We start from the raw sequence: 115,740 nt of genomic DNA, 5'->3' as shown, positions 1-115,740 counted from the left end.
TACAGTTGAATAGATATATAGTATCATTTGATTAGTTATTTTTATAACTATTATAACTAATATTGGGTTTGATATCCCCCGTCGCCGGGGATTATCAATGCTAATCATTGTCCCGTTTTTTTGTTTGCATAGCTGTTATGGATGTTTGATAGGTATTTAAAAAAATAAATTTAAGTTCAACAAAAAAATTAATTATATTATTTTAATATTAAATGAGATGATAGACAAGGTTTGTCATCTCATAACAACAACAACAACAAAATTATGTCAATTAATTTTGTTAATTAATTAATTAATTGATTCATTATTTCAATTTGTTTGTCAACAAATTGTTTATTAAATTAAATTTTTGTTAAAAATATTTATAAAAATTATTTATTTTTTATTTTTAAAAAATCAAATGATTTACTTTCTTATATTTAGATTTTTATTATTTTAATTAAATTATTATCAAATGTGAACTCTAAATATGTTATCAGAAAAATTAAAAATAAAATCTACTAATATGTATAACAATAAATAACTGGACCTTGAACTAAAATTAGTACATTTATTTTTTAGCGGCAAATTTGGACAAAAATATTTTTGTCACCTAATAAAATACCAGGAAAACATGTTTTCACAAATATATATATATAATAGTATTATCTAAATAATACTATTATATAAAATAAAGTGAAAACATTTATGTGATATATTTTTAGTTATATCTATATATATATATACAGTATATATATATATAGTTTATACATATATAATGTTGTTGTGTTGTTGTTGTTTATATTTAAAAAAATTATCTAAAAAAATTTATTGCGATATAATAAGTATTTAATATATAATATAAATAAATAAACAAATATTACAAATATCTATTGAGAAATAGACATTTGTAATAAAAAATTTTATTGATAGTAATATTTAAAAAATTAATAATATATTGCAAAATATTACAGTAATATAAATATGTATACATAAAAAGCTATTATAATTAGAAACAAAATTTGTACTACAAATATTTAATTATTAAATAAAAATTATTTATTGAAATTGTGAGTATTTAGCAAAAAAAAAACAATGCACAACAATATATCTTATACATAAAAATTAATTTTTATTAAAGTTTTAATTAACTTTATTAAGATATTATTAATAAATTTATACAAAAAAAAACTAATTTTTAAGAAAACATTATCATATTAATTGATTAATAATTATATTATGTCAGTAAAAACTAAATTTTCAAATATTTTTGGCAATTTTGATAAACTATTATCTATTATAATTGAATACGTTGTGCAATATTAACCAATTTCTTATGCAATTGATTATCGGCTAATAGTTTATCGATTGCCGACAACATCTCATATTTGGTCTACAAATGAACATTTAGTCGGACACCTAAACCCCTGTCCTCAACACACTGTATGTTATCGGAAGTAAATGAGTTTTCCTTATTTGTCACTCAATAGTTCCGATAGTTTCAAACTTATGTTTCTTTTAAATTCGCATAAATTATTTTGCACTAATTAATAAAATTTATTACTTATTTTTTTTTGTTTAAATAGAAATATAATTAATTTTTTAATTGTTTTGTTAAAATATAATTACTGTATTTTTATATTGATGTAATTAAGTATTTTTTGTTTGAGTATTTAACTACATTAAACTAGTTTTTATATTTAATAAATTACTTTTTATTTATTTATTTTCTATAAACAAGTTATATGACAACTTAGCATTTATGATTTTTTAAATATTAAATTTGTTATTATTTCTAATATTATATAAATAATAATTCTTATAAAATAGACTTAAAATAAAAGATTTTTTGATAATTTTTTTTTGTATAATAAAATTAGTAATAATACTATCAATATATTAATACAATATTATAGACATAATTACAGTATTATATAGTATTATAAAATTATTGATTGATTAAATTAATATTAATCTATGAACTTAATTTAAAAAATAAATCTAAAACAACTTTATTTAGTAAATAATTAAACTTAAATTAAATAGAAAATATTGTAATATTTGTTTTTACAAGTATTACAATTTTTCTAAATACTGTTTATAAATTAATTTAATTAGTAAAAAACGAATTAACTATTTTCATAATAAAATTAAATTTATTTAAACTTAATGCTAAAATATTTTTATGTTTTCAATATTTCATATAAATCAATATTTTTCTACTGTCATTATTATTGATTACTCCTAACACTAGAAATAAAAAAAGACAAAACTATTATATTATTAAATTTATTTTTGTAAAATGAATATTGTTTTATGAATATTCTTTGATTATAAATATAATACATTTAAAAAAAATATTTTTTTAATAATAAATTTTTATATATTTCACTATGAAAAACAATAACTAGGAGGAACCGCTTATCTAATCTAATTTTGTAAGTATTTAGCAATAAAAAAATGTACTGCAATACTTTATGCATAATAATAATTTTTATTAAAGTTTCAATTAATTTTATTAAGTTAAGTTATTAATAAATCTATACAAAAAAAACTAAATTTTAATAAAACATTAACTAATTAATTAATTGAATAATTATTATTTGAATTAATAGTTGTTTTGTCATTAAAAACTAAATTTTCAAATATTTTTGGCAATTTTGATAAACTATTATCCGATTGAATACGTTGTGCAATATTAGCCAACTTTTCATGCAATTGATTATCAGCTAATAGTTTATCGATTGCCGACAACATCTCATTTTCGGTACACGAGTGAAGGTTTAGTCGTACACCGAAACCTCTGTCCTCAACACACTGTGCGTTATCGAACTGATCGACAAACAGTGGTAATACAATCATAGGTTTACCGAAATACATGGTTTCGGTAATAGTATTGTTGCCGCCGTGTGTTATGACCAGATCGACTAATGGAAGTACTTGTAGTTGTGGTACACTTTGTTGACCCCACATGTTGTCTGGTAAGTCATACTCATTATGAAGCGGACCTTTCGATACAATAAACCTATTGTTTGATTTCGATAGTATAGTTGCCAGACGTTTCATATTGTCGACATCAATGGCACCCATAGATCCCAATGAAAAGTAAATGAGTTTTCCCGGTTTGTCACGTAATTGTTCCGGTACTTTAAACTTATCTATCTTTTCATTTCGCATAAAATTATCAAATCTATGGACATTTGCAGGCAATGGTCTAATATCAGTGTAGTCCAGTTCAATGGGAAAGGGATATATATTCAAATACGGTGACGGATGAAAGTATTCACAATCGGGTAACGGTTTACAGCCTTTACTAATAAAATAGTCGTTAAACTGTTGCCATTGTTGACGGGTTGCGTCGTTAACAGTTTGCCGATATATTTGCCATTGATTTTTGTTACCGTTTATTGAATAACCTGAATATAAAGAAAAAGTTAATTATTTATTTATTTAAATTGAAAGTTTAAAATAGTTTTAATGAGATTTTTATAAATATCTTGTAATATAAATATTCAATAAATATAGTATAAGTTATAATTTTTAAGTATAAATCAATATTTATATTATTTTAACATTAGACAGATATTTAATAACTAATTAATCAAAATTTTGACATTTTTATATTGAATGAAAGCAAATGTTTCTGTTTGTTTGTATATGTTATTAATATATAAAAATTAATATTAATTTAATTAAAAATAATAATAACAATGATATAAAATAATAATATATTAATTTTATAAATATTATTGTTTAATAATAAAGATAATTATTAAATAATTAATTATGTAATAATAATAATAATACGAGTAATAGCATACCTGATCCAAATGGTGGTGTCCGGTTGTCATCAAACAAAAGCAATGGATTACAACTGCACGACCAAATCCATGGCACACCCGACTGTTCAACTGATGGATAGCCAACAATCTGGTCTAAAACTATCAGATCGGGTCTGACTGTGGCAATAGTATCCACAATAATTGGATCCAATTGTCTGGCCATCAGACAAAACTCTTTAACACGTATGGTTTTAATGCCAACCATCTTATTAATGGTGGGTTCATCCCGAAAACATCCCTCATCTTTCATTGCCTTTGCCCACAGTTTGGCCGGATCTTCATCGGCACTGATTTGATCGCCACGTATATCATAATATAGTTCTTGAAAACCGTATTTTTCAAGTTTTCCGGTCCATTGATGAGTAATCAAAAACGTAACCTTATGTCCCGATCTGGTCAATTGTTGACCAATACCGATGCAAGAGTTTACATGACCGACGGCGTCGACCGGTATAAACAGGACAGACATACTTTTTCGGGTCATTATTATTATTATTACTTTATTAGTATTAGATTTAAAAATAGTATAAAACTAATAATTTTGTTGAGGATATCTATTATATTACTTTTAGCTATAATTTTGAATATCTATTTTTATTTACCTTTTAATTGATACCTATTTTTAAGTGCATTCCATATTATATTTAAGTACTTTTATTGCCGACAACTATCCATTTACACCTATTCCTGGTATGATCGGTCATTTAGGTCATCCTATTGGCACCATTAGACCGATCTAACCGTCCAACTGTCTTTTATTTGAACTGACCAATAGCTACCCATTTAATACCATCACATACCTGTACCTCACACACTATAAAAACCCAATGTACTGCTACACTACCATTGATAGAGAGTGTATACCTAACCGCCAAACTGTACTGACATTTTATACAGTAATTCATACCATTACACTCAACTACATGTGCTTATAATACCTACAGTTAACAACCCTTGTATTCATACATTTTTATCTTATTATTAAATAAAGTGAATTAATATTAATTGTGATTAAAGTCATTGAAACGTCACATCACTAGTTCATCTACTGTTCCTCTGGTCAACTGAACTCTGAACTCTGAAGTCTAGAAGTCATTCAAGTATATTAGGATCTCCTCCCTGGCCTAACTCGGGTCACCACTACTGCAGATCTGTCTATTGTTTGAGTGACACACACCGTGGCATTCAAGCAATCCTATCATCAACTGTTAAGTCAATTACTGGCCGACCAGTTGATACTACAATCAGTTGTTGGTCTCAATCGGACCCACGCGAGACAACTGTTACTTTGATTAGTTGGAGTGTCGAGTACTGGTCTCATACCGACCCACGCAGTGTACTGACCGGTCAATTAAGACAATTACTGTCCTATTGACCGATCTAACTAATCATAACAAAACTACCTGTGGTTGGGAAGTCCCTTAAAGACAACACAACCGCAACAAATTGGCGCAGTCGGCAGGATCACAATATTGATCCCTATCTACGCTGAATGACTACTCTTAACGCTACAGGATTCACAAGACACGGAACACGCTATACCATCGAACCGAATCAAGAAATTATCAATACAGACAACATGGTTGACGATAATACGAGCAACGCAGCAGCGCCTGCAACTCAAAGCACATCTACTTCTACCGACAATACAATGGCGACGGCTATGCAAAACCTATCCGTCGATCCGACCGTCCAACACATGGCCACTAAAATTACTCTCAAAGTTCCTAAATTCAGTGGTGCTCAGGACTCAACTCTTAAAGTAGAAGCATTCCTCCAAATGTTTGAAAGGGCTTACCGTACATATACTGATGACCGTAAAGTCGACCACATTATGGAATTTCTCATCGATGACGCCGCGAACTATTTCGGATCAGACATACTGATCGATCCCTGCATTAAATGGGATAAAGTCAAACAACTATTGACCGATCGGTACTCGCATTGCGATATACCTCCAGAAGTAGGAGCCACCCGCCGACGGCAACAGCGTAATGAACCGATGAAGACATATTACGACGAAAAAATGAAACTTCTTCGTCGCGTTACTGGATATACAGACTCTCAAAGAGCTAATCTGCTCACAGAAGGCTTACAACACGAATACAAAGAATACTTTTACGGCCGAAGATTTCAAAGTACTAATGCTTGGTTAGAGATGGCTCAGGACATCGAAGCCGATAAAACAAAACAATCGTACCATCAACACAAGCCTCGCTCTCACTTTACACAGGACAAGTCCAATGATCGGTCAAAAAGGCCTAACCCTAACCATCGAAATGACCGATCAAATAAAAATCGACCGCCTTATTCATGTAGGATCTGCCGAGACCGTGGTCTAACATCATGGCATTTCCATAAGGATTGCCCTTATAAACCAACAGCACCTCAAAATGATAATGGATCAGCCATCGCTCCACAACCATCTCAAGCATCAGCTAATCATTTTATCCGTCATCAAACTATGGCATCAGCATCTGATTCACGAGAAATTATCTTAATTCCTGGTCGAATAGGACGATTCGAACTCTCCGCATTTGCCGACCCTGGATCTACTGTAAATATTATGCCATTACATGTAGCGAATCATCTTAAACTTCACATCAATCGTAAACATTGGACATCGATCGATCTGGCGAGAGGATCGGTCCGCACCATCGGTGAAGTTTCATTCAGACTTACCATCAATCGAATGACAAAAACAATCCGATCGCAAATACTCGATGGATTTGCTTATACATTACTTCTATCACTTGAATCTCTCGGACATTTTGGTATTATCATCGACACCCATGACAAGACAGTGTCATACAAATGGTCTAAAGATAGACATTACTTCACACAACGGACTTCAAACGGACATCACTGTCATCTTATAACAAACGCTATAACTGATCGATCAAATGACCGATCAGTTCGAACAATACCAACAAAAGCTGAACAACTCGTTAATGAGTATAAACATATTTTTGCCGCCGATTCTACTGATTTAGGCCTCATTAACATCGAACAGCATCGAATCATTTTGACAGACCAACAGCCAATCGCACAGCGACCATACCGTCAATCCCATCAAATGGCAGCTGAGACTGCACGTCAAGTAAAAGATCTCCTAGAAAAAGGTCTAATTCGGGAAAGCGTTAGCCCATACGCAGCACCGATTACTTTGGCGCCCAAAAAAGACGGCACCTTTCGTTTGTGTATTGACTACCGTCGACTCAATTCGGTAACCGTTGCTGATAAGACACCTCTACCAGTCATCGCAGACGTTATCGATCGACTACAAGGATCGGTCATCTTTTCTAAGCTTGACTTTGCTTCGGGTTACTGGCAGGTAGCCGTTGCTCCCGAAGATATTACCAAAACAGCATTCGTAACCCGCGACGGCCACTACGAGTGGACCGTTCTACCGTTTGGACTGAAGAACAGCCCTGCAACGTTCCACCGAGTCGTCCGTAAGATTTTAGGCGACTTACACAACAATGGCGTAATCTCATACCTCGACGACATAATAATCTACGCTAAAACTCAGGAGCATCACGACAACATATTGGCTGAAGTATTCAAACGCCTGGCTCTCAATAACGCTCGCCTCAAACAAGAAAAATGTGAGTTTGATAAACATAACATCGAATTTTTAGGACATCATATCGATGGTCAATCCGTTCGACCACCCGATTCTAAAATCAAAGCCATAATGGACTTCCCGACGCCGACCGATCAAAAGGGAGTTCAACGCTTTCATGGACTGGCCAACTATTTAAGAGAATATATTCCTGATTTTGCAACTATAACTGCTCCACTGACTCAACTAATGAAAAAATCTAAATCAAAGGACTTCCTGTGGACCGATCAACACCAACAATCGTTCGACAAACTCAAGGAATTGATGGCATCGGAACCGGTTCGGGCTATATATGATCCCAACCAACCTATCGAATTACATACCGATGCATCAACAATAGGAATCGCCGGAATACTTATCCAAAATGACCGACCGATCGGTTATTACTCACGTAAACTCGCTGACGCCGAATCACGCTACACAGTTACCGAATTGGAATGTCTAGCAGTGTTTGACTCTATACGATACTTCCGTATATACTTGGAAGGAGTCAACTTCAAACTATACACAGACCACAAGGCCCTCAAATGGCTTATTAATTTTCAATCTACTAAAAAACGACTTTTCAGATGGTCTGAAGAGCTTAGTCTGTATACCTTTGAGGTTATACATAAACCCGGATCTCAGATGGCTCACGTCGACGCCTTGTCCCGCGCACCTATTAATTATTTTATACGTGATCAAGTCATATTGCAACATCAAATACAGGACACCGAAGCTAACGCGGTATATGAAGAACCAGTTCGAGTGGTAACATCGACCGATCAAACACTACCGAAATCAACATCTGATAATCGATCGGTCTTCCATTCAACTAATTTGGATGAACTGTATACCATCCCCAAGTATGGCCGAACTCTATCCATCATACCTCCGAGTCTAGTATATCCATTATTAGAACAAGCGCACGACAATAGTGGTCATCCAGGAATCCGTATCACCACTAAGCAAATCAAACAACATTATTACTGGCCATCAATGATATACGATATTAAACAGTATGTCAAGTCATGTCATATCTGTCAACTGGCAAAACCAGCGAATCATACACCATATGGTGAACTACAGCCATTACCGACACCAGACCTTCCGCTGAAACTCATCGCTATGGATACCATAGTTATGGGCAGTGAAGCGACCAATTCAAGACACAAATACATACAAGTCGTTATCGATCACCACTCGCGATATATTTGGACTAAAGCCACGCCAACTAATTCGGCTCAAGCATGTATATCAGTGTTGACCGATCTAATTAAAACAACTGGCCGCGCACCTGACGCTATATTAACCGACAACTTTAAGACATTCAAGTCAAAAGAACTCAAGAGATTCCTAACTAATAACAATATCAGACATCTATTTACGTCTACATATCATCCGCAGTCAAATGGTACAAATGAGAGGGTCAACGGATCGGTCAAAAAAGGATTGTCAATCGCTTTATTGGCTAACCCTCGCCGAAAATGGACAACATTACTGAAAGGAGTGACCGATAACTATAACAACACTATTCATACAGTCACTGAATTCACACCTTCGTACCTAATGTATGGAACAGACACATTGAATACCCAAACCGACATACATGAAGCCAGAAGACTGGCCAAACACCGTACAGATCTCATCAAAGCAAGAACTAAAGCAGCGTATGACAAGAGTCACCACCCGATCGATCTAAAGGTTGGACAACTCGTTAAACGGCGCATACCATACAATCGCCCGGATGTCAAAAAGCTATCACCGAAATATGAAGGACCATTCACCGTGACATCAATCCCTGGACCAGTCAACGCGCATATTAAACGATACAACGACTCATCCGAACCCTTCCTGATCCACGTCGGACAACTGGAACCATACTTCCTCCGGGATCAGTCTTAAAACGCGGGGGAGTGTTGAGGATATCTATTATATTACTTTTAGCTATAATTTTGAATATCTATTTTTATTTACCTTTTAATTGATACCTATTTTTAAGTGCATTCCATATTATATTTAAGTACTTTTATTGCCGACAACTATCCATTTACACCTATTCCTGGTATGATCGGTCATTTAGGTCATCCTATTGGCACCATTAGACCGATCTAACCGTCCAACTGTCTTTTATTTGAACTGACCAATAGCTACCCATTTAATACCATCACATACCTGTACCTCACACACTATAAAAACCCAATGTACTGCTACACTACCATTGATAGAGAGTGTATACCTAACCGCCAAACTGTACTGACATTTTATACAGTAATTCATACCATTACACTCAACTACATGTGCTTATAATACCTACAGTTAACAACCCTTGTATTCATACATTTTTATCTTATTATTAAATAAAGTGAATTAATATTAATTGTGATTAAAGTCATTGAAACGTCACATCACTAGTTCATCTACTGTTCCTCTGGTCAACTGAACTCTGAACTCTGAAGTCTAGAAGTCATTCAAGTATATTAGGATCTCCTCCCTGGCCTAACTCGGGTCACCACTACTGCAGATCTGTCTATTGTTTGAGTGACACACACCGTGGCATTCAAGCAATCCTATCATCAACTGTTAAGTCAATTACTGGCCGACCAGTTGATACTACAATCAGTTGTTGGTCTCAATCGGACCCACGCGAGACAACTGTTACTTTGATTAGTTGGAGTGTCGAGTACTGGTCTCATACCGACCCACGCAGTGTACTGACCGGTCAATTAAGACAATTACTGTCCTATTGACCGATCTAACTAATCATAACAAAACTACCTGTGGTTGGGAAGTCCCTTAAAGACAACACAACCGCAACAATTTATGAAGAATTATATAGATTTATAAATAAAACTTATTAACTGCTAATAAAATAAGATATTTATAGATAATTATATATACATTACAGTAATTATCTTTCATTAATTAAAAGTCTATATTTTATTAATCTATAGATTAGATGATCACTTGATTTTATAATCACATGATTTTATATCTTTAATATTTAATACTAATCACTAATTTTTATTTCTATATATAGATTACTATATAATATATATCATTATATGTTATTGTAATAAATTTGCACTATATTTGCACTGAAAAATACAGTACAAAATTTGCACTTTTAAAAATTAAACTGTAAGTAGTGTATCAATGATAAAATAAAATCATAAGGGATGGTTCACATATTACGTTCGTACTTGAGGGTAGAGGGGTTAGTCAAAGCAAACTTTTGCGAACGAGGGGGAGGCGAGGGGTAGAGACTTTAAGAACGTTCGCATTTAGATAATAGTTTATTTCTTGTGGTGGGGGGCGGGGGTAGCGGTTAAGGACATTCGGACGTAATTTTTTTAAATGATAACAGTCGAAAAATTGCTAATATAAGGGAGGGAGGGGTCTAGATTTCTTCAAAAGTGCAAGCGTAATATGTGAACAGCCCCTAAATATTTTTTTTAAAATTTGTACTTGTTTGTTTATGTGAAATATTATTTTATAAAGTGTAAAGTGATGTAAACCAATGATTGCCATTTAGTTATAGATTTTTGATAAATAAAATATAATTTTAATATAATTTATTGAATATTCAAAGACTCCACAAATGAGTACATAAACTGAATTCTGTTTGTTTTATTTATTTTTTCTAATTAATATTTTATAACAAAAAAAACAATTATTACAATTTTTAAAAATTATATATACTATATATAAATTAATTTAAACTCAATGGCAAAATATTTTAATCAGTGTATTGTCATTATTGACTACTCCCAGCACTATAATTTTAAAAAGACAAAACTATTTATAATTTTATTATTTAAGTTTATTTTTGTGAAATGAATATTGTTTTATGAATATTTTTTTTTGATTATAAATTTCTTATATAATATAACTAAAAAATATTAACAATATCGACAATAAAAATTATGAATAGCCGCATATCTAATCATATATATGGCTAACATAATTAATCAAACCATATAACTAAAAAAATTATATCATAATACATGTTAGACAAATAGGCAAAGCTGTTAACAATTATTATTAAATAAATAGAAAACAATAATATATTTATTTATTTAATTAAATAATTAATAATTGTCATTTAATGGTCATTTAATATAATAGATAAATAAACAAAATTATAAATATCTATTGAGAAATAAACAATTGTAATATAATTTAGAAAATATCGATAAAGTAATATAAAAATAATTAATAATAAAATGCAAAATATTTTTATAAATATATATATATATATATATATATATATATATTAATAATATATATAAAAACTAATATAATAAAACAATTAATTATTAAATAAAAATTAATAATTGAAATTTGTTAAGTATTTAGCAAAAAAAAACAATATATTACAATATTTTAACTATATTTATTAAGTTATCATCAATAAATCTATACATAAGAAACTAAATTTTAAGAAAATAATCTTTATAAAAATAAAAATATTAAAAAGCATTATCTAATTAATTTAATAATTATTATTTGAATTAATAGTTGTTTTGTCATTAAAAACTAAATTTTCAAATATTTTTGGCAATTTTGATAAACTATTCTCCAATTGAATACGTTGTGCAATATTAGCCAACTTTTCATGCAATTGATTATCGGCTAATAGTTTATCGATTGCCGACAACATCTCATTTTCGGTACACGAATGAAGGTTTAGTCGGACACCGAAACCTCTGTCCTCAACACACTGTGCGTTATCGAACTGATCGACAAACAGTGGTAAAACAATCATAGGTTTACCGAAATACATGGTTTCGGTAATAGTATTGTTGCCGCCGTGTGTTATGACCAGATCGACTAATGGAAGTACTTGTAGTTGTGGTACACTTTGTTGACCCCACATGTTTTCGGGTAAGTCATACTCATTATGAAGCGGACCTTTCGATACAATAAACCTATTGTTTGATTTCGATAGTATAGTTGCCAGACGTTTCATATTGTCGACATCAATGGCACCCATAGATCCCAATGAAAAGTAGATGAGTTTTCCCGGTTTGTCACACAATTGTTCCGGTATTTCAAACTTATCTATCTTTTCATTTCGCATAAAATTATCAAATCTATGGACATTTGTAGGCAATGGTCTAATATCAGTGTAGTCCAGTTCAATGGGAAAGGGATATATATTCAAATATGGCGACAGATGAAAGTATTCACAATCGGCTAATGGTTTACAGCCTTTACTATTAAAATAGTCGTTAAACTGTTGCCATTGTTGACGGGTTGCGTCGTTAACAGTTTGCCTATATATTTGCCATTGATTTTTGTTACCGTTTATTGAATAACCTGAATATAAACAAAAAGTAAATTATTTTTTTAAACTGAAAGTTTAAAATAGTTTTAATCAGATCTTTATAAATATAATGTAATATAGATATGCAATAAATATAGTATAACTTATAAATTTTATCGATATTTATATTATATAAATAGTAAACAGATATTTTTAAATAACTTATTATTTTTTTTTTAAAAAATTAGATATTTATTAATATAGAAATAAAAATTAATTAAAAATAATTTATAGAATAATTTATTAATTTTATACTACTATTGTTTATTATTAAATAGTTAATTATGTAATAATATTAATAATAATACCAATAATAGCATACCTGATCCAAATGGTGGTGTCCGGATGTCATCAAACAAAAACAATGGATTACAACTGCACGACCAAATCCATGGCACACCCGACTGTTCAACTGCTGGATAGCCAACAATCTGGTCTAATACTATCAAATCTGGTCTGACTGTAGCAATATTATCCACAATAATGGGATCCAATTGGCGGGCCATTTGACAAAACTCTTTAAATCTCAAGGTCTTAATGCCGACCATCTTATTAATGGTGGGTTCATCCAGAAAACATCCCTCATCTTTGACTGTTTTTGCCCACAGTTTGGCCGGATCTTCATCGGCACTTATTGTATCGCCACGTATATTATAGTGTAACTCTTGAAAACCGTATTTTTCCAATTTTCCCGTCCATTGAGGTGTAATCATAAACGTAACCTTATGTCCCGATCTGGTCAATTGTTGACCAATACCGATACAAGAGTTTACATGACCGACAGAGTCGACCGGTATAAACAGGACAGACATACTTTTTCGGGTCATTATTATTGATAATATTATTTTTAGCTTTTTTAATAGCTTTAGAACAGTATAAAACTAATTATTTATTAAATTAAAATATAGATTTATGGAAAAAAAAATCTTATTAACTGCTTATAAAAATAAGATATTTATAATATATTTACAGATATTTATAATATGTTTACAAATAATTATAATATATTTACAGATAATTATATCGGGTACAGTAATTATCTTTTATTAGGGCTGATTCATATTTACGTTCGTATTTTTAAAACAAATTTAGATCCCCGTATATTTACAATTGTTCACATGTAGTCATTTAATAAAAAAAATTACTTTAATATGTCTCTACCTCCCACTCCTAATAAAATAAAATATTATTAAAATATTACTAAATAAATATCCTCTCTCTCTCTCTCATCCTATTTTGAAAAGTTCGCTCATCCACTCCCCCCCCCCTAAGTGCGAATGTAATATGTGAATCACTCCTAATCAAAGATAATTACTGTACCCGATATAATTATCTATAAATACTAATATCTTATATTTAGTAGCAGTTTAAAAAACTTTTTTTTCTTTATAAATTATTAGATAATCACTTGATTTTATATGATTAATATAATACTAATCACTAATTTATATTTATATTTATAGATATAAATTTGAACTGTAAATACATAGCTTTCACTTTTATAATGACTAGTGTATTGATTAATAATTTTTTATACTCTATTAAATAGTTGTTATAATAGTTGCTAAAAAACGTCAAATAGTTGTTAAAATAGTTATTTAAACTGTATTAAATAGTTGTATATAGTTGTCATAAAAGCCAAATAGTTATTGAAATAGTTATTTATTTTCTTATAAATATTTCAACTGATATATAATTCACTTGTTTTCAGCATATTTACAAAAATGATTTATATAAATAAACTAATTATTTCTATTGTTAAAAAAATAATATGAGTTGATAACAGTTTAAGCATTTTATATAATTTATATAACTATTACTTTTTGTTTTTACATATATTTGAGCAATATTTTACAATTTAATGTTTATATTTTTCAAAATAACTGAAATAGTTATTTATAAGTTTTTATAGTTTCTAACCTAACAAATAGTTATTTATAGTTATAATAAAATTTCGGAAATAGCGTCCACTGGTCAACTTCGGTGGACATACTAAGTCCCAGTTATAAGCGTTAAACCGACAAAATAATTTATTTAGTTGAAAATCAAGACACTAATAATGACTTTGCTAAATCAATGCTAAAATATTTTAATAAGTCAAATGTATTGTCATTATTGACTAATCCCAACACCATATAATAGACCACTCCCAAATGCTATAATTAAAAAAAACTATTTTTTGTAATTTCATTAATTTTATTATTAAGTTTTAATATAAATTTATAATATATTACAGTAGAAAATATTATTTTTTTAAATAATAAAATTTTAGCACCAACAACAAATTATAAGGAACTGCCTATCTATTCATATACAGTATCTATAATATTATATTATAGTTAACATAATTAATCAAAGTATATAACTCAAAAAAATTAATTATATCAAAATCTAATGTTCACATGTTGGCAACTATAATTGCAAAACAAAAAAAAATCAATAATATACCTAATAAATTAGTATTTATTTATTTATTTTCATTAACAATTTTTCATATAGTTTTTAATATTAGTAATATATCCAAAAATATATTCAAATAATTTATTTTGGATCACATTCTGTGTGTATGTGTTAATTAGACATAACTTTGCTCATAATTATGTAATAATTATAATTATTAAATGCTTTTATAATGATAATAATAGGATATTATTATTTTTATTTAAATAAAATAATAAATAAATGTTTTTTCTTAATTATAATGTTAAATAAATAACTATTTGTACAAATTATAAATGTATTTTATTATTATTATAATAAAGATTAAATATCATTAATCTATATTGCACGACTATATAATTTTTTGCTATAAAATAAATATTTAAATTGTTGTTGTTGTTAATATTTAAAATAAATTATGATAGATATTATTTTATAATTGATAAAAAATATTTTATAAGCCACATAATTATTATTTTAATAATAATAATAATATGAAAGTTGTTAAAATAAAATCAATAAAAGACTTTTAAAAAAAAACTTTAGTTTAATATTTTATGTGTTTTATTAAAATTAAAATAAAGTATTTTAAAATAAATTAAAAAACAACTAGTTAATTGCAAAAATTATTTTTAAATTAATAATTATATATTATATTATAGTAGATTATATCATTTTAAATGAAATATTTATTGAATATTATTTCAATGATAACCAATAATATTAAACCAAACATAAAATATGTAATAATATAGAATAACGATTGCAAATGTACCATGCTTATTAATGAATCATAGGGTATATAATCATCATCATAATCATTATTATCATCGTAGTAAATGTTTTTAAATAATTGTTGATCATAGTTTTCAAGTGCATTTAATATAACATAATTAATTTCCATATCAAACTTGTTGTACCAATATGTACTTATAGAGGATTCAATTAAATTGGAAATACTATAGACAACAAAAATAGGATAATTAGCTATATTATTGTAAAAAAAATAAATTTAACTAACAGTCGATAAGTGATATTGGTAAATTTAAATTTGCTAGCATGATGACAAAATGGCGTCGTATATAATGGAAAATAGGGTTGTCCACTGTGTGTCGGCAAATGTGTAATTTTTTCATATTTCGTTGCAAAATATTCGGGTGCTATTAATACTTCCCTACGATGTTTGCGTACAAATTGCAATTTGTTTAGTTTATTAAAATCATCAAGATAGTTTGGTATAAATTGCGAATCAATTATCTGAATACGTTTGTATAGTCGATCAAATTTATCGTACAATGACAAATCATCATCATGGTCATAATTGTTTTTATCTAGTTTAACATTACGCAATTCATGTAAAACTGTAATGTTAGCTTCCCAATTTGATGGTGCATAAATTACATTGTTGATTTCTAGTAGATCGTCAATTGTATCAATAGAATATGTTGGTCTAGAATTTAATGTAATTTATTAATTTTTTTTTAAATAAAAAAAGAAAATTACAAAAAAAATTACAAATAACAATTAATGTCAAATAATAATTATTATACTATAATATATATATGATAACAAACCTGATAACAATGTTTTTAATTAATTCATTGTTAATGATTGCCAGTAATGGTATTAGAAATAGTAACCATATTATGTATAGAGAATTAATTTTTACTTTATGATAAATTTTGTTTGTTATTAATGGAATAAAATATAAGAAAATATAATCCAGCACAGTTGTTATTTTATTGAAAATATTATTAGTATTATTAGGAAAATTATTAAAGACATTATCATTTATTATGTTTAATGTGACTAAAATTGTAACAAGCACAATTAATAGTATCCAGATTTGTCTATCAAGTGCATTGTAAATGTAGATAATATCAGGTATAATATCTTTATCAAGTAAACTAAAATAATTAAAGTGATAGTCAAAGCTTGTAGGTCTATAGCATGATAATTGTTTTGAACACTGTTCATAGCTATTGCCAAATTGACCCAGGTCAATCAAACCGTTGTTTACATAACCCACATAATCGTTAAATGTTTGATCACATTTAAATACAAAGCTATGTACACTACAGCCATAAATAAACAAATAAATAAATATATATATATTTAATAAAAAATTAGCACTTTAATTTAAATTATATAAAAATTAATTATAATTAAATAATTATTCATTTATTTATTTATATATATATATTACCTATAATTTACTAATTTTGCTAGTTCACGTATGATGTTGTAACTTAAATCACCATGACAAATATATAATGTTAGAATATTGTTTTTAGTATCTTCTAATCTTATCTTAATTATAAATTAAATAAATTAAAATATTATTATTTTTTCTTTAAAAATAATTTGATAATACATAAATATAAAATAAATTAAAATTACGAAACAAAAATTAATAAATTTATTAAAATAAATTGATATTACATTATCAATATGAGTAGCCAAATAAAATGTATTATCTGATTTATTAAATGCAGATAATTTAGCTAGCTTACTATCAAAATTATCATTATTTTGACACTCAATATATGTAAAGTTAATATTTTCAATATATTTAACAAATATTATATTATTGTCATTGTGTATAAAATCAGAAAACTGTGCTAATTTTATTAAAGTTTTTAAATCATTCATAATTTTATATTTTAATAATAACTATATTATTCACTATTTAAATAAAAATTTGTAATACATTTGAAATTATTAATATTGTTGTTGTTGTTTGTTTCAAACAAAAACTATGAATACAATTATTTTTCTAATAAATTAATACTTATATAATATACTAATTGTTATTATTATTATTATTATTATAAAATTATGAATTGATAAATACACTTAATTATATTAATGTATTAATTAGGAAAATATAAAAACAACTTTATTTATTAAACGATTATATAAATTATATAAAACTATATTAATTAGAAAATTTTGTAATATTTGTATCAATTAATATTATTTGATTTCATATATAAATGAAATTAATTAAGTAATTGACAATTTTTTCATTTAATATATTAAATGAGTTTTTAGATCAATTTGTAGGCCAATATAATTAGAAAAAAAACTATTTCAATTGCATTAATTTTATTAAGTTATCTAAATGAATATTATTTTTTCATGACTATTAGTTTACAATAATATATAGTTAAAATAATTAGTGAATTTTAGATGTTTGTTGATGATGACATTGAAAAAAATTACCATGAACTGCCTATCAATTATGATCTAGCTAACATGATTAATCAAATTTTTAATATCATTAAAATAACTGGACAACAATTATTGGTAAACAAAACAATTAAAACAATAACTTAATTATTTATTGTTGACATTTATGCTGAGTTTTTATTATATAAAAAAATATATTTATAATAATAGGTCCAAAAAATAATGCTAAAAAATATATTCAACTAATAAGTGGTGTCGCATATTGTGACCCGATTTAGATAGAGTCATAAAATTATATAATATTTATCTACATATATATTGTATATGACATATGTTTTTCAGGGAACATTAAACTCTACCTAATTTATATTTAGTGTCTAAAAAATTAACTAATTAATTAATTAATTTAAAGTATGTGTTTTTAGGGGAAAAAAGTTAAACTAAATATTTAAATAATAAATTTAATTACACAATTAGCAAAATTAATGTTAAAATTGCTATTTTTTGGAAATTTTTAATTAGAAATATACTTAATAACAATAATTGTGTTAAACATATCTTTGTTGTATTGCATGAGTCTATTATACAATTAATTAAATTAATTACTGTGTGTTAGTGTTTAGTGTAACACTAAACTGTGGTTATAGTTATTATTGAATTAATTATTATTATTGAAATAATATATCAAATGATAAAAATCAAATTATTACTTATAATACAATGGTTAGCACTGGTAGTAGTCGAGTGCAATGTTATCGTTAATAGCAACGGAAATGGATCATCAGTATTGCCAAATGCCGATGAAGAGGATAAGGGAAACTTTATTGAAGACATATTTAGCATTATGTTTGGACCGGTAGCCCAATTGTTTAGCGGTAATTCAGGTAAATGTGCCATTTATGAAGGTTTTCCGGGCACTTGTAAGGGTAATCCGTTTAACTGTCCAAATCTGGCTACGGGTACTAAATCTAAATGCATATATGGTTTGAGTCAAGTGGGCACCTGTTGTCCAAATCAAATGTACAAAGACATGATACCGTTACCTAAGCTGTCAGTCCGTAAGTATAATATTATTGTTATTATTATTATTATTAACAAATAATAATAAGATTTTCTAATATAAATAATATTTACAATAGCCTGCGGTATACGGACTCCGTATGGCATCAGAGGCCGAGTAGACGGCGAACTGGAAAGTAATGATTGGGATAACGATGGCTATAACGATACAATAGACGACAACTCCCTAAACGAAGTGGACGTCGGCGATGACGATCCACCGAAACCGTCGTTTTTTATTGTTGGCGGCAAAGAAGCGGTTCCCATGTCGTGGCCGTGGGCCGTACAGATACAGTTCAAGAGTCCGCGCACCGGTAACTTTACCCACATATGTGGCGGCACTATTATCAACGAATGGTATGTCATGACTGCTGGCCATTGTTGTCTGAGTTTGAATCCCAGAGATTTCAAGCTGAAAATCGGTGCCTACCGTTTGAAGGACAGGGGCGAAATCAAGGACGTGGATAAGATTGTTGTACACGAAGGTTACAGTAGTTCCCGTCACCAGAACGACATTGCACTCTTCAAGTTCAAGAATAAGATCAATTGGCGATCGGGTGTCGCACCTATATGTTTGCCATCGATGGATATGCAAAAAATGGATTTGACTGGACGCAAGTCGATGCTAATCGGTTGGGGAACCACCAGTTTCGGTGGTAAAGTGTCCAACGATTTGCGCGAAGTAGACGTACCTATTGTTACGAATGTCAAGTGCAGCGAAGCTAATGATCATATTTTTTCGGGCGCCGACCGTATATCGGAAAAACAATTGTGCGCCGGCTATGATGAGGGCGGTAAGGATACCTGTCAGGGAGATTCAGGCGGACCACTACTGGTACCGTTCAACGACAGATGGGTACAAATGGGTGTCGTTTCCTATGGCAATGGCTGTGCTAAACCTAAATTTCCCGGAGTCTATACCCGTGTTTCCTATTTTGTTCCCTGGATTGCACTTAACATACAAAAAGATTTTAATCAATCGTCAAATTAAATATTATTATTATTATTATTAAATAGATTTTTTTTAAATAAAATTATTTATTATTATTTTTTTTGATTAGCATTAAATTATTCGTTAAGTAGATAGCAATGTATTTATTGTTTGTGTATAATAATAATAAAATTATTATATAAAAAAATGTATTGTGTTTACCATTATTATTAATTTATTATATGTAATTGTAATATAAATTTATTGTAATATTTATTAATATAAATACATTGGAGTATATCATATTATATACTGTAGTGAAAAAAATATGTTTAATAAATAAATTTTATAAATAATTTATAATAATTTCCCCCGACACGAGAGGTCTATTACTTTTGTGTATATTTTGAAAATATAAGTAATATATAAATTACTTGATTAATAAATTACAGTTTTAAATACTAAGTTATATTTACACAATTTCAATATTATATTGTTATTTTATTATATATTATAAAGTTAATACAGTAATATATGGTACTTCTATTTATTTGTAATATAAAATTATATAAATAATATTTATTAATAGTGCAATTAAAATATTACAGTTTATTGTGTAATACTAAAATATAAATGTAAACATACAATAAAATAACAATAGTAAAATATATTTACATAAATAAATATAGTAAATATTTTATATTCTCTTAGACTATTAAATGTTATTTTTAAAATAAATTTCTAATTAATATCTATAATCGTATTATTATTCTATACTGTATCTAAAGTCTAATAAATGCCAAATATAAATATATAATTATAATAATTCTTTAATTTAATGATTTTTTAAAACTTTAACTTATAAATTATATGCAATTAAGACAAAAAGATGATTCATTAATAGTTTAGCAGGTTTTTAAAGTTTTTTTTATATGAAAAGCTTAATAGTAGTTAATTATTATTATTTTTTAAAATACTTTATTAAAATTAAACTTATTTTATAGTATAGCATATCAATAATTAGTTATTTATATCTAACATATTTTATTTTACTAATTAATTAGATTTTCAAATATTTCCGATATTTTTGTTATACTATTATCAGATTGTATACGCTGTGCAATATTAGCCAATTTTTCGTGCAATTGATTATCGGCTAATAGTTTGTCGATTGCAGACAAAATCTCCTGTTCCGTACAATTATGAAGATTGAGACGAACACCGAAACCTCTGTCCTCAACACACTGTGCATTATCCGACTGATCGGCGAACAAAGGCATCAAAATCATAGGTTTTCCGAAAAACATGGTTTCGCCGACAGTATTGTTACCGCCGTGAGTGATGACCAGATCGACTAATGGCAGCACTTGTAGTTGTGGTACACTTTGCTGACCCCACATATTATCGGGTAAGTCATACTCATTATGAAGCGGACCTTTCGATACAATAAACCGATGCTCGACATTGGATAGGATAGCGATCAGTCGTTTCATATTTTGAACATCCATTGCACCCATAGTTCCCAACGAAAAGTAGATAAGTTTTCCCGGTTTGTCCTGCAATTGCTCCGGTAGTTCAAATATCTCAAGTTTATCGTTTCGCATAAAATTATCAAATTGATAGACATTCGGCGGTAATGGCCTGATATCGGTGTAGTCCAGTTCAATGGGAAAGGCGTATATATTGAGAAACGGTGACAAACGAATGTATTGATAATCGGGTAACGGTTCACATCCTTTGTCGACACAATAATCATTAAACTGTTGCCACACATCACTGCCCGCATCGTTAATGGTTTGCCGAAACAATTGGTACTCATTTTTATCGCCATATATTGAATATCCTAATACAAAGAAAAAATATTATATAAAAATATAGCACTTAATTAAGTATTGATATATTTCATTATTTTCATATTAAGTTATGTTTGTTTTGTAGATTAAAATAATTAATATACTGTATATTCAAACTTATAAAATGTTTTATTATAAAAAAAATTAATTTATTTAGTTAAAGACATAGTTATTATTAAAATTATTTATGAAAATCAAATTTTAAAAAAAATATTGTAAACTAAATATTAAAATAGTTATTTAATTTAAACAATATTTTTTTATCAACTTTGTGTGTATGTCAACAATGTATTGTTTTTAAATATTACTGTATTTATCTGATATACTACATGTTATTATGATTAATAATTGCATACCTGAGCCAAACGGCGGTGTCCTATCGTCATCAATAAGAAACAATGGATTACAACTGCACGACCAAACCCAGGGCACACCCGACACTTCAACTGCTGGCAAACTAAGCAAATGATCGACAACTATAATATCGGGTCCGATGTCGACGATTGTCGACTCAATAATCGGATCTAATTGTTGGGCGTCTGAACAAAAACTTTCGTATCGTTTGCTTCTAATGATAATCATCTTATCGAGAGTCGACAGGTCGTCGAAGTGTCCCTCATCGGCCAATACCTGTGCCCATCGTTTGGCTGGATTATCGTCAATAGTTTCATCATCATTATCATCACTTTCCACAGCATCTGTATCCCCGAACTCGTAGTACAGCTCATGGATACCATGTGGTTGCAGTTGTCCCCGAAATTGGCGACTAATTAGAAAATAGACGTCATGTCCGGCACCGACCAGTTGTTGGGCAATACCTATGCAAGAGTTGACGTGTCCGACAGCGTCCAGTGATATAAATAGAGTAATCATTTTTTTGGGGGTAGGTTTGTGTCGATTTATAAAATATTATTATTTTTTAATTATAAAGACTGTAAGCTATTATTTAATTAGAAATATCAAAAAATTTTATTTGAAAAATATTTATTTAAAAATTAGAATAGATGAAACTAAAAATATCTATTATTATTATTATTTATTTTTTTTAACAATAATCTACTGAATATTTCTAGTAATACATATGAGTTATTTTTAGTTAGTGATTTTTGAAAATTATATTTTAAAAAAAATACTATTAATAAATTATTATAATTGTTATATTTAGATAATTATCACATTATAATGTATATATAGTAGTGTATAATACAGTATTTATTGTACTAATAATTATTTGTTGATGACATTAAAGTTAATGAAATTTTTATTTTTATATATCATAAATAATTATAGTTTAGCATGTTTGTGTATAATTATTATTACAGGTATTATTATTTATAGTAATTATTTTTTATATGAAAATTTTTCGGTGTAAATTAAACATAAATTATTTTATTATACTTTAGAAAAAATCTATAAATTATAGATATATTCATAATTATAATTACACTTAATTTTTATATAATTATAAAAATGATTTATAACAAAAAAAAATATTATTCATTATTATTGTTGATCATAATTTTTTTAATACTATAAAAGATGAGTAAATATTGTACTATAGGATTATATAATATATTTATAAATATATCAATTTATAACATAATATTTTATTATACTGTATTTGTTTGGTTAACTATTAATAATGTTGTAGTTATTATACAATATTTATTAACACAATAAACAAATAAAGTTGATTAAATAAATATAGAACATAATAATTATTTTTTTAGCACAATTAGCTTTAAAATATACATTGTTAAAATATTTATTATCAAGGTTATATTGTAAAATTTATAAGAGAAATAGAGAAAATTTTTGTTATTATAACTAATAATTTTAATAACAACTCAAAAAAATTTATATAATTTTTCATTTGATATAAAGTTTGATTATAATTATTGTAACATATTTTTTTTATTTAAATATTTTAGGGAAAAAAACATTTTTTAAAAATATTATTTTACAGATTTGATATACATTGTATATTATTAGTATTTATTCACATGACTTTTTTTTAATAAAAAAAAATCAATATAATTTAACAATTAATATTTTATATATCAGTATAATTAAAATGTTGAATAATAAGTTTTAAAAAATTAAGTTTAAAGTTTATTTAAATAATTAAGTTTAAATAGTTGTATAATACTTTAATAATTAGCTAACTTATTGTGTGTAATGTATTATTAAGTAAAACAAATGTTAAATTTTCAATGTATTAAATGGATTTTGATGACATTTATTTCAATAATAAATATAATTAATTTTTTATATTTATGTTATATAACATGGATATTAATTTGTACAGTGGATTATCATAAAGTATTTCTAAGTTTATTTTTATTTTTCAATAGTCTATAATTAATCTAATAATTATCTAATATTTGTAATGTTTAATAATTATAACAAAAATATTAATAATTATTATTATTATTATTTGAAGGTCCAATATGAAACACTTACTTTAATCACTGAATTTATAATAATTACAATACAACTATTTTGTTTAATTGCAATTTATAAAGAAAATTATCATCTTCAACTAATCAATAATGTAATATTTATTATTATTATAATTTTATTTATTATATTAGCTTTTACAAATAATTATTTAACAATACCTGTAATAATTTATTTTATTGTATTAATTTTATCATGTTTGTTTACATATATGTGTAAACAAAAATTATTAAAACGTTTACCACCACCTAGTCTATCAATTAGTTATCATGTTGATACTTTATAAAAAATTTTAATATTAAAAATTAACATAAACAATTATTTATATATAAAACAATATTATTCAATCAAATCAATATAAATATATATTAAATATTTATAAATTTATTTTAATTGTAAAATTGAAAATTATTATTTTTAGTTAAAATAGTAAATTATTAATTAATAATAATAATAAAAAATGCTAATTCATAATAAATTTATAATTAAACAATTTTTATGTTATAATTAAATATTTATAATTGTATATATAAAAATTATATAATAAAGGTTTATAATTTTTTATTCATTGTATTTAAAAACATATTGATATAAATTTAATTATTAAAAAATGATAATAATAATAATACCATAATAGGGGATCGCATTTAATATGAAATCACTGTTCATATGTGATTACTAATATTGAATGTTAAATAGCAATAAAATATAAAAAAATTTTATCAAATAATAATTTTAGTGACATTTATTGATAAATAATTAATATATATAAACTGTATAAAGTAAAATAATAGTGTACTCTGTATAAAGTAGGTATAATATATCAAAAACACTTTATATACTTAAATATTTTTAGTAAATTAAAAAATAAAACACTAAAAAAATTTATAATGAAAATGCTAATAAATTTTGTTTTAATAATATCACTGAGCATTATGTCAATCCAATGTTTGAATCCTCAACTATCGTCATATAATTTTACCGACAAAGTTGTATTGACTACCGGTTCGAGCAGTGGTATCGGTGCCGGTATTGCCAAACTGTTTGCCCAATTGGGCGCCCATGTAATGGTCACCGGTAGAAAAGCAGCTGAAATACAGAGTGTGGCCAACGAATGTCAACAGTTGTCACCGAAAAAACTAAAGGTAAGCAAACAAATGACAAAATTTCTAATTAAAAAATATATATATATATATTCTTTAATATTTTTTTGTTGGTATAGCCATTACAAGTAGTGGCCGATGTGTCCGATGACAAACAATTGACCCAATTATTGAACAAAACTATTGAAACGTACGGTAGGTTAGATGTATTGGTCAACAATGCCGGTATCGGTTTGACAGCCGCTGTAACCGATCCTAAATTTATGCCAGTTTTCGATAAAGTAATATCGACTAATTTGCGGCCATACGTACAGCTGAGTCATCTATCAGTGCCGTATTTGTTGAAAACTAACGGTTCAATTATAAGCATATCGAGCATCGACTCAATGGCACCGGTATGTATATATAATAGGACAACAGTAATAGATATTTTAATTACATTTAATTAATTAATATTATTAATATTACTAATTTTAGATGCAAAATGAAGTGGCTTATGCTGTTTCCAAAGCTGGCATAGATATGATGACCCGTGTATTGGCACTGGAGTTGGGACCCAACATACGGGTCAATACTATTAAGTAAATATATATATATATATATATATATATATATATATATATATATATATATATATATATATATATATATATATATATATATATATATCTGAAATATATATAAATAAATTTGTTTTTATTAGTCCAGGGTTTACTATGACTAATATGCAAAACGGTACTGACCCCGATAGTATCAAAGAGATCATAAGCCATACACCATTGAAACGTGTGGGACTACCCGATGATATGGCCAAGGGTGTGGCATTTTTGGCCAGTGACCAGGCATCATTTATTACCGGTGCCAATCTTGTTATTGATGGCGGTCTTAGATTTGATTAAAAATATGTATATGTTATTTAAAAATTGTTTTGTGTGTGTATTACTATGAAATAATAAAAAAAACTTTAATTAATAACTTTATACTGTATTATATATTATTTATAAAAATATTAGTTAATACTATTAAATTCAATGTGACTTTTAAAAAAAATTATGTTTAAATTTTAATTTTTGTTATTTAATACTAGTTATGACTAGTAATTATTATTAATCTGTTTATACATTATAGATAAAATACTTGACATTTATAATTGAAAATTTATAGAAATAAAATTAATAGATTTCAATGACATATTAATAATTATTTCTATGATATATATTGATAAACTTTATTAAAAATTATGAAATAATAACATATAATTAGTAATTGTATTTATATTAAATAATACTTGAAATACTATTAATACAATTATAAGTAATTAATATAAATTAATAAAGAAGTTTCATTAAATAAATAAATAAAAAACATTTTATTAAATTACTGTACTTTAAAATTATTATTACATTAAGTGATTAGGGAATTACTCGATCAATAAAATAGTACTTTAAATATAGTATTATTATTTAATTATATTTTTTTAAAAATGAAATTACTATTAATTATAACAATAATATCAGTGATCATTATTTCAATCCGATGTTTGAATCCTCAACTATCGTCATATAATTTTACCGACAAAGTTGTATTGACTACCGGTTCGAGCAGTGGTATCGGTGCCGGAATTGTCAAATTGTTTGCACAGTTGGGCGCCCATGTAGTGGTCACCGGTAGAAATGCTACCGAAATACATAGTGTGGCCGACGAGTGTCAACAGTTGTCACCGAAAAAACTAAAAGTATATAAAATATTTTATTTAAAAATAATATATTTACAAGTTTTAAAATATGATTTTTTTGTTGGTATAGCCATTACAAGTAGTGGCTGATGTTTCTGATGATAAACAATTAACTCAATTATTGGACAAAACTATTGAATCGTACGGTAGGTTAGATGTGTTGGTCAACAACGCCGGTATTGGTGCTGTGACTCCGATAATTGATCCTAAATTTATGTCGGCTTTCGATAAGATTATGTCAGTTAATCTAAGACCTTATGTTCAGTTGAGTCATCTGGCAGTACCTTATTTAATGAAAACTAACGGCACTATTATTAGCATATCTAGCATCGCTTCAATGGCACCGGTATGTATTAATTGAACCTGTATAAAAAATTATTATTAAATTTAATTATAATTTAACAACAATTTATAGTCTAAGTTGGCATTAGCTTACGATGTGTCCAAAGCGGCCATCGATATGATGACCCGTGTTTTGGCACTAGAATTGGGACCCAATATACGAGTCAATACTATTAAGTAAACTTTAAAAAAAAATATTTTATAATTTTAATATTTTATATAAATAACTTTTTAAAAATATTAAATTAGTCCGGGTGTAACATTGACCAAAATCAGCGATGATCCGGATTATATTAAAGAGATCATACGATTAACACCATTGAAACGTATGGGACTACCCGATGATATGGCACAGGGAGTTGCCTATTTGGCTAGTGATCAGTCATCTTTTATTACCGGTGCCAATCTGGTTATTGATGGCGGTCTCAGATTTGATTAGAAATAAAAAAAAGTTATTTTTTTATTTAAATAAAAGTTACTCAATAAATAAAAATAAAATTTCTTTTATTGGTATTATTTTATTTTAATTATTAATGATAAAAATTAATTTTAAAAATAAATCAAGTTTAATATCAAATAATAACATTTTTGAAAAGTATATTTTTTTGGTAAACAATTGGTTAACATTATAGATAAAACACTAGACATTTATAAATGACTTTTAAAAGTAAATATAAATAAAACATAAATGTTTTTAATAAATATCAACTTTAATAACAACTTTTTTTACAGTAAAAACTAATAATTATATAAAATACTTAAACTATAGTAATATTTAAAAAAAAATTAATTATCAGATTCTAATAAAATTTTCTAAAATATTTTCACTGTAATATTATATTGAATGAAACATTTATTCTGTTAGTTAATTCAATTATAAAACTTAAAATAAGGAAGTTTTACAAATACTACTTATATTTATTAGTATAATTAGTTATATAAAGTAATTGCATGCAATATATTCAATATACTAGTAAAATAGATTAATGTTATTGTAATAATAATAAAAATATTTTAATTATAATAATTATGAATGAATTAAATAAAATCAATGAATGAATTAATAAAATAGAAAAATAATTTTAAAATAATAATTAAAATCAAAAAAATAATATAAACAAATTAGTAAATAGTTATATTTAGTAGTACTAGTAGTTTATATAAATTTTTAAAATCTATATTTAAAATGTATTATTTTTTTTATTAAAAAGTCACTTAAATAATAATAAACACAAACAGGTTCTACAATTTATAGGTAAGCCAGGTTAGTTTAGTGCAAACTAAAGTGTAAAATAAGTGCAATTGCACTAAAATTTAGTTAATACAGTAGTAAAACATATTGATATTATATTGATAAATAAAAAATATTATTTTATTAAAAAGTCAAATCTTATTTTAAAAACCTATCATTTAATATACTGTTTTAAAGAAAAAAACTAAAGCTATAGAAAAAACTAACTAAATAGTGCAATATTAAATCATCAATAATCAAAAATGCACTAAAAAAGTTAAATAAATTTTTGCATCTATAAATACCAGGTACATAATAAAATTAAAATCATCAATTCAAAATAAAACCAATATCAATAAAATATAATTGTTAATAAAATTAATTTTTTGTGGCATTAGTACTTTAATACTACTTAATATAACTTTATATATTTTGAATAAATAAAAATAATGAAATTCACAATTTTTCTCGTATTACTTGTCCTATGTATCGGTGCTCTAAACGGTGCTAAACGTAGAGTCAGACAAACAGCCAAATTACAGTTCGATCCGAAAAAGGCATACGATTTCAGTGATAAAGTTGTATTGACTACCGGTTCGAGTAGTGGTATCGGTGCCGAAGTTGCCAAACTGTTTGCTCAATTGGGTGCCAATGTAGTGATCACCGGTAGAAACGCTACGGAAATACAACGAGTGGCCAATGAATGCCAAAATCTATCGCCAAAAAAACTAAAGGTTTGTTTAAATTACTAAATAATATAAATAAAAAATTGATTTTTATTAGTAATTTTAATCCTAATTATTATTATTATTATATTATAATACTCTACTAATTATAGGCATTACAAGTGGTGGCCGATGTTTCCAATGACAAACAATTGACTGATTTGCTAAAGAAAACAATCGATACGTACGGAAAGTTAGATGTGTTGGTCAATAACGCCGGTATGGGTGCGATAACACCGATAATTGATCCTAAATTTATGTCGGCTTTTGATAAGATTATGTCAGTTAATCTAAGACCTTATGTTCAACTGAGTCATCTGGCAGTACCTTATTTAATGAAAACTAACGGCACTATTATTAGTACATCGAGCGGTCTGGCATTTACACCGGTATGTAAATTGAATTAAGATTTTTTTAAATCAACATTAATTCATAATTTAAATAAATATTATTCAAAAAAGTATACAAAAAATTTATTTATTAACTATTTAATATATAAATAAATTAGGAAAAATATCAATTGGCTTATATTATGTCCAAAGCGGCTATCGATATGATGACACGTGTTTTGGCACTAGAATTGGGACCCAATATACGAGTCAATACTATTAAGTAAATATTAACTAATATTTATTTTTTAACAATAAATTTGCTAATTATAATGTTTTTATTTTATATTATTTTTCTTATATATAGCCCCGGTTTGACTCAAACAAATTTTCAAAATGTTAAGGGCATAGATCCGGCTATCATACAGGCATTTATGAAAATGGTTGCCGGACGGACACCATTGAAACGTTTGGGTCAACCCATGGATATGGCTAAAGGTGTAGCATTTTTGGCCAGTGACCAGGCACAGTTTATTACCGGTGCCAATCTTGTTGTTGATGGAGGATTAGTGTATAATTCGGGTGGACTAATGGATAATATTAGTTTCTAATACAAAATAGTTTTCTAGATTGTATATAATTACAAATTAATTATATAATATATTATCTGAATTATATATGTTTTAAGAGTTAACTTTAAGAAATAATAAATATTACTAAAAGTTTTTGATAATATATTTTTAAGTATATTTAAAATTAAAAAAATGATTCTAAAATTAATGTATTGTATTGTAAATTATAACTATATTTTTTTATAAATATCAGATGTAGAGATTGAATAGATAATTTTTATAAAATATAATTGAATATAAATTAATAGATTATTTATCAAAAATATGATATATTTAGCCATACAATGAATCTATAAATAAATTTATTATGCTATTAATAGTAATGATTGTTTATCATAATAGCATAATAGTATTTATGATTTTTTTTCAAAATAAACTCTTTAATTAATTATAATAATAATTATATATTGAAGAAATAAATTAGAAATTAAATATAAACAAATAATAATGTCTAGTAAACATACTGTATACTAGTGTATGTATTTATTAGTAATAGTAATAAAAAAAATAATTTTACAATCAATAAGCTGCTATGGTTGGAAAAATACAAGGTTTTTACTAAAAATACTGTATATTTCATGTATTATATATTTTCAAAAAACTAAGATATAATAAGAAATAATTAAGATAAAATAGAAATAAAATTAAAAATTAAAATCATATGTTTATTTATTTTTGCTTATATCCATATATATGGTTTTGATACTAAATTTTGTTTTGTATGGTAATATTGGTAATGTATTATACATATTGTATTATACAAACATTTTGTCTGTACCAACATCTGTAAATTGCATTGTTTTTTATTCAAATGAATTACTCATTGAAGCAAAAATTCAAAACAAAGTTTTACAAATTAAATCGTTATTTACTTGAATTTTTTTATTATTATTGTAATCATTGCGTGATATAAGCTTTTAAGTTTTTATTATTAATAATTATTACAGTGTACTAAAACTCAAGTATTATTAGTAGTATATTATTATTATTTTATTACAACTATCACTTACATAAATCTTTAACAAAATATCTTTTATAATAAATCCTATCAATATTTTTTTACAGATTTTTTTTTTGTAAATTATAGCATTATATTTAGATAAATAGTTAAATATTTAAATCAATATTTAATATGTATTAACATATTAATTATTTATTTTATTTAAATTAAAATTTATTTAATTAATTAAATATTTTTTTCATGTTTAGTTATTATATTTTATAATTTTATTTAAGTATCAAATATTGATGAAAAATAATTCTAATGTTTAATACAGCATATATATTATTATTATTATTATTATTATATAAATTAATATGTTGGTAAACAAGTTGTTTGGCAACTTATTATTTCATATAAAAAAATTAAACGGAAATTTCAAAAATTTTAACATTAAAAACAATCTATAATTTTAATTATCTTTTAAGTATATACTGTAAGTTTTAAATATATAAAATTATACAGTATATATTATTATAAGTTAAAATTATTCATGATTATCAATGTAAAATGCACTAACATGTACTTGAATTTTTTGCAAGTATAAATACTAAATACCCAATAGTAAAAATAAAACAATTGATTTATGTAAATAAAACTTACTTGCATAAAATATATAACTATATATAATATTTTTAATAACTTTATTTATATCAATTAATTATTATTACTATTATATATTACATTAGTTGCTTAATATAATTTAGTAATTTTAATTTTTATAATAATGAAATCAACCATTTTTTATATACTACTTATTTTATGTGTCGGTGCTCTAAACGGTGCTAAACGTAGAGTCCGTCAAACACCGAATTATGAGTTTGACCCAAAAAAGACATACGATTTTACCGATAAAGTTGTATTGACTACCGGTTCGAGCAGTGGTATCGGCGCTGGAATTGTCAAATTGTTTGCCCAATTGGGTGCCAATGTAGTGGTCACCGGTAGAAATGCTACGGAAATACAACAAGTGGCCAATGAGTGCGAAAATCTATCGCCAAAAAAACTGAAGGTTTGTTTGCGAATAACTTTAATACTAATTATTAATATATTATAAAAACATTTTTCTACATTAAAATTAATTATTTTATTTTTTTTATTAAAATTTAATAATTTAAATATGTTTATAGTAATGTTTATAGATATATAATATTAATTGCTTATTAATTCCAGAAAAAAACTTTATATAATGTTTTTTAGATTAATTGTATTTCTAGGATTATCTAATAGCTTTTATGCTCACACATAAACTGTATTAATTAAATGTCAAAGTGTCCAGTATTTTAATAAAATGTTTTTTACTTTACTTTAAATTGATTACCCCTTAAATATTATTATAATATATAACTAGCCGTTACAAGTGGTGGCCGATGTGTCCGATGACAAACAATTGACTGATTTGCTAAAGAAAACAATCGATACGTACGGAAAGTTAGATGTGTTGGTCAACAACGCCGGTATTGGCGGACTGAATCCAATAAGTGATCCTAAATTTATGTCAGCTTTCGATAAGATTATGTCAGTTAATGTACGGTCCTTTGTTCAGCTGAGTCATCTGGCAATACCTTATTTAATGAAAACTAACGGCACTATTATTAGTACATCGAGCGCTTTGTCAATGGCACCGGTATGCATAGAAAATTATAAATATTTATATATTTATTTAAAAAATTTATTTAAATTAAAAATTAGGACAAATATCAATTGCCTTACATTGTATCTAAAGCAGCCATCGATATGATGACCCGTGTGTTGGCACTAGAATTGGGACCCAATATACGTGTCAATACTATTAAGTATATATATATATATATATATAAATTAATTAATTATTTTTTAGTGTTAATTTGCAAATTTAATAATTATGTTTTTTTTTGTTTGTTTTCGTAATCAATATTGTTTTCAAGTCCCGGATTGACTGAAACACCTATTTTAGATGTTAAAGGTGTAGATCCGGCTGTAATGCAAGCCTATACTAAACTGGTTGTCGGACGCATACCATTGAAACGCATTGGCCAACCCCAAGACATAGCCAAGGGTGTGGTATTTTTGGCCAGTGACCAGGCACAGTTTATTACCGGTATCAATCTTGTTATTGATGGCGGATTACATTATAATTTGGGCGGAATATCAGATAATTTTTAATATAAAAAAAAATAAATTATAATACTTGTTATTGTAATAATACAATACAACAATTGTCAATATTAATTTTTTTATATATAATAAACTTTTTTGTTAAGTATTTTGATAAAAATCAATTATATACTTATAATAATTACTAATCAAATAAAATATAAAAGTTTATAAATTAACTATAATTGAATATTTATAAACACAAAAAAAAATTAAATTCATATTTAGTAAGAGTTATTTTTATATTATTACTTTATAATATTTTTATGCTAATTAAAGTGTAATTTAACCTAGGTTTATTTAGTGTAATTAATGTTTAATATATAAGTGTATCTGTATTTTTTTACTAATAATTACAATCTACTTAATCATATTAATGTCATTATATTTTATTTACCATTAAATTAATTGTAAGCCTATTTTATAATTTTAAATAATAAAATAAACTAACTATAGAGATATTGCAATAAAAATTTATATAATTAATCTTAAAATTGACTAAATGATAGAAATGAATATAATAATTATAATTATTATTGAAAATTTTGTCTGAAATAAAATTATTTATATATAATATAGAAAATTGTCAATAAAATAAACATCAATTTAAGATTATAAAATTAACTTTATTAAAAATATTAATATAATTTGCATCAAAATTATATTATTAGTAATAATTTATTACATATACTAATTACTATTAGTTGATTAGTATAGCATAATAATTATAATTATATTTTTAAAACATGAAATTGATAGCTATTTTAGTACTACTTATCCTATGTATAGGTGCTCTAAACGGTGCCAAACATATAGTTCCGACAAACAGCCAAACAATATTAGTTTCGATCCAAAAAGACAAACAATTTTACTAACAAAAAAAATGTTTTATAATAATTATGATTAAAAATATTAATAATTTAATAAATAATGTATAAACAATATATATATATAAAATATTTTTTAACTCTAATTAAGACAAAAAATTAAAAAAAACATAATCTTTAAGTTACATTGTTTTTAGTTGAAATGTCATATCAAAAAACAAAAAAGTTTCTACTCTTTAAGTATAATCCAGTTATGTTTATTGCAATCATTTTTTTTATATATGAATTATATATTATATTTTCAAATTTACATAAATTATATATATATATATATATATATAAGTGCACCTGTATATGATGTATTTTTAAAAATAATACTATAATTACAATGTACTAAAACATTTTATATTATATAAAGTACGTCAAATCTTGTTTAGCAACTTATCACTTTATAAAAATGTATATATAAAAAATATTATCAATAATTAATCTTAAAATATATTTAAAAGATATCTATCATGAAAATAATATCTGCTTTTTTTGGTAATTTTAAATCATCAATAAAAAAATCAATGTACTGATTGTACTACAAACAAGTGTACTAAAATAGATTTTTGAAATAAATATACCAGGTAGCCCATCAAATAAAATAAACTTAGCATTAGTAATTTAAAGTAATAGAATTAGATTGATTGAATAATATTAGTTTATTTTTTTAAAAAGTTTAAATCTAAACTTAAATATAGTAACTAATAATAAATATATTATACATTATTAATTGTTTTGTATAATTTAAAGTTTTTATTAAAAACATGAAATTGTTTGCTATTCTCGTACTACTTGTCCTATGTATCGGTGCTCTAAACGGTGCCGAAAGTAGAGCCCGACAATCGGCTAATTCAAAAAATATATACAATTTTGCCGACAAAGTTGTATTGACTACCGGTTCAAGCAGTGGTATGGGCGCTGAAATTGTCAAATTGTTTTCACAATTTGGTGCCAAAGTAGTGGTCACCGGTAGAAACGCTGCGGATATACAACGAGTGGCCAATGAATGCCAAAATCTATCGCCAAAAAAACTAAAGGTTTGTGTAGTAATTGTTAATGAGTTTTGTTTATTAATCTTAATAATTATATTAATACAATAATAATAATAGCCGTTACAAGTGGTGGCCGATGTTTCCAATGACAAACAATTGGCTGATTTGCTAAAGAAAACAATCGATACGTACGGAAAGTTAGATGTGTTGGTCAACAACGCCGGTATTGGAGGGATGACACCGATAAGAGACCCTAAATTTATGGCTAATTTTGATAAGATTATGTCAGTTAATCTAAGACCTTATGTTCAGCTCAGTTATCTGGCAGTTCCTCATTTAAAGAAAACTAACGGCACTATTATTAGTACATCGAGCGCTTTGACAATGGCACCGGTATGCAAACTAAATTATTTACTCTAATTATATAATCATTTTTTATTTAATTTATTTAATATTAAAACTTAGGCAAAATATCAATTGCCTTACATTATGTCTAAATCGGCTGTCGATATGATGACCCGTGTGTTGGCACTGGAATTGGGACCTAAAATACGTGTTAATACTATTAAGTAAATAAAAATTTATAGTTTTTCAACAATATATTTGCAAATAATATTACTGTAATTGTTTTATATAATAATATTATTTATTTATTTTTAAAAAAATAATATTATAGTCCCGGAGTTACTCTGACAAGCTTTCATAATATTAAGGGTATGGATCCGTCTATAATACAGGCTATGATGAAATTGATTGCCGAACGGACACCATTGAAACGTTTGGGTCAACCCATGGATATGGCTAAGGGTGTGGTATTTTTGGCCAGTGACCAGGCACAGTTTATGACCGGTATTAATCTGGTTATTGATGGCGGTTTACATTATACTATGGGTGAATTAATTTAATTAATTTTTATTTTTTGTTTTATATAATAATTAAATAATTAATAAATGTGTTATATGGATACTACTATAAAAATAAACACAATATTGTAACATAAGTTTATAATTAAATAAAATAATATCTTTTAAAAAATAATAATTTGTTTTTTTTAATGTATTGGTGCGTCAAAAAAAATTTCTGACAAATGTTTTTTTTAGAAAATTTATATTATAATTAATTATTAATAGATAAACAGTTGATAAATATGTTTTTTTAAAACTAGTGAACGGAAATATAGGTATAATAATCGTATAATAAAAGTTTTGTAAAAATTGTAACATAAATATTATCAATTGATAGTATTAATACAAATTAAATAATTTTTTTTTAAAAAGTAGCTAGAATAGATAATGTCTGTTATTTTATCAATAAATTTAAAATATAAACATATATGTTATATTAAAACATCAATATACTGTATGTATTGTATTTTTAGTATAGCAATCATAAGTATTAGTACTATACAGTATATATTACTGTATATAATTGAAATTTAAACATCAAAACTTGTTTAGCAACTTAATTAATTTTAAACTATTTTTGTATATTTTTGTCATTTTAATATTATTAACGATACTAAAAATGTAATAATAATTTAAGTGTAAGTGCACTAATAACATGTGTACTATGTAAAGTTTTTAAATAAAAATACCAGGGTGCAAACAATAAAATACAATTTACTACATAGGTATATGAAAATAAAAGTTAAAAAATTTAAAATATTTATAAAAAATTATTTTAAAAATTAGATTTATTTTTAAATTTATTATATTAGTTACTATAAAATAAAATTAAATATGAAATCAATTGCTATTCTCGTACTACTTATCCTATGTATGGGTGCTCTAAATGGTGCCAAACGTAGAGTCAGACAAACAGTCAAAACACAGTTTGACCCGAAAAATATATATGATTTTACCGATAAAGTTGTGTTGACTACCGGTTCTAGTAGTGGTATGGGTGAAGATATTGTTAAAGTATTTTCACAATTTGGTGCCCATGTAGTGGTCACCGGTAGAAACGCTACAGAAATACAGCGAGTGGCCAATGAGTGTGAAAAACTATCGCCAAAAAAACTAAAGGTTTGTCTAAATTAATATACAAATAGTTAATTAATATTTTTTAATAACATATAATATATATTACTAGCCGTTACAAGTGGTGGCCGATGTGTCCGATGACAAACAATTGGCTGATTTGCTAAAGAAAACAATCGATACGTACGGAAAGTTAGATGTGTTGGTCAACAACGCCGGTATTGGAAAGCCATCGCCAATAGCTAACCCAAAATTTATGTCAGTTTACGATAAGATTATGTCAGTTAATCTAAGACCTTATGTTCAGTTGAGTCATCTGGCAGTACCTTATTTAATGAAAACTAACGGCACTATTATTAGCATATCTAGCAGTTTGACAATGTCACCGGTATGCATTAAAAAATTATATACATTAGTTATATATAAATATATATTATATATTATTATTCATAAAATATACTAAATATTTAATATAATAAATTAGCAAAAATATAACTTGGCTTACGTTATGTCGAAAGCGGCCGTCGATATGATGACCCGTGTGTTGGCACTGGAATTGGGACCCAATATACGAGTCAATACTATTAAGTAAATATTGATTAATATTTTTTTAACAACAATAACTTTTGAAAATAAATAGTTATCATATTTATTGATTTATATAATATTATTATTTTTAATAAATATTTTTATAATAGTCCCGGTTTTACTGAATCAAACTTTCACGACACTCAAGATTTTGATCCGGCTTTAGTACAGGCCATTACAAAAATGGTTATCGGACGGACACCATTGAAACGTATGGGCCAACCCATGGACATGGCTAAGGGTGTGGCATTTTTGGCCAGTGACCAGGCCTCATTTATAACCGGTGCCAATCTTGTTATTGATGGCGGATTACATTTTAATGTGGGTGGACTATTGGATAATTAACATTTTTAATATAATTTTTAAAAAATTATTTCTAATATTATAAGTAATAATAGTAAACATTATTAATTACGATAACTTTTTTTTAAATATTTATATATTTTAAGATCTAATGAAATAAATAAATATATATATATATATATATATAAACAATACTTAAACATTTTTGTAATTTATTTAAACTTACACTTATTTTGTACATAAATTATAATATAATACTATGATTAACGAGTGTTTTATGAATGTCATGTATAAACACAAAATTGTAACACAAGTTAATAATTATATTTTTCACATTTTACATCAAATAATATTTTTTAAAATAAAAGTTTTTTTTTCCAATGTATTGATTTGTTAAAATATTAATAAAGGTCTAACAAATTAACAAATGTTTAATAATTATAATTAAATATTAACAATATATTTATAAACAGTATATTTATTTTGTTATAAAAAATATATAATCTTTAGACGACATTGTATTTTTTTATTTGAAAATCAATTATTCAAAAAAAAAGTATTCAAATGTAATTTAATTTAGATTAGTTTAGTGCAATCTAAGTGTAATATAAGTTAAAAATTGACAAAAAAAGAGAAATAATAGGAAAATTTCTAGAAAGTTTTATTTATGGGGTCCCCATATTAACTTTTTTAACATTAGATTGTAATTACAAATAATAACTAAATATTTTTATCAGTATTTTAATCGATATTTAAAGTATATTACTATATATTAAGTTTATATATAGAGATCATATTTATATAGTATATCTTTATTGTGTGTTTTTAATATAATATTAATTTATGTCATCTATAGACATGGTTTGATATAAAAGTAAAATTTTTATAGAAATTTATACTTAAAAAATTTACTAGAAATTTTCTCATGGAAATTTATTAAAAATTTCTATTTGTCTATCTCTATATAAGTGCAATTTAAGTGCTGTATTTATATATATATATATAAATACATTATATAACAGGCATAACATGAATAAATTTATAAATTAAATTAATAATAATATGAAATTCTTATGAAAACAATTTAAAGTTTAATAATAAATTACTGTATATAATATATATATACAGTATATATATATATTAATATTATATTTAATTTTAATATGAAATCTTGTTTAACAACTTATTTTTTGATTGCAATATAGACATTGAAAGGTTTACTAGTATATTGTACTAAAATCTTAGCTATGTTAACATGTAAATATTGACTAATTTTAAAATGTACTAAAATTACATATAATAAAAGATAATTATATAAATTATTTTAATAAAAAAATAAATAAATTGTATAATTTCGCACAAAATATTGCACTAAGTGTCCTAAAAACAAATGTACTTGATAATATTTCGCAAATAAAAGTGACAGATAGTCGTGTCAATAAAATAAACTTATTGTAAGAAATTTTAAAAATAAATATTGATAAATATTTTCTGAAAATTATCTCTACTATATAACTATTTTGATTATTATACTATTGATATTAAAATATTAGTATATTCGTTATTTAGTATAAGTTAATAATTTAAATAATTATAAAAAATATGAAATCTATTGCTGTTCTCGTACTACTTGTCGTATGTATCGGTGCTCTAAACGGTGCCAAACGTAGAGCCCGACAAACCGACAAATCACAGTTTGACCCGAAAAAGACCTATGATTTTACCGATAAAGTTGTGTTGACTACCGGTTCGAGCAGTGGTATCGGCGCTGAAATTGTCAAATTGTTTTCACAATTTGGTGCCAAAGTAGTGGTCACCGGTAGAAACGCTACAGAAGTTCAACGAGTGGCCAATGAGTGTGAAAAGCTATCACCAAAAAAACTAAAGGTTTGTCTAAATTTATATATAAATAGTTTATTAATACTTTTTAATATATTTATAGCCATTACAAGTGGTGGCCGATGTTTCTGATGACAAACAATTAAATAATTTGCTAAAGAAAACAATCGATACGTACGGAAAGTTAGATGTATTGGTCAATAACGCCGGTATGGGAGGACTAACACCTATAGCTGACCCTAAATTTATGACAGATTTCGATAAGATTATGTCAGTTAATCTAAGACCTTATGTTCAGTTGAGTCATCTGGCAGTACCTTATTTAATGAAAACTAACGGCTCTATTATTAGTACATCGACCGGTTTGACAATGTCACCGGTAATATGCAAACTAAATTATTTAATTATATAATACATATTTTAAAAAAATAATATTATTATAACAATAGGCTAAATATCAATTGGCTTATATTATGTCCAAAGCAGCGATCGATATGATGACACGTGTGTTGGCACTGGAATTGGGACCTAATATTCGGGTCAATTCTATTAAGTAAATATTAATTCATATTTTTTACCAATAAATTTGTAAATTTTTAGAATTTTTTTGTTTCTATAAATATTATTATAGTCCCGGATTGACTCAAACCGGTTTTCTGGATCCCCCGGCTAACTCCAATATAGATCCGGCTATAATACAAGGATTCGTTAATTTTGTTGCCGGACGCACACCATTGAAACGTTTGGGTCAACCCATGGATATGGCTAAGGGTGTAGTATTTTTGGCCAGTGACCAGGCATCATTTATTACCGGAATTAATCTGGTTATTGATGGCGGATTAGTTCATAATTTTGGTGGAATAATGGATAATTTTCAATTATAATCAAAACTAATTTTCATTATTATTTCATATAATATTATATTAGTTGTTACATTATATAAAAAATTATTATTAATTAGAGATAACTACATTATAGTTGTGAACACTACTTAAACAATTTTTTATATAAATTAAATAATACTATGATTAACAAAAAGTTTTATCAATTGCACATAAATAAATAGAAAATTGTAAAATAAAGTTTTATTTAAACAAATAAAATATTTTTTAATTAAATACAATAACATGTATTGATTCGACAAAAAACTAAATAATTTATTTAAAAAAATATATTCAACAAACGTTTATATAGTATGATAAATATAAATAAATATTAATAAAAAAAATAATAGAAAAATATTCATTTTTTGTAGTAAAAAAATTATATTAACTTATGGTTATTATCAATGAGTATTTTAATTATAATATGACTATAAAAGATAATTTAAGTCATTAAAAATATGTATCTGTGTAATGTTATCTAGCATTCTCAACTGGGTTTTATTAATAAATACACTAGTAATGTACTAAACTAGACCTCAAGTATTATTAGTATTATTACTATCAGGGTTTTCGATTTCAGGGGGGGTATAGGGTAAAATGGGAAAAATCGAAAATGCATGGGGGTATAGGGTGGGGTGAACATTTCCCACACTAAATTCCCACTAAATTCCCACTAAATTCCCACTAAATTCCCACTAAATTCCCACTAAATTCCCACTAAATTCCCATTAAAATTCCCAATAAATTCCCACTAAATTTCTACTAAATTTCAAGGGGTAAGACCTCTTACCCTACCCTACTCCCCCTTAGCAACCCTGATTACTATATATTATTTAATTTAAACATCAAAAATCTTGTTTAACAACTTATCTTTATAATAACAACAACAACAAAAAGTGTACTGGATATACACTTTCAATGTTAAGTGATATTTGCTCAAAATGAACTTATATATATATATATAAATAATTAGAGAATTAATTATATAGTATTTTTTACCAAAAAACTTATTAAATAATAATATTATATTTATATAATTACAAAAAAGCACTAATAAAATGTAAAATATGATAGATTTTTACAGATATAAATACCAGGTAATCTTTACTAAAATAAAATAAAACAATTTAAGTTAATAAAATTTACAATTGTTTCAAATATCAATATAATAAAATATAGTTTCATTTATTTTACATTATTTACTAATAATTAGTTAATTTATTTTTTTTCAAAAAATGAAATCTATTACCGTTCTCTTACTACTTGTCCTATGTATCGGTGCTCTAAACTGTGCTAAACGTAAAGTCAGACAAACAGCCAAATCACAATTTGACCCAAAAAAGACCTATGATTTTACCGACAAAGTTGTGTTGACTACCGGTTCGAGCAGTGGTATGGGTGAAGATATTGTTAAAATGTTTTCACAATTTGGTGCCAAAGTAGTGGTCACCGGTAGAAACGCTACAGAAATACAGCGAGTGGCCAATGAATGTGAAAAACTATCGCCAAAAAAACTAAAGGTTTGTGTAGTAATTGTTAAAAAAAATTTTGTTTGATAACTTAAATTCTAGTTATTATATAATAATATATAACATTTATTAGCCGTTACAAGTGGTGGCCGATGTGTCCGATGACAAACAATTGACTGATTTGCTAAAGAAAACAATCGATACGTACGGAAAGTTAGATGTGTTGGTCAACAACGCCGGTATTGGAGGACTAACACCAATAGCTGACTCTAAATTTATGACGGCTTTCGATAAGATTATGTCAGTTAATCTAAGACCCTATGTTCAGTTGAGTCATCTGGCAGTACCTTATTTAATGAAAACTAACGGCACTATTATTAGCATATCTAGCAGTTTGACAATGTCACCGGTATGCATATATATATATATATATATATATATATATGATATATATTAAAAATTTTTATTTAATTAAAAATTAGGCAAAAAATCAAGTGGCTTACGATGTGTCCAAAGCGGGCGTCGATATGATGACCCGTGTATTGGCACTGGAATTGGGACCCAATATACGAGTCAATACTATTAAGTATATATTAATTATTATTATTATTATTTTAGTGTTAATTTGAAAATTTATTAATTATATTATTTTTTTAAAAAATAAATATCATTTTAGTCCCGGACTGACTGACACAAATTTTCTAAATATTAAGGGCGTAGATCCAGCTGTAAAACAGGCTATTATAAAACTGGTTGCCGGACGGACACCATTGAAACGTTTGGGTCAACCCATGGATATGGCTAAGGGTGTGGCATTTTTGGCCAGTGACCAGGCACAGTTTATTACCGGTGCCAATCTTGTTATTGATGGCGGATTACATTATAATTCGGGTGGAATTGCAGATTAGTTAATAGCTATTAATGATTTTAATATAAGTTAACATAAAACATACTTGAATTGAATAATAATAATAATAATATTGACAAATAGTTATTAAAGATATTAATTAATTTTCTGTTATTATACAAATCATACAATATTTGTATTATCATAAAAATATTTGATATTATTATTATTATAATATAATTTTATCCAAATTTTATTTTATTTTTTGTGTTTAAAGTGTTTAAAGCAGATAAAAATATTAATTTTGTTACACTTATTCATTTCAATCAAAGTTGTATTTGTATTAATAAATTTAATATTTATCTCAATTAACAATAATATTGCTAAATATTGATAAATATTGTACTGTACTGAGTGTACTATAAACATGTGTACTATATAGATTTTTTTACAAATAAATAGATGACCCAGGTACCCATTCTATACAATTAACTTAATTTTAATGATTTAAGCTAATAAAATTAATTTGCTTAAAATTATTAATAGTCCCTGTTATTATATTATACTGTATTTTAGTAGTTTAATATAAGTTAATGCAAATTAAACAAAAAAATGAAATTGATTGCTAGTCTTATATTATTTGTCTTATGTATCGGTGCTCTAAACGGTACTAAATTGCAGTTTGATTCGATAAATACATACAATTTTACCAACAAAGTTGTATTGACTACCGGTTCGAGCAGTGGTATGGGTGAAGATATTGTTAAACTGTTTTCACAATTAGGAGCCAATGTAGTGGTCACCGGTAGAAATGCCACAGAAATACAACGAGTGGCCAATGAATGTCAAAATCTATCGCCAAAAAAACTAAAGGTTAGTCTAAATTAATATATAAAAAATTTAATTAATATTTTTAAATAACATATAATATATTACTAGCCGTTACAAGTGGTGGCCGATGTGTCCGATGACAAACAATTGACTGATTTGCTAAAGAAAACAATCGATACGTACGGAAAGTTAGATGTTTTGGTCAACAACGCCGGTATAGGCGGACTAAAACCTATAGTAGACCCTAAATTTATGGAAAATTTTGATAAGATTATGTCAATTAATCTAAGACCTTATGTTCAGTTGAGTCATCTGGCAGTACCTTATTTAATGAAAACTAACGGCACTATTATTAGCACATCTAGCAGTTTGACAATGTCACCGGTATGAATAAAAAATGAATATATATATATTAAAACACTATGAATTAAAATTTTAATCTTAAAAATTAGCTAAAAAATAATTTGGCTTACATTGTGTCTAAAGCGGCCACCGATATGATGACCCGTGTGTTGGCACTTGAATTGGGACCCAATATACGAGTCAATACTATTAAGTAATAAAATAACTAATAATATTTTAAATATTTTGCAAAATATATTAATATATAAAAATATTAACAATTTTTTTTAGTCCCGGATTGACTCAAACAAATTTTCACGACGGGGTAATAGATCCGGTTATAATAGAGGCCTTTTTAAAACTGGTTGTCGCACACACACCATTGAAGCGTTTGGGCCAACCCATGGACATGGCTAAGGGTGTGGTATTTTTGGCCAGTGACCAGGCATCATTTATTACAGGTGCCAATCTTGTTATTGATGGCGGATTACATTATACTGTCGGTGGACTATTTTGATAATTTTTTTAATTTAATACAAATTATTTATATATTATTATCATTATATATGTTTTAAGAACTATCTTTAAAAAAATAAGTTTTATTTAAATATTTTTTTTGTTTATTTTAAATAATTGATTAATTAGTGTTCTCTGTGTTAAACATAAATTTATATTTAAATAATTAGATAATTTTATAAACACATTTAAAACATTAGTTTTTAATAAACAAAAAATTGTAGTCGTGTTACATATAATATAAAATTAAATTATTTATTATTATTTTATAAATTAAATAAATTATTTGAATTTTTCAAAATTTTTCAATTGAATATTCAACTTATAAATAAATTCAGATCAATTTTAGCATCACTAGAATAAAGTATATTTTTATAATAATAAAATAATCCAATAAAATGTATTAGTTATGAAGGTAACTATTGATGACAATTTTCATTAACTTAGCTGATCCGTCAAAAATTTTTATTAAAGCTTTAAATAAAACTATAGACAATAATTAACTTATATTGAAAATATAATTTTGATTGGCCATCGAAATCAATAGTTATGAAACATTTTTATAAAATACAAAAAATGCTGCATATCTTACATTTGCATTTTTAAATGTATTGATGCGTCAAAATTTACATAACAATACAACTAAACATATTTAAACTAAATTAATTGATAATTAGTTATTATTTGATAACTAGCTATAAATTATTAACTGCTTATTTAGATTATTATATGAAAGGGAAATTTATTGAAAATCGTTATATTTGAACATATAATACATTTTCTATGATAATTAATTAATTTTTATTACTAGATATATGGCATTGTTTTTATGTGTGTAAAGTGTTTAAGTAGATAAAAATATTTATTTTTATTTTTTGTTTCATATATTCACTTCAATTAAAGTTGTATTAGAAAAATCTAGAAATGATTTATCTTATTAGTAATAATATCATATTATTATTAGTGCAATAATGTACCGAAAAATAATTAATGTAATTTTTCATTGAACATTGAAAATACTGATTTCAATTTATAATAGGATAACCTGTTATTTATTGATATCTTAATATACATGTATTTATTGAAAAAGTATATAGAGATGGACAAATAGAAAGTTTTTAATAAATTTCAGTGAGAAAGTTTCTAGAAAATTTCTCATGAATAAATTTCTATAGAAATTTAATTTTATTGTTATACTATGGGATCCCCATATCTATAGTTATTGGAAATACTATAAATATATTAATGAGACATAATATTATACAAATGGGATACCTGTATATAAATAATTATAATTATCTAATAATAATCAGTTTTGTAAAATTTTATTCATCATTTTATTATATTATAGTTACATAAATTAATTAATTTTTACTTTAATTAATAATTAAAATACTAATAATAATATTTAACTATTACTTGTAATAACAATGTTACAAGTTAACAAATATCGATAGAACAAAATTAACCATGGGGATCCCATAGATAGAAATTTCTTTTAGAAACTTTCTAGAAATTTCTCTATTAATTTATAAATTTCACTTTTTTTGCCAACACTAACAGTCTAACATTTATATGTTATAATAATCTTATATAAAACCAGTTAAGAATGCTAGAAAGCATTTTCAGAAAAAAAACTTGTATAACATTGAAAACCATTAGTTATAGCGGCTATATAATATATAAAAATTTAAAAACTGGTCAAATATACATTATATAAATATTGTCATGTAGAGTATCAATTGACTCGATATGACAAAATAAACAACTATAGTCATGTAGGGTATCAATTGACTAGGTATAACAAAATAAATTCAACTATAGTCATGTAGGGTATCAATTGACTAGGTATAACAAAATAAATTCAACTATAGTCATGTAGGGTATCAATTGACTAGGTATAACAAAATAAATTCAACTATAGTCATCTAGGGTATCAATTGACTAGGTATAACAAAATAAATACAACTTTTGTCATGTGGGGTATCAAATAACTCGGTTTGACAAAATAAACAACTATAGTCATGTAGGGTATCAAATGATTTAGTATAACAAAATAATCATTTATAATTATACTTTTGCCGCTTATACTTATTCTTTTTGTTCCCGTAGATATCAAAATTTTAATGCATATTTTTTTATTTTTGTTTTTGATTCTTTATTCAAATCTATAATTAAAAAAAATTCTAAAATTTTTTTTATACTTTTGCCGCCATTTTAAAAAAATATGCTGAAATATTATATCATATTTTTGATGCTCTTTACAATTCTAAACGTTAAAATTTTTACCTAATTTTTGTTACTTTGGCCGCCATTTTCTTTATGATCCCGAAGAGATATGAAAATTTTAATGCATATTTCTTATGCTTGTTTTTGATGCTTTATTCAAATCTATACTTTAAAAAAATTTCTTAAAATTTTTTTTACTTTGGCCGCCATTTTGTCCATGTTCCCGAAGAAATATCAAAATTTTAATTCAACTTTTCAATACATTATTAGTAGTCCTCTAACCGAATCTAAAGTCAGAATTTCAAAATTCGCAAAAAAATTGCTACACACACACACACACACACACACAAAAAGCTCGTATAGATTTCAGAAAACAAAACTTTTCAAGTTTTTTTTGAAAATTTTGAAAAGTACATTAGTGTACCAAAAAAATAATAATAATAATTAAGCAAATTTTTGTAACTATAAATACTGAGCACATCTAATATTATTAAAACAATTACAATAGATTTAAGTTAATAAAAAAATTAGTTATTTGCTTAAACTTTAATATTTAAGATTAAGTCTTAAAATATTGTTAAATATATAATACTAGTTGCAAAAAGTGTTTTTTTATATTAATTTAATTAAAAAATATGAAATCAATTGCTATTCTCGTACTACTTGTCCTATGTATCGGTGCTCTAAACGGTGCCAAACGTAGAGTCAGACAAACAGCCAAATTGCAGTTCGACCCAAAAAAGTCATACGATTTTACCGACAAAGTTGTATTGACTACCGGTTCGAGCAGTGGTATCGGCGCTGCAATTGTCAAACTATTTGCTCAATTTGGAGCCAATGTAGTGGTCACCGGTAGAAACGTTACGGAAATACAAATAGTGGCCAATGAATGTCAAAATCTATCGCCAAAAAAACTAAAGGTTTGTTTAAATAAAAATTGATATAAAAGTTTTGTGATATTTTTTTAGTAATTTTAATCCTAATTATTATTAATATTATTATAGCCGTTACAAGTGGTGGCCGACATCTCAAACGATAAACAATTAACTGATTTGCTAAAGAAAACAATCGATACGTACGGAAAGTTAGATGTGTTGGTCAACAACGCCGGTATCGCCCCGTTGTCGATGTTAAACGATACTAAATTTATGTCAATATTTGATAAGGTTATGGCTGTCAATCTGAGACCATACGTTGAGCTTAGCTATCTCGCTGCACCGTATCTACAAAAAACTAACGGTACTATCATTAGCACATCGAGCATCGTATCAATGGTACCGGTATGTACAGTAGTAATGCCATAATGCAAATAACAATTTAAGTTATTAATGATATAATTAATTAATTATTTTTTTTAATTTAATTTATAGTCAAGATTTTCATTGGCTTACGATATATCCAAAGCGGCCATCGATATGATGACCCGTGTTTTGGCACTGGAATTGGCACCCAATATACGAGTCAATGCTATTAAGTAAATAACTATTTTTATTGTATATTATTATTAAAAATAATTTTAATTTTTATATATATTTATATATAATAAATAACTAAAACATTATAGTCCGGGTGTAACGATGACCAACTTGCAAAAAGTCGATGGTGTAGATCCAGAAGTATTAAAACAAATGTTGAAAGCATTTATTGCCCGGACACCATTGAAACGATTGGGCCAACCCATCGACATTGCACAGGGAGTGGCATTTTTGGCCAGTGATCAGGCACAGTTTATTACCGGTATCAATCTTGTTGTTGATGGCGGAATAATGTATAACTTTGGCGGAATATTTTGAGCCAGGTTAAGATAACATCAATAATATGTATAATTAGTTTAGTTATACATTTAATAATTTGTGAAAATATAAAAAATTATATATTTCTATTTATTTATAACTTATTGTAATTTTGTTTAATGCATTCAATAAATGTAATAAATGTAATGAAATACAATTTTAATAATATTGATGCTATTATTATTTAAGATCGGGTCTCACGATGAGGTCGGTAATCAGGGTGACGCTTGGGGTTCACTGTGAGGATAGAACTCAATGTGAGGTTGGGATTTACGGTGACGGGGTGAGTTATGGTAATGTAGAAGTCAGAGTGATTCTGGGAATCACGATGACGGCTGGTTCGGGCGACGTCAATAAGAGTACCAATATTGTTAAAATGATACACAAAGAGAATGCACAATAATAACTAACTTTATTAATAAAACCAATAAATAGTAAAACACGTGTAAATAATAAAAATAATTGGTAATGATATCTCAGGTGTGTACTGAGTAAAAGGTAAAGTGTTAGAGAGCGATGCGGATGTATTACAGGTGCTTATATAGGGAAAGGTAAGTCAATGGTCAATCAGGTATGAAAGGGTTAGTACTAGGAAGGGTAGGGTTGACATCTATTGGCATCATTCCCCCGCCGTTATCGTTCGCACGGAGGTTGAACGGCTTCAGTTGACTGGAGTGCGCGACGTAGGATAAAGTGTCCGGGGATTCATCATGAGTTGGTCGAATAGCATAAGTTTCATCACCCAGACTCCTGATGATGATATATGGTCCCGTATTTGTAGGTGAAAGCTTGTGTTTTGATGGATGATGTGCTGCAAGTTTGCGCACAACTAGATCTCCGGTTTTGAAATTGGATGCTGTGTGGGATTCATTGTGAATTTGTTTTCGCTTCTCTTTGTCTTCATCTGAGCGTCTTATTGACTCTTGTCTAGCGATGTCAAGAGATTTCGTGTCGCAGAGAGCGTCAGATGGAATTCCAAAATGTAAAAATTGTGGTGAGTATCCTGTTGTTCCATGTGGTGTTCGGTTATATTGATCAACGACCTCGGGTAGAAGCTTTGACCAATGTCTGTTAGGTTGATCGAGTCGAATTGATTTAAGTTTAGTTATGATGATGTGGTTTGCTTTTTCACATAAACCATTGGCTTGAGGATGATACGGTGATGATAACGTGTGATTTATGTTTTGCTTCGATATGAACTCAGCAAATGTCTTTGAGATGAAATTAGTTCCTCTGTCGGTAATGAGTTGTTCGGGCCTCCCTATGAGTTCGATGAGATTCTTCATGAATCTGACTACAGTTTTAGCTTTGTTGTCGGCGGTTACTTGTGTCCATACGTGCCGAGAATGATGATCGACTATTAGTTGAATGTATTTTGATTTTGCGCTTCCAGTCGATCCCATGACAATTGTGTCCATTGCCCATAAAATGTTTGGTAAAATCGGTGTTGGAATAGGTTGTAGGAGTCCTAATGATTTCCTGTTTGAAGGTTTTACTAATTGACAAGTTTTACAAGTTTTGACGTATGATTTTATACTGTCATCTACCGATGGCCACCAATAATGTCCAGTAAGCAACTGTGTTGTCGCGGCAATTCCCGGATGTCCCATATCGTCATGATAATGGCGTAAAACCTCTATTTGTAACGTCGGAGGCACGTAGTATCTGTTGAGACCTTTATGTCTATACCTTATTATCCCATTATCATCAATATGACATTTTGAATCAATGTGATTCCAAGACTCATAATGAGTTGCGAATTCATTATGATTTCCGGATTCACTATGAGTCATTGGGTTTTGCTTTTGTTGAGCCATTTTCAAACGATTTTGATCAATAAGAAGCGATATTACCGGATTACGAGATAATGCATCCGCTGCCTGATTACGAACGCCGGGTCTGTGATGAATTGTATAGTTATAAACAGATAGTCTTACTGACCACCGAAACAGTCGATTATTTGAAGTCATTTTGATATTCAATAGCCATTGTAGTGCTGAGTGGTCAGAGTGGATGTCAACATGTTTGCCGTGAACGTATATATGCCACCTTTCCATTGATTCAATAACGGCTAAACATTCAAGCTCGGAAGTAGTATATTTGCTTTCGTGAATATTAACTCTACGTGAGTAGTACGACACTACGCGTTTGTGCCCATCATCGTCGGGTTGCATGAGGATCGCTGCGATTCCAATTTTACAGGCGTCAGTATGAATTACTACTGGTTTATCATCTCTATAGATAGCCATCACTGGCGGTGTTGATAGAGCCTCTTTGAGAGTATTAAAAGCAGAGATTTGTTCGGTACCCCAAATAAACAGATTATCTTTACGTGTCAAACGTGTTAATGGTTCAGCTATCGATGAGTACTTGTTGATGAATCTGTGGTAAAAGTTACACATACCGAGGAACTGTTGGATATCGTGTTGGTTTTTGGGTGTCGGATAATTGCGGATTGCTGTACTTTTAGATGGTGCCGGAGATACGGTTCCGTTTTCTATTACGTGACCTAAATATTCTACTGAAGTCACTGCGAATTTGCACTTCTCTTCACGAAGTCTAACATTGGCTTCACGTAGACGCTGAAGTACATTATTCAATAAGAGGTCATGCGAACGCTGATCCGGCGCGTGGATTATTATGTCGTCGAGATATGGTATCACACCATTGTTTAGTAGGTCTCCCAATACATGTCGAATGATTCGTTGAAATGTTGGCGGAGCGTTCTTGAGACCAAAAGGAAGAACAAGCCACTCATAGTGACCGTCGGGAGTGACAAATGCTGAGCGTTCGATTGATTCGTTACTCATAGGGACGTGCCAATAGCCCCATGCCATATCGAGTGACGAAAATCTACGTGAGTTCGATAGTTGGTCAATAATGTCTTGAATTCGGGGAAGAGGTTCACGTTCGTCGATTGTGATAGAATTAAGTCGTCGATAGTCAATACAAAGTCTCGCGGATCCATCTTTCTTCTTTGCGAGTGTTACTGGTGAAGCGAATGGAGACTTTGAATGACGGATTAGTTTCTTGTCGAGTAGTATTTTAATTTGTCTTCTGATTTCGTTGAAATCTGCGATCGAGTGGCGATAAGGTCGTTGATGTATTGGCTGCTGCTCAGGAAGTAGTCGAATGTGATGAGATACGTTTGGAATGCGGCCCACGTCATTAGGATCCGCTGAAAATAATTGAGGGTACTGTTTCAGTACGAGTCGTGTAGACATTGGAGTAGATTCATATTGAGTAGATGTCATGTTGACTTTTATGTGACCCGCGTTGAGTCCGGAAATCTTTGGTCGGCTTGTAGTGAGACAGAGCTGTCTTTGCGACGAGAGTGAGGTTTCTTGTGTAACGAGCTTCCGTTTGAAGTCGAGATGCAAGCCGAAGTCAGCACAGGTGCCGTCACCCATGATGAATGGCTTGGGAGAGTCTTTGAGGACGTGCGCGTGCACTTTAAGTACTGTTTTGTTGATGCGAAGAGTGATTGTTAGGCGGCCGTCTGATTGAGAAATCCCATTGATTCCTGCAACGGGAATAGCGGTTCGTGGGTCAGGCGTTTTGTTGAGTACTCTGGCAAAAGCTGTGCTCATTATGTTTATGGTAGCACCAGAGTCGATAACTGCTTTAGTAGGAATATCGTTGACCCGTACCGCGATCTCAGTTAATGACGACCGCCCAAAGCGTTTCCCTGAGCGATGATGTCCTCAGACTGATTATCGTCTCCAGTAAAATATGATACGCCTTGAGGTCGCGGATTCACATTGAATCTATCTCTATATGATGCTTGATTTGGTCGATTTGTCTGGACAAATGGATTATTTGCTGACTGTTGAGTAGCCAAATTTCTGATATTTGGCCATTGTCTACGACACTCGCGATGCCAATGCCAAGCAGTGACACCAGCTTGGGAGCATTTGCGGCACGGACCGGGAGGTTGATTATCAGATTATTCGCAGTTTAGCTCTCAATGAGAGCAGTCGCATTTTTATATGCTCTTCAAATGCTCTCATTTTTGTCTAAAAAGTGTTATATTTTCTATGTTTTTGCACGTCTGCCTTCTTCAACGGCTAAAACACAACTGACTGTTTTTCGACTCTACACAAGACCGACCTTCTTTCATCAATAACGTCTTCTTCAAAACTTAAAAACTTTATCTGCGCACCAACTACGCACGACGTTTTCTGTGTTCGACACCTTTTTGTGACATCCAGCGCTACCTACTGGTGAGTCTCACTACCTGTGTTAGTGATTCTCTTCGTCAGTGTCTCCACTTCTGTGTTTACTGCGCACATTCTCTGCGCACATATCTGCGCACACAACTTTGCACACGTTTTCTGTGCACATTCTTTGCGCACATATTTGCGCAAACTCGCCGCCTACAACGACACCTAGTGTGAACTATGCAAAGGACACCACCTACCAATACAGCAAACACTCGCTCACGATCAAAGTCTGTTAAGCGGAAAAAGGAGGAGAATACACCAGAGAACCCTCTCGAGTTTGACCGTCCCGATGACGACATACCGCCCAATGACGAAGATGACGAGGTCGACAACATGAACGAGGAATCTGAGGACGAGTCACCAGAGTCCCTCAGCACAGAGTGCCAACTGGCCGGTCAGTCTCTCCAATACAAAAACCCTAACCAGCTGCAGAGATCGACTGCACAGAGACTTATATCAAAACTCTATGCATACTACTTGGCGGCTACTCGCCGAGCAGATGAAGCCGAGGCAAAACTCTCCGTTACCGTCCAAATGCAAGCTCAACTCAACGAACAAGGCGAGCAAATCAAAGCCCTTACAGAGCTCATTACGTCCACTGTTATCCCTGCAATCACCGGCTCGGCACCTACAACCAAGCCTAATCCCACTCCTACCGGTCCGCCTACTTTCGCACAAATCACGAAGCGACCGAAGAAGCCTAACACCAGAGACTACCCGTTAATCGTTGAGCCCAAATCCGACCAACAGAAGGACTCCAACAAAACACACACCGACCTTCTAGACTTCGTTGATCCAGAGTCCGAAGAGATTTTCGTCAACCGCGTACGGAAGCGAAAAGAAGGCAAGGTCGTCATTTCCGTCAACAACGCCAAGGACTTAGACCATTTACGCGACACACTTATCGCTTGTCCTGAATTTTCCAGCAATTATACCGTCCGAGAACCCCGTCTTCGCGACCCGCGAATGATTATAAGCGGTGTCCCCAAAGAAATTACCGATGATGACATTCTCGAACGTATTTCAGAACAAGTATTGAACGTCGAAGCAAGTCCAGCCTCAATCGGCGCTCTCAAGACCGAAGTCCGATTCATCTTCCACACAAAGGAAAGAAACGACGAGAAAAACGTCGTCATTCAAGTGTCACCCAAATTACGTAACACCCTCATACAAGCCGGCAAAGTCCAAATCGATTGGTCCTGTTGCCGCATTAACGACTACATTCTCGTGACTCGTTGTTTTAACTGTTGCGGTCTGGGCCACCGCTCACACAAAGACAAGGTCCGTACTTGTCCCAATGCCATKGCCTGCTCGTTCTGTAAAGGCGAGCACACATACAAAGATTGTCCGTACAAGACCGATGACACTAAACTCTGTTGCGTTAACTGTWCWGAGGCYAACAGAAAGGCCGGCAACAAYAACATTGACGTCAAACACTCGGCCATGTCTAATGACTGCCCGAGTCTCAAGGCCTACAAACTATCGGAGTTTCGTAGAACCCGATATGTTTAGATGTACCGTCCATTTCCCCCATTGTCCAACATCTCAACGCCTTCTACATCGCCAGCCACCTGACTACAAGAGCCATAGGATTCAGCCGCACTATCCACCGATCATTTGCCGATGTGCGTGCAGCCGAAACTCTGCAGCAACGGACGCCGCCGTCACTCATCGCCCGGACACTCAAAGCGATTACATAAAGAATTGGCACTTAACCGACCACCATCTAACTTTCACCCCTCGCGAATCAACCGAGTGAGGACCACTCAATCATCGGCATCAACTCATCATTTTTACCGTCCCTTTTTTTGTAYTTCCCCCTTAAWTTACTTATRCWWTGTATTGTTTTTATTAGTATTATTACTATCAATGTACCAYATTTTACTTTCACCCCTATTTTCATGATACGAGTACCGTATCATTTTTCTCCGTCCCTACAGGGTGTTGTAGGGTATTATATTTACTTAATGACGTGCCCTACAACACCCTTTATATTGTGTATCATATTCTTGAAAATATGAAATAAAGAATTATCATTGATTATCAGATTCGTTTTGACGATTCGGTTGTACAGCCATAGCATATGTTTGACGTCGAAATTCAGGTTGAGTACGGGCGTCAGCTTGAATCTGAGTACTCAATTTGAGTTCCTTCATTTTAGATTGACTACAAAGTCGAGATGATTCCAGTCTCTGAGCCAATGTTAACCATTCTATGTGAGTTTTAGGTAAGGCACACAAGAGGTAACCCTTATATGACTCGGGCATTCCCGCAGTGAGTTGTCCGACGATATTGTTGTCGTTGAGGTCTGCCTGTCGTAGAAATCGCATTTTCTCATCAAAGTAGTCTTTTACTGTCTCATTGTTGTTTAGTTTTCTTTCTTGTGCAAGGATTAAGGCGTCCTCTCTTTGAGATGCAAATCGTTGTATGAATTGTCCTCGTGTTTCAGCCCAAGTCATTGTGAGTATATTCGGGGCAATTTCGGTTGCATACCAATTCAAGGCATCGTCAGTTAGGTATGTCATAAGCTCATAGGTTCGGTCGCTTTCGGCTAAATCTCTTGTTGCGACTTCAAAGAGTCCGATCCAGAGATCGGCTCTTATAACAGTTTTGTGGCCATTAAACTTTTCAAGAGCCGGGCGTTTATTTCGACTCTGATTGAATCCGTCCGACATTGTATTTGTAGAAGTGCTTGTAGTCATTTCAGTTTGATTTCCGGTTATTTCCGGTGTTCGAATTCGGTGACCTGAGCGGAGAATAATTTTGGATTGCGGAGGTTATCCTGCCGACGGTGCGCCAATTGATGCTATTATTATTTAAGATCGGGTCTCACGATGAGGTCGGTAATCAGGGTGACGCTTGGGGTTCACTGTGAGGATAGAACTCAATGTGAGGTTGGGATTTACGGTGACGGGGTGAGTTATGGTAATGTAGAAGTCAGAGTGATTCTGGGAATCACGATGACGGCTGGTTCGGGCGACGTCAATAAGAGTACCAATATTGTTAAAATGATACACAAAGAGAATGCACAATAATAACTAACTTTATTAATAAAACCAATAAATAGTAAAACACGTGTAAATAATAAAAATAATTGGTAATGATATCTCAGGTGTGTACTGAGTAAAAGGTAAAGTGTTAGAGAGCGATGCGGATGTATTACAGGTGCTTATATAGGGAAAGGTAAGTCAATGGTCAATCAGGTATGAAAGGGTTAGTACTAGGAAGGGTAGGGTTGACATCTATTGGCATCATTCCCCCGCCGTTATCGTTCGCACGGAGGTTGAACGGCTTCAGTTGACTGGAGTGCGCGACGTAGGATAAAGTGTCCGGGGATTCATCATGAGTTGGTCGAATAGCATAAGTTTCATCACCCAGACTCCTGATGATGATATATGGTCCCGTATTTGTAGGTGAAAGCTTGTGTTTTGATGGATGATGTGCTGCAAGTTTGCGCACAACTAGATCTCCGGTTTTGAAATTGGATGCTGTGTGGGATTCATTGTGAATTTGTTTTCGCTTCTCTTTGTCTTCATCTGAGCGTCTTATTGACTCTTGTCTAGCGATGTCAAGAGATTTCGTGTCGCAGAGAGCGTCAGATGGAATTCCAAAATGTAAAAATTGTGGTGAGTATCCTGTTGTTCCATGTGGTGTTCGGTTATATTGATCAACGACCTCGGGTAGAAGCTTTGACCAATGTCTGTTAGGTTGATCGAGTCGAATTGATTTAAGTTTAGTTATGATGATGTGGTTTGCTTTTTCACATAAACCATTGGCTTGAGGATGATACGGTGATGATAACGTGTGATTTATGTTTTGCTTCGATATGAACTCAGCAAATGTCTTTGAGATGAAATTAGTTCCTCTGTCGGTAATGAGTTGTTCGGGCCTCCCTATGAGTTCGATGAGATTCTTCATGAATCTGACTACAGTTTTAGCTTTGTTGTCGGCGGTTACTTGTGTCCATACGTGCCGAGAATGATGATCGACTATTAGTTGAATGTATTTTGATTTTGCGCTTCCAGTCGATCCCATGACAATTGTGTCCATTGCCCATAAAATGTTTGGTAAAATCGGTGTTGGAATAGGTTGTAGGAGTCCTAATGATTTCCTGTTTGAAGGTTTTACTAATTGACAAGTTTTACAAGTTTTGACGTATGATTTTATACTGTCATCTACCGATGGCCACCAATAATGTCCAGTAAGCAACTGTGTTGTCGCGGCAATTCCCGGATGTCCCATATCGTCATGATAATGGCGTAAAACCTCTATTTGTAACGTCGGAGGCACGTAGTATCTGTTGAGACCTTTATGTCTATACCTTATTATCCCATTATCATCAATATGACATTTTGAATCAATGTGATTCCAAGACTCATAATGAGTTGCGAATTCATTATGATTTCCGGATTCACTATGAGTCATTGGGTTTTGCTTTTGTTGAGCCATTTTCAAACGATTTTGATCAATAAGAAGCGATATTACCGGATTACGAGATAATGCATCCGCTGCCTGATTACGAACGCCGGGTCTGTGATGAATTGTATAGTTATAAACAGATAGTCTTACTGACCACCGAAACAGTCGATTATTTGAAGTCATTTTGATATTCAATAGCCATTGTAGTGCTGAGTGGTCAGAGTGGATGTCAACATGTTTGCCGTGAACGTATATATGCCACCTTTCCATTGATTCAATAACGGCTAAACATTCAAGCTCGGAAGTAGTATATTTGCTTTCGTGAATATTAACTCTACGTGAGTAGTACGACACTACGCGTTTGTGCCCATCATCGTCGGGTTGCATGAGGATCGCTGCGATTCCAATTTTACAGGCGTCAGTATGAATTACTACTGGTTTATCATCTCTATAGATAGCCATCACTGGCGGTGTTGATAGAGCCTCTTTGAGAGTATTAAAAGCAGAGATTTGTTCGGTACCCCAAATAAACAGATTATCTTTACGTGTCAAACGTGTTAATGGTTCAGCTATCGATGAGTACTTGTTGATGAATCTGTGGTAAAAGTTACACATACCGAGGAACTGTTGGATATCGTGTTGGTTTTTGGGTGTCGGATAATTGCGGATTGCTGTACTTTTAGATGGTGCCGGAGATACGGTTCCGTTTTCTATTACGTGACCTAAATATTCTACTGAAGTCACTGCGAATTTGCACTTCTCTTCACGAAGTCTAACATTGGCTTCACGTAGACGCTGAAGTACATTATTCAATAAGAGGTCATGCGAACGCTGATCCGGCGCGTGGATTATTATGTCGTCGAGATATGGTATCACACCATTGTTTAGTAGGTCTCCCAATACATGTCGAATGATTCGTTGAAATGTTGGCGGAGCGTTCTTGAGACCAAAAGGAAGAACAAGCCACTCATAGTGACCGTCGGGAGTGACAAATGCTGAGCGTTCGATTGATTCGTTACTCATAGGGACGTGCCAATAGCCCCATGCCATATCGAGTGACGAAAATCTACGTGAGTTCGATAGTTGGTCAATAATGTCTTGAATTCGGGGAAGAGGTTCACGTTCGTCGATTGTGATAGAATTAAGTCGTCGATAGTCAATACAAAGTCTCGCGGATCCATCTTTCTTCTTTGCGAGTGTTACTGGTGAAGCGAATGGAGACTTTGAATGACGGATTAGTTTCTTGTCGAGTAGTATTTTAATTTGTCTTCTGATTTCGTTGAAATCTGCGATCGAGTGGCGATAAGGTCGTTGATGTATTGGCTGCTGCTCAGGAAGTAGTCGAATGTGATGAGATACGTTTGGAATGCGGCCCACGTCATTAGGATCCGCTGAAAATAATTGAGGGTACTGTTTCAGTACGAGTCGTGTAGACATTGGAGTAGATTCATATTGAGTAGATGTCATGTTGACTTTTATGTGACCCGCGTTGAGTCCGGAAATCTTTGGTCGGCTTGTAGTGAGACAGAGCTGTCTTTGCGACGAGAGTGAGGTTTCTTGTGTAACGAGCTTCCGTTTGAAGTCGAGATGCAAGCCGAAGTCAGCACAGGTGCCGTCACCCATGATGAATGGCTTGGGAGAGTCTTTGAGGACGTGCGCGTGCACTTTAAGTACTGTTTTGTTGATGCGAAGAGTGATTGTTAGGCGGCCGTCTGATTGAGAAATCCCATTGATTCCTGCAACGGGAATAGCGGTTCGTGGGTCAGGCGTTTTGTTGAGTACTCTGGCAAAAGCTGTGCTCATTATGTTTATGGTAGCACCAGAGTCGATAACTGCTTTAGTAGGAATATCGTTGACCCGTACCGCGATCTCAGTTAATGACGACCGCCCAAAGCGTTTCCCTGAGCGATGATGTCCTCAGACTGATTATCGTCTCCAGTAAAATATGATACGCCTTGAGGTCGCGGATTCACATTGAATCTATCTCTATATGATGCTTGATTTGGTCGATTTGTCTGGACAAATGGATTATTTGCTGACTGTTGAGTAGCCAAATTTCTGATATTTGGCCATTGTCTACGACACTCGCGATGCCAATGCCAAGCAGTGACACCAGCTTGGGAGCATTTGCGGCACGGACCGGGAGGTTGATTATCAGATTATTCGCAGTTTAGCTCTCARTGAGAGCAGTCGCATTTTTATATGCTCYTCAAATGCTCTCATTTTKKSCTMAAAAGTGCTATWTTTTCTATGTTTTTGCACGTCTGCWYTCTTCAACGKCCAAATCACAACTGACTGCTTTTCGCCTCTACACAAGACCGACCTCCTTCCATCAATAACGTCKTCTYCAAAACTTTAAAACTTCTTCTGCGCACCAACTACGCACGACGTTYTCTGTGTWCGACACCTTTTTGTGACATCCAGCGCTACCTACTGGTGAGTTTCACTACCTGTGTTAGTGAYTCTCTACGTCAGTGTCTCCACTTCTGTGTGTWCTGCGCACATTCTCTGCGCACATATCTGCGCACACAACTTTGTACACATTTTCTGCGCACATTCTTCGCGCACATATTTGCGCAAACTCAATACCCACAGTGACACCTAGTGTGAACTATGCAAAGGACACCACCTACCAATACAGCAACTACTCGCTCACGTTCGAAACGGAAAAAAGAGGAGAATACTCCGGAGAACCCTCTTGAGTTTGACCGTGATGATGACAACATACCGCCCAATGAAGACGATGACGAGAACGAGGACATGGACGAGGAACCTGAGGAAGAGTCACCAGAGTCCCTCAGCGCACAGTGCCAAMTGGCCGGYSAGTCTCTCCAATACAAAAACCCTAAYCWGCTKCAGAGATCGACYGCACAGAGACTTATATCAAARCTCTATGCATACTACTTGGCGGCTACTCGCCGAGCAGATGAAGCCGAGGCAAAACTCTCCGTTACCGTCCMAATGCAAGCTCAACTCAACGAACAAGGCGAGCAAATCAAAGCCCTTACAGAGCTGATTACATCAACTGTTATCCCTGCAATCACCGGCTCGGCACCTACAACCAAGCCTAAGCCTACTGCTACCGGTCCGCCTACTTTCGCACAAATCACGAAGCGACCGAAGAAGCCTAACACCAGAGACTACCCGTTAATCGTTGAGCCCAAATCCGATCAACAGAAGGACTCCAACAAAACACACACCGACCTTCTAGACTTCGTTGATCCAGAGTCCGAAGAGATTTTCGTCAACCGCGTACGGAAGCGAAAAGAAGGCAAGGTCGTCATTTCCGTCAACAACGCCAAGGACTTAGACCATTTACGCGACACACTTATCGCTTGTCCTGAATTTTCCAGCAATTATACCGTCCGAGAACCCCGTCTTCGCGACCCGCGAATGATTATAAGCGGTGTCCCCAAAGAAATCACCGATGATGACATTCTCGAACGTATTTCAGAACAAGTATTGAACGTCGAAGCAAGTCCAGCCTCAATCGGCGCTCTCAAGACCGAAGTCCGATTCATCTTCCACACAAAGGAAAGAAACGACGAGAAAAACGTCGTCATTCAAGTGTCACCCAAATTACGTAACACCCTCATACAAGCCGGCAAAGTCCAAATCGATTGGTCCTGTTGCCGCATTAACGACTACATTCTCGTGACTCGTTGTTTTAACTGTTGCGGTCTGGGCCACCGCTCACACAAAGACAAGGTCCGTACTTGTCCCAACGCCATTGCCTGCTCGCTCTGTAAAGGCGAGCACACATACAAAGATTGTCCGTACAAGACCGATGACACTAAACTCTGCTGCGTTAACTGTTCAGAGGCTAACAGAAAGGCCGGCAGCAACAACATTGACGTCAAACACTCGGCCATGTCTAATGACTGCCCGAGTCTCAAGGCCTACAAACTATCGGAGTTTCGTAGAACCCGATATGTTTAGATCTACCGTCCACTACCCCCATTGTCTAACATATCATCGCCTTCTACATCGCCAGCCACCTGACTACAAGAGCCATAGGATTCAGCCGCACTATCCACCGATCATTTGCCGATGTGCGTGCAGCCGAAACTCTGCAGCAACGGACGCCGCCGTCACTCATCGCCCGGACACCTAAAGCGATTACATAAAGAATTGGCACTTAACCGAACACCATCTGACTTTCACCCCTTGCGAATCAACCGAGTGAGGACCACTCAATCATCGGCATCAACTCATCATATTTACCGTCCCTTTTTTTGTATTTCCCCSTTAATTTACTTATGCTATGAATTGTTTTTACTAGTATTATTACTATCAATGTACCATATTTAACTTTCACCCCTATTTTCATGATACGAGTACCGTATCATTTTTCTCCGTCCCTACAGGGTGTTGTAGGGTATTATATTTACTTAATGACGTGCCCTACAACACCCTTTATTTGTGTACCATATTCTTGAAATATGAAAATAAAGAATTATCATTGATTATCAGATTCGTTTTGACGATTCGGTTGTACAGCCATAGCATATGTTTGACGTCGAAATTCAGGTTGAGTACGGGCGTCAGCTTGAATCTGAGTACTCAATTTGAGTTCCTTCATTTTAGATTGACTACAAAGTCGAGATGATTCCAGTCTCTGAGCCAATGTTAACCATTCTATGTGAGTTTTAGGTAAGGCACACAAGAGGTAACCCTTATATGACTCGGGCATTCCCGCAGTGAGTTGTCCGACGATATTGTTGTCGTTGAGGTCTGCCTGTCGTAGAAATCGCATTTTCTCATCAAAGTAGTCTTTTACTGTCTCATTGTTGTTTAGTTTTCTTTCTTGTGCAAGGATTAAGGCGTCCTCTCTTTGAGATGCAAATCGTTGTATGAATTGTCCTCGTGTTTCAGCCCAAGTCATTGTGAGTATATTCGGGGCAATTTCGGTTGCATACCAATTCAAGGCATCGTCAGTTAGGTATGTCATAAGCTCATAGGTTCGGTCGCTTTCGGCTAAATCTCTTGTTGCGACTTCAAAGAGTCCGATCCAGAGATCGGCTCTTATAACAGTTTTGTGGCCATTAAACTTTTCAAGAGCCGGGCGTTTATTTCGACTCTGATTGAATCCGTCCGACATTGTATTTGTAGAAGTGCTTGTAGTCATTTCAGTTTGATTTCCGGTTATTTCCGGTGTTCGAATTCGGTGACCTGAGCGGAGAATAATTTTGGATTGCGGAGGTTATCCTGCCGACGGTGCGCCAATTGATGCTATTATTATTTAAGATCGGGTCTCACGATGAGGTCGGTAATCAGGGTGACGCTTGGGGTTCACTGTGAGGATAGAACTCAATGTGAGGTTGGGATTTACGGTGACGGGGTGAGTTATGGTAATGTAGAAGTCAGAGTGATTCTGGGAATCACGATGACGGCTGGTTCGGGCGACGTCAATAAGAGTACCAATATTGTTAAAATGATACACAAAGAGAATGCACAATAATAACTAACTTTATTAATAAAACCAATAAATAGTAAAACACGTGTAAATAATAAAAATAATTGGTAATGATATCTCAGGTGTGTACTGAGTAAAAGGTAAAGTGTTAGAGAGCGATGCGGATGTATTACAGGTGCTTATATAGGGAAAGGTAAGTCAATGGTCAATCAGGTATGAAAGGGTTAGTACTAGGAAGGGTAGGGTTGACATCTATTGGCATCAATATTATTCGCATTTTTATAAGCTATTTATGTATTTTAATAATATAATTAATTTTAGATTTAAAAAAGTTAATCAAATAATTAATTACATTTTTTAAAAATTAAATTGTATATCATATTTAAATTAGTTCCTATAGATGCTATATTTCGTTTTAAAAAAAAGTTATAATTGATATTGTTTATTAAAGTTTCTATAATAATTATTATTAGATTGCACCCGGATTATTTCAATTGTTAAAATTAATATTATTTAATCATTAGTGATTATAATATAAAAAATGATAAGGCGTGGTTCACATATTACGTTCGCACTTGAGGGGAGGGGGGGTTAGCTAAAGGGAACTTTTGCGAACGAGGAGGATGGGAGGGGTAGAGACTTTAAGAACGTTCGCATTTAGATAATATCTTATATCTTGTGGTGGTGGGGGGGGGGTAGCGGTTAGGGTTAGCGAACGTAATTTTTTTTAATGACTACATGCGAACAATTGTGAACATAGGGGAGGGAGGGGGTCTAGATTTCTTAAAAAGTGCGAACGTAATATGTGAACGACGCCTAAATAAATAATAGTTAATCTATTGTATTATTGCCAATAATTTATTGGCTCTAATTGTATATATAATATAAATTTTTATTTTAAATAATAAACTATAAAGGTTAAATTATAATCCTATATAATCCATTATAAGTATTTTTGATAATATCTTACAATACTACAGTATATTTCATAAAATCTCGGCTTTTTTAACTGCTCATAAAAATCGATAAATAAATTACAGGAAAAAAATAATTTTTAAAATTAATAAATAAGTATATAATAATTAATAATATGTATAATTAATTAAAAAAATTTAACTGTAAGCCCGCCATTCGGGTAAATAATTTCGGTTATTTTAGCGATGGTGGGGGCAATAGCAGTGATTTATGTGTAGAGCACATACACTACCCCTATTTTTTTCGGTTGGCATGTTTTCGGGCGGACTTTCAATGGTCGCGCTCACTATTAGGAATGGTGTGCTTATTATAATTGGAAAGTGTATATAAAAACCTTTCCAATGATATATATCACCCCTTTCTATATTTTTTATATTTAAAGTTATACCACTTTTAGTGGTAGTAGTAAAAAGCCGAGATTTTATGCAATATACTGTATTATTAATATTATATTAATAATATATATAAATTTATATAGACATTGATACTAGATATTTTATAAAAACCATTTTAATTAATAATTATTATATTTATATAAATTTAAGAAATATTTATTACAAAATATAACTTATATAATATAACAAATAATTTAATTAAATAATATTTATTTATATAAAAAAATATCAAACAAATAATGACTTCAACGGAGGGCTGCACTTTGATATTTGGGCCGCGCCGGAGGCGGGGGTGGGTGGTATAGGTAGATAGTACTTGATGTCTAGTATACATATGTAAAATATAGGACATCGCAAACTAAAGGTTAAAAAGTTATGAACTTTTAAAATTAAAAAAAATATTTTTTTTGCAAGACTTATTATTTTTTAAACCTAAAATAACCTAACCTAACCTAACCTAACCTAATCAAACCTAACCTAACCTAACCTAACCTAACTTAACCTAACCTAACCTAACCTAACCTAACCTAACCTAACCTAACCTAACCTAACCTAACCTAACCTAACCCTAACCACCCTAACCTACCCTAGCCTAAACTAAAATAACTAGCGGCCTACCGGCCGCCATTAACCTAACCTAACCTAAACTAAACTAAACTAAACAAACAAAACAAAACGAACAATTTATTATAAAGTAACCTAACAAAAATTTTTTTATTTAATAACTCAAATTACAATTTTTTTCTATACAACCTACGACCTAAGTCAACAACTCTAACCACTAGCTTACTGAAGCTCTACAAAGAAAATATACTAAATTACTGCTATTTATATTTAATATATATTGAATTTTTTAATTAAAATGTTCATAACTCCTTAACCTTTTATTTGCGATATTCTATATTTTATATATGTATAGTAGACCTCAAGTACTATCTACCTATAGCCCCCACCCGCGCCTKCGGCGCGGCCCAAATATCAAAGTCCTGCCCAACGGAGACTAAACCGATGTCCAAATTGTTTGAACCGCTAACCATACGGGGCGTGACATTCAAAAATCGTATCGGTGTGTCACCGATGGTCACTTGGGTGGCCCGTGAAGATGGTCTGCCCAATGATTTTCATTTGGCACATTATGGTCAGTTCGCTATCGGCGGCGCCGGTCTTGTAGTATGCGAGGCCACGGCTATCGAACCGGTTGGTCGAATAACGCCGGCCGACGTCGGCCTTTGGAGTGACGACCAGATGAAGCGTTGGACTCGGATTGCCGGTCTGTTGACATCCCAGGACTGTGTGCCGGGCATACAGTTGTCACACTCGGGCCGTAAAGGTAGCACATCTGTGGCATCGGAAGCCGATTCCGGATCGAAAAGTGGCCAATCGTTGGCCATTGGCGACGACGGTGGTTGGGAAACAATAGGTGCCAGTGCTATACCGTTTAGCCCTAAGATGAATGCACCCAAAGAGGCCACTGTTGTAGATATTGAACGCATCAGTCGGGCATTTGTTTTGGCCGCACAGCGAGCCGTTAAGTGTGGGTTTAAGGTAAGCGACCGATACTTAGTAAACAAAAAATTTAAGTATAATTATAATAATTTTCAAAAAAAAACATAAACTATATATGTAGTTAATTTTTGCATAATTTTAACAAATTTATATAAAATAGTAATTTTTCATAATTTTAACAAATTTATATAAAATATTAATAGTAATTTAACAACAAAAATAATATATTGGGTACAATTTATAAATTATATGAAGTTGAATGAAGTATAAGAAGTTGATTAATTTTAATATATTAGCAAATATAACACATAGATATGTTATAGATAATATAATTAATTATAGCCCAATATATTAATAATTAATTTAAATAAAAATTTTATAAACAATGCTAAATGTTTGAAATTAAATAATTACAGTTTTTTATAACTTTTGTTTGTTTGTTATTATTATAATAATGAAATGCACACTAATTTATTATTAAACTAAACTATTGAATATATTATTAAAAACAATTTAATAATTATTGTTTATGTTTAGTTTATGGCATAGTTTAAAAGTCATCATAATATTATATATTTAAAAAAAATCAATTTAATTAATATTTATTGTTTTTTTTAGTTAATAGAGTTACACTATGCTCATGGCTATTTGTTAAGCACCTTCCTATCGCCGATAACCAACCGGCGCACCGACCAATATGGAGGTTCACTTGACAATCGTATGCGATTTGGTCTGGAAATTGCCGACAAAGTGCGTCGGGCTATACCGGCCGACACTGTACTGGCAGTTAGGATATCGTTTACCGATTACGTCGACAACGGTTGGGATCTCCAGCAGAGCATCGAGTTTGCCAAACGTCTCAAAGCACTGGGCGTTGATTTAGTGGACGTCAGTTCCGGCGGTATTGTTTCGGACATCAACTACGGATCGTTTGATACACCCGAACGGCAACATCAGGCATCAGTGGCCATCAAACGTGAGGCTAACATAGCGACCACTGCTGTCGGCAAAATTATTGATCCAGTATTTGCCGAACGTATACTACAACTGGATAACGGACCGACATTTATATTCATTGGTAGGGCGTTCCTCAATAACCCTCACTGGACTTATTTGGCGGCCGACAAACTCGCCGACAAGTCATACAAATATCCGCAATCGTATGACTGGTGTATCGGTTCGAAAGCCTTTCTTAAATGGCGTAAAGATTTGTATGCAAATCAATGCAATGATAATAATAATAATAATATTATTGGAAAAAATAATTAATTAATTAATTAACTAATTAATTAAATAAATATAATATAAATTTAACAAATACAAAGTTATTAGAAAAAATTATGTAATTAATTTCTAATTAATATTTTATATTCAAATACAATAATATTAACCTAGGACTAATATCAAATTTAATTATTAAACAGTTATAGTAAATAGAGTTACATAATGATCATAATAAATTAATAAAAACTAATAATATTTTTTTATTTTAAAAAATATCTAATACACTGAAAAATTTAACTTAATATTTATATAAATTGTTATTTTTATTTTAATAAAAAATATACTGAATATTTTAATACAATTAATATATAAATATTAGATAATATTTGATGATGATACAATATTTTATGTCATTAAACATTTTATTAACCCTGTTAAATGTCAAAAATTAAAAATAATATATTAAAAATGTCATTTAACATTTTTTTCATATTCAAACTAAATTAAATAATTAAAATTGAATGACTAATTTTTAAATAAAAAATAATTTATTCTAGTTTACTTTACTATAATATTTACAATATAATAATAATTTTAAACTTAAATATATTATTAATGATTAATTTAAAAAAAAGATTTATTTGTGTTTATAAGTTTATTTAATACTATTTGTAGAGTTAGCTAATTATCATTTGCTTATAATAAGTCAATATATTAGGAATTTCATTAAACTAAGCAATCATATAATATTAACACTCTTTAAAATAAATATAAGATTAGATAAAATATTTTTTTTTTAATTACTACACTAGTATTCCCTACAATTAAAAAGAGGTTTAAATACTATATTTTTAAAGTTCATATCATTAATGTTAAAAATACAGTAAAATAATTATTAAAAAACATTAATTGAATATCAAATATTGATATAATTTTTAAATAGCTTTTACCTGTTTATTTAATTAATATCTTAATATACTTATATATAATATATGTTAGATATAAAAAATAAATAGTGCAAATTAGTCCAACTATAAATAACATAACTGTACTAATAAAAAATAAATAATCATATTTTTCTCAACTATAAATACTGGACACTTTTAGTAACATAAAACACTAATTATCACATTTTAAGCAAATAGAAAACTAATCATTTACTTAAAACTATAAACATTTAAAATTCACTTTATTTTAATTATTATTAATTATTATTAATTAATAATTATTAGTTAAAAGTAGTTTTTTATATTAATTTAATTATAAAATATGAAATCATTTGCTATTTTAGTAATACTTGTCTTATGCATCGGTGCTCTAAACGGTGCCAAACGTAGAGTCCGGCAAACGGCTAAATTACAATTTGACCCGAAAAAGTCATATAATTTTACCGATAAAGTTGTATTGACTACTGGCTCGAGCAGTGGTATCGGTGCTGCAATTGTCAAACTGTTTGCTCAATTGGGTGCCAATGTAGTGGTCACCGGTAGAAACGCTACAGAAATACAACGAGTGGCCAATGAATGCCAAAATCTATCGCCAAATAAACTGAAGGTTTGTAAAAAATATAAAAAAAAAATAATTTAGTAATTTTAATCCTATATATATCATATAATAGCCGTTACAAGTGTTGGCCGACGTATCTAATGACAGACAATTAACTGATTTGTTAAACAAAACAATCGTTACGTACGGAAAGTTAGATGTGTTGGTCAACAACGCCGGTATTTCAGCGTTTGCATCGGTAAATGATAGCAAATTTATGTCGACATTTGATAAGGTAATGGCTGTCAATTTGAGACCATACGTTCAGCTTAGCTATCTTTCGGTGCCTTATCTACAAAAAACTAACGGCACAATCATTAGCACATCGAGCATAATGGTACCGGTATGTACTGTACAGTCAGACATTACATTAAATTAAATGATATAATTAAATTTATTTATAACATAATAGTTTTTAATTATTATTATTATTAAATTTATAGACAAAATTTACATTAGCTTTCGGTGTGTCCAAAGCCGGTGTCGATATCATGACCCGTGTGTTGGCACTAGAATTGGGACCCAATATACGGGTCAATGCTATTAAGTAGACAACAATTTTTATTTTCTTATAGATTTTTACATTATATGTATATAATTATTATTATTAAACATTTATATTTAATTTATTTTCTGTGTATATAAAACATTTATAGTCCCGGTATAGCTATGACCGATTTACAAGATCCGGAAATGTACAATAGATTTATAGCCCGGATACCATTGAAACGGTTGGGCCAACCCATCGACATTGCACAGGGAGTGACATTTTTGGCCAGTGATCAGTCATCGTTTATTACCGGTGCCAATCTTGTTGTTGATGGCGGTATAATGTATAACTGGGGTGGACTAGTTTAAGATAGCGATAAAATCAAATTAACTACTATTAGTTATTCATTTAATTTTTTTATGATAATTATAAATTATTTTCTATTTATTATAATAATATAAATTTAATAAAATATAATTTAATTTAAATGATCCTGGGTTTCTCATTCTATTTATTCAAGTTTATATAATTATTTAAAAAATAAAAAAGTAAATTAAATAATAAATTACAGTTTGTTTAAAAAAATACATTTCATAATATGAAATTCATATTAAGTAAGAATAAATGACAATCATTTTGTTTATCTAATAAAAACAATAACTTATAGTAGAAAATATCGTATATTAAATAAATCATTAATAACTCAGAATTGATATAAAAAAAATAGTTATATTTATTGTAATATTTCAAATTATTTATGAATTAAACTACAATTTGTTAATTATTATAATTACGAGTTTATAACTAAAATATTAATCTGAAATTAGATATAACAAAAATATTTGAAATAAAATAATAATTTTTTAAGTTCTATAAATAAATTAATAAAAAAATAATATAAATAATACTGTTATACATATATTAAAAATATACTGTTTTTTAAATAATAAATATATTTTTTAAAAATAAAATAAATAATGAACACTATATTTTATATAATAAAATATTCAATTAGATATAACAAACAAAATAATATAGATTATAAAAAATACAATTATTTATAACATCAAATCAATTTCCCGATCCAAAGTCTCCATTACCGGGTCGTCCCGTTTCGGTAACATCGGTCACAGTATTATCTCCCGAACTGGAGATACCCATCAAGTCTTCAATAGTTGAATCTTCAGTTCCGTAAGGCATTGTGTTTTCGAAATATTTTCAGGTTTTAAAAAACAATATCAAAAATTATATTTAAAATAAAATATTTCTAATAAATAAATTTATATATTTATATTATAATACAGTAATAATTGAACATTTAATACTGATTTTGTTGTTGACTATTAAGTCTAATTGGGATCATATTTATATACCATTTCTATTAGACGATTCAACCAATCGCTCGACACTTAGATTACAACATTTGACTTAACAATTACTTTTAAATTGCCAATTGATTTTGCAACACATGTTTACCTGAAATCTATGGTTCACTGTGATTGGTCAAATTGTTTTTGACTCATTAATTTATCTAGTTTCTAATGTCTAAATAATACATTTTTATTGGTTAATATATAATTAGATTAGGTAATTTATCATTTAAATACTTATAATTTATCAAACAAAGTGCAAAGTTTTTTGTTGTTAATGTTTTAGTGTAAAAATATAATTACACAATCATTGTGTAATTTTATTTTTTAATACTGTATATTATTTACATTCAGTACTTTATTTTTTATAATATTTTTTAATAATGTAAATACTAATATATATAATGTGAATTATCAATATTAGTAACTAATTATTTTAGTTAAATAGTTATCATTATATAATAATATTGATATAAAAAAGAATTCGCATTAAATTTAAATTATTATATATTACATAATATATAATTTAATAAAATAAAAAACAATGATAACATATTTGACATATTGGAAAAATAAGTTTTTACTATAATTATTTAAACATTTTTTTAAATTTAAATATAAAAATACAAAGTTATTTTTTATTATGTTGTTGATGTATAAAAATTATTTTAAAATTAAATTTAAACTGTACAGTAAATTTAAATTTTTATAAAGTTAGTTAAAAAAAATAAAAAAATAAAAATGTAATTATTTAAATAAAATACATTTTATTAACAAAAACACATTTACTTACCTTAACTCAACATTCCATATATTTAAGTTAATTTTAGGTTGTTAAAGATATATTTTATTATTATTTTATTGATTAGATAATTTATATAAAAATACAGTTTTATGTATATATATATATATATATATATATATATATATATAGTAATTTTTAATGATTTTTAATTAAATTCATAATGTTTACTGCATTATAAAACAATTAATTATTTTAAATAAATAAATAGTTACATAATTAATACAGAATAATACTGTTGATTAATAAAAAAAAATTCAAAAAATAAATAAATGACTATAAAAAACATAAACTAAATGAAATTAATATAATAAAATATTTAAATAATTTAATGTATTTAATAACAAAGTTTAATGTAATATACAATTAATTGGTGTTATTGTTGTTGATTATTGGAAAATCAATTTCCCGATTCAAAGTCTTCATTACCGGGTCGTCCCGTTTCGGTAACATCGGTCACAGTATTATCTCCCGAACCGGAGATACCCATCAAGTCTTCAATAGTTGAATCTTCAGTTCCGTAAGGCATTGTGTTTATAAATTTAATATTTAGTTAAAAAAACAAATTAATAATTTGTATTTAAAATTGAAAGAAAAACACAATTTTTATTAATTGATTGTATTTTTTTATGTTTAAATACAGTAATAAATAAAATAAGTAAAAATTAATACTGATTTTTTTGTTATTAATAATATTAATTTCTTTCATGGTTTATATGCTATTTTCTATTAGACGATTCAACCAATCACTGGACACTTAGATTACAACATTTGACTCAACAATTACTTTTAAATTGCCAATTGATTTTGCAACACATGTTTACCTGAAATCTATGGTTCACTGTGATTGGTCAAATTGTTTTTGACTCATTAATTTATCTAGTTTCTAATGTCTAAATAATACATTTTTATTGGTTAATATATAATTAGCGTAGGTAATTTATCATTTAAATACTTATGATGTTTTATCAACAAAGTACAAAGTTTTTTTAATTAATTAATAAAAATAAGATTATTTAATCATAATTTAATTTTATTGTGCAATATATTAGTAACAATATATATTGTATTTTTTAATAATATCTTTGTGCATAATGTTTATATAATTATTATATCATTAATATTAGAAATTAATTATTTATTATCAACTAATTATATTAATATAAAATTCTTGATTAAAACAACTTATATTATTTAATATATGATTTAATAAAAATAAATTAAAAATTTATTAATTATTATTATTATTGTATTATATTATGCTATATTTGTATAATAATTATTTTAAAATCTAAAAAATAGACAAAAAAAAATCAAACATAAAGTATACAAATACATTTATAAAATAAATATTAAATTAAATTGTGTGTATAAAACACAAATTACTAACAAACATACATTTATTCACATTATTATAGATATTTAAGTTAAACTTAAGTTTAAAAAACTGTGTTTTTTTTGTTAAAATTCATTTACTTATAAATGTCTATATAATTTTATATACCGTAATTAACCGTAATGTATAATTACATTATCAAAAATAATTATCAATATAAAAATAATGAATTTATTTAAATCAAATAATTTATTTTTATTTAATTGATTACAATAGAATTGAACAATTAATATAAAAATACAGTTTATTTTGTATATATATGTAAAAAATTAGCGATAAATCAATCAAATCAGCTAAAACAGTTAATAATAATAATATTATTAATTAATGATTTTAATAAATAAATATTTAATTAATACAAAATAATACTGTTAAAATACTATAATAAATTACTATAATAAAAATTAGTCAAATTAAGTTAATATATTAAAATAATTGTCTTAAAATGTAACAAAATTTATATTATATTAATGTAATAAACAATTATAAATTTGTCGATTTTAAGAAAATTAATTTCCCGGTGCAAAGTCTCCATCACCGTATCGTCCCGTTTCTCCACTATCGGTCACAGTATTATCTCCCGAACCCGAGATTCCCGACAAGTCTTCAATAGTTGAATCTTCAGTTCCGTAGGGCATTGTGTTTACGAATATTTTCAGATTTAAAAAACAATATCAAAAATTATATTTAAAATAAAATATAATATTTAATTAATTAATTGTATTTGACTTATAATACAGTAATAAGTGAACATTTAATACTGAATTTTGTTATTGACTATTAAGTCTAATTAAGATTCATATTTATATACCATTTCTATTAGACAATTCAACCAATAGCTCGACACTTAGATTACAACATTTAACTCATCATTTAGTTTTAAATTGCAAATCGATTTTGCAACACATGTTTACCTGAAATCATACTATACTCTGATTGGTCAAATTATTTTAATCAAAATTATCTAGTTTCTAATGCTTAAATAATTTTTTCTTATTGGTTAATATACCTGTATATAAATAGCGTGGGTTAGATATCTAATATTTTTTTATTATTATATAAATACTTATAGATATAAACAAAGTTCAAAGTTTATTATTTCTATTGTTATAATTTATTTACTTAATAATAATGCAATTTATTATTGAAATAATTAATTATGTTAATGAATGATAAATTTATTGTTATTTAAATGTATTTTTCTAACTATTAGAGTATTGTTAGTTACTGTATTACAACAATTACAATTAAAATAATTAATAAATTAAATTAGGCAAAATATAATCAAATCTATTATTTGAAAAATCAATTTTATACTGTTTTATATGTATATATATATATTATATAATGTATATTAGTTTAAATAATAAAATGCAAATAGCAATTTTGTTTAATTAAAATTATTATTAATAAAAATATAATACTTTTGATGTTAAATATGTTGCTATTTTATTTAACTATTTTAAATGTCATATCAAACAAATACAAACAATATCAATATAATTATTCAACATTATTTTATAATAGCAAATAAATTATTGTTAATTTAAATGCAATATCACGAATTCCAATATTACTACAATTTTTATTTTATTTTTACAAACATTATTAATCATACAATAATACAAATAAAAAAAAATATTTAAAATAGTTATTTACATTTTGTTAAAACATTTATAACCTTTAAATATAATTAGTTTCATTTTTATTAATTTTCATAAAATTGCTATTTTCAATTGCTATTGTTGTAATTTTGTTTTTATAATTTTAAGAGTAAATGTATAAGTACTGTATAAGTGATTAATAATTTATTAGACAAAATTAATGGCCACTCGTTGGGGTATATTAAGTGCCGGTTTAATTAGTCATGATTTTGTATCAGCATTGAGGACATTGCCTACAGATGAACATCAGGTAATAAAATATTTTTAAAAATATATATATATATAAATATAATTTATGTTAAAAATAAAATGAAATTTATGCAAAAATTATGCAAAAGTGTACAAAACTAATGTTATAATTATGTTTAACTAACTATAAATATAGTTTTATATAAAAAAAACTATTTTTAAAAATGCATTTTTATTTTATTTATTTTTATAAAATAATTGTCTTCATTAGTTAATAGCGGTGGCCGCGCGTGACCTGCAATCGGCCAAACAGTTTGCACAACTGCACGGCATTCCAAAAGCGTACGGCACTTACGATGAGTTGGCCAATGATCCCGACATCCAAGTCGTCTATATCGGTACAATACATCCACACCACTTGTCTACTGCCAAACTTATGCTGGCCGGTGGTAAACACGTATTGGTCGAAAAACCGATGACATTGAACTCGAAAGGTACTGATGAGCTGATAGCCAGTGCCCGGCGCTCCGGACTATTTCTGATGGAGGCTCTGTGGTCCAGGTTTTTGCCGTCGTATGAGTTTGTCATGAAAACAATTACCGATGGTGTTATCGGGGATGTTCTGTACGTTAATGTTACGTTCGGTATGCCGATGGCCGAAGTCGATCGTATGGCCAAACGTGTGTTAGGCGGCGGAACTATACTTGACGTCGGCATCTATGCCATTAATATTATCGAAATGGTCTACAACGGCGAAACACCGGAAGAGATTCGGGCAGTCGGCCATCTGAATGCCGACGGTGTTGATGAAAGTGTGGTGGCGGCGCTTAAGTACAGTGGCGGCCGTACGGCCAGTATATCGACCAATTCGCGTGTTGAACTGCCGTGTGAGGCAATCATCGTCGGTACTAAAGGTGTGCTACGGGTAAGTGATGTCAAACAAAAATATCTAATAATATATTAATATTTTATTTTTTTCTACAATACTATCTATACATTTCTTATTAACAAAATTTTTAGATACCGATGCCATTTTGGTGCGTCAATAGGGTCTACTTGAATAACGTGGCCTACGAGTTCCCGTTACCCGAATTGCCCGAACCTTGCAATTTCTATTACAGTGCCGGACTCCGGTATGAGGCCATTGAAGTGCGAAAATGTTTGACCACATCATCGTTGGAAAGTCAAGTAATGTCACATAAGGACAGTCAACTGTTGGCCAAAATTATGGATGAATTGCGCCGTCAGGTGGGAGTCAAGTATGATGTCGACGACTGAAAGAATCAATAAAATAAAGAAATTTAATTAAAAATATACTTTTATTTTTAAAAAAAAACTGATAATTTAATTAATTACCGTAATATAGAAAACATATGATAACTCAAAGAAAACTCAAATATTAATAATAAAAAAATATTAATTATAATGAAAAATCTATTGACACTCCGTATCAAACAACGGTCTAAACCAGACATTACAGTGCTTTCGGCGACGCAACTGTCCGTCACTGGACTTGTCTATTGTGATCAACTCTTGTAGCTGTTGTTGTTGTTGTGTCTTATCTCTATCACCACTGATGGCAACAGTCATACGTCCCGAACACTTAAGACGAGCGATCATTTCGTGCGGCAACTCATCAACACTACGACCCAAATGTATGATATCGTATGTGTCCTCACTTTGGTCGGGTAGTGTGTCATCCGAACCGTCATAATATAAAAATTTTATTTTCTCATCGCATTCATTGATTAATTGTGCAAATATGTCGCTCAGATTGTTTTGGGCATAGTTTACAAGCTTTGGACAGTCATCTATGGCTACAATCCGGTAGTCAATGTCGGCCAACTGACACATATATGCCATACATACTGACAAATAGCCGGTCGAGCATCCAATTTCTAGTATGCCTACCGGTGCCGATACTGCTGCTGCTGACGATGATGATGACTGCTGTTTTCTTTGTTGTAAAGTTTCCAACAGTAACTCAAGTATTGTGCCGTAAATTATCGGCGAATTGACATCAATATCGGTGTCGACATTTGGCGGACAAAACAATTGTCTATCGATGGCCAGTAATGTTTGCTCGACTTCTGAACTGTTAACCACTTTGACCTCTTTGAGTGCATCCATCAGTTGTTTGGCTTCTGGTATACAATCGATAGGCATTTCTGGCAGCAATGATATCTGATGTCCAGTGTTTGTATCAATCAATTGGTTTCTCAATTTCAGACATTCATTCATTGTATACAACAGTTTGAGCTGTAATTCACTGATCAATAGTTCGGCTTTTGTGTGATTAATGTTAAGTCTCTTGAGTTCACATTTGAGATAATCGACACAATTGTGAGATTCATCTGAATTTTATTTGAATTAATTAAATAATTAAAAATCATTAATAAGTTACTAATTAGAGTTTGATTTAAGTTATTTTAAATTTTTTATTATTATAAATTAATTAAAAAAAAGTTATTAGCACACAATATATAGAAATTAAAATATTTTATCATAAAATCAAAGAGATTATATAAATTTATAAAACTGTAAATTTAATTTCTATAATATATAAAATATTATGTATATTTTAAACAGTTAAAATTGAAAAAATAAATATAAATGTCTATTGATTTTATTTTAGATATTTTTTATTATTAAAATTTCATACCAAATAAATTAAAAATAATATAAAAATAATTTCATTTAAGTTAATTAAACTGATATTTAAAAATTATTATAATATTATATATTTTTAATTCAGTATTATCATTATCTAAATACAGATATTTATTTATGAAAATAAAATTAAAAATATTTTCATTTAATTTATTTATGTCTAGTTTAATAAGTTAATATTAAATAACAAAAAATAACTTTACCTTTTTTATCGACATAAATACCACATTTACATTTGCGATAATAGGTTTCATTGAAGTGACACCCGTTTTGATGATCACTGTCCTCAACGATAGAAAATATATGATCGCAACCTATCAACCAGTTTTGACATCTAATCATAATTTGTTCATAACTTTCATAGTAGTCATCGCAAACATCGTCCAAACAGTCTAACTCTATGGTAATATCTCTATCGTGAGGACAGTTGTGTTTTGTTGCAATCCAGTCGGTAATACATTGTTCACAGAAAACATGACCACAATTGACAATACCTTTCGGGGAGACAATAATACCGCAACAAATGCCGCATAAAAATTGGTCGTCAATTGTCGTATGTATGGCACGATTGATGTCTAAACCCATAGTTGTTATATTTTTCCGGTGGATATTTTATTTGCAAAATAATAAAAGTTTTTTTTAAAGTTATTTAGTTAATATTTCTGACAATTTGTGTAATCATTAAAAAAATAACATAAAATATAATATTCATTATTTATTATTAAAAAAAACTTTTATGTATTAGACATCTATGACTTAGCATTAAATAAACAGAAAACTATTATTATTTTTGTATTTAATTGTGATTTAATTATACAATAATATTATTTATCAACACATACCTACAGTGTCTACCTGTTATTAGTTAGTTTATAATCAATAAATATATTAAATTTATATATGAGTTTATGTGTATGTATGTATGTATGTATGTGTGTGTGTGTGTGTGTGTGTGTGTGTGTGTGTGTGTGTGTGTGTGTCTGTGTGATAATAAAATATTTTATATATAATAAATTTTACAATATATATAAAAAATGTCATATTATTATTAAATTAGTATATTATTGTTGTTGTTATTGCTCTCATTTACGATAAATTTATTATATTAAATATATTTTTTATCAAAATATTTTTGTTACATTTAAATAACAATACTATAACAACTGTATTACGTTTACAGTAATTTATCTATATAAATACCATTGTTTATATTTTTTATTTTTTTTTTGATAAGATTAATAAAATAAAGTTTTATTAGAAATTATTTTAATAAATTAATATCTATTAATTTATAATAAATAATGAAATTATTTTTTTAAATTATATATTCTTTCTCAATATTGTAAGTTTTTATTAATATTTAAAAGTAAATATATTGATAAAAAAATCTAGTTTATAGACTTATAATTAAATATAGCAATAAATAAACATTATTTTATTAATATAAATATAACAATAACATTGTGTAATGTAAATAATAATTCTTTAGTAAAAATTATTACAAATAAAAATATAATTTAATAATAAATTTGTTGCTATTTTATTATACTATTATACTATTTAAAATATCATATCATATAAATACAAACAAAATCAATTTAATTATACAACATTATTTTTATTATAGCAACAATAAAATTAGTGTTAATTTTATTGCATTATCACGTATTGCAATAAGTACAATTTTTATTTTATTTTTACAAATATTTTTTTGTAATCATATAAATTAGATAATATTTTTTAAAAATTAATACATTTACATTTTGATTAATATATATATATATAATGTGTGTGTGTGTGTGTGTGTGTGTGTGTGTGTGTTTGTGACTAAAAATGTCTAGTTATTGATTTAATTAATTATTTTTGATTATTTAATATCTTAATTGTTTAATTTGTCTGACCGATAAATAATATAAAATAAATTATTGTATTAATAGTTATTTAAAATTAAATATATATAATATATAAAAATGATATATAATATATATATATAGTATATATATATTAGTAACATAATAAATCAGTAATATTACTATTCATAAAAAATATTAATAAATTTTATCACATTTTAAACATATTAGATAACAGTAATATCAAATTATACATAATTTATATACTATGTATTTATGTATTATACAAAATTTCAAAAATCACATTTAAAAATTAGATAATATTATTTAAAAATTAAAAAATATATCTATTATTTTAAAAACATGAGTAATATAATTGCAATGTTCAACCGTGTCAATAACATATGTAAAAGTAAAATACATTTAAAATTACATTAGTTTGATATATTAGTAGAGGAAAAAATTATCGCTAAAATATTTGTTTAATTGTTAATTATATTATTATTATTTCAAACTATTTCAAACTTTAACTTAAAAATACAGGTAAGTCTTAGCGTTTTAATTATTTATTACAAAATATTTGGTTTACATTTAGCTAATATAAAGATAATTAGTTGCTATATATATATATATATAAATGAAATAAACATATACTGTATTTCATAAAATTAATTCCCATGTTATGTACTGTATGTATAATAAGTAACAACAAAAATAATTTAAATAATTAAGATTTTTTTGTCTATTGAAGTCATTATTATTAGCCTTAAAATAATAATATACGGTAATACTGAAAGTTAATTAAACTTTTAATTTAAACAAAAAACCTGTTTTTTATCAAATTTGATTTTTTATTTTTATATATACATTAAATTATTTTGATTTTATATATAATTTTCAAAATTGTTATTTTCAAGTTTACTATAATTATTATCACTATTTTTTTATTATTATCACAGTATTTATAAGTTTGTTATCTTTTAGGAAAAAATTGTTTTTACTATTAAATATTTTTTGGAATATTAATTAAATATAAAAAATAAAAATTAATATCAATATATAAAATCAATGGCCACTCGTTGGGGTATATTAAGTGCCGGCAAAATCAGCCACGATTTTGTATCAGCATTGAGGACATTGCCTACAGATGAACATCAGGTAATAAACTATTAAAAAAAATACTATTATAAATTTAAGAAAACAATTAGCTAATAGTTTTATTAAATAAATGCATAATTAAAAATATAATAATTATATTTTACTTTTATAGTTATATTTTTATACCTTATCTAAAACAGTAGTTTTCAAATAAAAAATGTTTTTTTGCAAAATAATTGTTTTCATTAGTTAGTAGCGGTGGCCGCACGTGATCTGCAATCAGCCCAACAGTTTGCACAACTGCACGGCATTCCGAAAGCGTACGGCACGTACAATGAGTTGGCCAATGATCCAGATGTTCAGGTCGTATACATCGGTACAATACATCCACACCACTTGTCTACCGCCAAGCGTGTGCTGGCCAGAGGTAAACACGTGTTGGTGGAAAAACCGATGACATTGAACTCGAAAGGTACTGATGAGCTGATAGCCAGTGCCCGGCGCTCCGGGTTATTCCTGATGGAGGCTCTGTGGTCCAGGTTTTTACCGTCGTATGAGTTTGTCATGAAAACAATTAGCGACGGTGTTATCGGTGATGTCCAGTATGTTAATGTTACGTTTGGTATGCCTATAGCTGAAGTCGACCGTGTGGCCAAACGTGTGTTGGGAGGCGGAACCATACTAGACATTGGCATCTATGCCATTAATATTATCGAAATGGTCTACAACGGCGAAGCGCCGGAAGAGATTCGGGCAGTCGGCCATCTAAATGCCGACGGTGTTGATGAAAGTGTAGTGGCGGCGCTCAAGTACAGTGGCGGTCGTACAGCCAGTATATCGACCAGTTCGCGGGTCAAACTACCGTGCGAGGCAGTCATTGTCGGTACTAAAGGTGTGCTACGGGTAAGTGATGTCAAACAAAAATATCTAATAATATTTTCTTTCTACTGTACTATATATATATATATACTATTTTTTTAATTTTTAGCTACCGATGCCGTTTTGGTGCGCTGATAGGGTCTACTTGAATAACGTTGCCTACGAGTTCCCATTGCCTGAACCGGCCGAACCGTGCAATTTTTTTAACAGTGCCGGACTCCGGTATGAGGCCATTGAAGTGCGAAAATGTTTGACCACATCATCGCTGGAGAGCCGAGTGATGTCCCATAAGGACAGTCAACTGTTGGCCAAAATTATGGATGAATTGCGCCGTCAGGTGGGAGTCAAGTATGATGTCGACGACTGAGAAGATCAATAAAATTAATTCAAACTTTATATAAACTGATTTTATATAGAAATCATAAAATTATTTATATTAAGTTCAAATAAATAATTAATTAAATATATCTAATTAATATAAAAACTTTTTTTTATTTAAAACTCGAAACTGTAAAACTTATATTAAAAGCAACTATATAAAAATTCATACGATTAAATAGGTAAATAATTAATTAGGAAAAAATCGCATGTTATTTTTATTTTTTCAATATTTTTTAATTTTAAAAAAAACTAAGCCAAAGTGCCAGTACATTTTAAAAATTTTTAAATAAATTTAGCATGCTAAAAAATAATTTTAGCCCACGTAATTTATGCTATACATTGGTATTGTACTGTAACATAAAAATACCGTATTATTACATCAATTTTATGAGTCATATACAGTACGGGTACTGTATATTACTATACGGTTTGTTTATATTTTAGTACAGTATTAATACTGTATGTACAGTATGTATGTGTTTATGCATAAAGTATTGCATTTTATATTATTGATTTAAATTACATACAGTATTATATCACACATACTGTATATATACGTTGTGTATATTTAGTTATCATTTAGTTTTTGGATGAAAAACAAAATAACAACAAAATATTGTTGACTAGTTAACTAAAATAAAAAAAACTAAAAAATTTATTACAGTAATATTTCAGCATACACATATTTATATTTAAACGTCATAAACAATTATTATTACATTTGTGACATATTTGGAAATATTATTTAATAATAATAATAATAATTTTGCTGAATAAAAAATTGATCATGTTCAAATATCATATTGTTTGATGTTGTTATGCGGCGACCCGTAAACTAAACTCACGCCACTCTCTAAGTGTATATTATTTAGTGTACAGTACTGTACTGTATATTATGAATACTATGTAATATACAGTATTATTGTTGTTGTGTTATATAATTTGTGTTATTATTAGCACATATTGAGAGACCCATAATAATAAATTAGCGGTCAATATATCATATTTGGTTTGCCCTGAGATATAGGAGGGGGGCGTAAACTTGTTGTCAGCAAATATTATTATCATCATCAATAATAATAATACAAAATTATCATCTGGGTAATAAGTAATTAATTATAATTAACATTACTATATATATATATATAACAAATTGTATCAATGTCTATATATGTAATTTTAGTATTATTATTAAAGCCATAAAATGTAACATGCTACATATATAATAATAATAATAATAATAATAATAATGATTGGCACATCGTAAAAAAATATATTCAATATATTTTATCATTGACAATTTATTTATTTTTTTGCAAATAAAAAATGTAAATTTTTTTTTATTTAATGTGTTATTTGGTTTTTTGCTGAGATCTCATATTTAATAATAATAATAATAATAGTAATAATAAATTAATAATATTATTAGTATAGACAACTATATATTGTGTCTCAAATTACAGCAAAATATATATATATATAATATTTATTACAAGTCATATTATTTGCTTATTATTAATAGTATTCATTGCATTACTACTACTACTAATAATAATACTAATATTGTGAAAATATTGTATATCATTAATAATAATATATATATCATATTCAGTCAAAAATAATAATAATATATATCATATTTTTTAACAACTTAACTAAATTACAAATTGTAAAAAAATTAGTCATTTTTTGTTATTGTCAAATAATTATATTTTAATTGTGTTTTTAATTATTTTAGTTAAACTTAATTATAATTGTTATTAATCTGCGAATATTCTGTGATATATATTATATATAAATAATATCTCAAAAAAAAATATTCTATACTATAGTCTATAGTATAGTTTATAATATAATAATTATTTAATATATTATTATTAATAATAATAATACTTTATATAATAATATATTGTAACGGATTATTAACGGGAATCACCCGCATCTCCACACACACACATACAAAAAACTACATACAAGCGCATCAAACAAACAATTGTCAAAAAAAATGTCAAATATAACACATTGGAGGAAACCTATACACCTGATGGTGAATCTGCTAGTATTGGTGACAGTAGTATTGCCATCAATTGTGTCGGCCTATGCATTGTTGGACATCAGACAGGATGAAAAAGCTAAACGACTGCATCGGTTGGACTCACTAAACATATTGGTCTATACACTGTTACTCATATTGACGGTGTGTACCATTTGGCTGTTCAAGCACCGGCGGGTACAGTTCCTGCACGAAACAGGACTGGCCATTATCTACGGACTGATTGTCGGTGCCATTATTAGATACGTTGGTCAGGACAGTGAGGTCACTCATTTCAGGTATGGGCGCTATTTATTATATATGAGATTATCTATCAAATTATCCTATAGATTGTATATACGAGTTATAATTATTATAAAAAGTTTATTTTTTAAAGATATCTGTATTAATATACTGTAAATTAATATTTCAATAATAAATATATTATTATTATAATATTTAAAAATAAAATTAATAGGATTTAAAAGAAAATAAAAATTATTTTTTGGTATAAGTTATAATAACATTCAATAATAATAAAATACTCAATTAAAATTTTTAATCTATATTAATTAACTAATTAAATTATATTGTTTTTTATTTTTAAAAAAATAGTTTTACAATTTTAAAATATCTAATTCTCTTATTATGAATAATTATTTTTCATTAATATTTATTAAATATCTATTTTTAAACATTATTATCAGTAATATTATGAACTATTATTTGTTTCAAAAAAAACAAAACAGTGTTATACCGGAATCAATGGCAAACAACTGTTCAAACGGTACAACAGCTTACCCACCGTCCAGTAGTAGTACAGCCTTTCCTATGCCACCCGACGCCCTGTGGATCAAATTGAATATACCAGTTGCCGACCACAACAACAACAATAACAACCCGCACGACGGCAACGACAATACCACTGTTAGGCCGATTGTCGAGACTGTTAAGCGCACGTATGCCTACCTATTTAAAGGCGAACTAAGCGGTTCATCTGATAAGACCAAATCGGATAGCAAACAGATGTCCGATAAGGCGACCTTTGACCCGGAAATCTTTTTCAACATAATATTGCCGCCGATTATCTTCAATGCCGGCTATTCGCTGAAACGGCGTTTCTTTTTCCGCAATCTCGGTATATAATTAATATAATATTATTTCACTCAAATTAATATAATAATAATAATATTTTTAATTTTATTTCTGATCAATTAACCTACAGGTGCTATCATGACCTATGCATTTATAGGTACAACCATATCGTGTTTTGTTGTCGGATCCATAATGAAACTACTGGTAGTCATAATGTCTGAGACATTCAAAGAGTTTTCGTTCAACGATTGTCTATACTTTGGTGCCATCATATCGGCTACCGATCCGGTAACAGTGTTGGCCATATTCAATGATTTGCATGTAGACGTTACAGTCTATGCACTAGTATTTGGCGAATCCATACTCAACGATGCCATTGCCATAACACTGGCCGGCAGTATCGACTCGTTTGACAAACACTATGATTTTGGTTTTTTTACGGCCGTTTGCCGGGCTTTTGGTAACTTTATCTACATATTTGTACTGTCATTCATCCAGGGATCCAGTATTGGCTGTCTGACAGCACTGGTCACCAAATATACCAAATTATGTGATTTTCCGCTATTAGAGAGTACACTGTTTGTATTGATGTCGTACTCGACATTTCTGATGGCCGAAGCACTGGAACTTTCAGGTAATTTCAAAATTATTTTTTTTTATCGAAATATAATCTAAACTTTTGTTATTTGATTTACTGGTAATTTTTTTATACTGAATTATACTAGAGATAAAAATTATTATCTTAATTACAATTTTAATATTTTATTACTAAAATTTTGTTAATTAATTTTTTAATAATTAATTAACAAAATTATACATATTAATTACTGATAATTTAGACTGATTAAAATACTATAATATTAAAATAATATGAAACATAGTGTTAAAATACTAGTTAATAAATAAAAGGTTTACAATATAATATTTTTTTTAAAAAATAATTAGTTGAAAGCTGTAAACTGTTTTTTAAAATAATAAATAATATTTTTATATTAAAAGTAATTTATGTCTATAGAAATATCTTACAATATCTTATTAGAAATGGATTATGATTTACTTTATTGATCTTTTTTAATGTAAAATTAATTAATATACTGTATATATATATATATATACAATGTATATAATCTGTATAAATTTATATGAAAAAATAATATTATTTTGTCCATAATAATAATAATAATTTATTTTATCTATTATTATACAGGCATAGTGTCGGTATTGTTTTGTGGTATATGTCAGGCACACTATACGTACAATAATTTGTCGGACGAGTCGCGAATGCGGACCAAATCGTTGTTTTCTTTGTGTAATTTTATTGCCGAAAATTTCATTTTCACTTATATCGGTGTTTCGATGTTTACATTTCCCCGACACTACTGGTCGTTCTCATTCATTGTGATAGCCTTTATAGCCATAGCCGTCGGCCGTGCATTGAATGTCTATCCCCTTTCGTTTGTATTGAATTTGGGTCGTAATAACAAAATCCCGCTTCACTTCCAACACGTGCTGTTTTTTTCGGGACTCAGAGGTCAGTCCAATATTTTAATTTTATATTTAATTAGTATTTAAATTTAAATTTTACAAAAACAAAATGTATTATATTTTTTTGCATAATTTTAGTTAAACTAATATAAATTGTTTTGAACAAAAAAATATACCCTAAATATGATACAATTACATTTGTATTAATTTGAAAAAATATTTGTTTAATATTAATTTTTTTATATACTCTACTACCTGTGACCTACAGGTGCCATGGCTTTTGCATTGGCCATAAGGAACACCCTAACAGAGCCTAGAAGGCTGATGCTGACCAGTACTTCGCTCATATCGATTGTAACAGTGATTGTTTGCGGCGGCTGTACGCCGGCTCTATTGCAACAGCTTCGGGTGCCGACCGGTGTTGAGGAGGCCGACCACGAAATGCTACAGTTTAGCGGTGTGCGCCGGTCGGCATCGGCTCAGACACCACAAGATCTGCGATCGCCCGGTCTGGCCACTGATGTACCGACAAGGAGTGCCTACGAAAAGGCCTGGTTAGTCAGGAAATGGTATAACTTTGACGTCAGGTTTATGAAACCTTTGTTAACTCATTCGCGACCGTCGCTGATGGACACAATGCCCGACTGTTGTCTGCCATTGGCTCGCATACTGACCACTACTCAGCAGATGACTGCCGATGACTATCATCGGAACGTAAGTTTGAAAAATTAATTTTTAAAAATTAAAATAAAATAACATCACTTATTATTATTATCTAAAATAAACCATTAGTTAAGTTAATATTATAAAAATTATTATTTTAAGAAATACTTTACAGTTATTTTTAAGTTTTATTACTAATGAATATTTTTCAAAATATTAGTTTATTATACAATATTTTTATTGTTTAATATATTGTATATTAATAAACTGTTTATTTTAATATTATAGAAAAAATATATTAAATTTATAATTATATTAAAATATATTATTTTCTGTTTTAATTTATTAAAATTTTGACTTATTTATACAAATTTTCTATATTTAATAGAAACTGAAAATAATGATTATTTAAATTTTTATTTTATCAATTTATAGCCCAATAATGATAGCGATGACGATCTTGTACTTCACGGATCGGGTCAACAACAGGGGTCACAAGGGTTTATGAGAAACAATTCAACTGAATACCAGTCAACCGATTACTTGCGGAGCACTAATACTATGACTACCGGTGCCTACATAACCAATTCGATCAATTTGAACAACGATGTGGTCAGACCTACTACACTGGTCGACATACATAACAATGGTGTCAATAATAATAAACCGCTCGGCAATGACACACAACACAGGGATCAGGATGTATACCATAATCATCAACAGCAACAACAACAACAACATCAACAACAAAGGGTTCGTCAACTGGTTTTACCACTCGATAACAATGATATACAACCGTCACATCATTTGGACTCATCTTTTATTTGAATTTTTATTTATTGAATAATTTTATTATTATTTTTTTGTTACTTTAGTTGCATTTTTTATGGAAAAAATTATTTAAAATCGTTATCAATATTTTTATTTGCAATTTTAATTTAAACAATTTAGATATAATTATTTTATTAAATTGCACATCCACACACACACACTTTAAGTATCATGTTATGTTGACACCCACCTAATTTTACCACCGATTGAATTAATTAATTTCGACCCCCATTTTTGACCCACAAATTAATTAAAATTAATCTATAATTATTTAATAATGTTTTTTTTTTAAATTGACATATAATTAGACTCTAATTATTAGAGATTGTTATGTTTAATATTATTATTATTATTTGTAATTTAATTTGAAATTGAATTGTTTTATAATTATTATTGATATTAATTTATCAAATTATTGAATGAGCTATGCGTTGATAATTTATTATTTAAACAAAATAATTTTAATTAATGAAACTGTGATCATGATATTAATTATTTAATATAATAATTATTTTTACTATTTTTAAATTATTATTTTGGATTATTTACATATTATTTATATAATATACGAATTATTAATATAAATCATAATATATTGTAAATTATTTTTTAATATAAATATATCATTTGATTAAAAAAAATGTTATTGATTTTTATTTTGCTTATAATTGCTTGTTAATCAACAACAACAAAAAATTATATTTTTGATTTTATTACAATGAATTCAATTAATTATTATTAATTTATTTTTAATATACACAGACTCGTGGTCCCAATGATCGGGATTTAGGACTGGCATTAAATGCAACAAATTTAATGTTAATGGCTATTAAATTACCTGATAGTAAAAGGTACTATTATTTTATTATTTATATTTAAATTTAATTTTTTTTAAATTTCTAATTATTTTAGCAAGTGAATGAAATAAAAAGTATTAACAACTTTGACTACAAATAATTGTTATATTTCTAATGTTATTATTTAAAAATTAATTAAAATTAAAACTAGTGAACAACTTGTGATTAAAATATATGTGTATAAAACTAATAGTTTGTAAAAGTTGATTAAAATTCATTATAATGAAAAATAATAATATCCAATATTATTATTAAATATAATAATTATTGTTGTATTTGTAATTTATTGTTAATTATAAATAAAATTCAATTTCAAGCATTAATTAAGTTAACTTAATTTATTGCAACTATTTTATCAATACTCTATATATTTAATTTAAATAAATGATTATAATATTTTTTTTTTTAAAAAGTGTTTATAAAATTTCACAGATAAATAGACTGAAATCAATTTTTAGTTTATATGCAATTTTATACTTAAATTTATTTGAATTTTTCTGAACTTAAAAATTGCACTTGGTCACATTGAAAATAAGATCTCATATATTTTAATTGTAAAATACTATATAGTATTTATACAGTATATACAATACACATAAACATAATATTTTTGATACACAAAAAAATAAAGTAATAAGAAAAAAATTATAATCCTAAATATCTTAGAACTTTATATAGAAATAATAATTTTTTGTGAAAATTTAAAAATCGGAAATTAATGGTTTCGGACATTTAGTTTACACTTAATTATAATCTATAATATAATAATAAAATTAACATCATCTTTTACTTCAACTATAATTTATAGTATATCATTTAAACATTCAATTTTTACTTTTTTTAAATTTTAAAAATAGAAATATATTGTATACTTATCAAAATACTAGCAATTATATATATACTAGTAATTTATATACTGTATATTTAATAATTTGTTTAATAAATGCGATATTTTTTATTATGCTGAATCTACAATAATTTATCTATTTGTAATAAATTTTTTTATTAAAAATAAAACATTAATATATATTTTTAGAATGTTTGTAAAATTTATAGATAAATATACCGAGTTCAAATTTAATGTTTATATTAAATATATTGTACTCAATGCACCTTTAAAAATGCACTTGGGCACATAAAAACACATTAGATATCGTAAATTTTATTGCAAAACACTGTATATATACAGTATATATATATATATATAGTGTATTCACGTGAACATCATATTTTTGATACACAAATAAAATAAAATTTCAAGTAATTAACAAACAAATTATAATCTTAAATATCTTATGATTTTATTATACAGATTATATTTAATGATAAGCTATTTTTTTAGTGCAATTTTGGTTATAAATGATATAAATACCACACCTCCAGACACTGGGAAATAATAAGTTACAATTTATGATTTACTGATAACTTATTGAAAGAAAAATTATATAATTTACTAATAATTTATAATAACTTATAACCCGATATAATGAAACAAAAATTGCGTATATTATTTGTGCCGATTGACGCCACTGGCCACGTAAACTCGGCCATCGGTATGGCACAGGTGCTGATGGCCGCCGGACACGAGATCACGTTTGGCATCAGTGATCAGTGGACCGGTAAACTTGAACCGTACGGTATTCGCGAAATAGTTTGGACATTGAAAGGTCGCGAAGATGCCGGCAATAATGCGGCCAAATATTATGCACAGGATCTCAAACGAAAAGGTATTTTAGGACCCGACGGCACACCGTTGGACAAAGCAGTCATTATGTTTAAAGATAACGGCAATGAAATGTTTGAGGCCTGTCGTGATGTTGATGAACACTTGGCCAAAGCGATTGACACCATTCAACCCGATATCATTGTATGCGATCAAATAATTTCGTTGACATCGATTACCCGATCGGGAATTCCGTGGGTATTGGTATGCAGTTGTAATCCGTTAACAATAATGCACGACAATAGGACACCGCCACCATTTTCAGGCAAGTTTTTTCTAAACTACTAAAAACAATTATATTATATGATTTTAATTTTAATTTAATTTTTAATATCTATTAACTTTTTTTTGATAATATCAAAATAATTTAGCTTAAAAATATCTAATTAGTTTATTACAGTATTATTGTTAGTTTCTAATTATTAGTAGTTATTACTGCTTTATTTTTAGTAATGAAAAAATTATAATATATTTTTAATTTTTAGGTTTACCGACAACCGGTCCATACAGTGAATGGCAATCATATAGAGAAGCATACATTGAAGGTATTCATAATACATGGAAACAAATTAACGACTACGAGTTGGCCACTGGTCTACCACCGTTACCGGCAATGTCGCTAATCAATGAATCGAAATATCTTAATATATATGGCTATCCCGAGGAACTGGACTATCTGGACATTAGACCGCTGCCCGAAAATTGGTATCGTTTTGATAATCTGATGCGTAAAGAAAAGCACCGACCGTTTGAACTGCCGAAACAATTGTCGACTAAACCGGGAAAACTGATATTTTTTTCATTGGGATCTATGGGTGCAGTAGATGTGGAAAACATGAAACGATTGGTCAATATATTAGGAAAATCTCGAAACCGATTTATTGTGTCAAAGGGGCCGTTAGGTGATGAGTACGATCTGCCGGACAACATGTGGGGTCAGTCATCGGTACCTCAGATACAAGTCTTGCCATTAGTTGATTTGGTTATAAATCACGGCGGAAACAATACACTAAACGAAACCATATACTTTGGAAAGCCTATGATAGTTATGCCACTGTTTGCCGATCAGTACGATAACGCACAGAGAGTCCATGAAAAAGGTTTCGGTATACGACTTGATGCCTACAAGTGCTCCGAAAAGATATTATTATCAGCTATTGATAAGCTTTTGAATGACAATGAATTGCGTGAAAAAATGCAGAAAATTTCTCAAAGAATACAATCGGATAATAGTTTGAAAAAATTACCGCAACTTTTAGAAAAATTAGTTCATAAATATAAACATCAAAACAATAATAAATCTATTGAAGAGTTGACTAATAAATTAGTTATACATAAGATAATTGATGAAAACAATAACAACAACAACAATGTTAATTCAATTTAATAAAAAATTCAAAATAAAATACAGATTATACAGTTATAAAATTGTTTGTAAAAATATATTTATTAATAATAAATTTATTGATTAGATATTATTATGGGTAGTGTTGCCAGACGTCCTCCATTTCGGAGAAAAATGTCGTCCGATTTGTGTTGAATGACACAGTTTTCCGGTGACTAATCTCCTGAAATGCATTTGTCGTTCACTTTTTTTTATATTTTTATAATAGTAATTATAAATATAATAAATTTCTATATATTTATATATAATAAGATTTTAAAAAATAACAGAATGTATAATTTTTTTATTAAAAAAACATTAATGTATTATTTAGATTATTAATAAATATTATATCAATAGTATTAGTAGATTTTTAAAGAAACTAACTTTTTATAAGATTATTTTTTTTAATAAGTTATTTGAAATGAACTAATGTTAAGGTTATTTAAAACTATTTAAAATGATATATTAATAAAATTATGAAATATATATATATATAACAATAATTTTAACTAAAATTGAAACTGTCCTCCAATTGTCATCTGTTTTTTCAAATGTCGTCTATCATCAAAATTATATCTATCAATCCTAATCCTAATTATGAAATGGATTATAAAAATATTTTTAATGTATTAAAATAACTTTAACTTTATTTTATCATAGATTTGAGGTTTCGGTTACGGTTTCATCCGGTTTCTGAGTTTTGGTTTTTGAGTTGCGTTTTCGGTTCGGTTTTTGTCGTTCAGTCCTTTTAGGTTTAGGTTTCGGTTTCGGAGTTGTTATGCTTTTGGTTCGCTTCTTGTTGTCGTTTAGTACCGATTTTCGGTTCCGTTTTGGTTTCAGAGGTTTTTGTCTATCGGTTTTAATTTTCTTGCGGTTATTATTATTATTATCATCTTTATTATCTATGTTTTCATCTCTATCAGTTAAAAAGTATTATCATATATTAATAAATATTAAAAAATAATAATAAATAATAATAAATTTACATTTGATAATTAATTAAATATTTTTTTTCCAAACAAAAAAAATCTTACTGTTGTTTAGTTAGATTTTTATTATCATTTTCAAAATTATCGTCACTGTCTATGAAAGATCCGGGTAATTGTTTACATTTGCATTCACTATCGACGCACAGAGCCTTCATATCAGGTTCACTACCACAGTGTTTGACACAGGGATGACCAGCTGGTAATGGATGTAATTCAGATGGACAACCATGAGTGCCAGTAGTTTTATTTTCTTAATTCAATATATTTGCATTAGTTATATAAATATATATTATGAATAAATATGTTTTAACATTTTTATATAAATTTATATATATATATATAATACAATACATACCTACTTTTGCAATTGACAATTCAGATAATAAAATTAATGTAGATAAAAACAATTTCTTTAACATATTTTTTTACCTTGTAGCAATTTTTTAGTGAGTTAGTAATAATTTCAATGTAATTCAAAATTTATTATTTATTATTGTTTGTTTTCTATTTGTAAATATTGGCTATTTATTTACTTTATAAAACATTTTAATAAAATAATTTTAAAATTCTAAACAGTTAATTATTTTTAATTATTGAACATATGGTTAACTAATTAGTATTTTAATTAGTAATTAGTATATAAGTAATTTTATTTCAGAAACTATCATTCATAAAATAAGCCAAATAAAATATAAGTAACAAAATTATTTAACTTTATTTTTTTATAATTTATTATGAAAAATATTTTTTAAAAATATTTTTGTATTAATTATTTTATTTTAATATAAAAAGTTAATAAAAACATACATATTTAAAACATTTTTACAACATTTCAAAATTATTACAACAATAATGTTATTTAATAAAATATATTATATTTTATGTTGCTATATCTTACCATGGTAACATAAATAATTATATAGTAATTTACTATACAGATATATTTCATGTTAGTATTGTAATAAATAATTTAACATACTTTACAAAATTGCTAACTATTAATATTAACATTTTATTATTAACAGTTACAAAATATACTTTTTTAAATAAAACTATTTATTATTATTAATAATTTTTAATTAATATTAACATATAATTTATATCAATTAAAAAATAATGTGTGATAACTATGATAGACAATCGTTTGATCGTTTTGGTGATGATTTATGTGAATTATTGCTCAGTTATCTAACTATTGACTTGTCATACAAATATCAATGTGTTTGTCATCAATGGCAACGACTTATATTTAAACATCAGACTAATTTGGAAATTATTTTTGACAAAAATTTTATTGAAATAAATTATTTAATTAAATTAAATATCAATGATGATGACCATGATGATGATGTTATATTAAAATTAAATTATTTATTCAAAAAATTGCTATTAAATAATATTACAAGCATTATAATATCATTTTATTCTAGTAAAATAAGTCACTTATTATACATTGATATAATAATTAGTAATTTTTTAAATAATTTAACTAAATTTACAATCTATAGACTAGATTATGATTGTGATCAAGTAATAATTAGTAAAATAAATTTACTATTATCAAGTTTATTGAAAAATAACCTAGTCAAACTTGACCTGGATCAATCACCTAGTGAACAATTGGATTTGGTTGGTATATTTACTAATCAACCTAGATTAAAACAATTATCATATTATGATATCAATGAAAGTCATATGCCATTAGTTGGCACATTATATCAATTTAGTTTGAAGTCACTTAAACTTGATTTGAAATGTTTGAACTACATGTGCGATGAAGTAGTTATTGATAATATGTTCAATGGTTTGTCACAATTATCACAACTATCACATTTGGATCTATGGTTTCGGTCGTTTGATGACAACCTGACCGATGCTGTCTACCGGGGAATGCAGTCTATTGGCCAACATTGCAATAAACTACAGTCCCTTATCATTAATCACTATCAGTATGAGTTGTCCCAAACCTTATCAATAATTAACACAAGTTTTTGCCGTCAATTAAAACGATTAAAAATTCAACGATTTTATGTTATCGATGAAAACGATATACCAATTAATAGCCTAAATAAATGTTCAATACTAACACATTTGCTAATTGAACCATGGTCATCGTGGGATGCATCAATTACCATTGATGATGATGATGCTAATAATATTGATAAAATATTACCCAGTATAAAATATTTGAATATTACAAATGCTCGTATAATTAGTAATAATGATAGTATGAAATCAAAATTTGAAAATATTAAAAACTTAAACTATGTTAAACTATGTGGTGAAATAATTATCAATAAATTAATTAAAAAATAATATACTATTTTATAAAATGAATTGTAAATCAATTGATGATTTTTGTTGTTAATAATACTGTATTTGTTTTCTGATTATTTAATTATTCAGTGTTTAGCAATTAGTTACCTTTTATTGTAAATAAATAGAGTATATTTAATATTAAAGAAAAAAATACAATAAAAATTTGTGTCTTATTAATATATTAATAATAAATTCAAAAAATAATTTATTAATTTTATTAGTTAGCTAATAAATAAAATATTATATATTATATTAATAGATGTACAATAGTTTCAATAGATGTAAGCAATAGTGTAAATTCTTACAGTATATTTAGTAATATTATTTACATTATTGCCAAGGTCATAAATACTAAATGCAATACAATGTATTGCGTAAATTATTATTATTATTTATATATCTTTACAATGTATATAAAATATTATGTTTATAATGGGTGTATAGTATACTGTAGTGTAATTATTAGCTAAAACGTTGATATAACTATTTTATTGGTATTAAATAGTCAATTAATAATATTTTAAAATTTGTAAATTTTTTTAAAGTAAAAATGTGTGACAATTATAATAGGGATTCATTTGATAGATTTGGTGACGACTTATGCGATGTATTGTTAAGTTATTTGACAATTAAAGAGCGATTCCGATGTGAATGTGTTTGCAAACAATGGCAACAATTGATATATCAATCGCAAGTAGATCTCATTGTTTTTGATGAACTCATCTATTTATTAACAATTGATAAAACAAATCATATAATCAATACACAAGTGTTTGATATGATTTTGAAAAAGTGTCCAAATATTACTAAACTAGAGTTTGGATACTTTGGTCTAACAGATATTACAATGCAATCAATTATCAATTTATGTAATCATTTAACTGAAATATACTTTGATAACGATTCCTATGATTTAAGCAATGAAATGGTTGTCAAGTTTTTTGATCGTTTTGGACAACAATTAAAACATATTATATTTTTTGTCAAAGAAGACACTAATGCCGATCTAATCTATAGTAATGTAAAAAAATGTATAAACTTGGAAACTGTTGATACCTATGACAGAACAGTTGGCACCAGTAGTCGAAGTTTAAGTCAACTGTTCAAACCATTAACCACTGGACCAGATATTAATTATACAAAAATCAAGGAACTGGTGATAAACTATACGATTGATGATTCCGATAGATTTGAATTGATTGCCAAATATTTTGCCAAACAATTGAAATCATTATATGTTATTATCGATGATACTTGCAATCAGTACTCTATAAAAACATTATTTAAAAATATTGGAAAAATTCAAACATTGATTACATTGAAAATCAATGTCTATTCACAGAATCCGGAATTTTGTCACTATTTGTTAGGATTAATGCCCAGTAGTTTACAATTAGTTGGACGCAAATGTAAACGTTTAAAATATCTAGAATTGTTTATTACTAACGATAAAACTTTTAGAAAATTTCCAGAAATATTTAGTGTAATAAATAAATATTTTGCTAACCGATTGAAAAAACTAATTATTTATGCAAATATTATGGAAATTTATGTACTATTAGGCGATATACTAAATAATTGCAAACAATTAACACATTTAATCGTTGATTACGAACCGCAACACGATGTCTATTTGGATATGTTTAGCGATAAAATTACCAGAAACTTTCCACGACTTAAATACTTGAAGTTGTCGGGCATTTACTTAACTAATACACACCTAAAGGAGTTGTCAACATTAAAATCATTGCAATATTTAGAATTTCCTGAATGTCTAAATAAATGCAATACTGAATCAATTGAAACTTTTAGCAAAATTATTACATTTGTAATCAATTACAGGTTTTATATATAATATATTATAACTGTTTATAAATAATTTAAATTATAATTTTATTAGAGAAATATTTAAATAGCTGTAAACTTATTAAAATTAAAATTTTAATAAATGATAATTTATAATTTAACTGAAAATTTAATTGTAATTTATTTAATGTTAATAAATTAAAATAGTTTGTATAATTGAATATTTTTATTTCTTAATATTATCTATTGACTCTATTAAAACTAAAATGGTTATTAAATAGTAAATAACTATAAATAACATTTTGTTTTTTTAAAACTTAATTTCCACATAATTACTTATTAAAATTATTATTATTATTGTCTTTTTAAGTTTTAGCCGATACTATATTTATGATATAACTTGATTGTATTAATAGCTGATATTTTAATTGATTATTATATATATATGAAAATCTAAATGAATATTACAAATAACTATAACTATTATAGTTATTTATATGAGAGCTATAAATAAAAAATTATTATTATTATTATTACAAATATGATATACAGTTAAGTTAGACAATCAGATCTAAATTATTAAATTTTCTATTGACAAACCAGTCTATACCCCCCATACCCTTCCCCATATTGTTTGGGCAAAAACTAGAGGGGAAAAATAGTTATATTAGATACTTAACAAATTAAATAAATTATAATTTATTTAAATACAATATGTTAAATTAATTATTTTATGTTAATAAATGTACCTATTTTAAATGTTACTTGGTTATTAAATTGATTTTAGTTTGTTTTTTTTGTAAACAATAGATATAATAGATAATATGTAAATTTATGGGGGGGGCTTGTTTAAGGGATGACACACTATACTACATTAGATGAAAATGTGATACATTAGTATTTATGTTTAATTATACTTAAACTTACAATAAACATCAAAATAATTAATAATTATATTAATGTTTGCCATTGTTACATAACCTAACTAATCCTAATATAAGAAAATATTTCATACATAGTTTTAATTATATCTATTTTTTTTAACTACATATACTTAGATTTATTAGAGTTTAGTTTCACAGAATATAATGTTAATGTGTTATATGAATATAAATTATCATATACTGTATTACAATGCTTTGCAATAGCTATATACATATACTGTATAATAGCTGCTAATGTATTGAATACATGTATCCCTAGCGGTCTATCCGTGCAAAGAGAGAGAGAGGGAGAGAGAGAGAGAGAGAGAGAATCCAAAATTATAATATATTTATATTAACATCAAATATAAAAATTTAACATATATTTGAATTCATTACAGTTATATGATATGTATTAAGAATATTAAATTATAACTTAAAATTAATATTAAACTTATTTAACTATTTGTAGTACTATTTAACTACAAATTATAACTTATTTAAAAAAAACTAAAGTTTCGTAGTTTATTTTGTATTATCAAATATAAAAACAACTAATAATTACTTAAAAATTTATTGTTTACTCTTTTCATATAATTTATTGAATAAATTTTTAATTTACATCAAAAATCAAATCAATGCCTACTTTCACTACCAAAATAACTGTTGACAACATTGTTGTCGCCGATATCACCACAACCATCAATGATGATGTCGACACTGTAATCACTAATACGACTACAACTAACCACAACAATGTCGACACCAAAGATATTTGTAAATATTTATCATATATATTTGAAAACTAATATAATCTAGTTTATTATTTTGTTATAAATTAGTAAAAAATAAATAAATATATTTTTATTATGCTAAAATTGAATAACAAATTATAATATTAAAAAGATTTTTTAACAAAACTATTTTAAGACTCTATATAAATAAAAATATTAATTTATAATAATTTTTATAATATAGTAAGTTATTAATAATATATTAATTTACTTTAATTGTTAATTAATTTTATATTACTTGATTAAACTACTAATTTGTTCTAATTTATACTAATTTTTATATATTTTTTTAAAAAATTAGGTCTTATAATACTTTTAGTATTATTTTTAACAATATTATCTATTGTTGGAATTGATCAATACGTTTATGGGAAATACAATTGGTATTATAATATGCTTTTACAAACATTAATCATATTGTTATTGTCTTTATTGTCAAATAAATAAATAGAATTATAATTAATATTTATAATACAGTATAATAATCACAAAATGTTTAATATTGTTTAAAATTACATAAATAATCAAATCTAATCAGTAATTTTTAACTTATATTGAAAGTATAAACATCATAAAAGACCACTTTTTTAATATACTTAAATTTTTTATTAATTTATTTTTAATGTATTTATAAATATAAACTGATATATTAAAACAACAACTCTAAAATAACAACATTTAATTTTTTAATTTTTTAAATTTAAGTAATTTTTTCTCAAAATGTAATAATTATTTTTATGTAAACAAATAAAATATTAATATATTCACAAACTTTTTAAAAATTTTATATTGTATTATAATATAACATCAATATATTTAATATTTATTTTCAAATTTAAATATTATAATTAAACTAATATTTTTTGTAATCTAATAAAATATTTTTATTTCTAATGCATTAATTAAATTACATTTTAATATACTGGTCTATTAAGTAAAATACTGTAATTTTATTTTATTAAATAATAAAAAATATATTTTTTAAATCAAAATTTAATTATTTCTATACATTATATGTAAATAATAATAAAAAAATAAAAACTCTTTAAAAATGTAATCATCGAGCGATTATTATTTAAATAAACATTAACTATATATTATTTACAAATATTTATAAAATAAAGATACTTTAAAAATTAATAAAATATTATTTATTAATATTTTGATACAATATGTAAGCTTTAAATATTATGTTATTTTTAAGTTATTGTTTTTAATTTAATTTTCTTAGTTTTATAAATTGTTTAACTTCCAGATAATTATATAATTATAAAATTATAGTATTTAAGAAAATAATTTTTAAAAAAAAACTTTTAGGTTCTGTAATAATTCTAGTATTAGCTGCCATTGGCATTGATTATTATATTTAATAAAATTTCAATTGCTATTACATCATGTTTTTTAGAAATAATGATAATATGATAGTTATTATTAGGATTTTAATGGATCAGAAAGAGAAAGATAGTTTTGAGAACCGCCGTCACCGCCAACCGTGAGGACAGTTAGCTATTGTTAACAACACAACAAAAATAACTAATATTTTTAATATTAGTACAAAATGACACTTAAAAATATTAAGGTATATAAAAATTAGTTAAATTAATTTTTATTACAATATTATTGCATTACTATTACAACATTATTAGCTAATAAAGTTTTTGAATAGTATTATATCATTTAAACTTTTTATACATAAATATTTTTTTTTGTAATATTATTGTAATATACAGCAAATAAAGTAATTATAAGTATATTAAATAATATATAATAATGAATTTTTAAGTGTATTTAAGTTTTATTTTTATGTAGTTTTTTATATGTTAACAAAAGTAATATTTTTTATCAAAATTATTAATACTAAAAATTGTAAACATATTTCTATAACATTTATTTTAGATGTTATTTATAGTTATTAAATTGATTTTATGTATTGTTTGTTATAAAAAATTGATATATTATATTATTATAAATATAAAATTTAATTAATAAAAACTTGAATCATATATTAGTATTTATTATATACTGTATTGAGTATATCAAATCATAACTTAAGCTTAATAATACTGTATAACTTGAAGTTATTAGTATATAACTGTAATTATAAATTTAATACTCAAATAAAAAGTTATATGAAATTTTAATCAATTATAAGCAAAAAATATTACATAATATAATGGCTATTATCACTACTAAAGTAACTTTTGCTGACAATAAAGAATCGCCTGTAATCACAACAACCGTCGCGAACAACAATAATACCGGAGCCGATACCCTAACCACTAACACAACTACACCTAAGCCTAACAATAGCTTAAACGTTTGCAATACCGTTAATATCGGTAAATATATATATAAAGTTTGCTTAAAGTTTGCTAAAAGTTTGTAAAAAATAGATGTGCACTAGGTTAATTTTGTATTATAACTTTTATAATAGTAATAATAATATACAGTAATATAATAATTATTTTTCTTTATTTTTGATGATAAATGTCTCTAAATTTTTAGGTTTCATTATACATGTAGTAATTTTGTTGGTATTATTAACTGTTGTTGTCGTTGATTATTATAAATATGAAACATTCAACTGGATTTGTGCCGTCTTTTTATTGATACTAATCATACCTATTCTAGATTTAAAACAAGAAAATGAGACTCAAATATCCGCCGCCGACGACACCATCACTGACGACGCCATCCCTGTTGACGACAGTCCGCTATTGTCGACCAAAGATGACTTATATATTGTGTAATCATATCTATAGTATACAAGTAATACTTTATATATTTAAATCAAGGGCTAAACAAGGTTTTTAGATTTTAGGGTGGAGTCAAATGGAAAAAATCTGGGGGTATAGGGTAAGGAGCCATTTTTTTTCATTAAGGAGCCATTCTTTATTTTAGCCATACCCCACCCCCTACTCTTTTCTTAACCCTGAGTTAAATATTTAAATAAAGTATCAATATAAATAATTAATTAAATATTTTCATTTTAATCCAAAAAATTATAATAAATCATATTATTCCTAATATTTCTTTAACTAACAAATAAATTTATTTTATAAATTAATAATATTTTAATTTAATTTAATAAAATACACGTTATCTATAAATTTAAATTATAATAATACTGACTTTCATTAATAATAAATTGTTAAATAAATTAATTTTTTTTGTTACATTTAAACTTAAATAATATAATAATAATAAAATATTTTGGCTGTCTAATATTATGTTTGCATTTCTAATGTAATTCAATTCAATTATATATATTTTTTTACTACTGTAATTTAATTTTATTAAAAAATTAGTTAAAATCAAAATGTAATTATTTTTTTATTCTAATAAATAATATATATTTACCATTTTTTAAAAAATGCTATCTTATTATCGAGTACCTAATATTTTTTTAAAAAGTTTCTTGTATATTATATTGATTGTTTTGCTTGTTTATATATAATATATATTTAAAAAGACTTATAGTTTCATATGGTGGGATCATAGAGTTTGAAAAATTAGAGTGACCAAATTATATTTTATTTGGAGTACTAAATAATAATACATACAAATTAGAAAAATAAAACTAATTTTGATAAATAACTTATTAATTAAATATAAATTTATTATTAAATTGATAAAAATAAAAAATTAAAGAAATTAGTAATGAATAAACATTTAAAAATTATATAATAAACAAAATACAATTTTCCTTTTTTTTTTTATTTTTGTTGGAAACTCTAAATTTTTATTTCAATGTTATTGAGCAATAACTATAGATTGAATGAAATAGCTTTATATGTATTAATGCTTCCCCTCCATGCTTACCCTTTTCCCATATCCACTATTGGTTAATCCCACCACTATATGAAACTATAAGTTTTATACTGATTTAAAGTATTTATTTATTTTTAAAAAATAAACATTTAGTTATAAACCTAAATACCATTCACCATAATCATTAAATATCACCTTAGACTATTAATTGTATTTAGTTTATTAGAATTTATTAATAATTAGAAATTTATTATCATTTTTAGCATCAAACAGTTATTTAATTTATTAGTTATTTAGTTTATTTTTTAAAAATTAATAATTTTATTAATTGTAATAAATTATTAAAAGTTATAAAATATTTTAGTTTAATATGTTATAAGTTATTATTAATTTAGATAATAATTCTAATGATTGTATTATAATTAGATCACTTTAACTGCAATTAAATATTTTTTAATTTAAACTTAAAAATTATAATTATAATAATATTGAATAATAAAATATCTAAGCAATCTATTAGTATTAGTATCTATTTTTAATGTATTTATTAAATTATTTTTTATACTGGCCAATTAAGACAAATAAGGTAATTTTATTTTATTAAAAAATTAATTATTATTATTTTAAATCAAAATGTAGTTAATATTTTATAAAATAAAATATTTAATATTAACAAACTCTAGAAAAATGCTATCTTGTATTATCCAGTGATTTATATATATACAGTATATTGTATTTTTTAAAATAAAAAAGGTTACCTGGATATTATATTGATTGTTTTGTTTCTATATATATATTTATAAATTTATATATACTTTTTATAAACATAAAATGTATAATATTTTACTTTACTATAAGAAATAATATTATAAATTTATTATAATATATTCTATCTATTTGTTGTTTAAATTGATAAAATGACATAAACAATTATTGAACATTTTATACATCATAATATCTACAGTTAAAAATGGGTATTACAGGTAATTAATTTATCATTTTAAATATATTTATATTTTAAATATTTTGCTAACTATAATATTATTGTAATTATTATTATTTTGTTTGTTTGTTTGTATTTCCTTTAACAGAAACTATATTTATGACATTATTGGCCATATTTGTTGCTATTATAGGAATTGATTATTACATAAACGATAGTTTTAATGAAGTATTTGGTATATTTTTATTTATTATATTAGCTATTTATATGAGAATAGTATCGCCACTATTACCGAAAAAGTGGTCAGAAAGAGAGCGGTCGCCGTCGCCGTCGCCACCGATCATTGAGGACAGTTCGCTGCCCTTAACTGCTAATGATTTATAATTTTGTTTTGTTTTTGAATGTAATATATAAGTTAATTAAATTTTTATTTGAAATTATAATAATTATAGCTTTATTTATTTATATATACTTTAAATAACGATCTGAAATATCCATTAGCAGCTATTTCACATTAAAAAATAAATTCATATAAATATATTAATAAAAAGTAAAACAATTTAATAAATTATATTTTATTTTAGCATAAAATTGTATACTTGTCTATATTATGTTAATAAATTGATTTATTTAAGATGTGTTACTTAGATATTAAATTGATTTTTTGTTGTGTTTTGATATATTTTATGAAAATAAAAATTCAATATTTTGTTTTTAACACTTATTTCAATTTACACTCATTGTATTATAATACTTAAACTTGATGTTGTTGTTAATAAACGATAAAATTAAATTTTTAACTTGCTATTTAAATTTAACATACTATATTAATATATATTGATAATTACTGTATATATACACAAATTAAAAATGGATAATAAATGTAATTATAATATAACTTTTGAAATATTATTTTTTGATAATAAAAAACTGGTAGTTGCATTTATTATTATAAATATGGAAATTTATAATATATTATACTTTATATTTTTAATATTATTAACCACAATTAAAGCGGCCATAGAAAAAAGAGAGCCAATCATAAAAACTATTGTTAACAAAAAAATTGATAAACAATATTATGGTTATTAATAATCAATTACTCAATTAATAATTACAATATTTCTAAAATAATGTAATAAAAAATATATTATAATTTTATAAAATTAGATTAATATTCTATAAATAATATCTTAATTTAAATAATAACAATAATATTTACAATAATAAGATTATTATTTTCTACATTAAAATTTGTATTAATTTAATTTGTAATCTAATATCCATGTTTTTATTTTTAATATATTTATTAACTATTTAAATATTATAATATTTTATATAAAAAATAAACAGAAATTAAAATAATATTAAAATTATGATTTTATGACAAATACGGGGATGCAATATTATAATAGTTAAGACATAAACTTGTTATAATAAAATAATTTAGATTGTAATAAATATTTTTTTTAAATACAAATGCAAAAATTGTTATTTTATGTTAATAAATAAAGTATTTTAAATGTTACCTGAATATTAAATTGAATGTTTTGTTTGTCTATATATTTTAAGATTTATAACATCAAACAAACAATATATAATTTTTAAACATATATTTCAATTTATTATACTAGATATTAATATTGTATATCGTATAATATAAAAAATAATTTGTTATTTTTATATCATATACAAAGTTATAAATTTACATTACTGTACAGTATATGATATATTAAAATGGCTGATAAAAGTAAATAGATTTTATTGTTAATTTTATTTAATAACTTAATTTTCATGTAATTTATTTAATTGTTTTTTTTAATTTTAGATAAAACAATAATTATAATATTATTGTCTGTATTTGTTGCTATCGTTAGCATTGATTATTACATATATGAATGTTTCAATGAAGCTTATATTGTATTGTTATTATTAATATTAACAATTTATACAATTTTATATTATTACTATTGTGTTTGGATTTACAGACATATGATAAGGACAGCTAATATTATAATTACTAACCGATTAATTAATATATATTTTATTTAAAACCTTTTTAAAAAAAAAATTAATTCAATTAATATTATTGTTAATTCTATATAAAAATTAATAAATCTAACAAATTATAACTATTTACTAAACTTGGTATTTTTTATTTGTATTTAAATATATCCCAAATAAATTGATTTTACTAAATAAAATATATTTATTAAAAATTAATTTTCAGTAAACATGTTTTCAAAAAAAAAAAAAAAAWWATATTATTATTATTTAATATACTTTATTTTACTAGATTTTCAATAATTTTTACTATCATTTCCCTATCATTTGATCGCCTAATCCTATCGCCGATACGTCTCATCCTATCCGCCAAAGTCGAGTCGTCCGCCAGTTTGTCGACAGACTGGACCAGCTCTTCATCACTGCATTCAAACGGATTACATCTCAAACCGAGTCCCGACTCTTGAACTCTCTGTGCGTTATCAAACTGATCGGCAAACAGTGGCATAACTAACATAGGTTTACCGTAATAACAACATTCGGTAACTGTATTGTTACCGCCGTGAGTAATGACCAGATCGACCAGCGGTAGGATTGCCAACTGTGGCAGTGATTCGTTGCCCCACATGTTGTCCGGTAAGTCATACTTGTAATGTAGTGGACCTTTGGTAACGATAAACTTGTGCCGCGATTTGCCTAAAATATTGGTCAAACGTGTCATTAGCTCGATGTGTGAGCACCCAAGTGAACCCATCGATAGATACACCAGTCTTCCCGGTCTGTCCCTTAGTTTGGCCGGTATGTCAAAAGTGTCGCCAGTGGTCCGTACAATACAATCAATTCGTCGCCAGTTTTCAGGCAACGGCTGTACCTCTCGATAGTCTAGCTCTTCGGGTGTCATATATATGTTCAGATAACTAGAAACGGGATGTATGCAAGTGTTGGTTGTGTTTGAGGTCACTGGTGTGAGTGCGGCACCGTATGATTGATACCATTTGTTGCATTTATGGTACAATTTTTCAAATACTTTATCTAAATTTTCTCGATGTTTTGGCCAATCATTTGTGTCATTAGTTGGTAAACCTATAATAATGGATGAAACAATAATAATAATTAGATACCGGTGCTGCAGTATATTATAGAAATATGTCCTGTAGCCTACAGGCCCTGTAGGCAACCTACCTAACCACGCGGGTGGCAATTGGTCGCTACTAAGATTTGAATTAAGTATCATAAGTGGTGCAGCCGAATACAACCAAACCCAAGGTATACCACTGTTGGTGGTCAGTACGGGTGAATTAATATATGAGTCGACAACAATAACATCGGGTTTGACATCGGCAACAATACGCTTATATATCTGATCTCTGGCCATCAGTACATCGCACAGCTCGTCAAACAATCCGACATACGTTTTGGCCACATTTAGCGGACACTCTTTGAATACCTGTGCATTGCGGGCAACAAAATTGTTTTCACGTTTTGCCCGCATCTTATCCTCGGTCATCGGTGGCGGCTGTAGTTGTGTCAGACTAACACCGTCGTTGATTTTGTCCACATTTGCAGTCAACGATTGTACTGCAAAGCCATACTTTGTCAACTGGTCGACAAAAAAGTCGTCGACGGCAAACACACACCAATGACCGGCCTCTCTGAGGCTATCGGCCAAACCGTGACAGGCATTGATGTGACCCAAACCGTCTAACGGCACGAATAGCACAGTTAGCATTTTTTATAAAAAAAATTATATCAATATTTATTATTGTCCATATAAGTTATAAAGTTATATAATATAATAATGTTTATATGTAAACAAAATTATATACAAAAAAATGTGTTTATTTACCGGTAATAATAATAATAAAACTAAATTTTTATGTATTTTATTTATCAAAGAGATTAAACTAATGATATTATATTTATATAGTAATATTGTATTGAAGGCTATAATATACTAACTATAATAATGTATAGTATTTTTTTATAACTATTGATATTTTCTAATTGTAATAAAGTACAGTAAAACTTGCAAGGTTAAATTATTAAACAATTATAATTTATATGATATTTGACTTATAATCTAATAATGTATTAGTATTAATAACGGTATTAATAATATTTTTAAAAAATGATAAATATTGATTGTATGAGTTATTAGCTTTTTTATTATACATAATTCAGTCATATTGATAATACTAAACAAATAAATTATTAATTAAATAATTACAAATAAAATATTAACAAATAAAATATTTTCAATTGAAAAATATTATATACAGTAGTTGATTAATTTACAGTAATAATATTTTTTTAAACTAAATAAACTAGTTAATAAAAACATTATTTTGAAATTTATAAATTTTCTTTTTTTTATTCAAAAATAAAATATATTTTTATGTACTGTCTATAAATAAATATATAATGACTAACATAAAAACAAATAATAATTTACTTATATAATTTTACCATGACAATAATCATCTATTAGCAACAAAAAAATAATTGCCATTGTTTTATTTGTTTATTTATTTACTAATATTATTATTATTATTATTATAACTAATATATTGTTAATTGTAACCCAAAAAAACAAATAATTAATTTTCAGTCATGCCATTTCATAAATACTTATCATTTTATTTCATAATAATAATTATTATTATAAATACTATACTATTATCACACATTAATTGCAACTATAATTTTTTGTATACTACTAATACTAAAAATAATAATAATAATAATGAAAAAGTTGACAAACATTTAGTTGAATGTATCAATCATATGGACTGTTTGGACATCAATATGGATTGTATTGATAGTCAGTGTCGGTGCCATAATAACTACAGTTTCGATATCAACGACAGACGCTGTAAACAATTTATTTGTTTGATTAATCAGGACTGTCAGGAACAGGATGTCCAGCGGCTATGCCTATTGGGCCAGTGTTTGTGTGCCGGCGACCTATTGGTCGATTCAGTGACCAAACTGTGTATTGAAAGACCCGGTTATGACTATACTTGGCTCTGGTTTTTGGTAATTTTGTTTCCATCAGTTGCACTATCGGTCCACGGGTTGTGTCAAAAGCATCGGATATATCGTCAAATACAACGACAACAACAAAATATAAATTAATTTATAACTTAAATAATATAATTAAAACTACTTATATTATGCTTTGTAAATAATATAGAATTTTAATATTAATATATTTTATACTTTTTTATTTATTGTCTTTTTATTTTTTTATTATTTTTATTTATTTTTAATCAAAAAAATATAAGATTATTTATGTTTTTAATAAACTAATATTTTTACAATTAATTATATATTGTCATTTATTAATTATCTATTTAATATCTCTATTAATTGACTTAATATTTAAGAATTATGGATTATTAGTACATAAAAATTCTGAATAAAATGTTTTAAAAATAAATTTTTATGTGATAATAATTATATATATATATATAATGTCATTTAAAAACATTAATTTGTTAATTAGTTATAATTGATTAAAAAAACAATTTTCATTTTCATTAATTCATATACAGTATACTAAATTTTTCCACAGTAGTTAAGTAACATTAATTGATAATATCAACTAATATTTTTATTGGAAAATTTTGTTTTAAAAATTAAAATATAAGAGTTATAATCGTTTGTTGTTATCGTTAATATTGTGACTTTGTTTTGTGTGTTTGTATGACTTTTTTTAGGTGAGTGAGACAATAAAGACAGTGATAGAGAGAGAGAGAGAGAGAGAGAGAGAGAGAGAGAGAGAGAGAGAGAGAGAGAGAGAGAGAGAGAGAGAGAGAGAGAGAGAGAAAGAGAAAGAGAAAGAGAGAATAATTTATTTTAAATATAATATGCAAATTTTAACAAAAATATTAGTTAGTTTTTTAAAACAAAAATAAAACAAATAATAAAAAAATTAAAGCAATATCTTTGAAGGCTCTTGTTTTGTGTGTATGTGTCTGTATATATGTAAAGGTTATATAACATGAAAATAATTTGTATTTAAGTAAATACTATAACGAGTTTGACGTAAATATATAAACGACACACTATTATATGTATTATTATATATATAATAATAATAATAATAATAATACCACTGATTATACATAAAGATATTGAATGTATATATCATATAAGACAACACACACTCACTCACGCACACACACACACACACWCACWCACRCACACACACACTCACTTGAAAGAGGTTTTTAACCATATTATATGCCGTAATCATTGATGTAATAAAATATTTAGTTCAAGTTTATCCTTACTTTTAGTTTTTTGCAGTACAGGACATACTATGATATAATATTATACAAAAAAAAGTTGAATTATAGCATTAAAAAAGGTGTAAAGGTTTTTTTGTAATACATACACAACAAAACTTAAATTTAATATTTATATATAAAATAAACTTTTTTCCCACTATATGTTCAATGAAAGGAAAACACTTAAAATTGAAGGGAATTTCTCCCTTTTATTTGATTTTATGTCTCATTCACACTTGAAAAATCAAAGTTAACATTGATTTTAAAAAAAAAATATATATATATAAATTTTATATACTTATAATAAAATGGGAAAAAATATTTATTTATTTATTTTTTGAAAAATATATTTTTATTATTTACAAAAATCCATATGTGTATTTTTCATTATATATATAATTTCATGTTTTAGAAATTAATAATCACATTTCAAATTAGTAGCTTAAACTGTAAACACATACACATATCGTCATAAACTATTATTATATATATATATATTTATAAATTTAATATTAATAATTAAATATAATAATATATATTTAGTGTTTTTTTATTAATTTATTATTAATAAAATTAATAATGTTAAAATTGTGTTAAATAAAATATGTCAAAAAGTAAATCAATATTGTTTAATTCAATTTGTGCTTGCTACAATACGATTACCTATTTTCTAGCTTTTCTATTTAATTATCATGATAAATTTTATAGACATCTATTTAGGCAATTAAAATATTTACTAGATTTCAATGATTTCCATAGAATTGCCAAAATTTGTCATGTAAGTAATTTTTTAAGTTATTATTATTATTTTTTTAAATTTCAAATATATATCATTTTATTGCTGTTAATTTTCAGATATATAAATATGATAGTATTGTAATCAAATTTATTATTAAATATTGTATTGATAATCAATTCTATGATATGCTTGATAAATTGTATCAAGCAAAATTAATAAATGTCAACAGTGAAATTGATCAATATGAATCGCGTACTATTCACCTAGCTGCTAAATTGTATGATAATACATTGATAAATTTATTACTTAAAAATGGTAAGTAAATAATTTTATTTGTTTATATTATTAATTAAATAAGTTTAAAATTATAGTAGAAATCTGAAAAATTAGTTATTCCTATTATATATATTTAAATAATTTTTTTATAATAAATAAATAATATTATATTTTATGTTAGTATTGGTTAATTTAATTTTAAAAAATGAAATATATTTAACTATTATTAGTTGATTTTTTTATATACTAAAAATGTTATACCTTTCCGATCTAAATTAGGTGCCAACATAAATGTCATTGACATTAACGGCAATACACCTTTACACGTGTTAGTACAGGCGCTCAACGATTGTGATATAAATAATAATAATAACTTAAAAACAGACAAATTTCAAAAAATTATTAAATGTTTAAATTCAATGATTATCTATTTAAACAAATATAACGGAAAAACTGATATAAAACAGGTATAAATAATTATATTGTTATATATTGTTATATTTTAAATAATTTATTATCCTATATTTAATTATATAGTATTAATCTAAAAAATAACTAACAATTATTTTAAACATTTTTTGTTGTGTATGAATCATATATTAATTTACTATTTTATTATTATTAATGTAATTAGTTAATAAAATATTTTAATATAATACTTAAAAATTATATATTTCCATACAATACATGAAAACAAAAAAAAACTTAAATCTATTCATTAATAAATTATATATTTTTATTTATTTGTATAATAATAATGTTATCTAGATAAATTTTCTAAATACACAAAACAATTTTGGCAAAACTGTTTTACACTATGCCGTCATCAATGCTAATAATATGAATGTCGACTATGTATTAGAAATTATCGGCCAATTTATCGACAACGAGATTGATGTAGACATTGAAGACTCAAATCATAAGACAGCCCTGTATTATATACTCGACAAACATGATGTCCGACAATTGCAAACAATTATCGATAAGCTATTAGCAGCCAAATGTGATACACTTAACATCTATGAAGTACATGGTTTGCCACATCAGTACAGACAACAGTTTATGTCACTGAAAAACATGTGCCGTACATACCTGTCGAGGACATATCCCACGGTTGTGACGTCCAATTTGATACATAAGCTTGAGTTACCCAATGAGCTAAATGTATTTTGCAGGAAAAAGTTAGTTAAATTTTAATTATAATTTTTTTTGTTATAAAAAATATTTATATATAGTTAATTAAAATTCATATTATAATTTTATTTGATAAATAATAAGTCAGTCCTCTACAGTATTATATAAAATTGAAAAAATAAATAAATAATTTATTGTATCAAATTTTCTAATTTATTTTTAAATTTTTGTTTTGTTAGTTTAATGTATGAATTATGATAATAAAAATTTTCAGTATAATTATAAGTTTTTAATGTTATGTAATTTTTATTTATTCACTTTCTATATTAAATTAATAAATATTAATATAATAAAAAATATATTTGTTTTTTTCGTAATTAATTACCGTAATTAAAATTTATCTAAATAAACATTTTATTTTCACTATAATTAACTTTTAGTTTTTAATTTTATGTAAATATTATAACTACCGGTAAACAAGTTTAGATAAAAATGTTAAAAATTTTATTAATAAGAATACAAAATATAATTTCCTTAAATTTTTTGAATTAAATAATTTAATTTTAGATTTTTATTAAAAATTAAGTCTAAATTTTATTATTAATAATTCAATGATATATACAAATGATTTACTTTTCATTTAAATAGATAAACAAACATATTTTTGTACACATTTTTTAATCACTAAAATAGAATATCGAAAAATAATTAATTAATAATCAAATTAATAATTAAAATTTTGTTTAAAAAACGATATTATTTATATAGAATACTAAACTTATTTATAAATAATAAATTAAAATAAACATAATTTAACATCATCATTTTTTTAAAGCGCTAATCAATTAAGATAAAAAAAATCAAAAGTTTTAGATAAGCTATTAATAAAAACATAACAAAAAAAACTTTCAATTAATTTTAATTTGTATCGGTTTGCGTCCCTTAACGGCAATCATATCGATAACCACTTTGGGCTCATCTATATTATCGACGTCAACGACAACAGCATTACCTCCGCTGACATCCAATCCATGATTGTCAGCACCGGTAGGTATATTCGAATCGGTTTTAAGTGTTAGTTTGCGTCGAGTATTACGTTTTGCTGATAACGTTGTGGTCATGGAATCATTGTTGACTAATCCGACATCGGAACCATCCGAACGACCTACTGATCCGCCACCGGTGCTCCTGTTTTGACGTTTAGCCCGTCGACCCAATTGAGGAAATTCGTGTTTTCGGCGAATATGATGCCGAAGATCGTCTTTACGGAAAAATTTCGACTCACAGTTCTCGTGTTCGCAAACATACGAGCGCTCCGAGCAATGAGTTTCACGTTTATGACGAGCCAAGTCTGTAATAATAATAATAAATTATTAATTCAAATAAAAAACATTTTAATTAAATAAAAACATATCGTATTTATAAAATCTTTATACATTATTACCGGTAAAACAATTTTAAATACCAATAATAATAATAACTGTATGATAACTACCAATTACCGTATATGTGAATAATAAAAACTAAAATCTAACTTAAATAAGTAAATTAAAAATATATAACAATGTTATGTAATTATGTACGCACCAGTAGGTCTGGTAAAGGTAGCCACACAGTCTTCTATATCGCATTTATGAGGTCGGATACCAGTGTGCTTTAACTTATGTGTACGGAGAGCATAGGGAGCCAAAAATGATTTATCACAACCTTAGCAAACAAACAAAAACACAATATAATATAAACACCATTTCTACTAATTAAGGCTCCGGGAGACACATACCTGGCCAATCACATTTGTGCGGTTTTTCGCCCGTATGACAGGCACGCCGATGATTCTTCAACAATTTATACGTATTGAACCTCCACTGACAGTCGGGCCAATCGCAAGCAAACTGTTTGTCGGCACTATGTATACGCCGGTGCTCTTTAATACTACCCGGATCGGAGCAGCTGGTCATAGCAAGAAAAAAACGATAGATATTAAACCATTTTGATAATCAGGTGCGAGATAAACGATATAACTAAGAGATAACACACACCTGTATTCGCATCCATTAAAATCGCATTTAAACGGCTTCTCACCCGTATGTATGCGATAATGTTTTTGATAGTTTCCCGAACTATCTGTTGAGTAGACACAGCCCTCCCAATCGCATCGGAACCGTTTGAGGCCAGGAGTGGCCGTCAAGTCAGCTATTATTTAATAAAAAAATAGATAATACTTGTTAGCACTCACTGTAAGATCAAAATAATAATTTTCAATACCTTTCCTCCTATTTCGCGACTTTTTTACTGACGAAACTGCAGCGCTATCCGTGGCGTTCATGACATGAGTGGTGTAGACACTGGCGTTAAGATCACCATCAGTAGCCGCACGGGTCGTAGTAGTTGTAATAACTACCTGACCGTCGGGTAACTGATGAAACACATGCTGAACGCCGTCATCTGTGGTAAGTGTTTGACCGGTTGATATGATCGAGTGATTGTCGTCAAGTGTGACCGCTGCCAGTACATCGGTGGCCACTATCGATGTTTGAGAAGTAGTAGCATCGACCAGAGAATTATCATCGATAGTATTATGGGTGGTCAGTTCGGCGATGGCACAGTTAGCACCAGTACTAGTAGTCGTCGTCGTCGACATCAGTTCATCCGTTTGCATGTCGTGAGCACTTCCGCCGCCAACGACACCATTGTTGTTGTTTTCTTCACAATCGTTGTTCGCCTCATTGTCTTCATCCTCTTCGTCTTCGTCGTCCTCATCGAACTCAACTTTATTTAATAGATACTTCAGATGACAATAGTCGGCATCGAGTCGTTGAAGTTCCCGTTCGAACGGAACCAATTGGTCGGCAACTGTGCTAACTTTGGCGGCCGTATCGATGATTGTCATCTTTTGCTCCAAAGCCAACTTAATACACTCCAGTGTTGACATCAATCTCTTGAGCAGCCGATTGGACTTTTCGAGGACATCGTTTTCGGTCTCCAAATGTTGAACATTGGCCAACAAGTGGTCGTACGACTCTTTCATCGATACAAACGATTGGTAGTCAATAATACAATCCATTTGTTTTTATATTTGGCCGCCGATTGTCAATATATTTATGTTGGTTATAGCGGTGATGATGACTGTGTCTGTGATTTTATATGGTCACTACCGCCGAGTGATGGGTAAAATAGTGGACAACATTTTCAACTAATTAATTGATTGATTTGTTTGTTTAACTTTGGATTATATTTTGTGTTAATATTAATAATAATAACAAACTCTTTATATGTTTTGACTATAAATATGAGTGAAAGTCAATAAATAATTGATAATAAAAATAATAATTCAATACATTGTTGTTGTGTGTGTTTATTAGGGCATCAATTTAGGGCCTATTTTATATTATAAAATATACATATAAAATCATATGTTTTTCATAACTATGTAAAAGTACATGTTTTTCGGTTTAAATAACTGTTTGTATATTTTCTCTGTATTTATAAATTATTTTTTGTTTGTTAAAAAACATAAACATTTGAGGAATTATTAGTTCAATAATAATGTGATTATAGTATTATTAATGTTATTATTATTATTGGTTACTGTATTACTAGTGTAACACTACTACTACTACAACAGCAATACATTGCTATCAAAAAATTAATAGCAAATGTTTGTCACAACAAACAAAAAAACATTAACTAATAACTTGTTGGTCACTACCGCTAAATATATCTGTCTGTCCATTTAGTTAGTGATATATCACGCGAGAGAGAGAGGAGGAACCGTAT

At 27.4% G+C, this 115,740-nt stretch overlaps 24 protein-coding genes and 1 pseudogene across 24 annotated transcripts in view; 18 read left to right on the top strand and 7 right to left on the bottom strand.

Annotated features, from left to right (window-relative positions):
• Nucleotides 1-1,769: 1,769 nt before the first annotated feature.
• On the bottom strand, nucleotides 1,770-4,290 carry LOC128951410 (NDP-glycosyltransferase YjiC-like; annotated as a pseudogene).
• A 5,723-nt stretch (nucleotides 4,291-10,013) lies between these two features.
• LOC128951409 (NDP-glycosyltransferase YjiC-like) lies at nucleotides 10,014-13,566 on the bottom strand. The gene is made up of 4 exons (XM_054296657.1): nucleotides 13,077-13,566; nucleotides 12,019-12,747; nucleotides 10,204-10,220; nucleotides 10,014-10,139 (listed from the first exon to the last, which is right to left on the bottom strand). Exons 1-4 carry the CDS (start codon nucleotides 13,564-13,566, stop codon nucleotides 10,014-10,016), a joined length of 1,362 nt encoding a protein of 453 aa, XP_054152632.1.
• Nucleotides 13,567-16,488: 2,922 nt separating this feature from the next.
• Nucleotides 16,489-20,435, top strand: LOC128951408 (trypsin-1-like). The gene is made up of 3 exons (XM_054296656.1): nucleotides 16,489-16,507; nucleotides 19,114-19,443; nucleotides 19,525-20,435. Exons 1-3 carry the CDS (start codon nucleotides 16,489-16,491, stop codon nucleotides 20,433-20,435), a joined length of 1,260 nt encoding a protein of 419 aa, XP_054152631.1.
• A 706-nt stretch (nucleotides 20,436-21,141) lies between these two features.
• On the bottom strand, nucleotides 21,142-23,101 carry LOC128951407 (NDP-glycosyltransferase YjiC-like). Its single transcript, XM_054296655.1, has 3 exons — nucleotides 22,585-23,101; nucleotides 21,490-22,218; nucleotides 21,142-21,164 (listed from the first exon to the last, which is right to left on the bottom strand). Exons 1-3 carry the CDS (start codon nucleotides 23,099-23,101, stop codon nucleotides 21,142-21,144), a joined length of 1,269 nt encoding a protein of 422 aa, XP_054152630.1.
• A 2,390-nt stretch (nucleotides 23,102-25,491) lies between these two features.
• LOC128952436 (3-oxoacyl-[acyl-carrier-protein] reductase FabG-like) lies at nucleotides 25,492-26,695 on the top strand. Its single transcript, XM_054297835.1, has 4 exons — nucleotides 25,492-25,833; nucleotides 25,911-26,186; nucleotides 26,269-26,372; nucleotides 26,495-26,695. The coding sequence occupies exons 1-4, from the start codon at nucleotides 25,579-25,581 to the stop codon at nucleotides 26,688-26,690; spliced, it is 831 nt and encodes a 276-aa protein (XP_054153810.1). The 5' UTR covers nucleotides 25,492-25,578; the 3' UTR covers nucleotides 26,691-26,695.
• Nucleotides 26,696-27,301: 606 nt separating this feature from the next.
• LOC128951405 (3-oxoacyl-[acyl-carrier-protein] reductase FabG-like) lies at nucleotides 27,302-28,307 on the top strand (the record flags this gene model as incomplete). The annotated part of the gene is made up of 4 exons (XM_054296654.1): nucleotides 27,302-27,526; nucleotides 27,597-27,872; nucleotides 27,942-28,045; nucleotides 28,118-28,307. Coding segments are annotated over 4 exons (795 nt in total), but the record flags the coding sequence as incomplete, so codon positions are not given.
• A 1,241-nt stretch (nucleotides 28,308-29,548) lies between these two features.
• On the top strand, nucleotides 29,549-30,764 carry LOC128951404 (3-oxoacyl-[acyl-carrier-protein] reductase FabG-like). The gene is made up of 4 exons (XM_054296653.1): nucleotides 29,549-29,833; nucleotides 29,938-30,213; nucleotides 30,333-30,436; nucleotides 30,521-30,764. Exons 1-4 carry the CDS (start codon nucleotides 29,549-29,551, stop codon nucleotides 30,762-30,764), a joined length of 909 nt encoding a protein of 302 aa, XP_054152628.1.
• Nucleotides 30,765-32,530: 1,766 nt separating this feature from the next.
• Nucleotides 32,531-33,930, top strand: LOC128951403 (3-oxoacyl-[acyl-carrier-protein] reductase FabG-like; the record flags this gene model as incomplete). Its single annotated transcript, XM_054296652.1, has 4 exons — nucleotides 32,531-32,797; nucleotides 33,137-33,412; nucleotides 33,478-33,581; nucleotides 33,693-33,930. Coding segments are annotated over 4 exons (885 nt in total), but the record flags the coding sequence as incomplete, so codon positions are not given.
• Nucleotides 33,931-35,560: 1,630 nt separating this feature from the next.
• On the top strand, nucleotides 35,561-36,693 carry LOC128951402 (3-oxoacyl-[acyl-carrier-protein] reductase FabG-like). Its single transcript, XM_054296651.1, has 4 exons — nucleotides 35,561-35,833; nucleotides 35,906-36,181; nucleotides 36,254-36,357; nucleotides 36,465-36,693. The coding sequence occupies exons 1-4, from the start codon at nucleotides 35,561-35,563 to the stop codon at nucleotides 36,691-36,693; spliced, it is 882 nt and encodes a 293-aa protein (XP_054152626.1).
• An 873-nt stretch (nucleotides 36,694-37,566) lies between these two features.
• Nucleotides 37,567-38,700, top strand: LOC128951401 (3-oxoacyl-[acyl-carrier-protein] reductase FabG-like). The gene is made up of 4 exons (XM_054296650.1): nucleotides 37,567-37,812; nucleotides 37,880-38,155; nucleotides 38,252-38,355; nucleotides 38,466-38,700. The coding sequence occupies exons 1-4, from the start codon at nucleotides 37,567-37,569 to the stop codon at nucleotides 38,698-38,700; spliced, it is 861 nt and encodes a 286-aa protein (XP_054152625.1).
• Nucleotides 38,701-40,260: 1,560 nt separating this feature from the next.
• Nucleotides 40,261-41,381, top strand: LOC128951400 (3-oxoacyl-[acyl-carrier-protein] reductase FabG-like). Its single transcript, XM_054296649.1, has 4 exons — nucleotides 40,261-40,545; nucleotides 40,601-40,876; nucleotides 40,947-41,050; nucleotides 41,129-41,381. Exons 1-4 carry the CDS (start codon nucleotides 40,261-40,263, stop codon nucleotides 41,379-41,381), a joined length of 918 nt encoding a protein of 305 aa, XP_054152624.1.
• A 1,235-nt stretch (nucleotides 41,382-42,616) lies between these two features.
• On the top strand, nucleotides 42,617-43,758 carry LOC128951399 (3-oxoacyl-[acyl-carrier-protein] reductase FabG-like). The gene is made up of 4 exons (XM_054296648.1): nucleotides 42,617-42,901; nucleotides 42,984-43,259; nucleotides 43,333-43,436; nucleotides 43,527-43,758. Exons 1-4 carry the CDS (start codon nucleotides 42,617-42,619, stop codon nucleotides 43,756-43,758), a joined length of 897 nt encoding a protein of 298 aa, XP_054152623.1.
• Nucleotides 43,759-44,309: 551 nt separating this feature from the next.
• Nucleotides 44,310-45,387, top strand: LOC128951398 (3-oxoacyl-[acyl-carrier-protein] reductase FabG-like). Its single transcript, XM_054296646.1, has 4 exons — nucleotides 44,310-44,570; nucleotides 44,637-44,912; nucleotides 44,981-45,084; nucleotides 45,162-45,387. Exons 1-4 carry the CDS (start codon nucleotides 44,310-44,312, stop codon nucleotides 45,385-45,387), a joined length of 867 nt encoding a protein of 288 aa, XP_054152621.1.
• Nucleotides 45,388-48,250: 2,863 nt separating this feature from the next.
• Nucleotides 48,251-48,919, top strand: LOC128951397 (uncharacterized). The gene is made up of 2 exons (XM_054296645.1): nucleotides 48,251-48,535; nucleotides 48,620-48,919. The coding sequence occupies exons 1-2, from the start codon at nucleotides 48,251-48,253 to the stop codon at nucleotides 48,917-48,919; spliced, it is 585 nt and encodes a 194-aa protein (XP_054152620.1).
• Nucleotides 48,920-60,663: 11,744 nt separating this feature from the next.
• Nucleotides 60,664-62,213, top strand: LOC128951393 (uncharacterized). The gene has a single exon (XM_054296642.1). It carries the CDS (start codon nucleotides 60,664-60,666, stop codon nucleotides 61,987-61,989), a length of 1,326 nt encoding a protein of 441 aa, XP_054152617.1. The 3' UTR covers nucleotides 61,990-62,213.
• Nucleotides 62,214-74,989: 12,776 nt separating this feature from the next.
• Nucleotides 74,990-76,300, top strand: LOC128951392 (trans-1,2-dihydrobenzene-1,2-diol dehydrogenase-like). Its single transcript, XM_054296641.1, has 3 exons — nucleotides 74,990-75,083; nucleotides 75,294-75,947; nucleotides 76,043-76,300. Exons 1-3 carry the CDS (start codon nucleotides 74,994-74,996, stop codon nucleotides 76,298-76,300), a joined length of 1,002 nt encoding a protein of 333 aa, XP_054152616.1. The 5' UTR covers nucleotides 74,990-74,993.
• Nucleotides 76,301-76,423: 123 nt separating this feature from the next.
• Nucleotides 76,424-78,287, bottom strand: LOC128951851 (uncharacterized). Its single transcript, XM_054297134.1, has 2 exons — nucleotides 77,896-78,287; nucleotides 76,424-77,376 (listed from the first exon to the last, which is right to left on the bottom strand). The coding sequence occupies exons 1-2, from the start codon at nucleotides 78,275-78,277 to the stop codon at nucleotides 76,457-76,459; spliced, it is 1,302 nt and encodes a 433-aa protein (XP_054153109.1). The 5' UTR covers nucleotides 78,278-78,287; the 3' UTR covers nucleotides 76,424-76,456.
• Nucleotides 78,288-80,596: 2,309 nt separating this feature from the next.
• On the top strand, nucleotides 80,597-81,887 carry LOC128952076 (trans-1,2-dihydrobenzene-1,2-diol dehydrogenase-like). Its single transcript, XM_054297410.1, has 3 exons — nucleotides 80,597-80,700; nucleotides 80,890-81,543; nucleotides 81,629-81,887. Exons 1-3 carry the CDS (start codon nucleotides 80,611-80,613, stop codon nucleotides 81,884-81,886), a joined length of 1,002 nt encoding a protein of 333 aa, XP_054153385.1. The 5' UTR covers nucleotides 80,597-80,610; the 3' UTR covers nucleotide 81,887.
• Nucleotides 81,888-83,822: 1,935 nt separating this feature from the next.
• Nucleotides 83,823-88,307, top strand: LOC128952884 (sodium/hydrogen exchanger 6-like). The gene is made up of 6 exons (XM_054298342.1): nucleotides 83,823-84,231; nucleotides 84,682-85,070; nucleotides 85,158-85,661; nucleotides 86,235-86,558; nucleotides 86,781-87,226; nucleotides 87,611-88,307. The coding sequence occupies exons 1-6, from the start codon at nucleotides 83,906-83,908 to the stop codon at nucleotides 88,001-88,003; spliced, it is 2,382 nt and encodes a 793-aa protein (XP_054154317.1). The 5' UTR covers nucleotides 83,823-83,905; the 3' UTR covers nucleotides 88,004-88,307.
• A 2,042-nt stretch (nucleotides 88,308-90,349) lies between these two features.
• Nucleotides 90,350-92,126, top strand: LOC128951391 (uncharacterized UDP-glucosyltransferase YojK-like). The gene is made up of 3 exons (XM_054296640.1): nucleotides 90,350-90,851; nucleotides 91,072-91,818; nucleotides 92,059-92,126. Exons 1-3 carry the CDS (start codon nucleotides 90,350-90,352, stop codon nucleotides 92,124-92,126), a joined length of 1,317 nt encoding a protein of 438 aa, XP_054152615.1.
• Nucleotides 92,127-92,627: 501 nt separating this feature from the next.
• LOC128951390 (suppressor of Mek1-like) lies at nucleotides 92,628-93,135 on the bottom strand. The gene is made up of 2 exons (XM_054296639.1): nucleotides 93,008-93,135; nucleotides 92,628-92,889 (listed from the first exon to the last, which is right to left on the bottom strand). The coding sequence occupies exons 1-2, from the start codon at nucleotides 93,115-93,117 to the stop codon at nucleotides 92,628-92,630; spliced, it is 372 nt and encodes a 123-aa protein (XP_054152614.1). The 5' UTR covers nucleotides 93,118-93,135.
• A 12,682-nt stretch (nucleotides 93,136-105,817) lies between these two features.
• On the bottom strand, nucleotides 105,818-107,251 carry LOC128951389 (UDP-glucuronosyltransferase 2B7-like; the record flags this gene model as incomplete). The annotated part of the gene is made up of 2 exons (XM_054296637.1): nucleotides 106,705-107,251; nucleotides 105,818-106,605 (listed from the first exon to the last, which is right to left on the bottom strand). Coding segments are annotated over exons 1-2 (1,335 nt in total), but the record flags the coding sequence as incomplete, so codon positions are not given.
• A 3,459-nt stretch (nucleotides 107,252-110,710) lies between these two features.
• Nucleotides 110,711-112,026, top strand: LOC128951388 (E3 ubiquitin-protein ligase HACE1-like). Its single transcript, XM_054296636.1, has 3 exons — nucleotides 110,711-110,868; nucleotides 111,109-111,296; nucleotides 111,598-112,026. Exons 1-3 carry the CDS (start codon nucleotides 110,739-110,741, stop codon nucleotides 112,024-112,026), a joined length of 747 nt encoding a protein of 248 aa, XP_054152611.1. The 5' UTR covers nucleotides 110,711-110,738.
• Nucleotides 112,027-112,802: 776 nt separating this feature from the next.
• LOC128952079 (zinc finger protein 143-like) lies at nucleotides 112,803-115,246 on the bottom strand. Its single transcript, XM_054297413.1, has 5 exons — nucleotides 114,229-115,246; nucleotides 114,003-114,156; nucleotides 113,744-113,913; nucleotides 113,551-113,670; nucleotides 112,803-113,314 (listed from the first exon to the last, which is right to left on the bottom strand). Exons 1-5 carry the CDS (start codon nucleotides 115,025-115,027, stop codon nucleotides 112,872-112,874), a joined length of 1,686 nt encoding a protein of 561 aa, XP_054153388.1. The 5' UTR covers nucleotides 115,028-115,246; the 3' UTR covers nucleotides 112,803-112,871.
• Nucleotides 115,247-115,552: 306 nt separating this feature from the next.
• LOC128951387 (zinc finger protein 76-like) overlaps nucleotides 115,553-115,740 on the top strand; it is a 2,509-nt gene continuing 2,321 nt past the window's right edge. Inside the window, exon 1 of the mRNA XM_054296635.1 lies at nucleotides 115,553-115,740. This exon is cut by the window's right edge and continues 799 nt beyond it. The gene's annotated coding sequence lies outside the window, so the exon portion shown is untranslated.

The sequence above is a fragment of the Oppia nitens genome, unplaced genomic scaffold (assembly GCF_028296485.1).
Source record: "Oppia nitens isolate AA-2021 unplaced genomic scaffold, nextdenovo-longstitch-racon4-pilon3 scaffold1_pilon_pilon_pilon, whole genome shotgun sequence".
Taxonomy (NCBI): domain Eukaryota; kingdom Metazoa; phylum Arthropoda; class Arachnida; order Sarcoptiformes; family Oppiidae; genus Oppia; species Oppia nitens.
The sequence above is the reverse complement of the archived record's forward strand: the minus strand, read 5'-3'. Positions and strand labels throughout refer to the sequence as shown.

What these genes read in the sequence shown, in the direction of transcription:
- LOC128951409 (XM_054296657.1), bottom strand. Translation starts at nt 13,566, where the DNA reads ATGTCTGTCCTGTTTATACCGGTCGACTCTGTCGGTCATGTAAACTCT. An exon ending in GACACCACCATTTGGATCAG is followed by an intron (nt 12,748 to 13,076) that starts GTATGCTATTAT and finishes GTTTATATTCAG; the next exon opens with GTTATTCAATAAACGGTAAC.
- LOC128951408 (XM_054296656.1), top strand. An exon ending in GTTACCTAAGCTGTCAGTCC is followed by an intron (nt 19,444 to 19,524) that starts GTAAGTATAATA and finishes TATTTACAATAG; the next exon opens with CCTGCGGTATACGGACTCCG.
- LOC128951407 (XM_054296655.1), bottom strand. Translation starts at nt 23,101, where the DNA reads ATGATTACTCTATTTATATCACTGGACGCTGTCGGACACGTCAACTCT. An exon ending in GACACCGCCGTTTGGCTCAG is followed by an intron (nt 22,219 to 22,584) that starts GTATGCAATTAT and finishes TCTTTGTATTAG; the next exon opens with GATATTCAATATATGGCGAT. An exon ending in ATTGGCTAATATTGCACAGC is followed by an intron (nt 21,165 to 21,489) that starts GTATACAATCTG and finishes GGCATTTATTAG; the next exon opens with ACTTTAGATACAGTATAGAA.
- LOC128952436 (XM_054297835.1), top strand. Translation starts at nt 25,579, where the DNA reads ATGAAAATGCTAATAAATTTTGTTTTAATAATATCACTGAGCATTATG. An exon ending in TGTCACCGAAAAAACTAAAG is followed by an intron (nt 25,834 to 25,910) that starts GTAAGCAAACAA and finishes TTGTTGGTATAG; the next exon opens with CCATTACAAGTAGTGGCCGA. An exon ending in GCATCGACTCAATGGCACCG is followed by an intron (nt 26,187 to 26,268) that starts GTATGTATATAT and finishes TACTAATTTTAG; the next exon opens with ATGCAAAATGAAGTGGCTTA.
- LOC128951404 (XM_054296653.1), top strand. Translation starts at nt 29,549, where the DNA reads ATGAAATTCACAATTTTTCTCGTATTACTTGTCCTATGTATCGGTGCT. An exon ending in TATCGCCAAAAAAACTAAAG is followed by an intron (nt 29,834 to 29,937) that starts GTTTGTTTAAAT and finishes TACTAATTATAG; the next exon opens with GCATTACAAGTGGTGGCCGA. An exon ending in GCGGTCTGGCATTTACACCG is followed by an intron (nt 30,214 to 30,332) that starts GTATGTAAATTG and finishes TAAATAAATTAG; the next exon opens with GAAAAATATCAATTGGCTTA.
- LOC128951402 (XM_054296651.1), top strand. Translation starts at nt 35,561, where the DNA reads ATGAAATTGTTTGCTATTCTCGTACTACTTGTCCTATGTATCGGTGCT. An exon ending in GCGCTTTGACAATGGCACCG is followed by an intron (nt 36,182 to 36,253) that starts GTATGCAAACTA and finishes ATTAAAACTTAG; the next exon opens with GCAAAATATCAATTGCCTTA. An exon ending in ATACGTGTTAATACTATTAA is followed by an intron (nt 36,358 to 36,464) that starts GTAAATAAAAAT and finishes ATAATATTATAG; the next exon opens with TCCCGGAGTTACTCTGACAA.
- LOC128951401 (XM_054296650.1), top strand. Translation starts at nt 37,567, where the DNA reads ATGGGTGCTCTAAATGGTGCCAAACGTAGAGTCAGACAAACAGTCAAA. An exon ending in GCAGTTTGACAATGTCACCG is followed by an intron (nt 38,156 to 38,251) that starts GTATGCATTAAA and finishes ATAATAAATTAG; the next exon opens with CAAAAATATAACTTGGCTTA. An exon ending in ATACGAGTCAATACTATTAA is followed by an intron (nt 38,356 to 38,465) that starts GTAAATATTGAT and finishes TTTTTATAATAG; the next exon opens with TCCCGGTTTTACTGAATCAA.
- LOC128951400 (XM_054296649.1), top strand. Translation starts at nt 40,261, where the DNA reads ATGAAATCTATTGCTGTTCTCGTACTACTTGTCGTATGTATCGGTGCT. An exon ending in CCGGTTTGACAATGTCACCG is followed by an intron (nt 40,877 to 40,946) that starts GTAATATGCAAA and finishes TTATAACAATAG; the next exon opens with GCTAAATATCAATTGGCTTA. An exon ending in ATTCGGGTCAATTCTATTAA is followed by an intron (nt 41,051 to 41,128) that starts GTAAATATTAAT and finishes ATATTATTATAG; the next exon opens with TCCCGGATTGACTCAAACCG.
- LOC128951399 (XM_054296648.1), top strand. Translation starts at nt 42,617, where the DNA reads ATGAAATCTATTACCGTTCTCTTACTACTTGTCCTATGTATCGGTGCT. An exon ending in TATCGCCAAAAAAACTAAAG is followed by an intron (nt 42,902 to 42,983) that starts GTTTGTGTAGTA and finishes AACATTTATTAG; the next exon opens with CCGTTACAAGTGGTGGCCGA. An exon ending in ATACGAGTCAATACTATTAA is followed by an intron (nt 43,437 to 43,526) that starts GTATATATTAAT and finishes ATATCATTTTAG; the next exon opens with TCCCGGACTGACTGACACAA.
- LOC128951398 (XM_054296646.1), top strand. Translation starts at nt 44,310, where the DNA reads ATGAAATTGATTGCTAGTCTTATATTATTTGTCTTATGTATCGGTGCT. An exon ending in GCAGTTTGACAATGTCACCG is followed by an intron (nt 44,913 to 44,980) that starts GTATGAATAAAA and finishes CTTAAAAATTAG; the next exon opens with CTAAAAAATAATTTGGCTTA. An exon ending in ATACGAGTCAATACTATTAA is followed by an intron (nt 45,085 to 45,161) that starts GTAATAAAATAA and finishes AATTTTTTTTAG; the next exon opens with TCCCGGATTGACTCAAACAA.
- LOC128951397 (XM_054296645.1), top strand. Translation starts at nt 48,251, where the DNA reads ATGAAATCAATTGCTATTCTCGTACTACTTGTCCTATGTATCGGTGCT. An exon ending in TATCGCCAAAAAAACTAAAG is followed by an intron (nt 48,536 to 48,619) that starts GTTTGTTTAAAT and finishes ATATTATTATAG; the next exon opens with CCGTTACAAGTGGTGGCCGA.
- LOC128951392 (XM_054296641.1), top strand. Translation starts at nt 74,994, where the DNA reads ATGGCCACTCGTTGGGGTATATTAAGTGCCGGTTTAATTAGTCATGAT. An exon ending in TGCCTACAGATGAACATCAG is followed by an intron (nt 75,084 to 75,293) that starts GTAATAAAATAT and finishes TGTCTTCATTAG; the next exon opens with TTAATAGCGGTGGCCGCGCG. An exon ending in GTACTAAAGGTGTGCTACGG is followed by an intron (nt 75,948 to 76,042) that starts GTAAGTGATGTC and finishes CAAAATTTTTAG; the next exon opens with ATACCGATGCCATTTTGGTG.
- LOC128951851 (XM_054297134.1), bottom strand. Translation starts at nt 78,277, where the DNA reads ATGGGTTTAGACATCAATCGTGCCATACATACGACAATTGACGACCAA. An exon ending in TATTTATGTCGATAAAAAAG is followed by an intron (nt 77,377 to 77,895) that starts GTAAAGTTATTT and finishes AATAAAATTCAG; the next exon opens with ATGAATCTCACAATTGTGTC.
- LOC128952076 (XM_054297410.1), top strand. Translation starts at nt 80,611, where the DNA reads ATGGCCACTCGTTGGGGTATATTAAGTGCCGGCAAAATCAGCCACGAT. An exon ending in TGCCTACAGATGAACATCAG is followed by an intron (nt 80,701 to 80,889) that starts GTAATAAACTAT and finishes TGTTTTCATTAG; the next exon opens with TTAGTAGCGGTGGCCGCACG. An exon ending in GTACTAAAGGTGTGCTACGG is followed by an intron (nt 81,544 to 81,628) that starts GTAAGTGATGTC and finishes TTTAATTTTTAG; the next exon opens with CTACCGATGCCGTTTTGGTG.
- LOC128952884 (XM_054298342.1), top strand. Translation starts at nt 83,906, where the DNA reads ATGTCAAATATAACACATTGGAGGAAACCTATACACCTGATGGTGAAT. An exon ending in TTTCTTTTTCCGCAATCTCG is followed by an intron (nt 85,071 to 85,157) that starts GTATATAATTAA and finishes ATTAACCTACAG; the next exon opens with GTGCTATCATGACCTATGCA. An exon ending in GTTTTTTTCGGGACTCAGAG is followed by an intron (nt 86,559 to 86,780) that starts GTCAGTCCAATA and finishes TGTGACCTACAG; the next exon opens with GTGCCATGGCTTTTGCATTG.
- LOC128951391 (XM_054296640.1), top strand. Translation starts at nt 90,350, where the DNA reads ATGAAACAAAAATTGCGTATATTATTTGTGCCGATTGACGCCACTGGC. An exon ending in GACACCGCCACCATTTTCAG is followed by an intron (nt 90,852 to 91,071) that starts GCAAGTTTTTTC and finishes TTTAATTTTTAG; the next exon opens with GTTTACCGACAACCGGTCCA. An exon ending in AAGAATACAATCGGATAATA is followed by an intron (nt 91,819 to 92,058) that starts GTTTGAAAAAAT and finishes TTTATTGATTAG; the next exon opens with ATATTATTATGGGTAGTGTT.
- LOC128951390 (XM_054296639.1), bottom strand. Translation starts at nt 93,117, where the DNA reads ATGAAGGCTCTGTGCGTCGATAGTGAATGCAAATGTAAACAATTACCC. An exon ending in AAAAATCTAACTAAACAACA is followed by an intron (nt 92,890 to 93,007) that starts GTAAGATTTTTT and finishes TTTAACTGATAG; the next exon opens with AGATGAAAACATAGATAATA.
- LOC128951388 (XM_054296636.1), top strand. Translation starts at nt 110,739, where the DNA reads ATGCTTGATAAATTGTATCAAGCAAAATTAATAAATGTCAACAGTGAA. An exon ending in AAATTTATTACTTAAAAATG is followed by an intron (nt 110,869 to 111,108) that starts GTAAGTAAATAA and finishes GATCTAAATTAG; the next exon opens with GTGCCAACATAAATGTCATT. An exon ending in GAAAAACTGATATAAAACAG is followed by an intron (nt 111,297 to 111,597) that starts GTATAAATAATT and finishes AATGTTATCTAG; the next exon opens with ATAAATTTTCTAAATACACA.
- LOC128952079 (XM_054297413.1), bottom strand. Translation starts at nt 115,027, where the DNA reads ATGGATTGTATTATTGACTACCAATCGTTTGTATCGATGAAAGAGTCG. An exon ending in GCACAAATGTGATTGGCCAG is followed by an intron (nt 113,671 to 113,743) that starts GTATGTGTCTCC and finishes TTGTTTGCTAAG; the next exon opens with GTTGTGATAAATCATTTTTG. An exon ending in TACCTTTACCAGACCTACTG is followed by an intron (nt 113,315 to 113,550) that starts GTGCGTACATAA and finishes TTATTATTACAG; the next exon opens with ACTTGGCTCGTCATAAACGT.